At 36.2% G+C, this 144,179-nt stretch overlaps 2 protein-coding genes, 1 long non-coding RNA gene and 3 pseudogenes across 4 annotated transcripts in view; 2 read left to right on the top strand and 4 right to left on the bottom strand.

The window, feature by feature from the left end:
- Positions 1–9,721: 9,721 nt before the first annotated feature.
- Positions 9,722–53,429, bottom strand: LOC135686966 (uncharacterized). The gene is made up of 17 exons (XR_016144660.1): positions 50,568–53,429; positions 44,338–49,449; positions 43,785–43,867; positions 43,254–43,378; positions 37,162–37,215; positions 36,609–36,691; positions 32,980–36,200; positions 32,549–32,602; positions 31,997–32,079; positions 28,425–31,589; positions 27,872–27,954; positions 24,177–27,464; positions 23,624–23,706; positions 23,092–23,216; positions 19,983–20,064; positions 14,346–14,399; positions 9,722–13,875 (listed from the first exon to the last, which is right to left on the bottom strand). It is a non-coding gene; the product is annotated as an uncharacterized LOC135686966 (long non-coding RNA).
- Positions 53,428–65,793, bottom strand: LOC148958410 (uncharacterized; annotated as a pseudogene). Its single transcript, XR_016144652.1, has 3 exons — positions 63,190–65,793; positions 62,797–62,900; positions 53,428–59,936 (listed from the first exon to the last, which is right to left on the bottom strand). The product of XR_016144652.1 is annotated as an uncharacterized LOC148958410 (transcript).
- A 978-nt stretch (positions 65,794–66,771) lies between these two features.
- On the bottom strand, positions 66,772–70,078 carry LOC135684482 (52 kDa repressor of the inhibitor of the protein kinase-like; annotated as a pseudogene).
- Positions 70,079–85,294: 15,216 nt separating this feature from the next.
- LOC135685064 (cation-independent mannose-6-phosphate receptor) overlaps positions 85,295–144,179 on the top strand; it is a 61,128-nt gene continuing 2,243 nt past the window's right edge. Inside the window, exons 1-28 of the mRNA XM_065200813.2 lie at positions 85,295–85,485; positions 94,896–95,145; positions 108,440–108,599; positions 109,271–109,527; positions 110,718–110,979; positions 113,413–113,685; positions 113,923–114,348; positions 114,951–115,117; positions 116,044–116,355; positions 116,549–116,762; positions 117,811–117,944; positions 118,265–118,641; positions 118,753–118,976; positions 119,488–119,637; positions 120,345–120,484; positions 120,621–120,864; positions 121,112–121,292; positions 128,567–128,848; positions 129,525–129,663; positions 131,831–132,077; positions 132,438–132,724; positions 133,176–133,250; positions 133,385–133,519; positions 138,641–138,784; positions 140,830–141,006; positions 141,640–141,856; positions 143,587–143,824; positions 143,990–144,129. Of these exons, the coding sequence (XP_065056885.2) occupies positions 85,316–85,485; positions 94,896–95,145; positions 108,440–108,599; positions 109,271–109,527; positions 110,718–110,979; positions 113,413–113,685; positions 113,923–114,348; positions 114,951–115,117; positions 116,044–116,355; positions 116,549–116,762; positions 117,811–117,944; positions 118,265–118,641; positions 118,753–118,976; positions 119,488–119,637; positions 120,345–120,484; positions 120,621–120,864; positions 121,112–121,292; positions 128,567–128,848; positions 129,525–129,663; positions 131,831–132,077; positions 132,438–132,724; positions 133,176–133,250; positions 133,385–133,519; positions 138,641–138,784; positions 140,830–141,006; positions 141,640–141,856; positions 143,587–143,824; positions 143,990–144,129 (6,022 nt within the window). The 5' untranslated portion in view covers positions 85,295–85,315. The remainder of the gene's footprint in view (positions 85,486–94,895; positions 95,146–108,439; positions 108,600–109,270; positions 109,528–110,717; positions 110,980–113,412; positions 113,686–113,922; positions 114,349–114,950; positions 115,118–116,043; positions 116,356–116,548; positions 116,763–117,810; positions 117,945–118,264; positions 118,642–118,752; positions 118,977–119,487; positions 119,638–120,344; positions 120,485–120,620; positions 120,865–121,111; positions 121,293–128,566; positions 128,849–129,524; positions 129,664–131,830; positions 132,078–132,437; positions 132,725–133,175; positions 133,251–133,384; positions 133,520–138,640; positions 138,785–140,829; positions 141,007–141,639; positions 141,857–143,586; positions 143,825–143,989; positions 144,130–144,179) is intronic.
- LOC148958411 (uncharacterized) lies at positions 92,785–94,882 on the top strand (annotated as a pseudogene).
- LOC148958412 (uncharacterized) lies at positions 138,779–140,778 on the bottom strand. The gene is made up of 2 exons (XM_089112727.1): positions 140,775–140,778; positions 138,779–140,255 (listed from the first exon to the last, which is right to left on the bottom strand). The coding sequence occupies exons 1-2, from the start codon at positions 140,776–140,778 to the stop codon at positions 139,264–139,266; spliced, it is 996 nt and encodes a 331-aa protein (XP_088968853.1). The 3' UTR covers positions 138,779–139,263.

Here is a 144,179-nt window from a genome sequence, read left to right on the forward strand (position 1 = left end):
TGTAAGCAGTCACCATCAATGCTTCAATAGACATTTTGCAATCTTTTGGCACCGAATGAACGACAAAAACAAAACTTCAACCAATTCTGCCCATATAAGGAAATTGCCATTAAAGGCTCTCAAAACGATCAAAATCTACCAAAAAATTTTCACAAATAGCAAATTGTAAGGCGCCACCATCAATGCTTCAATAGACATTTTGCAACTTTTTGGCACAGAATGAACGACAAAAACGTAACTTCAACGAATTCTGCCCATATAAGGAAATTGCCATAAAAGGCTGTCAAAACGATCAAAATCTACCAAAATTTTGTACAAATAGGAATATGAAAGTGGCTACCATCATGGCCTCAAAAGATTCCTTGCAATCTTTCGGCACCAAATGAACGGCAAAAACGTAATTTCAACGAATTCTGCCCATATAAGGAAATCGCCATAAAAGGCTCTCAAAACGATCAAAATCTACCCAAAATTTTTCACAAATAGGAAATTGTAAACAGCGACCATCAATGCTTCAACAGACATTTTGCAATCCTTTGGCACAGAATGAACGGCGAAAACGTAACTTTCACGAATTCTGCCCATATAAGGAAATTGCCATAAAAGGCTTTTAAATCTATCAAAATGTACCAAAAGTTTTTCACAAATAGGAAATTGTAAGCATCTACCATCAATGCTTTAACAGACATTTTGCAATCTTTTGGCACAGAATGAACGGCGAAAACGTAACTTCCACGAATTCTGCCCATATAAGGAAATTGCCATAAAAGGCTCTAAAAACGATGAAAATCTACCAACAATTTTTCACAAATAGGAAATTGTAAGCAGCCACCAACAATGCTTCAATAGACATTTTGCAATCCTTTGGCACAGAATGAACGGCGAAAACGTAACTTCCGCGAATTCTGCCCATATAAGGAAATTGCCATAAAAGGCTCTAAAAACGATCAAAATCTACCAAAAATTTTTCACAAATAGGAAATTGTAAACAGCCACCATCATAGCTTCATTAGACATTTTGCAATCTTTTGGCACAGAAGGAACGACAAAAACGTAACTTCCACAAATTCTGCCCATATAAGGAAATTGCCATAAAAGGCTGTCGAAACCATCAAAATCTACCATAAATTTTTCACAAATAGGAAATTGTAAGCAGCCACCAACAATGCTTCAATAGACATTTTGCAATCCTTTGGCACCGAATGAACGACAAAAACGTAACTTCAACGAATTCTGCCCATATAAGGAAATTGCCATAAAAGGCTCTAAAAACTATCAAAATCTACCAAAAGTTTTTCACAAATAGGAAATTGTGAGCAGCTACTAACAATGCTTCAATAGACATTTTGCAATCTTTTGGCACAGAATGAACGACAAAAACGTAACTTCCACGAATTCTGCCCATATAATGAAATTGCCATAAAAGGCTCTCAAAACTATCAAAATGTACCAAAAGTTTTTCACAAATAGGAAATTGTAAGCAGCTACCATCATGGCCTCCAAAGATTCCTTGCAGTTTTTTGGCACCAAATAAACGGCAAAAACGTAATTTCCACGAATTCTGCCCATATAAGGAAATTGCTATAAAAGGCTCTCAAAACGATCAAAATCTACCAAAAATTTTTCACAAATAGGAAATTGTAAGCAGCCACCATCAATGCTTCAATAGACATTTTGCAATCTTTTGGCACCGAATGAACGACAAAAACAAAACTTCAACCAATTCTGCCCATATAAGGAAATTGCCATAAAAATCTCTCAAAACGATCAAAATCTACCAAAAATTTTTCACAAATAGGAAATTGTAAGCAGCGACCATCAATGCTTCAGCAGACATTTTGCAATCTTTTGGCACAGAATGAACGGCGAAAACGTAACTTTCACGAATTCTGCCCATATAAGGAAATTGCCATAAAAGGCTTTTAAATCTATCAAAATGTACCAAAAGTTTTTCACAAATAGGAAATTGTAAGCATCTACCATCAACGCTTCAACAGACATTTTGCAATCTTTTGGCACAGAATGAACGGCGAAAACGTAACTTCCACGAATTCTGCCCATATAAGGAAATTGCCATAAAAGGCTCTAAAAACGATGAAAATCTACCAACAATTTTTCACAAATAGGAAATTGTAAGCAGCCACCAACAATGCTTCAATAGACATTTTGCAATCCTTTGGCACAGAATGAACGGCGAAAACGTAACTTCCACGAATTCTGCCCATATAAGGAAATTGCCATAAAAGGCTTTCAAAAGGATCAAAATCTACCAAAACTTTTTCACAAATAGGAAATTGTAAGCAGCCACCATCATAGCTTCATTAGACATTTTGCAATCTTTTGGCACAGAAGGAACGACAAAAACGTAACTTCCACGAATTCTGCCCATATAAGGAAATTGCCATAAAAGGCTGTCAAAACCATCAAAATCTACCATAAATTTTTCACAAATAAGAAATTGTAAGCAGCCACCAACAATGCTTCAATAGACAATTTGCAATCCTTTGGCACCGAATGAACGACAAAAACGTAACTTCAACGAATACTGCCCATATAAGGAAATTGCCATAAAAGGCTCTAAAAACTATCAAAATCTACCAAAAGTTTTTCACGAATAGGAAATTGCAAGCAGCCACCAACAATGCTTCAATAGACATTTTGCAATCTTTTGGCACAGAATGAACGACAAAAACGTAACTTCCACGAATTCTGCCCATATAAGGAAATTGCCATAAAAGGCTCTCAAAACTATCAAAATGTACCAAAAGTTTTTCACAAATAGGAAATTGTAAGCAGCTACCATCATGGCCTCCAAAGATTCCTTGCAGTTTTTTGGCACCAAATAAACGGCAAAAACGTAATTTCCACGAATTCTGCCCATATAAGGAAATTGCCATAAAAGGCTCTCAAAACGATCAAAATCTACCAAAAATTTTTCACAAATAGGAAATTGTAAGCAGCCACCATCAATGCTTCAATAGACATTTTGCAATCTTTTGGCACCGAATGAACGACAAAAACAAAACTTCAACCAATTCTGCCCATATAAGGAAATTGCCATAAAAGGCTCTCAAAACGATCAAAATCTACCAAAAAATTTTCACAAATAGCAAATCGTAAAGCGCCACCATCAATGCTTCAATAGACATTTTGCAACTTTTTGGCACAGAATGAACGACAAAAACGTAACTTAAACGAATTCTGCCCATATAAGGAAATTGCCATAAAAGGCTCTTAAATCTATCAAAATGTACCAAAAGTTTTTCCCATTTAGGAAATTGAAAGCGGCTACCATCATGGCCTCAAAAGATTCCTTCCAGTCTTTTGGCACCAAATGAACGGCCAAAACGTAATTTCCACGAATTCTGCCTAAATAAGGAAATTGCCATAAAAGGCTCTTAAATCTATCAAAATGTACCAAAAGTTTTTCACAAATAGGAAATTGTAAGCAGCCACCATCAATGCTTCAATAGACATTTTGCAATCTTTTGGCACCGAATGAACGACAAAAACAAAACTTCAACCAATTCTGCCCATATAAGGAAATTGCCATAAAAGGCTCTCAAAACGATCAAAATCTACCAAAAAATTTTCACAAATAGCAAATTGTAAGGCGCCACCATCAATGCTTCAAAAGACATTTTGCAACTTTTTGGCACAGAATGAACGACAAAAACGTAACTTCAACGAATTCTGCCCATATAAGGAAATTGCCATAAAAGGCTCTTAAATCTATCAAAATGTACCAAAAGTTTTTCCCAATTAGGAAATTGAAAGCGGCTACCATCATGGCCTCAAAAGATTCCTTGCAGTCTTTTGGCACCAAATGAACGGCCAAAACGTAATTTCCACGAATTCTGCCTAAATAAGGAAATTGCCATAAAAGGCTCTTAAATCTATCAAAATGTACCAAAAGTTTTTCACAATTAGGAAATTGTAAGCAGCCACCATTAATGCTTCAATAGACATTTTGCAATCTTTTGGCACCGAATGAACGACAAAAACAAAACTTCAACCAATTCTGCCCATATAAGGAATTGCCATAAAAGGCTCTCAAAACGATCAAAATCTACCAAAAAATTTTCACAAATAGCAAATTGTAAGGCGCCACCATCAATGCTTCAATAGACATTTTGCAACTTTTTGGCACAGAATGAACGACAAAAACGTAACTTCAAAGAATTCTGCCCATATAAGGAAATTGCCATAAAAGGCTCTTAAATCTATCAAAATGTACCAAAAGTTTTTCCCAATTAGGAAATTGAAAGCGGCTACCATCATGGCCTCAAAAGATTCCTTGCAGTCTTTTGGCACCAAATGAACGGCCAAAACGTAATTTCCACGAATTCTGCCTAAATAAGGAAATTGCCATAAAAGGCTCTTAAATCTATCAAAATGTACCAAAAGTTTCTCACAAATAGGAAATTGTAAGCAGCCACCATCAATGCTTCAATAGACATTTTGCAATCTTTTGGCACCGAATGAACGACAAAAACAAAACTTCAACCAATTCTGCCCATATAAGGAAATTGCCATAAAAGGCTCTCAAAACGATCAAAATCTACCAAAAAATTTTCACAAATAGCAAATTGTAAGGCGCCACCATCAATGCTTCAATAGACATTTTGCAACTTTTTGGCACAGAATGAACGACAAAAACGTAACTTCAACGAATTCTGCCCATATAAGGAAATTGCCATAAAAGGCTCTTAAATCTATCAAAATGTACCAAAAGTTTTTCCCAATTAGGAAATTGAAAGCGGCTACCATCATGGCCTCAAAAGATTCCTTGCAGTCTTTTGGCACCAAATGAACGGCCAAAACGTAATTTCCACGAATTCTGCCAAAATAAGGAAATTGCCATAAAAGGCTCTTAAATCTATCAAAATGTACCAAAAGTTTTTCACGAATAGAAAATTGTAAGCAGCTACCAACAATGCTTCAACAGACATTTTGCAATCTTTTGGCACAGAATGAACGGCAAAAACGTAACTTCCACGAATTCTGCCCATATAAGGAAATTGCCATAAAAGGCTCTAAAAACGATGAAAATCTACCAACAATTTTTCACAAATAGGAAATTGTAAGCAGCCACCAACAATGCTTCAATAGACATTTTGCAATCCTTTGGCACAGAATGAACGGCGAAAACGTAACTTCCGCGAATTCTGCCCATATAAGGAAATTGCCATAAAAGGCTTTCAAAAGGATCAGAATCTACCAAAACTATTTCACAAATAGGAAATTGTAAGCTGCCACTATCAATGCTTCAATAGACATTTTGCAATCTTTTGGCACCGAATGAACGACAAAAACGTAACTTCAACGAATTCTGCCCATATAAGGAAATTGCCATAAAAGGCTCTCAAAACGATCAAAATCTAACAAAAATTTTGTACAAATATGAAATTGAAAGTGGCTACCATCATGGCCTCAAAAGATTCCTTGCATTCTTTCGGCACCAGATGAACGGCAAAAACGTAATTTCAACGAATTCTGCCCATATAAGGAAATTGCCATGAAAGGCTCTGAAAACTATCAAAATGTACCAAAAGTTTTTCACAAATAGGAAATTGTAAGCAGCTACCATCAATGCTTCAACGGACATTTTGCAATCTTTTGGCACAGAATGAACGGCGAAAACGTAACTTCCACGAATTCTGCCCATATAAGGAAATTGCCATAAAAGGCTCTAAAAACGATGAAAATCTACCAACAATTTTACACAAATAGCAAATTGTAAGCAGCCACCAACAATGCTTCAATAGACATTTTGCAATCCTTTGGCACAGAATGAACGGCGAAAACGTAACTTCCGCGAATTCTGCCCATATAAGGAAATTGCCATAAAAGGCTCTAAAAACGATCAAAATCTACCAAAAATTTTTCACAAATAGGAAATTGTAAACAGCCACCATCATAGCTTCATTAGACATTTTGCAATCTTTTGGCACAGAAGGAACGACAAAAACGTAACTTCCACAAATTCTGCCCATATAAGGAAATTGCCATAAAAGGCTGTCAAAACCATCAAAATCTACCATAAATTTTTCACAAATAGGAAATTGTAAGCAGCCACCAACAATGCTTCAATAGACATTTTGCAATCCTTTGGCACCGAATGAACGACAAAAACGTAACTTCAACGAATTCTGCCCATATAAGGAAATTGCCATAAAAGGCTCTAAAAACTATCAAAATCTACCAAAAGTTTTTCACAAATAGGAAATTGTGAGCAGCTACCAACAATGCTTCAATAGACATTTTGCAATCTTTTGGCACAGAATGAACGACAAAAACGTAACTTCCACGAATTCTGCCCATATAAGGAAATTGCCATAAAAGGCTCTAAAAACGATCAAAATCTACCAAAAATTTTTCACAAATAGGAAATTGTAAACAGCCACCATCATAGCTTCATTAGACATTTTGCAATCTTTTGGCACAGAAGGAACGACAAAAACGTAACTTCCACAAATTCTGCCCATATAAGGAAATTGCCATAAAAGGCTGTCAAAACCATCAAAATCTACCATAAATTTTTCACAAATAGGAAATTGTAAGCAGCCACCAACAATGCTTCAATAGACATTTTGCAATCCTTTGGCACCGAATGAACGACAAAAACGTAACTTCAACGAATTCTGCCCATATAAGGAAATTGCCATAAAAGGCTCTAAAAACTATCAAAATCTACCAAAAGTTTTTCACAAATAGGAAATTGTGAGCAGCTACCAACAATGCTTCAATAGACATTTTGCAATCTTTTGGCACAGAATGAACGACAAAAACGTAACTTCCACGAATTCCGCCCATATAACGAAATTGCCATAAAAGGCTCTCAAAACTATCAAAATGTACCAAAAGTTTTTCACAAATAGGAAATTGTAAGCAGCTACCATCATGGCCTCCAAAGATTCCTTGCAGTTTTTTGGCACCAAATAAACGGTTAAAACGTAATTTCCACGAATTCTGCCCATATAAGGAAATTGCCATAAAAGGCTCTCAAAACGATCAAAATCTACCAAAAATTTTTCACAAATAGGAAATTGTAAGCAGCCACCATCAATGCTTCAATAGACATTTTGCAATCTTTTGGCACCGAATGAACGACAAAAACAAAACTTCAACCAATTCTGCCCATATAAGGAAATTGCCATAAAAATCTCTCAAAACGATCAAAATCTACCAAAAATTTTTCACAAATAGGAAATTGTAAGCAGCGACCATCAATGCTTCAGCAGACATTTTGCAATCTTTTGGCACAGAATGAACGGCGAAAACGTAACTTTCACGAATTCTGCCCATATAAGGAAATTGCCATAAAAGGCTTTTAAATCTATCAAAATGTACCAAAAGTTTTTCACAAATAGGAAATTGTAAGCATCTACCATCAATGCTTCAACAGACATTTTGCAATCTTTTGGCACAGAATGAACGGCGAAAACGTAACTTCCACGAATTCTGCCCATATAAGGAAATTGCCATAAAAGGCTCTAAAAACGATGAAAATCTACCAACAATTTTTCACAAATAGGAAATTGTAAGCAGCCACCAACAATGCTTCAATAGACATTTTGCAATCCTTTGGCACCGAATGAACGACAAAAACGTAACTTCAACGAATACTGCCCATATAAGGAAATTGCCATAAAAGGCTCTAAAAACTATCAAAATCTACCAAAAGTTTTTCACAAATAGGAAATTGTAAGCATCTACCATCAATGCTTCAACAGACATTTTGCAATCTTTTGGCACAGAATGAACGGCGAAAACGTAACTTCCACGAATTCTGCCCATATAAGGAAATTGCCATAAAAGGCTTTAAAAGGATCAAAATCTACCAAAAATTTTTCACAAATAGGAAATTGTAAGCAGCCACCATCAATGCTTCAATAGACATTTTGCAATCTTTTGGCACCGAATGAACGACAAAAACGTAACTTCAACGAATTCTGCCCATATAAGGAAATTGCCATAAAAGGCTCTAAAAACTATCAAAATCTACCAAAAGTTTTTCACAAATAGGAAATTGTGAGCAGCTACCAACAATGCTTCAATAGACATTTTGCAATCTTTTGGCACTGAATGAACGACAAAAACGTAACTTCCACGAATTCTGCCCATATAAGGAAATTGCCATAAAAGGCTCTAAAAACGATCAAAATCTACCAAAAATTTTTCACAAATAGGAAATTGTAAACAGCCACCATCATAGCTTCATTAGACATTTTGCAATCTTTTGGCACAGAAGGAACGACAAAAACGTAACTTCCACAAATTCTGCCCATATAAGGAAATTGCCATAAAAGGCTCTAAAAACTATCAAAATCTACCAAAAGTTTTTCACGAATAGGAAATTGCAAGCAGCCACCAACAATGCTTCAATAGACATTTTGCAATCTTTTGGCACAGAATGAACGACAAAAACGTAACTTCCACGAATTCTGCCCATATAAGGAAATTGCCATAAAAGGCTCTTAAATCTATCAAAATGTACCAAAAGTTTCTCACAAATAGGAAATTGTAAGCAGCCACCATCAATGCTTCAATAGACATTTTGCAATCTTTTGGCACCGAATGAACGACAAAAACAAAACTTCAACCAATTCTGCCCATATAAGGAAATTGCCATAAAAGGCTCTCAAAACCATCAAAATCTACCAAAAATTTTTCACAAAGAGGAAATTGAAAGTGGCTACCATCATGGCCTCAAAGGATTCCTTGCAATCTTTGGGCACCAAATGAACGGCAAAAACGTAATTTCAACGAATTCTGCCCATATAAGGAAATTGCCATAAAAGGCTCTCAAAACGATCAAAATGTACCAAAAATTTTTCACGAATAGGAAAATGTAAGCAGCCACCAACAATGCTTCAATAGACATTTTGCAATCCTTTGGCACAGAATGAACGGCGAAAACGTAACTTCCACGAATTCTGCCCATATAAGGAAATTGCCATAAAAGGCTCTCAAATAGATCAAAATCTACCAAAAATTTTTCACGAATAGGAAATTGTAAGCAGCCACCATCAATGCTTCAATAGACATTTTGCAATCTTTTGGCACCGAATGAACGACAAAAACGTAACTTCAACGAATTCTGCCCATATAAGGAAATTGCCATAAAAGGCTCTCAAAACAATCAAAATCTACCAAAAATTTTTCACAAATAGGAAATTGTAAGCAGCGACCATCAATGCTTCAGCAGACATTTTGCAATCTTTTGGCACAGAATGAACGGCGAAAACGTAACTTTCACGAATTCTGCCCATATAAGGAAATTGCCATAAAAGGCTTTTAAATCTATCAAAATGTACCAAAAGTTTTTCACAAATAGGAAATTGTAAGCATCTACCATCAATGCTTCAACAGACATTTTGCAATCTTTTGGCACAGAATGAACGGCGAAAACGTAACTTCCACGAATTCTGCCCATATAAGGAAATTGCCATAAAAGGCTCTCAAAACCATCAAAATCTACCAAAAATTTTTCACAAAGAGGAAATTGAAAGTGGCTACCATCATGGCCTCAAAGGATTCCTTGCAATCTTTGGGCACCAAATGAACGGCAAAAACGTAATTTCAACGAATTCTGCCCATATAAGGAAATTGCCATAAAAGGCTCTAAAAACGATCAAAATGTACCAAAAATTTTTCACGAATAGGAAAATGTAAGCAGCCACCAACAATGCTTCAATAGACATTTTGCAATCCTTTGGCACAGAATGAACGGCGAAAACGTAACTTCCACGAATTCTGCCCATATAAGGAAATTGCCATAAAAGGCTCTCAAATAGATCAAAATCTACCAAAAATTTTTCACGAATAGGAAATTGTAAGCAGCCACCATCAATGCTTCAATAGACATTTTGCAATCTTTTGGCACCGAATGAACGACAAAAACGTAACTTCAACGAATTCTGCCCATATAAGGAAATTGCCATAAAAGGCTCTCAAAACAATCAAAATCTACCAAAAATTTTTCACAAATAGGAAATTGTAAGCAGCTACCATCAATGTTTCAAGAGACATTTTGCAATCTTTTGGCACCGAATGAACGGCGAAAACGTAACTTCCATGAGTTCTGCCCATATAAGGAAATTGCCAAAAAAGGTTCTAGAAATTAGCAAATTGAACCAAACAATTTTACCAATAGCAAATTGAAAGCCACTACCATCACTTCCTCAGCAGATCTTTTGCAACCTTTCAGAACCGAATTAAAGGCAAAATCGTAACTTTCACGAATCATGCCCATATAAGGAAATTGACATAAAAGGATCTGGAAATAAGCAATTTCAACCAAAAAATTTCTACAAATAGCAAGTTGAAAGCTCTTACCATCACTTCCTTTGTAGATCTTTTGCAACCGTTAAGAACCGGATTAAAAGGCAAAAACGTAACTTCCGCGAATTATGCCCGTATAAGGGAAAATTGTCAAAAAAGATTCATGAAACAAGCAACTCGAACCAAGGAATTTCTACATGTGGAAAATTTATAGCTTCTACCATCATTGCTTCAACTTGCAATCTTTCAATCTTTTGGAACTGCAGTAACTCCAAAATCATAATTTCAACAAATTATGCCAATATAAGGAAATTGCTATAAAAGGCTTGAACCAAAAATTCTCTTCCAATAGACGATTGAAAGCTGCTACCATCACTGCCTTAGCGGATCTAATGCAATCTTTTGGAATTAAATTAGCTCCAAAACCGTAAATTCTACAAATTATATCGATATAAGGAGATTGCCATAAAAGTCTCTTGAAATAAGCAACTTGAACCAAAAGAATCTCTCCAAAAAGAAAAGTTAAAGTTGCTACCATCACTTCTCCAACAGACATCTTGCAATCTTTTTGAACTGAATGAACGCCAAAAAAGTAAATTCTACAAATTATGCCCATTTAAGGAAATTGCCATAAAAGGTTCTGGAAATGAGCAACTTGAACCAAAAAGTTTCTAGAAAAATTTCTACAAATAGAGAATTGAAAGCTGCCTCCAACGCAGCTCCAACCAGCCTTTTGCAATCTTTTGGAGATGAAGAAATGGCAAAAATGTTTTTATGTTGAGTGATCCCATTTAAAGAAACTGTCTCGAAAATCCCTAAAAAGGGTTAATTTTAGCCGCAAAAAATTCTAAGGAAATAGAATTAAAACCTGCTTCCAACGAAGATCCAACTAGCCTCTTCCAATCTTTTGTAGCTTAATTTTCGGACGAGCATTATATAGTACAACTTTGCAGCCAATACTTGAAAAAACGTTTGAAAGGAATTTAATTTTCATACTCCAGAAAAAAAGGGTCAAAAAGCTCCCTCAGAAAAACATGCTATAGACATTAGAAAGTCAGTCACGAGGCAGCGTTTTTACATCATAGAGAGCGGGTTTGGTGTACATACCATAAACTTTTAACAGAAAGAGGTTAGTAATGAAAGTTAGAAAATATCCTTATCATCTAATTGATAATTGGAAGGCAATGACCAAGAAAACCATTTCTCTCACTAATTGCAGATGCATCAGTCTAACCTAATAGCATATAGGAGCGCTAAACAGCATAAAAGATGCCCAAAGGAATGAGATGTTTTACCTATGACGTAAAAGAATCTCAAAATACAAAGCTTAACAGAAACGGCATTTCGTTATAAAATACGAAATGAGGGAGGGAGAGCTTGTGAAACAAACAGCATACTTTAAATTGAGACTTCGTCAAGCAAGGTAAGACCCAAACTATGCAAAACTTTAAATACACCGAGGATTAACCAAGGAACTGAAAACGCAATTGAACAACGCATCATAACACAGTATTACAAATCAAATCCTCAAGAGGCCGCAAGATTCCTTGCCTTGCCAAAGAACTAAAAGAGTGGATAAAAAAGGAACGTGGGGAGTCGTGGCACAAAATCAAGTGAACAATAACAATCGCAAGTGAATTATTTAGGGGTTACAAGCCCCTAGTGACATTAACTCGAACTAAATTTCATTGAATCTTCATTTAGATTATATGTTCTATTAAAACCATGTTAATTGGAACTTTTGCAGAAATTTTAACATAGACAAAATCCTTTTCAAATGTTGGACTTTTGAAAATTAACTTCAAAACAACTGTTGCACAGTAACTAAAGCTTCTTGATTGTTTTGAAAATTTCAAAACAAGCTTATTGTAATTAAAAACACATTTAACCGCTTATAGAGTCCTTCTTTGTTTCTAATTCAAGAATTTTGACAAAATAGAGCCCCTCAAATATGGACATTAAACCAAGAATCATTCAAGGGCCTTTATATATTTAAGAATGAACAATCTATCAGTTTCAGATACTCGGTGTCGTTTTCAATTAACGTATTACGAGCAAAGACAACCCTCTCAAGATCGAGCTTCAACGAAGAATCATTTAAAAATTTTTATAAGCACAAGAAAGGACCATTTATTAGTTTAACCACTCATGTTTTCCTTTTACTGCACGTATTTCGACAAAACACAATTCAATTAAAATCGACTTCCAATGAAGAATCATTCAAGGTTTTTATAAACACAAAAATATATATTTTACGGCACAAGAAAAGACTTTTAATCTGGCAGTTATCGAATCGATCTACGTACAAACGAAAAAGCCGCTATTGTGCAAAAAAAGAGATAATATTCCCTCTTGGATACAAGTGGTAATATTTCTTTTGATATCCAGAATTCATTAGTCAACTATGCCGGTATTCTGATTGCCTTTTTTTTGATTGGCCTATTTCTATCTGCAACTGGCTATATATTTATCATCGTGGTCTTTCGGACTCTTATTCTGATGTTTTATGCTCTGAGGAGGGCCAGAAAAAAACGTTTTAGTCAATATGTTGTTAAAATTTGCTTTTCCCAAAGCCACTTTCACGAACGACAATGACATTTGCTAACAAATACAACGACGATGACAAAAATGAAAACAAAAAACTAGAGAAAACCACAATGATGACAATAATTCTTTGATACACCCTTTCTTATACTTTCGTTGGGTACAAAAGAGATTTCTACCACGCTGTAAAATAGCCCATAAATGGAGACCCCTCGAGACACAAGAATTTTAAATTCATTGGCATATTTTCTAATCCTTGAACGGAAATCTATTTTAAAGAAAAGCCTATTTCTTATCCGCATTGATTATACTGCGAATCACTTAAATACCCGACATCAAATGTCAACAATTGATGTATATATTATCAGTTTGATTCGTCTTTGTAAATTTGATAACTGTTTAGAAAATGCGATTGAAACAAACTCACCTTCTCCTTGTGGCTTTAGCAGTTTTCTCCTAGAATGCTGCAATGAGTGTATTCTGCTCAATAGCTTTTTCGTCATTGGAATGCTATATCTCTGAGCTCCAAAGAATCATATTTTTTTATATCGATCTAGCAGATAATTATTATACCATTTAAGTTGTGGATAATTAAATATGAGAACAATTTTGGAAATAATTTCAAATGTCTAAACGGCTTAGTTCGGTACAAAAAAAGAGTCTAAATTCAGTTTATTTTGCATATCTGACTGTTTTGAATCCGCAGTATCTTGTTTTTACTTTGATGATGTTGTTGTATCTTGATCACCACGATTCGGGGGTTGTAGAGAAATTTTTTACCTCTTCTATCATCATTTCATCTTATTTAAACCAAATGACTTTTTTTTAAGTTTTGAATGTCCGTTGTTTGATCGTCTATCTTACTTTTGATAATTCCTCAAAATTAATCGAAAATTTCCAAGCACTCAAAATGTTATAGAATAATGATACAAAAGAAAAACCATGAATCTTTGAAACGTACCTTTGTCGACTCTTCAGCTAAACAGCATTTATCTCCATTGAATTATCGTCTGTTGGCTCTTTAGCTTCGTTGGCAACAAGAATCTAAAAAGCAGTTTTATAAATTACGACCATCTAGACACAACAAATTCGACTGCAATGATTCATTTTATTTTCATTTTCAAAGTTTAGAGATTTAATGAGATAAAGGAAAATTCATTGATAATATGTTCAAAAGTGTCTTGAACTTATGTTTAGAGGTCATTTATGGTGAGGCTTGTTTCATAGTTCATCTCGCATTGTTTAGAAATCCTATCTCGCAAAACGACACACAATTTTGAATTATTTTTCAAATATTTGCTACTTTCCTCTTTGTTTTTTTCAAAGGAAAAGTCAGGAAATATCTAGATTTAGGTATGCCGACGTGATAGCCACTAATTACGTACAACAAACGTAAAATACTAGATAACTAGCTGCTTACATGTCCCAAGACAATGTTAAAATTCTTGATTTATATTCTCTTAATTTTTGGCCTCTTGTTAAAGGTATCATAAAAATAAATTCATATAACTCACTGTCATTTTGCTCTTTTAAAGCTGTCTCCAGTCAACTCGCCACGGCGTCCAGCTCTATGGTATGCATGAATAAGAAGTTATTTCAAGCAATATCATATCTGTTGGCAAATCTGCTTTACATGGAGGACAAAGATTGCAATTAAAGTTGTTCTAGATCTCGCGATGAACAAGTTGAATTTTTTCTCCTAGCTCTTATTTTACTAAACAGAAATATTTGTACTTTCACAGCAACATTAGGATCACGAATAATTATCACCTTTAATAAGATATCTGACCAGGTCTTTTTGAAAAAATTCTATCAAGTACTGTGAAAAGCGTTTACTTTCCGTTAGAGTTCAACAATTTCAAGAAATCTTTTTGAATTTTAACGATAAATGATCAAAATCTGATAAAATATATATATCTAAAAAAATACCCATAAAGATTACCACTTCAGTTGGTAACATTACCACATCTTGAGTTGAAGGGTCTTGGCAGCCAATGCTTAAAAAGAACTCTTAAAAGAAGTTACATTCATTGTTCTTTGAAAACTATTGTCAATGGGTACTTAGGCAAAAATTTATAGCAAGACTAGTATTTTCTTAAATTTTTTACTTTATCAAGTTAGCTTCAAAATTGCTGCTGCTTGGAATCTAAAAATAATTTATAGTTTTCAAATATATAATCAGATAAATAATTTATCTTTTATCAGCATTCAATTCCTCTTTTATAAAGAACTTTACATCCATCAACATTTCGAAAATTAATGCAAATTTTTAAACAAAAAAATTGTTAAATAAAAAAGTCCTTTTTTCCCTTCATCAGACAAATGTTGACCAAACATGGCCCTTTAACAAAGAACAAAGAATAAAGTCATATTTTTTACTACAGGGATAGAGCATTCAACAGTTTGACAAGCCCGGTGTTGTATTCAATTAACGTATTTGGACAAAAAACAACACCGTAAGTGGCTTGACCAAACACAATTCATTCAAGATGGAACTTTGACGAAGAATTATTTAATATTCTTCTTTAAACACAAGCAAGGACCATTTATCAGTTTAACCGACCATGTTCTCTTTTTGCCATAACTCGTTCCACAAAAAAATTCATTTAAGATGGACCTTTAACGAAGAATCATTTAAGATATTCTATAAACACAAGAAGGACAATTTATCAGTTTAACCAGTCTTGTTTTATTTCCACCGCACATATTTGGACCAAACGCAACACAGTTAGGATGGACCTTTAACGAAGAATCAATTAAGGTATTCTATAAACACAAAAAGGACCATTTATCAGTTTAACCAGCCATGTTTCACTCCACCGCACATATTTGGACCAAACGCAACATAGTTAAGATGGACCTTTAACGAAGAATCATTTAAGATATTCTATTAACAGAAGAAGGACCATTTATCAGTTTAACCAGCCATGTTTCTTTCCACCGCACATATTCGGACCAAACGCAACACAGTTAAGATGGACCTTTAAATAAGATTCATTTAAGGTATTCCATAAACATAGGAAAGGACTATTAACCACTTTTACCGACCACGTTTTCTTTATGCCGTAAGTCGTTGGACAAAAAAAATTCATTTAAGACAGACCTTTAACGAAGAATTATTTAAAGTATTCTATAAACAAAAGAAGGAACTTTTATCAATTTAACCAACCATGTTTTCTTTTTACCGTAAATAGTTTGACCAAACACAATTCATTGAAGATGGAACTTTAACGAAGAATTATTTAATATTCTTCTTTAAAGACAAGCAAGGACCATTTATCAGTTTAACCAACCATGTTTTCTTTTTGCAATAAGTCGTTCCACAAAAAAATTCATTTAAGATGGACCTTTAACGAAAAATCATTTAACATATTCTATAAACACAAGAAGAACCATTTATCAGTTTAACCAGTCATGTTTTCTTTCCACCGCACTTATTTGGACCAAACGCAACACAGTTAAGATGGACCTTTAACGAAGAATCATTTAAGGTATTCTTTAAACAAAAGAAGGACCATTTATCAGTTTAACCAGCCATGTTTTCTTTCCACCGCACATATTTGGACCAAACGCAACACATTTAAGATGGACCTTTAACGAAGAATCATTTAAGGTATTCTATAAGCACAAGAAGGACCATTTATCAGTTTAACCAACAATGTTTTATTTCCACCGCACATATTTGGACCAAACGCAACACAGTTAAGATGGACCTTCAACGAAGAATCATTTAAGGTATTCTATAAGCACAAGAAGGACCATTTATCAGTTTAACCAACCATGTTTTCTTTCCACCGCACATATTTGGACCAAACGCAACACAGTTAAGATGGACCTTTAACGAACAATCATTTAAGGTATTCTATGAACACAAGAAGGACCATTTATCAGTTTAGCCGACCATGTTTTCTTTCCACCGCACATATTTGGATCAAACGCAACACAGTTAAGATGGACCTTTAACGAAGAATCATTTAAGATATTCTATAAACAGAAGAAGGACCATTTATCAGTTTAACCAGCCATGTTTCTTTCCACCGCACATATTTGGACCAAACGCAATACATTTAAAATGGAACTTAAAGGAAGAATCATTAAAGGGTTTTAAATAAAGACAAGAAAGGACCATTCTTCAGTTTAACCAACCATGTTTTCTTTTTTCCGTCAGTAGTTCGACCATACACAACTCATTAAAGATGGAATTTTAACAAAGAATCATTCCAGGCTTTTTAAAAATACAAGAATTGACCATTTATTAGTTTAACCGGCTATATTTTCTTTTCACCGTAATTAGTTCGACCAAAAAGTTCGACACTTCATTTAAGTTGGACTTTAAGCAAAAAATTATTTAAAGCATTTTATAACCACAATGAAGGACCTATACGAGTTCAAACAGCCATGTTTTCCTTTGACCGCAAGTCTTTGGACCAAACGCATCACTTGTAAGATGGACCCTTTAACGACAAATCATTGAAGATTTTGTATAAACACAAAAATGGACCATTTATCTGGTTGACCTGCCATGTTTTCTTCTTCATTGCAAGTAGTTCGACCAAACACAATTCAATTAAGATGTAACTTCAACGAAGAATCACTTCAGGCTTTTTATAAGTACATGAATGGACTATTTATCAGTTTAGCTGTTAAAATGTCAATACCGAGAGTTCATAGCAAGAGAAATTTGTTACAACAACACGTCCATCGTAAACTTCCTAACAATAGTCAGAATCCATAAAAATCAGCCTTTCAAGGGAGAAAAAGATGAGAAACAAAGATAGCCATCTACAAAACTCTGACAAAATAAATCAATGGCCAATAGAAAGCAACAGCGAATGAGATTAAGAACAACACCAAGATAAGCTCTCTCCAACACAACCAAAAAGAGTATTCTTAAACAGCTCTTGTTGCTCTCATGATCATATACGATCATAGCATTGTCTAGATAACCAGGAAAATCTTAGATTGGTAAACAAGCTGTTTATATTCCTCATGAGGAGGCAGCACAAAAGATCCCCAGAAAAAGTATAGCTTACAGCATTAATTGTATGTGCAAAAGTTCAAAACTCTTCAATGTGGCAAGCATGCTGGCCAACACGACGTCGATAAATACGATGAAAACGACCAACTCGAACACAAAACGACAATGATGACAATGATTTTTTGATACACCCTCTCCTCTGCTTTCGTAGAATAGAAACGAGTTAAAATTCAAGCGCGCTGTTAAATAGCCAATAAAATGAGTCCCCTCGAAACACCAGCATTTTGAATTCATTCGCATATTTTCTTATCATTGAATGTAGATGTTTTTAAAGAAAAGCCTTTTCTTATCCGAATCGATTAGACTGCGAATCACTCAAATACCCGACATCAAATGTAGAAAATTGATGTAAATAATTTCAGTTTGATTCTTCTTTGTAAATTGTATCGCTATCTTCCTTTATTTTACAATCTTCTGTTGCAAGAATATATGTAGTACACGTGAACAACTGTTCACCATCAGATAATTTTAGTCTGCTTTTTTTGTAACTTGAAATCTCTGAATTATTGCCTTTTTCACACGTCGGCCTCGGGTGGAATATTGAGCATAATAAACACGATATGAATATATTCAAATAACTGTTTAGAAAGTGCGATCGAAACAAACTCACCTACTCCTTGTGGCTTTAGCAGTTTTCTTCTAGAATGCTGCAATGAGTGTATTCTGCTCAATAGCTTTTTCGTCATTGGAATGCTATGTCTCTGAGTTCCAAAGATTCATATTTTTCATATCGATCTAGCAAATTATTATTATACCATTTAAGTTGTGGATAATTAAATATGAGAACAATTTTGGAAATAATTTCAAATGTCTAAACGGCTTAGTTCGGTACAAAAAAAGAGTCTAAATTCAGTTTATTTTGCATATCTGACTGTTTTGAATCCGCAGTATCTTGTTTTTACTTTGATGATGTTGTTGTATCTTGATCACCACGATTCGGGGGTTGTAGAGAAATTTTTTACCTCTTCTATCATCATTTCATCTTATTTAAACCAAATGACTTTTTTTAAGTTTTGAATGTCCGTTGTTTGATCGTCTATCTTACTTTTGATAATTCCTCAAAATTAATCGAAAATTTCCAAGCTTTCAAAATGTTATAGAATAATGATACAAAAGAAAAACCATGAATTTTTGAAACGTACCTTTGTCGACTCTTCAGCTAAACAGCATTTATCTCCATTGAATTATCGTCTGTTGGCTCTTTAGCTTCATTGGCAACAAGAATCTAAAAAGCAGTTTTATAAATTACGACCATCTAGACACAACAAATTCGACTGCAATGATTCATTTTATTTTCATTTTCAAAGTTTAGAGATTTAATGAGGTAAAGGAAAATTCATTGATAATATGTTCAAAAGTGTCTTGAACTTATGTTTAGAGGTCATTTATGGTGAGGCTTGTTTCATAGTTCATCTCGCATTGTTTAGAAATCCTATCTCGCAAAACGACACACAATTTTGAATTATTTTTCAAATATTTGCTACTTTCCTCTTTGTTTCTTTCAAAGGAAAAGTCAGGAAATATCTAGATTTAGGTATGCCGACGTGATAGCCACTAATTACGTACAACAAACGTAAAATACTAGATAACTAGCTGCTTACATGTCCCAAGACAATGTTAAAATTCTCGATTTATATTCTCTTTATTTTTGGCCTCTTGTTAAAGGTATCATAAAAATAAATTCATATAACTCACTGTCATTTTGCCCTTTTAAAGCTGTCTCCAGTCAACTCGCCACGGAGTCCAGTTCTATGGTATGCATGAATAAGAAGTTTTTTTAAGAAATATCATATCTGTTGGCAAATCTGCTTTACATGGAGGACAAAGATTGCAATTAAAGTTGTTCTAGTTCTGGCGATTAACAAGTTGAATTTTTTCTCCTAGCTCTTTATTTTACTAAACAGAAATATTTCTACTTTCACAGCAACATTAAAATCACGAATAATTATCACCTTAAATAAGATATGTGTCCAGGTTTCATTGGAAAATATTATATCAAGTACTATGAAAAGCGTTCACTTTCCGTTAGAGTTCTACAATTTCAAGATATCTGTTTGAATTTCAACGATAAAAGATCATAATCTGATATAATATAATATATATAAGAAAATACCCATAAAGATTACCACTTGAGTTGGTTACATTACCACATTTTGAGTTGAAGGGTCTTGGCAGCCAAATGCTTAAAAAGAACTCTTAAAAGAAGTTAGATTCATTGTTCTTTTAAAACTTTTGTCAATGGATACTTAGGCAGAAATTTATAGCTAGACTAATATTTTCTTAAATTTTTTACTTTATCAAGTTGACTTCAAAATTGCTGCTGCAAAATCTAAAAATAATTTATAGTTTTCAGATATATAATCAAATATATAATTTATCTATTATCAGAATTCAATTCCTCTTTTATAAAGAACTTTTCATCAATCAACATTTCGAAAATTTATGCAAATTTTTAAACAAAAAAATTGTTAATGAAAAAGTCCTTTTTTCCCTTCATCAAACAAATGTTGACCAAACATGGCCCTTTAAAAAAGAAAAAAGTATAAACTCGTATTTTTCACTACAGGGATAGAGCATTCAACAGTTTGACAAGCCCGGTGTTGTATTCAATTAACATATTTCGACAAAAAACAACACCGTTAGTAGTTTGACCAAACACAATTCATTCAAGATGGAACTTTCACGAAGAATTATTTAATGTTCTTCTTTAGAGACAAGCAAGGACCATTTATCAGTTTAACCGACCATGTTTTCTTTTTGCAATGAGTCGTTCCACCAAAAAAATTCATTTGAGATGGACCTTTAACGAAGCATCATTTAACATATTCTATGAAAAAAAGAAGGACCATTTATCAGTTTAACCAGTCATGTTTTATTTCCACCGCACATATTTGGACCAAACGCAACACAGTTAAGATGGACCTTTAACGAAGAATCATTTAAGGTATTCTATAAGCACAAGAAGGGCCATTTATCAGTTTAACCAACAATGTTTTCTTTCCACCGCACATATTTGGACCAAACGCAACACAGTTAAAATGGACCTTCAACGAAAAATCATTTAAGGCATTCTATAAGCACAAGAAGGACCATTTATCAGTTTAACCAACCATGTTTTCTTTCCACCGCACATATTTGGATCAAACGCAACACAGTTAAGATGGACCTTTAACGAAGAATCATTTAAGATATTCTATAAACAGAAGAAGGACCATTTATCAGTTTAACCAGTCATGTTTTATTTCCAACGCACATATTTGGACCAAACGCAACACAGTTAAGATGGACCTTTCACGAAGAATCATTTAAGTTATTCTATGAACACAAGAAGGACCATTTATCAGTTTAGCCAACCATGTTTTCTTTCCACCGCACATATTTGGACCAAACGCAACACAGTTAAGATGGACCTTTAACGAACAATCATTTAAGGTATTCTATGAACACAAGAAGGACCATTTATCAGTTTAGCCGACCATGTTTTCTTTCCACCGCACATATTTGGATCAAACGCAACACAGTTAAGATGGACCTTTAACGAAGAATCATTTAAGATATTCTATAAACAGAAGAAGGACCATTTATCAGTTTAACCAGCCATGTTTCTTTCCACCGCACATATTTGGACCAAACGCAATACATTTAAAATGGAACTTAAAGGAAGAATCATTAAAGGGTTTTAAATAAAGACAAGAAAGGACCATTCTTCAGTTTAACCAACCATGTTTTCTTTTTGCCGTCAGTAGTTCGACCATACACAACTCATTAAAGATGGAATTTTAACAAAGAATCATTCCAGGCTTTTTAAAAATACAAGAATTGACCATTTATTAGTCTAACCGGCTATATTTTCTTTTCACCGTAATTAGTTCGACCAAAAAGTTCGACACTTCATTTAAGTTGGAATTTAAGCAAAAAATTATTTAAAGCATTTTATAAACACAATGAAGGACCTATACGAGTTCAAACAGCCCTGTTTTCCTTTGACCGCAAGTCTTTGGACCAAACGCATCACTTGTAAGATGGACCCTTTAACGACAAATCATTGAAGATTTTGTATAAACACAAAAATGGACCATTTATCTGGTTGACCTGCCATGTTTTCTTCTTCATTGCAAGTAGTTCGACCAAACACAATTCAATTAAGATGTAACTTCAACGAAGAATCACTTCAGGCTTTTTATAAGTACATGAATGGACTATTTATCAGTTTAGCTGTTAAAATGTCAATACCGAGAGTTCATAGCAAAGAAATTTGTTACAACAACACGTCCATCGTAAACTTGCTAACAATAGTCAGAATCCATAAAAATCAGCCTTTCAAGGGAGAAAAAGATGAGAAACAAAGATAGCCATCTATAAAACTCTGACAATATAAATCAATGGCCAATAGAAAGCAACAGCGAATGAGATTAAGAACAACACCAAGATAAGCTCTCTCCAACACAACCAAAAAGAGTATTCTTAAACAGCTCTTGTTGCTCTCATGATCATATACGATCATAGCATTGTCTAGATAGCCAGGAAAATCTTAGATTGGTAAACAAGCTGTTTATATTCCTCATGAGGACGCCGCACAAAAGATCCCCAGAAAACGTTTAGCTTACAGCATTAATTGTATGTGCAAAAGTTCAAAACTCTTCAATGTGACAAGAATGCTGGCCAACACGACGTCGATAAATACGATGAAAACGACCAACTCGAACACAAAACGACAATGATGACAATGATTTTTTGATACACCCTCTCCTCTGCTTTCGTAGAATAGAAACGAGTTAAAATTCAAGCGCGCTGTTAAATAGCCAATAAAATGAGTCCCCTCGAAACACCAGCATTTTGAATTCATTCGCATATTTTCTTATCATTGAATGTAGATGTTTTTAAAGAAAAGCCTTTTCTTATCCGAATCGATTAGACTGCGAATCACTCAAATACCCGACATCAAATGTAGAAAATTGATGTAAATAATTTCAGTTTGATTCTTCTTTGTAAATTGTATCGCTATCTTCCTTTATTTTACAATCTTCTGTTGCAAGAATATATGTAGTACACGTGAACAACTGTTCACCATCAGATAATTTTAGTCTGCTTTTTTTGTAACTTGAAATCTCTGAATTATTGCCTTTTTCACACGTCGGCCTCGGGTGGAATATTGAGCATAATAAACACGATATGAATATATTCAAATAACTGTTTAGAAAGTGCGATCGAAACAAACTCACCTACTCCTTGTGGCTTTAGCAGTTTTCTCCTAGAATGCTGCAATGAGTGTATTCTGCTCAATAGCTTTTTCGTCATTGGAATGCTATGTCTCTGAGTTCCAAAGATTCATATTTTTCATATCGATCTAGCAAATTATTATTATACCATTTAAGTTGTGGATAATTAAATATGAGAACAATTTTGGAAATAATTTCAAATGTCTAAACGGCTTAGTTCGGTACAAAAAAAGAGTCTAAATTCAGTTTATTTTGCATATCTGACTGTTTTGAATCCGCAGTATCTTGTTTTTACTTTGATGATGTTGTTGTATCTTGATCACCACGATTCGGGGGTTGTAGAGAAATTTTTTACCTCTTCTATCATCATTTCATCTTATTTAAACCAAATGACTTTTTTTAAGTTTTGAATGTCCGTTGTTTGATCGTCTATCTTACTTTTGATAATTCCTCAAAATTAATCGAAAATTTCCAAGCACTCAAAATGTTATAGAATAATGATACAAAAGAAAAACCATGAATTTTTGAAACGTACCTTTGTCGACTCTTCAGCTAAACAGCATTTATCTCCATTGAATTATCGTCTGTTGGCTCTTTAGCTTCGTTGGCAACAAGAATCTAAAAAGCAGTTTTATAAATTACGACCATCTAGACACAACAAATTCGACTGCAATGATTCATTTTATTTTCATTTTCAAAGTTTAGAGATTTAATGAGATAAAGGAAAATTCATTGATAATATGTTCAAAAGTGTCTTGAACTTATGTTTAGAGGTCATTTATGGTGAGGCTTGTTTCATAGTTCATCTCGCATTGTTTAGAAATCCTATCTCGCAAAACGACACACAATTTTGAATTATTTTTCAAATATTTGCTACTTTCCTCTTTGTTTCTTTCAAAGGAAAAGTCAGGAAATATCTAGATTTAGGTATGCCGACGTGATAGCCACTAATTACGTACAACAAACGTAAAATACTAGATAACTAGCTGCTTACATGTCCCAAGACAATGTTAAAATTCTCGATTTATATTCTCTTTATTTTTGGCCTCTTGTTAAAGGTATCATAAAAATAAATTCATATAACTCACTGTCATTTTGCCCTTTTAAAGCTGTCTCCAGTCAACTCGCCACGGAGTCCAGTTCTATGGTATGCATGAATAAGAAGTTTTTTTAAGAAATATCATATCTGTTGGCAAATCTGCTTTACATGGAGGACAAAGATTGCAATTAAAGTTGTTCTAGTTCTGGCGATTAACAAGTTGAATTTTTTCTCCTAGCTCTTTATTTTACTAAACAGAAATATTTCTACTTTCACAGCAACATTAAAATCACGAATAATTATCACCTTAAATAAGATATGTGTCCAGGTTTCATTGGAAAATATTATATCAAGTACTATGAAAAGCGTTCACTTTCCGTTAGAGTTCTACAATTTCAAGATATCTGTTTGAATTTCAACGATAAAAGATCATAATCTGATATAATATAATATATATAAGAAAATACCCATAAAGATTACCACTTGAGTTGGTTACATTACCACATTTTGAGTTGAAGGGTCTTGGCAGCCAAATGCTTAAAAAGGACTCTTAAAAGAAGTTAGATTCATTGTTCTTTCAAAACTTTTGTCAATGGATACTTAGGCAGAAATTTATAGCTAGACTAATATTTTCTTAAATTTTTTACTTTATCAAGTTGACTTCAAAATTGCTGCTGCAAAATCTAAAAATAATTTATAGTTTTCAGATATATAATCAAATATATAATTTATCTATTATCAGAATTCAATTCCTCTTTTATAAAGAACTTTTCATCAATCAACATTTCGAAAATTTATGCAAATTTTTAAACAAAAAAATTGTTAAATGAAAAAGTCCTTTTTTCCCTTCATCAAACAAATGTTGACCAAACATGGCCCTTTAAAAAAGAAAAAAGTATAAACTTGTATTTTTCACTACAGGGATAGAGCATTCAACAGTTTGACAAGCCCGGTGTTGTATTCAATTAACATATTTCGACAAAAAACAACACCGTTAGTAGTGTGACCAAACACAATTCATTCAAGATGGAACTTTCACGAAGAATTATTTAATGTTCTTCTTTAAAGACAAGCAAGGACCATTTATCAGTTTAACCAACCATGTTTTCTTTTTGCAATGAGTCGTTCCACCAAAAAAATTCATTTGAGATGGACCTTTAACGAAGCATCATTTAACATATTCTATGAAAACAAGAAGGACCATTTATCAGTTTAACCAGTCATGTTTTATTTCCAACGCACATATTTGGACCAAACGCAACACAGTTAAGATGGACCTTTCACGAAGAATCATTTAAGTTATTCTATGAACACAAGAAGGACCATTTATCAGTTTAGCCAACCATGTTTTCTTTCCACCGCACATATTTGGACCAAACGCAACACAGTTAAGATGGACCTTTAACGAACAATCATTTAAGGTATTCTATGAACACAAGAAGGACCATTTATCAGTTTAGCCGACCATGTTTTCTTTCCACCGCACATATTTGGATCAAACGCAACACAGTTAAGATGGACCTTTAACGAAGAATCATTTAAGATATTCTATAAACAGAAGAAGGACCATTTATCAGTTTAACCAGCCATGTTTTCTTTCCACCGCACATATTTGGACCAAACGCAATACATTTAAAATGGAACTTAAAGGAAGAATCATTAAAGGGTTTTAAATAAAGACAAGAAAGGACCATTCTTCAGTTTAACCAACCATGTTTTCTTTTTGCCGTCAGTAGTTCGACCATACACAACTCATTAAAGATGGAATTTTAACAAAGAATCATTCCAGGCTTTTTAAAAATACAAGAATTGACCATTTATTAGTCTAACCGGCTATATTTTCTTTTCACCGTAATTAGTTCGACCAAAAAGTTCGACACTTCATTTAAGTTGGAATTTAAGCAAAAAATTATTTAAAGCATTTTATAAACACAATGAAGGACCTATACGAGTTCAAACAGCCCTGTTTTCCTTTGACCGGAAGTCTTTGGACCAAACGCATCACTTGTAAGATGGACCCTTTAACGACAAATCATTGAAGATTTTGTATAAACACAAAAATGGACCATTTATCTGGTTGACCTGCCATGTTTTCTTCTTCATTGCAAGTAGTTCGACCAAACACAATTCAATTAAGATGTAACTTCAACGAAGAATCACTTCAGGCTTTTTATAAGTACATGAATGGACTATTTATCAGTTTAGCTGTTAAAATGTCAATACCGAGAGTTCATAGCAAAGAAATTTGTTACAACAACACGTCCATCGTAAACTTCCTAACAATAGTCAGAATCCATAAAAATCAGCCTTTCAAGGGAGAAAAAGATGAGAAACAAAGTTAGCCATCTATAAAACTCTGACAAAATAAATCAATGGCCAATAGAAAGCAACAGCGAATGAGATTAAGAACAACACCAAGATAAGCTCTCTCCAACACAACCAAAAAGAGTATTCTTAAACAGCTCTTGTTGCTCTCATGATCATATACGATCATAGCATTGTCTAGATAGCCAGGAAAATCTTAGATTGGTAAACAAGCTGTTTATATTCCTCATGAGGAGGCAGCACAAAAGATCCCCAGAAAAAGTATAGCTTACAGCATTAATTGTATGTGCAAAAGTTCAAAACTCTTCAATGTGGCAAGCATGCTGGCCAACACGACGTCGATAAATACGATGAAAACGACCAACTCGAACACAAAACGACAATGATGACAATGATTTTTTGATACACCCTCTCCTCTGCTTTCGTAGAATAGAAACGAGTTAAAATTCAAGCGCGCTGTTAAATAGCCAATAAATTGAGTCCCCTCGAAACACCAGCATTTTGAATTCATTTGCATATTTTCTTATCATTGAATGTAGATGTTTTTAAAGAAAAGCCTTTTCTTATCCGAATCGATTAGACTGCGAATCACTCAAATACCCGACATCAAATGTAGAAAATTGATGTAAATAATTTCAGTTTGATTCTTCTTTGTAAATTGTATCGCTATCTTCCTTTATTTTACAATCTTCTGTTGCAAGAATATATGTAGTACACGTGAACAACTGTTCACCATCAGATAATTTTAGTCTGCTTTTTTTGTAACTTGAAATCTCTGAATTATTGCCTTTTTCACACGTCGGCCTCGGGTGGAATATTGAGCATAATAAACACGATATGAATATATTCAAATAACTGTTTAGAAAGTGCGATCGAAACAAACTCACCTACTCCTTGTGGCTTTAGCAGTTTTCTCCTAGAATGCTGCAATGAGTGTATTCTGCTCAATAGCTTTTTCGTCATTGGAATGCTATGTCTCTGAGTTCCAAAGATTCATATTTTTCATATCGATCTAGCAAATTATTATTATACCATTTAAGTTGTGGATAATTAAATATGAGAACAATTTTGGAAATAATTTCAAATGTCTAAACGGCTTAGCTCGGTACAAAAAAAGAGTCTAAATTCAGTTTATTTTGCATATCTGACTGTTTTGAATCCGCAGTATCTTGTTTTTACTTTGATGATGTTGTTGTATCTTGATCACCACGATTCGGGGGTTGTAGAGAAATTTTTTACCTCTTCTATCATCATTTCATCTTATTTAAACCAAATGACTTTTTTTAAGTTTTGAATGTCCGTTATTTGATCGTCTATCTTACTTTTGATAATTCCTCAAAATTAATCGAAAATTTCCAAGCACTCAAAATGTTATAGAATAATGATACAAAAAAAAAACCATGAATTTTTGAAACGTACCTTTGTCGACTCTTCAGCTAAACAGCATTTATCTCCATTGAATTATCGTCTGTTGGCTCTTTAGCTTCGTTGGCAACAAGAATCTAAAAAGCAGTTTTATAAATTACGACCATCTAGACACAACAAATTCGACTGCAATGATTCATTTTATTTTCATTTTCAAAGTTTAGAGATTTAATGAGATAAAGGAAAATTCATTGATAATATGTTCAAAAGTGTCTTGAACTTATGTTTAGAGGTCATTTATGGTGAGGCTTGTTTCATAGTTCATCTCGCATTGTTTAGAAATCCTATCTCGCAAAACGACAAACAATTTTGAATTATTTTTCAAATATTTGCTACTTTCCTCTTTGTTTCTTTCAAAGGAAAAGTCAGGAAATATCTAGATTTAGGTATGCCGACGTGATAGCCACTAATTACGTACAACAAACGTAAAATACTAGATAACTAGCTGCTTACATGTCCCAAGACAATGTTAAAATTCTCGATTTATATTCTCTTTATTTTTGGCCTCTTGTTAAAGGTATCATAAAAATAAATTCATATAACTCACTGTCATTTTGCCCTTTTAAAGCTGTCTCCAGTCAACTCGCCACGGAGTCCAGTTCTATGGTATGCACGAATAAGAAGTTTTTTTAAGAAATATCATATTTGTTGGCAAATCTGCTTTACATGGAGGACAAAGATTGCAATTAAAGTTGTTCTAGTTCTGGCGATTAACAAGTTGAATTTTTTCTCCTAGCTCTTTATTTTACTAAACAGAAATATTTCTACTTTCACAGCAACATTAAAATCACGAATAATTATCACCTTAAATATGATATGTGTCCAGGTTTCATTGGAAAATATTATATCAAGTACTATGAAAAGCGTTCACTTTCCGTTAGAGTTCTACAATTTCAAGATATCTGTTTGAATTTCAACGATAAAAGATCATAATCTGATATAATATAATATATATAAGAAAATACCCATAAAGATTACCACTTGAGTTGGTTACATTACCACATTTTGAGTTGAAGGGTCTTGGCAGCCAAATGCTTAAAAAGAACTCTTAAAAGAAGTTAGATTCATTGTTCTTTCAAAACTTTTGTCAATGGATACTTAGGCAGAAATTTATAGCTAGACTAATATTTTCTTAAATTTTTTACTTTATCAAGTTGACTTCAAAATTGCTGCTGCAAAATCTAAAAATAATTTATAGTTTTCAGATATATAATCAAATATATAATTTATCTATTATCAGAATTCAATTCCTCTTTTATAAAGAACTTTTCATCAATCAACATTTCGAAAATTTATGCAAATTTATAAACAAAAAAATTGTTAAATGAAAAAGTCCTTTTTTCCCTTCATCAAACAAATGTTGACCAAACATGGCCCTTTAAAAAAGAAAAAAGTATAAACTTGTATTTTTCACTACAGGGATAGAGCATTCAACAGTTTGACAAGCCCGGTGTTGTATTCAATTAACATATTTCGACAAAAAACAACACCGTTAGTAGTGTGACCAAACACAATTCATTCAAGATGGAACTTTCACGAAGAATTATTTAATGTTCTTCTTTAAAGTCAAGCAAGGACCATTTATCAGTTTAACCGACCATGTTTTCTTTTTGCAATGAGTCGTTCCACCAAAAAAATTCATTTGAGATGGACCTTTAACGAAGCATCATTTAACATATTCTATGAAAACAAGAAGGACCATTTATCAGTTTAACCAGTCATGTTTTATTTCCAACGCACATATTTGGACCAAACGCAACACAGTTAAGATGGACCTTTCACGAAGAATCATTTAAGTTATTCTATGAACACAAGAAGGACCATTTATCAGTTTAGCCAACCATGTTTTCTTTCCACCGCACATATTTGGACCAAACGCAACACAGTTAAGATGGACCTTTAACGAACAATCATTTAAGGTATTCTATGAACACAAGAAGGACCATTTATCAGTTTAGCCGACCATGTTTTCTTTCCACCGCACATATTTGGATCAAACGCAACACAGTTAAGATGGAACTTAAAGGAAGAATCATTAAAGGGTTTTAAATAAAGACAAGAAAGGACCATTCTTCAGTTTAACCAACCATGTTTTCTTTTTGCCGTCAGTAGTTCGACCATACACAACTCATTAAAGATGGAATTTTAACAAAGAATCATTCCAGGCTTTTTAAAAATACAAGAATTGACCATTTATTAGTCTAACCGGCTATATTTTCTTTTCACCGTAATTAGTTCGACCAAAAAGTTCGACACTTCATTTAAGTTGGAATTTAAGCAAAAAATTATTTAAAGCATTTTATAAACACAATGAAGGACCTATACGAGTTCAAACAGCCCTGTTTTCCTTTGACCGCAAGTCTTTGGACCAAACGCATCACTTGTAAGATGGACCCTTTAACGACAAATCATTGAAGATTTTGTATAAACACAAAAATGGACCATTTATCTGGTTGACCTGCCATGTTTTCTTCTTCATTGCAAGTAGTTCGACCAAACACAATTCAATTAAGATGTAACTTCAACGAAGAATCACTTCAGGCTTTTTATAAGTACATGAATGGACTATTTATCAGTTTAGCTGTTAAAATGTCAATACCGAGAGTTCATAGCAAAGAAATTTGTTACAACAACACGTCCATCGTAAACTTCCTAACAATAGTCAGAATCCATAAAAATCAGCCTTTCAAGGGAGAAAAAGATGAGAAACAAAGTTAGCCATCTATAAAACTCTGACAAAATAAATCAATGGCCAATAGAAAGCAACAGCGAATGAGATTAAGAACAACACCAAGATAAGCTCTCTCCAACACAACCAAAAAGAGTATTCTTAAACAGCTCTTGTTGCTCTCATGATCATATACGATCATAGCATTGTCTAGATAACCAGGAAAATCTTAGATTGGTAAACAAGCTGTTTATATTCCTCATGAGGAGGCAGCACAAAAGATCCCCAGAAAAAGTATAGCTTACAGCATTAATTGTATGTGCAAAAGTTCAAAACTCTTCAATGTGGCAAGCATGCTGGCCAACACGACGTCGATAAATACGATGAAAACGACCAACTCGAACACAAAACGACAATGATGACAATGATTTTTTGATACACCCTCTCCTCTGCTTTCGTAGAATAGAAACGAGTTAAAATTCAAGCGCGCTGTTAAATAGCCAATAAAATGAGTCCCCTCGAAACACCAGCATTTTGAATTCATTCGCATATTTTCTTATCATTGAATGTAGATGTTTTTAAAGAAAAGCTTTTTCTTATCCGAATCGATTAGACTGCGAATCACTCAAATACCCGACATCAAATGTAGAAAATTGATGTAAATAATTTCAGTTTGATTCTTCTTTGTAAATTGTATCGCTATCTTCCTTTATTTTACAATCTTCTGTTGCAAGAATATATGTAGTACACGTGAACAACTGTTCACCATCAGATAATTTTAGTCTGCTTTTTTGTAACTTGAAATCTCTGAATTATTGCCTTTTTTACACGTCGGCCTCGGGTGGAATATTGAGCATAATAAACACGATATGAATATATTCAAATAACTGTTTAGAAAGTGCGATCGAAACAAACTCACCTACTCCTTGTGGCTTTAGCAGTTTTCTCCTAGAATGCTGCAATGAGTGTATTCTGCTCAATAGCTTTTTCGTCATTGGAATGCTATGTCTCTGAGTTCCAAAGATTCATATTTTTCATATCGATCTAGCAAATTATTATTATACCATTTAAGTTGTGGATAATTAAATATGAGAACAATTTTGGAAATAATTTCAAATGTCTAAACGGCTTAGTTCGGTACAAAAAAAGAGTCTAAATTCAGTTTATTTTGCATATCTGACTGTTTTGAATCCGCAGTATCTTGTTTTTACTTTGATGATGTTGTTGTATCTTGATCACCACGATTCGGGGGTTGTAGAGAAATTTTTTACCTCTTCTATCATCATTTCATCTTATTTAAACCAAATGACTTTTTTTAAGTTTTGAATGTCCGTTGTTTGATCGTCTATCTTACTTTTGATAATTCCTCAAAATTAATCGAAAATTTCCAAGCACTCAAAATGTTATAGAATAATGATACAAAAGAAAAACCATGAATTTTTGAAACGTACCTTTGTCGACTCTTCAGCTAAACAGCATTTATCTCCATTGAATTATCGTCTGTTGGCTCTTTAGCTTCGTTGGCAACAAGAATCTAAAAAGCAGTTTTATAAATTACGACCATCTAGACACAACAAATTCGACTGCAATGATTCATTTTATTTTCATTTTCAAAGTTTAGAGATTTAATGAGATAAAGGAAAATTCATTGATAATATGTTCAAAAGTGTCTTGAACTTATGTTTAGAGGTCATTTATGGTGAGGCTTGTTTCATAGTTCATCTCGCATTGTTTAGAAATCCTATCTCGCAAAACGACACACAATTTTGAATTATTTTCAAATATTTGCTACTTTCCTCTTTGTTTCTTCCAAAGGAAACATCAGGAAATATCTAGATTCAGGTATGCCGACGTGATAGCCACTAATTACGTACAACAAACGTAAAATACTAGATAACTAGCTGCTTACATGTCCCAAGACAATGTTAAAATTCTCGATTTATATTCTCTTTATTTTTGGCCTCTTGTTAAAGGTATCATAAAAATAAATTCATATAACTCACTGTCATTTTGCCCTTTTAAAGCTGTCTCCAGTCAACTCGCCACGGAGTCCAGTTCTATGGTATGCATGAATAAGAAGTTTGTTTAAGAAATATCATATCTGTTGGCAAATCTGCTTTACATGGAGGACAAAGATTGCAATTAAAGTTGTTCTAGTTCTGGCGATTAACAAGTTGAATTTTTTCTCCTAGCTCTTTATTTTACTAAACAGAAATATTTCTACTTTCACAGCAACATTAAAATCACGAATAATTATCACCTTAAATAAGATATGTGTCCAGGTTTCATTGGAAAATATTATATCAAGTACTATGAAAAGCGTTCACTTTCCGTTAGAGTTCTACAATTTCAAGATATCTGTTTGAATTTCAACGATAAAAGATCATAATCTGATATAATATAATATATATAAGAAAATACTCATAAAGATTACCACTTGAGTTGGTTACATTACCACATTTTGAGTTGAAGGGTCTTGGCAGCCAAATGCTTAAAAAGAACTCTTAAAAGAAGTTAGATTCATTGTTCTTTCAAAACTTTTGTCAATGGATACTTAGGCAGAAATTTATAGCTAGACTAATATTTTCTTAAATTTTTTACTTTATCAAGTTGACTTCAAAATTGCTGCTGCAAAATCTAAAAATAATTTATAGTTTTCAGATATATAATCAAATATATAATTTATCTATTATCAGAATTCAATTCCTCTTTTATAAAGAACTTTTCATCAATCAACATTTCGAAAATTTATGCAAATTTTTAAACAAAAAAATTGTTAAATGAAAAAGTCCTTTTTTCCCTTCATCAAACAAATGTTGACCAAACATGGCCCTTTAAAAAAGAAAAAAGTATAAAATCGTATTTTTCACTACAGGGATAGAGCATTCAACAGTTTGACAAGCCCGGTGTTGTATTCAATTAACATATTTCGACAAAAAACAACACCGTTAGTAGTTTGACCAAACACAATTCATTCAAGATGGAACTTTCACGAAGAATTATTTAATGTTCTTCTTTAGAGACAAGCAAGGACCATTTATCAGTTTAACCGACCATGTTTTCTTTTTGCAATGAGTCGTTCCACCAAAAAAATTCATTTGAGATGGACCTTTAACGAAGCATCATTTAACATATTCTATGAAAAAAAGAAGGACCATTTATCAGTTTAACCAGTCATGTTTTAATTCCACCGCACATATTTGGACCAAACGCAACACAGTTAAGATGGACCTTTAACGAAGAATCATTTAAGGTATTCTATAAGCACAAGAAGGGCCATTTATCAGTTTAACCAACAATGTTTTCTTTCCACCGCACATATTTGGACCAAACGCAACACAGTTAAAATGGACCTTCAACGAAAAATCATTTAAGGCATTCTATAAGCACAAGAAGGACCATTTATCAGTTTAACCAACCATGTTTTCTTTCCACCGCACATATTTGGATCAAACGCAACACAGTTAAGATGGACCTTTAACGAAGAATCATTTAAGATATTCTATAAACAGAAGAAGGACCATTTATCAGTTTAACCAGTCATGTTTTATTTCCAACGCACATATTTGGACCAAACGCAACACAGTTAAGATGGACCTTTCACGAAGAATCATTTAAGTTATTCTATGAACACAAGAAGGACCATTTATCAGTTTAGCCAACCATGTTTTCTTTCCACCGCACATATTTGGACCAAACGCAACACAGTTAAGATGGACCTTTAACGAACAATCATTTAAGGTATTCTATGAACACAAGAAGGACCATTTATCAGTTTAGCCGACCATGTTTTCTTTCCACCGCACATATTTGGATCAAACGCAACACAGTTAAGATGGACCTTTAACGAAGAATCATTTAAGATATTCTATAAACAGAAGAAGGACCATTTATCAGTTTAACCAGCCATGTTTCTTTCCACCGCACATATTTGGACCAAACGCAATACATTTAAAATGGAACTTAAAGGAAGAATCATTAAAGGGTTTTAAATAAAGACAAGAAAGGACCATTCTTCAGTTTAACCAACCATGTTTTCTTTTTGCCGTCAGTAGTTCGACCATACACAACTCATTAAAGATGGAATTTTAACAAAGAATTATTCCAGGCTTTTTAAAAATACAAGAATTGACCATTTATTAGTCTAACCGGCTATATTTTCTTTTCACCGTAATTAGTTCGACCAAAAAGTTCGACACTTCATTTAAGTTTGACTTTAAGCAAAAAATTATTTAAAGCATTTGATAACCGCAATGAAGGACCTATACGAGTTCAAACAGCCATGTTTTCCTTTTACCGCAAGTCTTTGGACCAAACGCATCACTTGTAAGATGGACCCTTTAACGACAAATCATTGAAGATTTTGTATAAACACAAGAAGGACCATTTATCTGGTTAACCTGCCAGGTTTTCTTCTTCATTGCAAGTAGTTCAACCAAACACAATTCAATTAAGATGTAACTTCAACGAAGAATCACTTCAGGCTTTATATCAGTACATGAATGGACTATTTATCAGTTTAGCTGTTAAAATGTCAATACCGAGAGTTCATAGCAAGAGCAATTTGTTACAACAACACGTCCATCGTAAACTTGCTAACAATAGTCAGAATCCATAAAAATCAGCCTTTCAAGGGAGAAAAAGATGAGAAACAAAGATAGCCATCTATAAAACTCTGACAAAATAAATCAACGGCCAATAGAAAGCAACAGCGAATGAGATTAAGAACAACACCAAGATAAGCTCTCTCCAACACAACAAAAAGAGTATTCTTAAACAGCTCTTGTTGCTCTCATGATAATATACGATCATAGCATTGTCTAGATAGCCAGGAAAATCTTAGATTGGTAAACAAGCTGTTTATATTCCTCATGAGGACGCCGCACAAAAGATCCCCAGAAAAAGTTTAGCTTACAGCATTAATTGTATGTGCAAAAGTTCAAAACTCTTCAATGTGACAAGCATGCTGGCCAACAGGACGTCGATAAATACGATGAAAACGACCAACTCGAACACAAAACGACAATGATGACAATGATTTTTTGATACACCCTCTCCTCTGCTTTCGTAGAATAGAAACGAGTTTAAATTCAAGCGCGCTGTTAAATAGCCAATAAAATGAGTCTCCTCGAAACACCAGCAATTCGAATTCATTCGCATATTTTCTTATCATTGAATGTAGATGTTTTTAAAGAAAAGCCTTTTCTTATCCGAATCGATTAGACTGCGAATCACTCAAATACCCGACATCAAATGTAGAAAATTGATGTAAATAATTTCAGTTTGATTCTTCTTTGTAAATTGTATCGCTATCTTCCTTTATTTTACAATCTTCTGTTGCAAGAATATATGTAGTACACGTGAACAACTGTTCACCATCAGATAATTTTAGTCTGCTTTTTTTGTAACTTGAAATCTCTGAATTATTGCCTTTTTCACACGTCGGCCTCGGGTGGAATATTGAGCATAATAAACACGATATGAATATATTCAAATAACTGTTTAGAAAGTGCGATCGAAACAAACTCACCTACTCCTTGTGGCTTTAGCAGTTTTCTCCTAGAATGCTGCAATGAGTGTATTCTGCTCAATAGCTTTTTCGTCATTGGAATGCTATGTCTCTGAGTTCCAAAGATTCATATTTTTCATATCGATCTAGCAAATTATTATTATACCATTTAAGTTGTGGATGATTAAATATGAGAACAATTTTGGAAATAATTTCAAATGTCTAAACGGCTTAGTTCGGTACAAAAAAAGAGTCTAAATTCAGTTTATTTTGCATATCTGACTGTTTTGAATCCGCAGTATCTTGTTTTTACTTTGATGATGTTGTTGTATCTTGATCACCACGATTCGGGGGTTGTAGAGAAATTTTTTACCTCTTCTATCATCATTTCATCTTATTTAAACCAAATGACTTTTTTTTAAGTTTTGAATGTCCGTTGTTTGATCGTCTATCTTACTTTTGATAATTCCTCAAAATTAATCGAAAATTTCCAAGCACTCAAAATGTTATAGAATAATGATACAAAAGAAAAATCATGAATTTTTGAAACGTACCTTTGTCGACTCTTCAGCTAAACAGCATTTATCTCCATTGAATTATCGTCTGCTGGCTCTTTAGCTTCGTTGGCAACAAGAATCTAAAAAGCAGTTTTATAAATTACGACCATCTAGACACCACAAATTCGACTGCAATGATTCATTTTATTTTCATTTTCAAAGTTTAGAGATTTAATGAGATAAAGGAAAATTCATTGATAATATGTTCAAAAGTGTCTTGAACTTATGTTTAGAGGTCATTTATGGTGAGGCTTGTTTCATAGTTCATCTCGCATTGTTTAGAAATCCTATCTCGCAAAACGACACACAATTTTGAATTATTTTTCAAATATTTGCTACTTTCCTCTTTGTTTCTTTCAAAGGAAAAGTCAGGAAATATCTAGATTTAGGTATGCCGACGTGATAGCCACTAATTACGTACAACAAACGTAAAATACTAGATAACTAGCTGCTTACATGTCCCAAGACAATGTTAAAATTCTTGATTTATATTCTCTTTATTTTTGGCCTCTTGTTAAAGGTATCATAAAAATAAATTCATATAACTCACTGTCATTTTGCTCTTTTAAAGCTGTCTCCAGTCAACTCGCCACGGCGTCCAGGTCTATGGTATGCATTAATAAGAAGTTTTTTTAAGAAATATCATATCTGTTGGCAAATCTGCTTTACATGGAGGACAAAGATTGCAATTAAAGTTGTTCTAGTTCTGGCGATTAACAAGTTGAATTTTTTCTCCTAGCTCTTTATCTTACTAAACAGAAATATTTCTACTTTCACAGCAACATTAAAATCACGAATAACTATCACCTTTAATAAGATATGTGTCCAGGTTTCATTGGAAAATATTATATCAAGTACTATGAAAAGCGTTCACTTTCCGTTAGAGTTCTACAATTTCAAGATATCTGTTTGAATTTCAACGATAAAAGATCATAATCTGATATAATATAATATATATAAGAAAATACCCATAAAGATTACCACTTGAGTTGGTTACATTACCACATTTTGAGTTGAAGGGTCTTGGCAGCCAAATGCTTAAAAAGAACTCTTAAAAGAAGTTAGATTCATTGTTCTTTCAAAACTTTTGTCAATGGATACTTAGGCAGAAATTTATAGCTAGACTAATATTTTCTTAAATTTTTTACTTTATCAAGTTGACTTCAAAATTGCTGCTGCAAAATCTAAAAATAATTTATAGTTTTCAGATATATAATCAAATATATAATTTATCTATTATCAGAATTCAATTCCTCTTTTATAAAGAACTTTTCATCAATCAACATTTCGAAAATTTATGCAAATTTTTAAACAAAAAAATTGCTAAATGAAAAAGTCTTTTTTTCCCTTCATCAAACAAATGTTGACCAAACATGGCCCTTTAAAAAAGAAAAAAGTATAAACTCGTATTTTTCACTACAGGGATAGAGCATTCAACAGTTTGACAAGCCCGGTGTTGTATTCAATTAACATATTTCGACAAAAAACAACACCGTAAGTAGTTTGACCAAACACAATTCATTCAAGATGGAACTTTCACGAAGAATTATTTAATGTTCTTCTTTAAAGACAAGCAAGGACCATTTATCAGTTTAACCGACCATGTTTTCTTTTTGCAATGAGTCGTTCCAACAAAAATATTCATTTGAGATGGACCTTTAACGAAGCATCATTTAACATATTCTATGAAAACAAGAAGGACCATTTATCAGTTTAACCAGTCATGTTTTATTTCCACTGCACATATTTGGACCAAACGCAACACAGTTAAGATGGACCTTTAACGAAGAATCATTTAAGGTATTCTATAAGCACAAGAAGGACCATTTATCAGTTTAGCCGACCATGTTTTCTTTCAACCGCACATATTTGGATCAAACGCAACACAGTTAAGATGGACCTTCAACGAATAAATCATTTAAGGTATTCTATAAGCACAAGAAGGACCATTTATCAGTTTAGCCAACCATGTTTTCTTTCCAACGCACATATTTGGACCAAACGCAACACAGTTAAGATGGACCTTTAACGAAGAATCATTTAAGGTATTCTATAAACAAAAGAAGGACCATTTATCAGTTTAACCAACCATGTTTTCTTTCCACCGCACATATTTGGACCAAACGCAACACAGTTAAGATGGACCTTTAACGAAGAATCATTTAAGGTATTCTATGAACACAAGAAGGACCATTTATCAGTTTAGCCGACCATGTTTTCTTTCCACCGCACATATTTGGATCAAACGCAACACAGTTAAGATGGACCTGCAACGAATAAATCATTTAAGGTATTCTATAAGCACAAGAAGGACCTTTTATCAGTTTAGCCAACCATGTTTTCTTTCCAACGCACATATTTGGACCAAACGCAACACAGTTAAGATGGACCTTTAACGAAGAATCATTTAAGGTATTCTATGAACACAAGAAGGACCATTTATCAGTTTAGCCGACCATGTTTTCTTTCCACCGCACATATTTGGATCAAACGCAACACAGTTAAGATGGACCTGCAACGAATAAATCATTTAAGGTATTCTATAAGCACAAGAAGGACCTTTTATCAGTTTAGCCAACCATGTTTTCTTTCCAACGCACATATTTGGACCAAACGCAACACAGTTAAAATGGACCTTCAACGAAAAATCATTTAAGGCATTCTATAAGCACAAGAAGGACCATTTATCAGTTTAACCAACCATGTTTTCTTTCCACCGCACATATTTGGACCAAGCGCAACACAGTTAAGATGGACCTTTAACGAAGAATCATTAAAGATATTCTATAAACAGAAGAAGGACCATTTATCAGTTTAACCAACCATGTTTTCTTTCCACCGCACATATTTGGACCAAACGCAACACAGTTAAGATGGACCTTTAACGAAGAATCATTTAAGGTATTCTATAAGCACAAGAAGGACCATTTATCAGTTTAACCAACAATGTTTTCTTTCTACTGCACATATTTGGACCAAGCGCAACACAGTTAAGATGGACCTTTAACGAAGAATCATTTAAGGTATTCTATAAGCACAAGAAGGGCCATTTATCAGTTTAACCAACAATGTTTTCTTTCTACTGCACATATTTGGACCAAGCGCAACACAGTTAAGATGGACCTTTAACGAAGAATCATTTAAGGTATTCTATAAACAAAAGAAGGACCATTTATCAGTTTAACCAGTCATGTTTTATTTCCATTGCACATATTTGGACCAAACGCAACACAGTTAAGATGGACCTTTAACGAAGAATCATTTAAGGTATTCTATAAGCACAAGAAGGGCCATTTATCAGTTTAACCAACAATGTTTTCTTTCCACCGCACATATTTGGACCAAACGCAACACAGTTAAAATGGACCTTCAACGAAAAATCATTTAAGGCATTCTATAAGCACAAGAAGGACCATTTATCAGTTTAACCAACCATGTTTTCTTTCCACCGCACATATTTAGACCAAGCGCAACACAGTTAAGATGGACCTTTAACGAAGAATCATTTAAGGTATTCTATAAACAAAAGAACGACCAATTATCAGTTTAACCAGTCATGTTTTATTTCCACCGAACATATTTGGACCAAACGCAACACAGTTAAGATGGATCTTCAACGAAGAATCATTTAAGGTATTCTATAAGCACAAGAAGGACCATTTATCAGATTAACCAACCATGTTTTCTTTCCACCGCACATATTTGGACCAAACGCAACACAGTTAAAATGGACCTTCAACGAAGAATCATTTAAGGTATTCTATAAGCACAAGAAGGACCATTTATCAGATTAACCAACCATGTTTTCTTTCCACCGCACATATTTGGACCAAACGCAACACAGTTAAGATGGACCTTTAACGAAGAATCATTTAAGGTATTCTATAAGCACAAGAAGGGCCATTTATCAGTTTAACCAACAATGTTTTCTTTCTACTGCACATATTTGGACCAAGCGCAACACAGTTAAGATGGACCTTTAACGAAGAATCATTTAAGGTATTCTATAAACAAAAGAAGGACCATTTATCAGTTTAACCAGTCATGTTTTATTTCCATTGCACATATTTGGACCAAACGCAACACAGTTAAGATGGACCTTTAACGAAGAATCATTTAAGGTATTCTATAAGCACAAGAAGGGCCATTTATCAGTTTAACCAACAATGTTTTCTTTCCACCGCACATATTTGGACCAAACGCAACACAGTTAAAATGGACCTTCAACGAAAAATCATTTAAGGCATTCTATAAGCACAAGAAGGACCATTTATCAGTTTAACCAACCATGTTTTCTTTCCACCGCACATATTTAGACCAAGCGCAACACAGTTAAGATGGACCTTTAACGAAGAATCATTTAAGGTATTCTATAAACAAAAGAACGACCAATTATCAGTTTAACCAGTCATGTTTTATTTCCACCGAACATATTTGGACCAAACGCAACACAGTTAAGATGGATCTTCAACGAAGAATCATTTAAGGTATTCTATAAGCACAAGAAGGGCCATTTATCAGTTTAACCAACAATGTTTTCTTTCTACTGCACATATTTGGACCAAGCGCAACACAGTTAAGATGGACCTTTAACGAAGAATCATTTAAGGTATTCTATAAACAAAAGAACGACCAATTATCAGTTTAACCAGTCATGTTTTATTTCCACCGAACATATTTGGACCAAACGCAACACAGTTAAGATGGATCTTCAACGAAGAATCATTTAAGGTATTCTATAAGCACAAGAAGGGCCATTTATCAGTTTAACCAACAATGTTTTCTTTCTACTGCACATATTTGGACCAAGCGCAATGCAGTTAAGATGGACCTTTAACGAAGAATCATTAAAGATATTCTATAAACAGAAGAAGGACCATTTATCAGTTTAGCCGACCATGTTTTCTTTCCACCGCACATATTTGGATCAAACGCAACACAGTTAAGATGGACCTTTAACGAAGAATCATTTAAGATATTCTATAAACAGAAGAAGGACCATTTATCAGTTTAACCAGCCATGTTTCTTTCCACCGCACATATTTGGACCAAACGCAATACATTTAAAATGGAACTTAAAGGAAGAATCATTAAAAGGTTTTAAATAAAGATAGGAAAGGACCATTCATCAGTTTAACCAACCATGTTTTCTTTTTGCCGTCAGTAGTTCGACCATACACAACTCATTAAAGATGGAATTTTAACAAAGAATCATTCCAGGCTTTTTAAAAATACAAGAATTGACCATTTATTAGTCTAACCGGCTATATTTTCTTTTCACCGTAATTAGTTCGACCAAAAAGTTCGACACTTCATTTAAGTTTGACTTTAAGCAAAAAATTATTTAAAGCATTTGATAACCGCAATGAAGGACCTATACGAGTTCAAACAGCCATGTTTTCCTTTTACCGCAAGTCTTTGGACCAAACGCATCACTTGTAAGATGGACCCTTTAACGACAAATCATTGAAGATTTTGTATAAACACAAGAAGGACCATTTATCTGGTTAACCTGCCAGGTTTTCTTCTTCATTGCAAGTAGTTCAACCAAACACAATTCAATTAAGATGTAACTTCAACGAAGAATCACTTCAGGCTTTATATCAGTACATGAATGGACTATTTATCAGTTTAGCTGTTAAAATGTCAATACCGAGAGTTCATAGCAAGAGAAATTTGTTACAACAACACGTCCATCGTAAACTTGCTAACAATAGTCAGAATCCATAAAAATCAGCCTTTCAAGGGAGAAAAAGATGAGAAACAAAGATAGCCATCTATAAAACTCTGACAAAATAAATCAACGGCCAATAGAAAGCAACAGCGAATGAGATTAAGAACAACACCAAGATAAGCTCTCTCCAACACAACAAAAAGAGTATTCTTAAACAGCTCTTGTTGCTCTCATGATAATATACGATCATAGCATTGTCTAGATAGCCAGGAAAATCTTAGATTGGTAAACAAGCTGTTTATATTCCTCATGAGGACGCCGCACAAAAGATCCCCAGAAAAAGTTTAGCTTACAGCATTAATTGTATGTGCAAAAGTTCAAAACTCTTCAATGTGACAAGCATGCTGGCCAACAGGACGTCGATAAATACGATGAAAACGACCAACTCGAACACAAAACGACAATGATGACAATGATTTTTTGATACACCCTCTCCTCTGCTTTCGTAGAATAGAAACGAGTTTAAATTCAAGCGCGCTGTTAAATAGCCAATAAAATGAGTCTCCTCGAAACACCAGCAATTCGAATTCATTCGCATATTTTTATATCATTGAATGTAGATGTTTTTAAAGAAAAGCCTTTTCTTATCCGAATCGATTAGACTGCGAATCACTCAAATACCCGACATCAAATGTAGAAAATTGATGTAAATAATTTCAGTTTGATTCTTCTTTGTAAATTGTATCGCTATCTTCCTTTATTTTACAATCTTCTGTTGCAAGAATATATGTAGTACACGTGAACAACTGTTCACCATCAGATAATTTTAGTCTGCTTTTTTTGTAACTTGAAATCTCTGAATTATTGCCTTTTTCACACGTCGGCCTCGGGTGGAATATTGAGCATAATAAACACGATATGAATATATTCAAATAACTGTTTAGAAAGTGCGATCGAAACAAACTCACCTACTCCTTGTGGCTTTAGCAGTTTTCTCCTAGAATGCTGCAATGAGTGTATTCTGCTCAATAGCTTTTTCGTCATTGGAATGCTATGTCTCTGAGTTCCAAAGATTCATATTTTTCATATCGATCTAGCAAATTATTATTATACCATTTAAGTTGTGGATAATTAAATATGAGAACAATTTTGGAAATAATTTCAAATGTCTAAACGGCTTAGTTCGGTACAAAAAAGAGTCTAAATTCAGTTTATTTTGCATATCTGACTGTTTTGAATCCGCAGTATCTTGTTTTTATTTTGATGATGTTGTTGTATCTTGATCACCACGATTCGGGGGTTGTAGAGAAATTTTTTACCTCTTCTATCATCATTTCATCTTATTTAAACCAAATGACTTTTTTTAAGTTTTGAATGTCCGTTGTTTGATCGTCTATCTTACTTTTGATAATTCCTCAAAATTAATCGAAAATTTCCAAGCACTCAAAATGTTATAAAATAATGATACAAAAGAAAAATCATGAATTTTTGAAACGTACCTTTGTCGACTCTTCAGCTAAACAGCATTTATCTCCATTGAATTATCGTCTGTTGGCTCTTTAGCTTCGTTGGCAACAAGAATCTAAAAAGCAGTTTTATAAATTACGACCATCTAGACACAACAAATTCGACTGCAATGATTCATTTTATTTTCATTTTCAAAGTTAAGAGATTTAATGAGATAAACGAAAATTCATTGATAATATGTTCAAAAGTGTCTTGAACTTGTGTTTAGAGGTCATTTATGGTGAGGCTTGTTTCATAGTTCATCTCGCATTGTTTAGAAATCCTATCTCGCAAAATGACACACAATTCTGAATTATTTTTCAAATATTTGCTACTTTCCTCTTTGTTTCTTCCAAAGGAAACGTGAGGAAATATCTAGATTTAGGTATGCCGACGTGATAGCCACTAATTACGTACAACAAACGTAAAATACTAGATAACTAGCTGCTTACATGTCCCAAGACAATGTTAAAATTCTTGATTTATATTCTCTTTATTTTTGGCCTCTTGTTAAAGGTATCATAAAAATAAATTCATATAACTCACTGTCATTTTGCCCTTTTAAAGCTGTCTCCAGTCAACTCGCCACGGCGTCCAGCTCTATGGTATGCATGAATAAGAAGTTATTTTAAGAAATATCATATCTGTTGGCAAATCTGCTTTACATGGAGGACAAAGATTGCAATTAAAGTTGTTCTAGTTCTGGCGATTAACAAGTTGAATTTTTTCTCCTAGCTCTTTATCTTACTAAACAGAAATATTTCTACTTTCACAGCAACATTAAAATCACGAATAACTATCACCTTTAATAAGATATGTGTCCAGGTTTCATTGGAAAATATTCTATCAAGTACTATGAAAAGCGTTTACTTTCCGTTAGAGTTCTACAATTTCAAGATATCTGTTTGAATTTCAACGATAAATGATCATAATCTGATATAATATAATATATATAAGAAAATACCCATAATGATTACCACTTGAGTTGGTTACATTACCACATTTTGAGTTGAAGGGTCTTGGCAGCCAAATGCTTAAAAAGAACTCTTAAAAGAAGTTAGATTCATTGTTCTTTCAAAACTTTTGTCAATGGATACTTAGGCAGAAATTTATAGCTAGACTAATATTTTCTTAAATTTTTTACTTTATCAAGTTAACTTCAAAATTGCTGCTGCTTGGAATCTAAAAATAATTTATAGTTTTCAGATATATAACCAAATATATAATTTATCTATTATCAGAATTCAATTCCTCTTTTATAAAGAACTTTTCATCAATCAACATTTCGAAAATTTATGCAAATTTTTAAACAAAAAAATTGTTAAATGAAAAAGTCCTTTTTTCCCTTCATCAAACAAATGTTGACCAAACATGGCCCTTTAAAAAAGAAAAAAGTATAAACTCATATTTTCCACTACAGGGAGAGAGCATTCAACAGTTTGACAAGCCCAGTGTTGTATTCAATTAACATATTTCGACAAAAAACAACACCGTAAGTAGTTTGACCAAACACAACTTATTCAAGATGGAACTTTAACGAAGAATTATTTAATATTCTTCTTTAAACACAAGCAAGGACCATTTATAAGTTTAACAGACCATGTTTTCTTTGTGCCATAAGTCGTTCCACCAAAAAATTCAATTAGGATGGACCTTTAACGAAGAATCATTTAAGGTATTCTATGAACACAAGAAGTACCATTTATCAGTTTAGCCAACCATGTTTTCTTTCCACCGCACATATTTGGACCAAGCGCAACACAGTTAAGATGGACCTTTAACGAAGAATCATTAAAGATATTCTATAAACAGAAGAAGGACCATTTATCAGTTTAACCAACCATGTTTTCTTTCCACCGCACATATTTGGACCAAGCGCAACACAGTTAAGATGGACCTTTAAAGAAGAATCATTTAAGATATTCTATAAACAGAAGAAGGACCATTTATCAGTTTAACCAGCCATGTTTCTTTCCACCGCACATATTCGGACCAAACCCAACACAGTTAAGATCGACCTTTAACGAAGAATCATTTAAGGTATTCCATAAACACAGGAAAGGACTATTTACCAGTTTTACCGACCATGTTTTCTTTTTTGCAATAAGTAGTTCCAAAAAAAAATTCATTAGAGATGGACCTTTAACGAAGAATCATTTAACATATTTTATGAACACAAGAAGGACCATTTATGAGTTTAACCAGTAATGTTTTATTTCCACCGCACATATTTGGACCAAACGCAACACAGTTAAGATGGACCTTTAACGAAGAATCATTTAAGGTATTCCATAAACACAGGAAAGGACTATTTACCAGTTTTACCGACCATGTTTTCTTTATGCCGTAAATCGTTGGACAAAAAAAATTCATTTAAGACAGACCTCTAACGAAAAATCATTTAAAGTATTCTATAAACACAAGAAGGAACTTTCATCAATTTAACTAACCATGTTTTCTTTTCACCGTAAATAGTTTGACCAAACACAATTCATTCAAGATGGAACTTTAACGAAAAATTATTTAATGTTCTTCTTTAAAGAGAAGCAAGGACCATTTATCAGTTTAACCAACCATGTTTTCTTTTTGCAATAAGTCGTTCCACAAAAAAATTCATTTGAGATGGACCTTTAACGAAGAATCATTTAACATATTCTATGAACACAAGAAGGACCATTTATGAGTTTAACCAGTCATGTTTTATTTCCACCGCACATATTTGGACCAAACGCAACACAGTTAAGATGGACCTTTAACGAAGAATCATTTAAGGTATTCTATAAGCACAAGAAGGGCCATTTATCAGTTTAACCAGTCATGTTTTATTTCCACCGCACATATTTGGACCAAACGCAACACAGTTAAGATGGACCTTTAACGAAGAATCATTTAAGGTATTCTATAAACAAAAGAAGGACCATTTATCAGGTTAACCAGCCATGTTTTCTTTCCACCGCACATATTTGGACCAAACGCAACACTGTTAAGATGGACCTTTAGCGAAGAATCATTTAAGGTATTCTATAAACACAAGAAGGACCATTTATCAGTTTAACCAACCATATTTCCTTTCCACCGCACATATTTGGATCAAGCGCAATGCAGTTAAGATGGACCTTTAACGAAGAATCATTAAAGATATTCTATAAACAGAAGAAGGACCATTTATCAGTTTAACCAACCATGTTTTCTTTCCACCGCACATATTTGGACCAAGCGCAACACAGTTAAGATGGACCTTTAACGAAGAATCATTTAAGATATTCTATAAACAGAAGAAGGACCATTTATCAGTTTAACCAGCCATGTTTCTTTCCACCGCACATATTTGGACCAAACGCAATACATTTAAAATGGAACTTAAAGGAAGAATCATTAAAAGGTTTTAAATAAAGACAAGAAAGGACCATTCATCAGCTTAACCAACCATGTTTTCTTTTTGCCGTCAGTAGTTCGACCATACACAACTCATTAAAGATGGAATTTTAACAAAGAATCATTCCAGGCTTTTTAAAAATACAAGAATTGACCATTTATTAGTCTAACGGGCTATATTTTCTTTTCACCGTAATTAGTTCGACCAAAAAGTTCGACACTTCATTTAAGTTGGAATTTAAGCAAAAAATTATTTAAAGCATTTTATAAACACAATGAAGGACCTATACGAGTTCAAACAGCCCTGTTGTCCTTTTACAGCACGGATTTGGACCAAACGCATCACTTGTAAGATGGACCCTTTAACGACAAATCATTGAAGATTTTGTATAAACACAAGAAGGACCATTTATCAGTTTAACTTGCCATGTTTTCTTTTCACTGTCAAAAGTTCGATCAAACACAATTCAATTACGATCGACCTTGAAGCAAAAAACATTTAAAGTTTTATATAAACACAAGAAAGGACCATATATAAATTAAACAAGCCACGATTTCTTTTTGCCGCAAGTACTTCCATCAAATACAAAATATTTTAGATGGACTTTTAAGAAAGAATTTTTAATGTTTTCTATAAACACAAGAAAGGTACATTTATCAGTTAAACCAGCCATGTTTTCTTTTTGCTGTAAGTAGTTCGACCAAACACGATTCATTTAAGATGTATCTTAAACGAAGAATCATTTAAAGCTTTCTATAAACACAAGAAAGGATCATTTATCAGTATATACAGCAATGTTTTCCTTCAACTGCACGTATTTCAACCAAACGCAACACATTCAAGATGGACCTTCAACAAAGAATCATTCAAGGTATTCTATAAACACAAGAAGGACCATTTATCAGTTTAACCGACAATGTTATCTTTTTGACATAAGTAGTTCCACCAAAAACAAATCATTTAAGAAGGACCTTCAACGAAGAATCGTATCAGGCTGTTCATAAATAGCTGCGGTGCAAACCTTTTTTATATGGAGAGGAAGACAATAACCTATTTTTTAAACAATGGAATGTTATTGGCGCTGCAGGGGCAATTGCCCTTCCATTTCGTATGTTAAAAAAACCTCGAACTCAGCCTCTTTTACACCGACTTTCAACTGCCATAGTTTTCTAACTGCCATAGTTTTTTAAACAATGTACCTTCGAATTTCATAATATGATTAAATATTAAAATAATTTTTTTATTTTTCTTTATTTTTATGTTTCTAGCATTCCTTTTTTTAAATTATAAACAACAAAATCTTTAATGATATTTTGTTGTCTGACCAATTTGATATAGTCAATTTTCTAGGAGACATTTCGCCATTCAATAAATTTTGAGTGTTCTTTAATGGTACCTTGTGAACTATCATATGCTTCTAAACGAATTCCTTCTGGAAGATATTTCTTTAAGATATTACAGACCTGCAGACCCTTTAGAATAATGTTTAATAGTTTGCTTTGTTTATCCTGTTTAATAATTAAACTGTTACTGTTCCCTTTTTAAATGATTTGTAGCGGGGACCGAGAAAGTATGGAGGCTAAAAGGCTCTGTTGGAGCCACTTCACAAATTTTGAAGGATGCAGTAAATTTTCAAAAGGTTAATATGCCACTCCATAAATTCCTAAAGATGCAGTAATTTTCAAAAGGTTAATATGAGAACCACTCCACAAATTTCTAAAGATGCAGTAATTTTCAGAAGGTTAATATGAGAACCACTCCACAAATTTCTAAAGATGCAGTAATTTTCAAAAGGTTAATATGAGCACCACTATGTTCGATCTAACGGCAAAAGTGAAATCAACAACAAATTTTTATATTCATTTGAAGAATTTGAAATGATGAAACCTTGAGTTTCTTTGAATGAAAATAGAAAGCAGAGTAAGCAAAGTGATCTACATTGTAAATATATCTCTGAAAAGCAAAACAATGAATCAATTACAAATAATTGCATCATTTGCTGAATCAATTTCTTTTATAAGGTCAAATGACACCTTTTTTCTTTCGCAAGAAATTAGTTCCAATCATTTATCTCAACAGGTGTCTGCTGAAATTATTTATTGTATAATGGTCAAACAGAGCCATTAATCATTTTCATCACCCAGAGAGAAAAAAAGGAAAGAAACTAAAATAAACTCGCCTGACACGAGGTCTTTTGCATGGATTCCAGGATGTTGAGTCCTTTGACCTGGTTTCTTTTGACATTCATTTCAATGTGTCTTCTTGTCCTTTGTAGAATATCCCTTCAAAATAATTAAATACAAAATAAGTTCTCCCTTTGATAAACTTTGAAGTTGTAGAATTAAAGGCCTAATAGAAATTGGGGCTGGAATGGCTGTGGCCCCCCTTATCGCTTATCATATTTCAGGCTCCATTCGGACAGTTCTATCTAAATGAGGCAATAAGATTTGGGAAATATCCAAGATGCATTAGAACAGCCGACCGAAAGCTGTAGTTCATGCACCTAATTCGAATACATTTAAAAACTGGCTTGAGCAGCGTTGGCAAACAAGGAGCTGCGACTCGGTTTATCTGATTAAAGATACATTTTAAGCACTTACTTTGAAAATTGATGTTTAAAAATGAACAAGCGTGATGGCGCTTACAGCATCAAACAAATACATACTTTTTTATAAAAACAATTTTATAAGAACACGAGCCTCAAAATTGGTTAAAAGTTAAGAACAAATGAACAACAAGCTGAGGCTGAGCTACTGTAAAATTTCATCAGAAAACTTCAGGTGTGGTTGCGTTATCGGTGAACTTTAAAATTTGTATGAAAATGAAGGTTGTCTAAGTCAATTTGTTGGCAAATGTGGCCTGGAAACCTCCCTGGAGCGAAAAAACTAGCAATTGCACTGCTTACACCCTCTTTATTTAGAAAAACATTTAGAACAATCCAGCCTCAGATTTTCGAAAAAATTAAGAACAGTCAGCCTGAACTTAAATTCACTGGTTCGTATAAAAACGCGTGAAAAGTTTTGTAGCAGTATGTTAATGTTGTAATTATGTGAAAGGCCATCTTCACCTAGATACTTTTTTAGCAAAATAAATAGAAAAAAATTAAAAATAAAAGTGTGTATATGTATTTGTATGATGTAATGTCTATACCAAGCCTATGCAAAAAAATTCTTAATTATATGCCCCCTTAAAGATTTAGCAACTGTTATTGTAATTGCGTTGAAAACGTTCTCTCTATGCACATTGTAGAGATATAAAATAAAGGTAACAAATTTCCTTCAAATTTCAGGCGTTAGGGTTCACTTCGCAGTAAACATTAACATCGAAATTTAAATCCATGGGGTAAGAAACAAGATTATTTACTGTTACGTCAAAAGTAAATTTGCAAGAAAACACTAACCGTGAATCCAGTTTCGTCGAGTTCGACATCATTCCTAGTTTACCAAAGGCCTGTATAACACGTTGGCCTGAACACAATGAAAAGAAAAAACCACGCTGAATAAAATTCCTCTTGAAGTTGGTCAACGGTTTTTGAATTTGAAATCAGCCAATAATATTATACTTTTTGTCGAGTTAACAGTTTGCAGCCAATGAATTCTGTTGAAAAATGGCGGGAAGAGATGCACGCCTCTGTGGCCAACCCATAATAAATTCCCTCAAAGTCTAGGTCCCTATGGGGCGATGTCCATGTTCAAGTTTGCCCTTGGGACGTTACATGCTTTGAGTTCAGCGGGCTTCGGATTGGTAGAGAAATCTACTGAGACTAGAAGCACAGATTGAGCAGCCAATCAGATGCACTGAAGCCAACAGCATGCAGGAAAGCACGCCCCTTTGCGAAGGTGTTGCTCAAAGATAATAACATGTTAGCTCGCGGAGAGAAGAGTCCCAAATGTTGCAAGACCATGCTTCAGTTGCACGACAAAACAATAACAAAAACTGCTATGAGGGCATTTGTCCAATCACAGGCCCTTGATTGCCAGCATTATGAATGCACATTGCTGAAGGTATGTTCTTTTTAGTCTGGCCAACATGTGATCAAACCTGTCACTTTAAATTCACTTCTGTGACTCATAACACTCCCTTTCTGCAAAAGGAGAACGATAGCAAGACTGGCGGATGCTGAAACGATGTTCATGTTCGACTGCAAATCCCAACAATTTCGATCAGCTTTTACTGCCTCGTCGCTTCTGGGGCTCTTTGGTCTTGTAAACGCAGGCAATCCAAGAACTTATTCTATGTAAGTTTAGAAGAATTAAACCAAGCATTTTAATTTTAGAATTACTGCTATATTCTATAAGTTTGCAATATGAGCAAACATTTATAACCCGCTAACTATTTGTATACAGAGCGAAATTATGGCACAAAGTTTAATTGTTGTTAGGCACGGATCTCAACTTTGAATTACATGCCAATCCCTATCCATTAATCAATGTAGTCGTTGAGCGAATAAAAGCCATGTTTAATGATACCCAGCACAAAGTTACTTATTGAAAAGTCATGTGTTTTGTTTGAAATCATATTTAGAACTCTTATTTAAACCAAAAATCTTCAACTTTAGAATTTTAGAAAATAACGTCTGTTTCTTAACTTTCGAAAAATTGAGCCTACTGTTTGTTAAAAGCTGTTTCTAATTTCTGTTTCTCTACTGAGCAAGTCCCCCTGACAGAGAAATTTCCCTCCTTGCAATATTTAGCATGTTATTTTAGTCTTAACTTTGCTTTTAAACTATATTTTACTTGATTTGTATTGTATGTTATATTGCGGAAGCAAAATAAAAATTTTGTAAGTAGTAAAATTCTAAAATATGGAAGGGTAAAGCTGAAGCTGAAATATGAATCGTGTTTTTTTTCAAATTTTCGTGTTGATTAAAACTTGACATTTGCTTTCTGTAATACCGTGGTTTCATTGACAACAAACCTTGTTAACTCTCAGTTTATGCTTGTATATCAAAGGTTTAGGTTTGAAGCAAAGTAGCCTTTATAAGGCCTCGGAATTATTTCAAAAGAAATTAAAACGTTCTAAAAGAGTGCAACAAAACGACAAATCTTAAAACGGTCGCAGACGTATACTGGTACAGGATGTCTCACAATTTACCCCTGTTTCAGGGTTTATATAGAAAGGTTCTTCACGTTTTTAGACATTCCCGATAAAATAGAAACTAAAATGTCAAAGCGCCTCAATCCTTAAAAAATGGATTCTGAAATGTTTGTCAAGGAATTTGCAGATTCTACTCCTAGGAGAACGGACTTATTTTGAGGTTTTACGATACTTGCTTTAAACTTTGAAAAATCAGTTTTTACACGTAGAGCTTCCTCGCCTTACATAATTCAGAATTTAAACGTAAGAGGGATTGTGAAGAAAATAGACAGTTGTAGAATGGGGTCAGCCACAAAAACCTACATATGACGATTATTGTGTTTGACAAGCATTGACAAACGCATTGACAAAGCGGGGCGTTTTTCCAAATTAATAAGGGTTACCAATTCCCAGACCTCCCTGCTCTCAGACACCTCTTTGCCCCTCCAATCTTCCAAGACTGGCTACGCCACTGGTACCGGAGAATTTCAGCATAAAAAGACTTGTATCAAAAACCATTTAATTGTTTCCCTTTCCTTTTAGTCTGAATTTTCTGTTGTTACTAAGTTGCTACATTGAAAACAGGTAAATAAAGATCTTTCAAGAAGAAACAAAATCTGAAAGGGTACTTCCTATGATAAAATGGCGACCATATTTTTACAAACCTTTGACAACAACTTTTTTTAAATAGGTTTACAGCTCAATTTTTCTCAAGGGCCCTAGGTGCCTCCGTTATGCAACTTCTTTGACATGGTTTCTTAAATCTCGAACTTTAGTACAGAAGAACCTCGCATAAAAGTACCATCAATCTCAAGAACAATCTCCCTAAAATTGCATGATTGATCATTTAAATTGCTCATTGAAACACAACTGAACCTAGAAACATTACATTACATTGATTGGTCATTCATTTAACTTTCATTGGTACATTACCAGAAACATCAGCTTTTAAGTATAAAGTATCGCTTCAATATTCGAAATTGGGAATCTAGTTTCAAGAGGAAAACAAGGTCTGGATTAGCGTCTAATCAGAAGCGGACTTGCCCACCGGGACACCGGGAAGTTTCCCGATGCGCCCTCTGCCCCAAGTTATTTTTTTTCAAAAACAAGAAAATTTTCAAAAGGCAACTAATCTTCGCAGAGAACTAAAATTGATTACAATCATCAATTGTCCAAAGTAAGTTGAGCAATATTGAGATTGATTGCAAAGTTTCCCAATCTGCAAATTCTGCCAGATTTTCTGAAAACCTTGTAAAAAACATATTTTGTTTGGGAAATGACTTTGAAAAAAAATATTTTAAACACACTAGAAGCATTTTTGTCTGAAACTTCTCAGAGTATAAAACGTCTTGTAATTTTGGTTAGCTTGCAATTTTTTCAAGCAAGGGCAAAATATTTGAATTAATTCGATTTCTGTTGAGGGGGTAGTAGAGATTTTCACTAGCTAACTAGCAGACTATTTGCCAATTGACTGATGACTAATAATTTTGTGAAACCAATGACTTCTGACTAACCATATAAGTTTTTTGATTTATGGCTATACTTATGGCTGATGCAAATTAATCCTAGTGCCTGATATCCAATAACTGAGGGCTCGCACTTTGGAAAAAAAATAGCTGAGCACTTCCTTGTGTTCTTTCTAATCAGAATGGCTGTTACTGGATGTGTTGGCTATTGGGTATGGGAACGTTCACATATTATGTAATCAGAGATGGGGAGGGGGGATTTATTCAAACGTTGTGGCAATTACGCTTATAATGGCTATTTGTTAAAGTTTGTTAAAATACTTGTTTAAGGAGAAGGGGATTTTTCATATATTGCCGTAATATGTGCATATTCATTGTGTTGTCTCTCTTGAATAATAGTCCTTTTTCTTTGGGCCATCAACTATCTCTTGATGGCCTATATCCCTTCTCCTGAAAACTAGTTTATGAATGATAGAGGACAATTTTTCCTGTCCGTGACAAGCTATTATGTTTTGCAATTCAACTAATAACTCACAGGCATCCTGTTTTTTGTACGTTAAAACCAGGAGTTTTGCACCAAAAAAAATTATCACTAACTGAAGTAAAAAATCTTGAACATTTTTTAAAAAAATTTATACAGAATTTGTTGAGATTTGATACCCTCATGTAAGAACCTTCTAGGAAACTTAATGGAAAGTTAAACCTGCTGTTTTGAGAAAACTGGTTTCAAATTTACAACTAGCTATTAAAGGTTTTCCAATCTTTCTTCAAATTTTTGTCCCGGAAAAGAACTGTGCCTTTTCCTAAGAAATTGTTTTCCTTTTACCATTTCTACGCACAGTTTCTCATAGAGAGGGAGCCTATCAATCTGCAAAATCATCAATTTGCACAAAAAGGATGGCAGCAAGATCTCTTAAAATCCATTTGTCAGGCACCGCGGAGCAGGGGGGGCTTTAGCCCTCCCACTTTTTGCAAAAAATGCCAAATTTTAAGTATCAAACTACCAGAAAAGCCTCTTTTTATACGGTTTTAGCCACCCCCTCCCTCCCCGCTTTTTTTAGACCCCCCACTTTTCTCAACGCTCCGCGGTGACTGTTTGTCCAAGATATGTTATCAGATATCTTTCAGACAAGTCTACGGTTTTGAGCACATGTTCAATACCTGATCATAATTCCGCACGCTGATGAACCGGAATTATATCTTTTGTAAATGATATGTAACTGTAGCATGGAGGCAGAAGCATGGAGCAACATAGTCATTAGGCTAGCAGGTGATGTGGGACCCCTTTACATTTCTCAATGATATGCTCCAAAACTTTATGTTACCGTTTGATGAGAACGAAGTCATGTATTTCGTCAAATTTTTAAAGATTTTGAGATCGAGTTTAATTGAAAATAATCTCGTCTCCTAGGCCAGAGAAGCTGCTTTCTTTCTGAAATCTTGTAAGGGAGTGTCTCGCTAACTGAAAACGTCCAACTTTCAAAATCTATCATTTGATATCTTCATTTGATACATTAAATTGAGGGACAATACGTCACTTGATACCTACAAATTTGACCAGCCGTGTAGACGTTTCAAACACAGTCAATTTGACAGAGAGTCTTCTTCATGCCAATACCAATTGTTCCCACATCCTAAATAGGGTGTTTTCAGTTGCAAAGAATTTTAAGGATGAAGAATGACAAAATTTTTCCGGGCCCGTTTTACAAGCCCCAATGATAAGCAATTTTATAACCTATTGGCGCCCTTTTGCTTGTTTTTCCCGGTGGGTCAAAGGGTAGCCAATCCGCCACTGCATCTAATGTCCAATATTTGTGTTGATTTTTTTCTAGAGGTTTAATGAACAGTTGCAAAATACAACAACGGGGTAAAACAACGGGATAATTTGTAATATATAAGAAGCTGTTTAAGCAATATGATAAAACGCAGTTCAAGACAATTTACGATGATAACATGATACAAGGCTATTTAGACGAAAGGTAAAAGGGTGCAGCTAAAAAATCTGTTTGTAGAATTTATATGAAAGATTGCTGCTGAGAAAATGTTTTTGTTTGAAAATTGACTAAAGGCATCATTGACATAGGGTAAAAGCTTGCGCAGGTCTTTATCATTAAACATATTACAGTTGACTTCATGGGATGCACAAATGTAGGTTACTGCTCTGCCAAGGAGCACAGTCCTGTGGAGAGGGTATTCTTGGCAGGGACGTCCCTTCCTACCTCTTGTTGACGGGTGGGATTGCAGATTTGCCCTGTAAAAAATTTTCCCTGCCAAATGATGAAAAAGCTTAAAAGAAAAGTGAAAACTTAGAAAGTTATAGCTTAATTAATGTTCAAAAATGATACATTCTGTAGATGAACATTATGTCATCGATGAATCTTTTCTAAAATATTGGACAACGCCCCATAAGAACATTGTTCTTTTTTACTTATATTTGGGGGGAAGAGTCTCCCCATTGAGGTGCCTTGAATTTTTTGGCAAAACTTACTAAATGGTAAAATAGTTATTTTGGGAATAGATAAAGTCATTTGTTTGATGTATTAAAGGCAGCGGGGTGCTCTCCCATACATTTTTATGGCATTGACACTAAGCTTCGTTGCCCATATCTTCTCTGGATGAATGGGTGAAAGGGCCACCCAGGTGTAAAGAAGCATACTGACTACAAGCCTCATAATGCTTTACTTGGTGAGGATGCAAATTTCGAAACATAGCATGCATACATATTGAAGTTATAGATAGAGAAAAATATAGTTTGTCTGTTCTGACACACACCCTTCTTGTTTGGGCATACTAGTTTTAACAGCCAACTGGATTCCAGATCTCTTCAAGCACAAGGCTGTGTGGCAACGCCTGTTTGGTGTTACACCGTTCGTTGTCATTTTTCTGACAAGCTGTGCTTGTCTTTTTTGCATGGTTTCGAAAAATACACAATTTTTAATCGCACTGAAATCAGCAGTGAAAGGGAATCAGAAATCTATTCCCTTCAGCCCAAACTATTGCTGGCAATTCCTATTTTGTGTCAATGGCAGTCTGTATCGTGTTACTTTTGGAACAGACAATCTCCAACCATAACATACTCACTCGCTACAATTATGTTAGAAAAACAATAAAGAGATCCATTGGTAGAACATTTTTGACCTGCCAAAATCTGTTTTGCCCTGCGAGAAGGCCCTATTATCGTTGTTGGGGTGAATTACCTCTCCCCTTTCCAATACCCCTTCAGGTGACGTCCCTGGGCAGAGCAAGTTTGGCATTTTCGAAATCAGTAACCTACTCTCAGTTGAGCTACACCAGAAGGGTTATGGATACCAGAAATTTGTTCTTCAACTGATCTTACCAAACTGGTGGTATTGAAACGTAAGTCGGATCCTAATTTACAAAGCTCCACGCTTAGATTGTTCCATTCTTTAATACAATGCAGGAAAATACTGTTTTGAAAGGGTCAGTTCGTTTTTTCGGTACAGCAACGCTGTTTGTGTTGGCAGTTAGAATTAATATGCAGGGGCAAGGCCATTGACGATTTTAAAGAAAAAAACTGATCTTCTGTACCACCTTCAGTTACTGAGCGATTCCCATCCTAATTCCTAAAAGATTTTTTAACGAAAGGTACCTCTCCTACCCTGGGTACCAGACTCACTATATATGAAATAAAATAGAGAGTCTGGTCTAGTGCGCCCCATTCTCGTTCTGGTGTGCTGATATTAACCAATCAGGAGCGAGTGTACAGATTTCTGTACGTTCAAAGGTCACAGCGAAACAATAAACTTAGCTCTGGTATAAAACATTGAACAGAACAGAACATAAATAAATGCTAGCGACCGTAACGATTGAGTTTGAAGATGCTATTAAAACTGTACTCAAATAATATTTTCCGCATGTTGTGGAACTGAACACAGAACAGCATTGAGAGCCTTGTTTGTAGAGAGAAGAGACACCTTCACCATATTGCCAACTGGCTTTGGAAAGTCTCTGATATTCCAGGCTGTGCCTCTCGTTGCAAAGAAATTAGGCCTTGTAGTGAAATGCAGTAGACAAGAAACACCGCAAGGTGCCGAGAACAAACAACAACAAAACAGTAAATCAGTTATAGCTAATATTTCGCCCGGCATACGGGGCTTCGCTTGTCATATTGCCCATATTTACTGTGGTGACCTTCCAACGTGATGATTCTAACCGCCGCGGTGTCCAAGCGCGCTGCCTTCACAGTTAGGAAGTAGACGTTGAAAGTATACAAAATTTATGAGGAAAATTACAAAAGACTATGATTAACAATTTGATAATGATTAACATTTAATAATGGTTGACATTTAATAACTGCATTGTGCTAACTTTAATTTCATGCTTCGCACATGTTTTTTGCTGCCAAATGGCGTTTTAAACCTGATTTGATTGTTATCTTGAGGCAGAAAAGTCTATTACCACTGTATTAAAAATGTCGACTTTAAAGAACTTAATAAAACACATTTGCTTTAAGATTTCCCAAAACTCCTCTGACTACTGAGTTTCTTTATTATTTATCTGACAGTCTTGTTTCACAGGCCTAGTCTGTTAAATAGACTTCAGTTCTTTCAAGTAAGTTCACCAGAACGAGAATGGGGCGCACTAGACCAGACTCTCTATTATTTTATATAGTGAGTCTGGTACCCAGGGTATACCTCTCCATGCACCAGTGACACCAAGAGCCGCATTTCATCGATTCGAGTCGATTCATAGCGAGGTTGTGCGTCGCATCGCAATCAAAATAAGAAATAAGGAATTCTGTTCGCTCGCATGTTGAAACCGACAATGAATTAAGAATAACTACTAAAAACATACAATATCCTAAATAATCACTCTAGGTTAATCTTCCGTTATTGACATATTTATATGACCGAAAAGGAAGTAAAGGGTCAAATGCTCGAATGCCGTGTAACTGTAATCATCCCGTGTTGTAATTCAATTGCTATACTTCTTTCAAATTCTTTGAATGAACTTTTGAATTTCAAGACAGTACTAAGATTATTCAAGATCACTAAATGAAAGGGTATTTACACCTGAAATGGTCAAGCAGGCAATATCTTACTATATCTGCCTTTATGCCATTTGCTGAGTTTGGGCAGTCAAGCTCATTCGCATCCTTTATTATATTCATTCATATAATACCACCGTTTAATTAACCACTGATTAACTACTAACGCTTCTATTTAAAACATAACATTAAATAAATTAATATTACCAAATGCATATGATTGCACTTTTTTAGTAAAAAAAGGTGGATTTTACATTTTTGTTTGTAGCCATGCATATATGCCACATAATAATCTAGCTCCACACCAATTCCACCATCCTAAAGATCGACGTAATGCAAGGCAGTTTGTCATCTTTACAAAGTGAAAATTGAACAATTCCTCAGTTAATTGGTCGCCTGATACAACTTTTTTAATACCATGAAATCCGCCCCTCCCCAATACATGTTGACACTAATTATCTGTGCATGCTTAGCATATTGCTAGAAAGGTATAAAAGCTTGCTGATTAGGTTTGTAAAGGAGAGTTGCGAGGTGTAGAGGTCAAATGTCAACGAAGCTGATAATAATAAAAAAGTACAAAAGATACAGTTTCTCTTAGTGTAAAACTGCTGATGTGATTCAAATTGCTTTATCATACACCCGAACAATCATATGTCTCTTTGTATGATGGGTCAAGGATTCAGGTGTAAAATTTTCCTTGTGAAGCAGAGTAAACATTGCTTCGAAATGTGCACTTTGGGAAGGCACTCCTTTACAGCTGATTTTACTGTGCTTTATGGGTTAGCAAAATTGTATTCGATCATCACTTTCTCGGGAATATATTTTTTTCTGGTAGACTCAGAGAGTTCAATTAAAATTTCATGAAGTGCGCATGCATAGCTGGGCCTACCTCAACACCCCCTTCTTATTGAACAATGGTTAACTGAAACTTTGTCCTCGATTGCGCAAAAAGATAATATCATGTAGGAAGTTGAAAAGTTTAATTGCAACGTATACCTAAACAAACTGGTAGGACATTGCTCACTTGTCGAAAAACCTTCTGAGATTCATCTAGGACTTGATTATCTCACATATGACTATGCATTCAAACGTTTTCTGCATCTCCAAGATTGTCATTCACTGACAAGAGACATCATTTCAACGAGCTGTTATGTGTACATACCATACCATCCAAAAGGGTATTGTGTAGCTTTGCTTCATGTCCAATTTCAATTGATAACTGCAATTATAATGAGCACATTCATTTTCACACCATATACACTAAATTTACAAACTTTTCCATTCAAAGGTGGTAGTTTCCGAATATGTAGCCTGTGTTAACAAGATAAAACTACAACAATCGAAGAGGGAGAAAAAAGATAATACTAAACAACAAATGGGAGAAAAAAAAATCAAAGGGTGTGATTCTGTGTTTGTCAATGGCCTATTTTGCAACAAATTGTGCCCTGTTACAGAGTACCGATGGCTTTGTGGAAAGCTGGTAGATATGACACCATTTGTCATTTGTCTTGTCAATCGTAAAGAGAAAGAGAGGGTCACAGAGTTTGGTGAATGTGTTGCAGGAGTTTACGGAGAGCTTATGGATAATCACTTTAAATTATTCTTGTAAATCAGATCACGAGAAGGCACGAAGGCACGAGAAGGCAATTATAAATGTTTCCTCTGTTGCATTTACGTAAAGATTGGATTCAAACCAACAATTATCTCCACGATGTCTAGGTTGTATTTGTTAGTCTTCATAAGGAGATCAGGCGAATGATTTCTACAGTAGCGTAGCATCAGTGCAATGGAAGTTGGCTAAAATATTGCGTCTATAATGCCTTTCTCGTTCTCGATCATGCAGATTCCTGACTGCATGTCCATATATCTCCTGATATAAAACAGCTGCCTTTTCCCTACTTTTACTACAATACTCGCTTAAGATATAACAATGGCTTCACCAATTAAAATCTATCAAACTGTTGCCAGATTACTGTTCTTTTTCACTTAGAGCGAATTGAAATTAGAAATGGAAGCTAATGATAACAAAATAGTTGGAGAGATGGGTCTAGATTCCTATATTGGTTAGGGCTACTATTGGCGTGTTTGTATTTGTCATTGCAAAGAAGTGTATTGACAAAGTTGAATGTGGTTACCAGCCATGAACAGTATCCTGATATTTCTTATACCTATAATTATTGTTACTCGCCATTTCCAATCAAGTTGTTCTTTACCAGCCATGAACAGAATCCTGATATTTCTTATACCTATAATTATTGTTACTCGCCGTTTGCAGTCAAGTTATCCTTCACCAGCCACGAGCGGTATCCTGATATTTCCTATACTTCGCCTCGCCGTTTTCAGTCAAGTTAGTCTTTGGATTTTTTAAAGTCATGATTTGCTGTTATCTCCTCTTCGCCCAATGATGTGGATATGCACTCTTTGATAATAACTGGGACAGAATTGGTGCTTTTGCTTTGCTTTTCCTATCTGTGTCTCATGTTGCCAGCTTTCTTCTGCCATATCATATGCCTCAGAGTGCCCTGCACCTTTGAAAGCAAATCACTGCTTCCACGGTGGACTTTGCAACAGCGCAATATATGAAACGATGATTGGAATTGAGGAGAAGCTAATGGCAGACGATTTCCACAGAAATTGTTGTATTATTCCCAGATTTGGCGCCAGAAATCTTCCGACAGAGGGGTTGGAGCTTCCGACAAGGGGGCTAAAATGACTAAAATAAGCAGTTTTCGTACGTTTTTTTGTCAAATTTGCTCCGACAATAACCTAAAATTTCCTTCGATGGGGGGGCTAGATGCTTCCGACGGAGGGGCTGTAGCTCCCCCTAGCCCTCCCCTGGCGCCACCACTGATTATTCCAAGTTGCTCTTGTCTGGAAGACGCAATCTTACATTTTCTGCAATGGATTTCGACTTCGATAAAGATATAATAGTAGATTGTGAAAAAGATGAATTTAATCTCCAAAATGTATATTATAATTTAATAATGGGCGTTTCCTCAGCAATCTGCTTGAACATAGCTGTTTCCAAAGATGTAGAGGGTGTGGCTCCCAAAAATTTTCCCCCATACTTCTATTGTAAGGCAGTCATAATATCCGTCTGGATCCGCCCCTGTGGTAGAATTTTGATAGAAGGCGAAAACAGACTGGCAGATAACAGTATAGAGATCTCACTTCTACAAAAGTAAATTACGGTTAGCTAGTCAAAGCTCACCTATCACTGTTCCATATTTCTGTGGATCGAAAAGTCTGTATGTTAGATTATTATTCCGCACAACTGCTGGCACGGGAAGAAAGGGAATGAAGTTTGAAGTTGTGAGGGAGAAGATTCCAAATTTCGTTTATCAGTACGGATGAAATGCACATGGGATTTAAACTTATAGATATCGGGATATCTTGCTTCAACAGCGTGTTGGGTTTGCTGGAGAATTTTGCAAAACTTATAAAGGCAGAAACATTTCATGATATGAAAAATTTTTACGTTTCAGAGCTGGCTAAATTTTGAAACATTCCCCTTTTTGGCAACACTTTCGCTCCTAGAGAGAAGGAAGTCCAATTGAGGCCTTTCATCGATCAAAGTGTATAAGTCTTGCTTAGCGGGACAAATCGCATTTCGAATAACATTTCAGACCACAAATCAAGATGACTTTCTTGAGCAAAGTGATAGACGTTTTTTTCATTTTTGGTGGTTGAAAAAATTGACAGAGTAAATTTCAGGGCTGTTTGCCTTTAAGTTGGACTTAGTTGCTCTGGTCCACGGGGACAGACCCTGAAGGAAGTCCTTTAAACCACCTGCTGAGTATTTTTGATGTGCGACCGTCAACGTTTTTTCTGCACCTGTCCCTGGGCTAAAAATGAGAGGAAAAGTTTTATCTCGATCACGGTTGGAAGTTTTTAGTCTGTGACGCAGGCTAGGTTTGCATGCATTATTGTCCAAATTCGTGCCATATCTTACATTAAGGGCCATTAAGGTCGATTATAACAATAATATTAAACGATCATCATTGCAGTGGATAAATGTAAACAATAAAAAGTGTATGAATCAGGATACGTTCCGAGACAATCAGAACTTTTTATTTCACCTGCTGATTTAAGCACTTGTACGTTTGTGGACAGCTGGTCGACCAGCTTGTCGTTTTCACTTTCAACTTGCTGTAACTTGGACCAAACGAAGAGCTGTTGGGACCTAAGTAGAAACAGTTATAATTAATTGTTACCACAAAAGAAAGGAATACAAAAAGGATTTTCAACAGTTCGTATTTTTGTATTTGTATTTGTTTCTATCTATCATCTAAAGTTTGGTCATGTCACCGATTCAAAGCGGAAATCCTTAGATCTGTTTTTTGCATTCTTGTCTGCCAGAAGCAGAGTGAAGAATACCCAGTGGTGTACATTGGTGTTGCTGATGCGTGTCAGATAAACATGAAAATGGAAGTATGAATTAGCACAATATAAGCAGGTCTGATAATACTTACATAGCAGGCAAAGATTTAGTTTTGCAATATGTCCTTTGCTGCTCTATAATAAATATCCAATAACTCTGATACCTTGCAAAGGGCATTATTCTGTTCAGTTTTTGGTTATGGTTATATTCAAGTATGAGGATCTCATTATAATAGAATTTCAAGTAAACTAAGACCCCGTTTACACTGTCCCGTGCAAGTTTGGAACCGTGACAAAACTGTCGCTCTGCTATTTTTGCTCTGCTATCCGGAACAGTTTCGACCCTGCTTTGAAAGCGAACGAATTTTGTACCGTCACGGTTCCGTTTTTGAACGGGACAGTGTAAACACCTATCCGAGACGATTTTGTCACGGATTCACAAAGAGGTCTTTTGTATGGCTGTTTGAGGTAATCGAGGCTTTGATTGTGGCGTAACTACGTTGTCAAATTCGGAAGAAAAGGAAATTCTGAAGAGAAGACGACCACAGAAAAGACTTGTATTGTTTCCCAGTCCAAGCCTTGATTGGACTTGGCAGTTTTGTAGTCTAAAATAACACTGAAATTAAAGCCACCTTATCTTTCGTTCAAGTAAAGTTTTTATCGGCCTTCCACTGCATTTTAACTCTAAATAAAAATTCGATTGTTAACTTCGGCGGCAAAATAAAAGACTTGGTTGACTAAATACAGCTTCTTCTAAACAATGTTCTGCCATTAAATTCTGAAGCCATTACACTGTACCGGTACAGTGTAAACGGAAAGGCTAAACGAAACAATTTGGAACCGCGACAGTGTAAACACTTGCGAACCGTAACGGTACAAAATTGTCCCGGGACAGTGTAAACGAGGTCTAACAATTTAAACTCCTGGATGATATTATTGGTCCAAAATGAACTCTTAAATTATTCTTTACAAAAAACCAAAAAACACTCATTTAAGAAAATATAAATATTTTCCTTATCAAGGCATCAAGAGCTGCTGATCAACAGACATTTTAAAACATACTAAATGCTATTTGTCTGGCAATCTTTCAGAAAACAACTTGCATTCAGTGAAGAGAAAATCATAAAGTTTAGCAACAAATACAAAACCTTTATGAAGTCAAACTGCAAAAATTCTACACTAGATCTCAAGTGCAAAACTTCATTTTTAGAGATAAGGTTGTTTTTAAATAGTTAAATTCTGGGTTTGCTGTTTGAATCTTAAACATAGGCGTAGACTTGCATTTTCTTCAGGGGGGGGAGGGCTTAAAAAATTAATGACAATTCCTAATGGCAGCTGCTGATGTCACAGGATAGAAAGTGGATTAGCTAAGGGCTTAAAAGTGATTTATCCGTGCATTTTTCATTATCAAGGAAAAAGAAACACACAAATGAAATGATTGAAAATTTATTTTCAGTTTCTTTAGGTTGAGACCATCAGTTCTATTTAGGCAAACAAGATGTACTCTTTCTCAATTCATTTCTCATGACCACTTCTCTATGTATGTTCATTATTGCAACAGCATTTAATCGTTCTTGAGACATTTGCGATCGTAGGTACGTTTTCAGGCGCCTTAGACCCGAAAAAGATCTTTCAGCTGTGCAACTTGAGACAGGCAAGGTCAGTATCATCCTTACCAACTTATTGACCACTGTGACCATTGATCGAAACACTTCATCTTTGATTAAAAAATCAACAACACATTGAATGTCTTCTAAATGTACCTCTTGATATCTGGCCCTGTCAATTAGCATTTCTCTGTGTAGCAGCGATCTGGGGCCATCTACATCTTTACCATAATGTTGTTGAATGTAATCCACCAATTTTTCTTCTCCAATAAGAAACTGCTAAACTCTCTTCAGATGCTCTGATGTTTCATCAGGCTCAAATCGGTCAGCCCAACAAGCACACTATCTAAAATAGTAAATAACTTTTGCCCGTAAAGGTCTTGCGCAGTGACTGGAAAAAACGAAGCTTCTGTACCCTCATCAATGCGTCTTGGAACCTTATGCTGTCTCGTTAATTTTGGCTCTTTTATTGATCCATTTCTAGCAACAGCATCTAATATTGACTGCCAAATTCAAACAAAACGGGCATCAGCTCTTGCATTCGATATTGACTGTCTGATACAAGTAATTGTTGAAAGAAAAATCTGATTTGCTGAAAGAAAAACTGGATTCCCTGCAACGTTGATCTGCCCCCTTCAACAATGGTAAATACCATCCTCAAAATCTCTAGCAAGAAGAAGCTGTTAAATTTGGTAAGCGACTTCAAAAAGCCACCAGCCATTTAACTTCTTCAAGCCATTTAAAAATATCAGTATAGTTACTGGCAATTGCTTGTATAGATACCAATCGCATTGTCAAACGAGTGGGGCAAAATGGTCTCAAAGACTTTGATTGGTGTTCTTCATGCTGGTCCTTGAAATGAGAAAACCAAGCCAACCTTTTAGGGGAACCTGGAATGAAAGCTGCAGTTCCTGAACTAAGACCATGACATTGCGAATTTTTATCGTTACTATTCATGGCATCTTGGACTGCTAGATTTAGCGTGTGGACCCGACAGTGAACATATATTGCACGACTTTCCTCCTTAAGGACCCTTGATCTTAAGGACCTTAAGGACCAGTAACATGGCCAGATACGTTGGCCGCGCCGTCATAACATTGGCCTCTACATTTGGTGATGTCTAACTGCATCCTCAGCAGCACATCTTCCAGTATAGTAAAAAGTGCATCACTTGTGGTTATCAAAGTTTCATAGAGTCCAAAGAAAATTTCTTCTATGCTAAAATCATCATTGGCAATGCGAATGCAAAAACATATCTGCTCCTGACCGGATAGATCGGACGTTTCATCCATGATGATCTCTTAGTACTCTGCAATTTTGACTTTATTTGCTAATCTTCTCAAAAATGTATGGCTAAAATCGGATAAGATTTCATTTGAAATTTTGGGGGACAGCCATTTGTACTTTTTCTCTCTTTTTAACCATGAATCTAATTCTGGAATGTCGTTTCTTCTTTCGTCCAATAGCACTTCAAAGTTGCTGTTTCCCCCGCTGCTAAACCCTGGCGACCTAGATATCTTATACCTGTGAAGATGGCAACAAGTGCTATTATGTTCCTTTTCATTTGCTTTAACTTTCCGGCCTCAAGCAAATTTGAAACCTTTTCTTTCCCAGATGCAGTGAACACAGCTATAGAGGCACGGTGAAGGTCAGATTTTTCATGAGACCGGAAGGTCTCAAGAGCTTTCTTCCAATTTCCAAAGCCATTTACAACAAAGTATTGATACGAATCTAAATGTCTTGCAGTGGTTGGCTTTGGCAAACCTTGATTTATGGCGCTAACGCAAACTTGAAAAAATACCCGCTGCCTTTTACTGTCATATGATAACCATGTGTACGTTTTCGTCCAGTTATCTTGGAACTTTCTCTCTCGTTGACTTCCTTTTCTTTTGTCTAAGCCAACTTCAACCAACCCTGCTCCAGCTTCTCCTATCAAATCTCCAATATTTTCTTCTTCTTCTTTTCCTCCTACTGACTTATTTACATTTGTCGGTTCCTTTTGTTTAGATCTTATCACAAATTTGTCCAAAGCTATTATCACGTCAACAAAGATCGCACGTTGCTTGGTTCTTTAGGTGAGATCAGATACCAGGATTCCGCATAGAAAATTCCCTATTAACGCAATTTTGCCAGGAAATTTTCTTATTACAGCATTACCGAGCTTTCAGATTGAAAACTACAAAACATATCGTAGTCTGACTTTAGATTCAGTTAAGTTAATTTCGATTAATTCTCTACATCAAACTTTATGTAAAACTGTTTTATGCACAATACAAGCATGCATAATATTGCCCCTAAATTGGAAAATTCGCAATATGTACACATCTCTGCAAATCACCATATATGAAACTCGACCCTTTTTTATCGAACTATCTAGCATGTATTAATGGCGAATTGTATCTTGCAATTGCCCTATCAGAGACTCTTTACTGAATGGTTTTATGTAAAGACACAACTAGAATATCCACGACAAAGCTGGGTATCAAAGCAGGCGCGGATCCAGGAAAATATTTGACTGTTGCAACGTCAGAACATATGACCACACCCTTTTTTATGACACGCCTTAGTATCACTTTTTTAAAAGAGGAGGAATGCATCCGAACGGAAAAAGTACCAGTTGTTGTATAAACACTTTCCTTATAATGGGGCACAATCGTAGCAAGGGAAGACAACAAAAATGTCAATGCTAATTTTCAAATTTGTAATTATTTTGATCATTTTAAATCAAATTTGAACTCAACGGTGGCTCAACGGTGGTATTGTGGCTCAACGGCAAAATTAAGCAGCTTCATCAGTCTATATTTGCTAGACGAAATCTGTACAAAGAACATTGATAGATTCTCCTTTTTCACAAAGAAAAAATCAAGTTTATAACGAATATCTTTAAAGACACAATGATTAAATTCTTGGCCTAAAAATAGCTTTGTATACGATTTACTATGTTTACTACAAGTGACGAACTTTCATTTTAAGAGGTCAAATTCATGAAAACAGCTGCCTTTGAAATGGTATTCTCAAAACCTTAAAATATTTTTCAGCTCCAATAGTAAGAAATTTGTAATAAAAATTGATATTGCCTTATTTCTAATTTTCCTAATTAAGCTTTCTACTAAACATACTAACAGCTGCACGATTAATTGGAAACAAAATTGTATCATCTTGAACCATTATCCCTTTACTTTGGATCAGTATTCAGAATGTCAAGGAGCTTCATCCGTCGAGGGTGTCGCAAAGCAAAACGACGAATTATTTCGTCAGTATCTACCTCAATGTCTCTATGCACGTGTAGTAAAGCAAGGCCATTCGTTCTATTTGCAGTCATAGTGCTGCGCAAATATGTCTTAAGACGGCGTAATACTGTGATCGACCTCTCACAAGTGCAAGTTGTCACTGGCAGAGTTGCAAGGATTTGCATTGCCGTATATATATTAGGAAAAGAGACCTTGTCAATGGTAGGAAGAAGGTCAGAGACAGATTCGGCGGGCTTGCCCTCAAGCCAGGAACAGTGATCTTCCCACATACTTAGTTCAGTACTTAGGTAGCGGGGTTCAGGTAAGTCGGACACGAATCTCTCTAAAAATGTCATCAGCTTCTCCTTCAAGTCGGCTGCTGAAACAACTTTTGATGGGAATGCATAAAAACCGTTTAAAGCGGTCAAATTCCTGTTGGAAAAGCGGGTTTGAATTTGTGTGATCAAGTGATCCAAAAATGGAAGGTTAACAATACGTTCGTAGTATTGGCTAATACTCTCAGCTGGTACATTCTCACGATTAGCCTGTTTTGGAACTGTCCGAGGTCGGGCAGGCTCAACACCAACAGAGCGAGCTAACTCTTCTGCTTCGCTAACCACTGCTGGTGACAAACACTTTTCTCATTTCTCAAACGCTGCAACAAAGCGTTAAGCAGAGCTACTTTGGAATTGGTAGCAAGAGCATCCAACGAAATAGATTGAAACTGCTTAGTTAGAGGCCTAGTAACCTCTAAGCAGCGAGAGACGACGACCAGACAAATAACGAATTGAAATGAAGTAATTGAAAGGAAAAGACTGCCGGCGTCGCGTACTGTATCAGCATTCCAAGAACTATTTTCGTTGAAATTTCATGGCCTCCAAAATATATCTAGACCGTCGATTCGCGCTAACCATCTTGTTCTACACACATCAATTAGGTGAGTGTGTCGAGCAGTTGGGGACAACTCCTATATTTTACCCTCCAAATGAGAAAAACGCTTCGGGCTGTTGTTAAAAAAATCCGATACTACACGAACTTGTCCCATCATATTGCTAACAACTTGAATGGAACATGCCTTAGCCACACAGAGATTTAAAATATGGGCACCACAATGAACATATAGTGCGTCCGGATACATGCGTTGAATTCTGGCAGCTGCCCCAGAACATTTGCCTGCCATATTGCCGGTCCCATCGTACCCCTGCCCCTGACAAAATCGCATATCTAGTGACAGTTTTTCAACACCTCCAGAATGGCTTCTCCAGAAATTCCTTCGTTGCATTCAATAAAACCGACAAAAACCTCACGAATCTCAGACTTACTGTCAACAAACCGTATTACAAGAGCCATTTGTTCCCGGTTACTTGTGTCTGTAGCCTCGTCTGCCAATACAGAGAAGTATCCGGAAGCCTTAATTTCGTCTGTCAATTTCTCTAGAATATAGCCTTCGCAAATAGAAATGAGCTCATTTTGAATGGTTTTGGAACGGTAAGTGGCTGATTTAGGAGCATTGAGCATGTGATCCTCAAAAAGAGAATTTTTGCCATAGCGAACCAAGTATTTTAAAAGTTCTTGCAAGTTGCCAGAATTAATATCCTCTTGATCATAATGCTGGGAGTCATCTCTATGACCTCTTAAAGAAACATTTTGTCTTCCGAAATATATGACTCCTCCCACGATTGGTTCTAACCTTCCCCTGTTGAGGCTTACTTGGTCATCAACCATATTATTCAATTGCCTATCAATAGGCTTCAACTTTTGCTCCATACACTGCCTGAAATGAGAAGTCATGACAGTGGCAGTCCGATGCAGAGGTGATTTTTCGCAGTGTGCACGAAACCTATTTGGCCCATTGGACCAATTCGTGAAAGGGGATTTCCACAAATTAACCAACTTTGAAGAATTGTGGCTATTGTCCATTGGAGCAAACAAAACACAATAAATGCAGAAAGCACCATCCAAACTTTTAGAGTATGACAACCAGGGGAAGTCTATCAACCAGTTGTGCAAAAACTTACGACCATAAGTGTTCAAAGGACACTGAAAATCAGAGCTAAGTTTTGAACAGTTCAGAAGCAAATTATATTTCTCCTCATCACTAAGGCTTTGCACATTCAAATAATGTTGTCCAATGTCATATTACAATTCTGAAATAGAATGAGAATCTGAAGAATCTTCTGGAACCAAATCAACATTGCAGGTCAAAGAAGTTGAGCATGATGGTGAATTGCCACTATCTTTGTGACATGGAAAGTTTTCAGACTTAGCTGCCTTTGCTGAAAAGTGGTCCAAAATTGTTGCTTTCCTCTTGGTGCCTGGACCACTAGATCTTATACCAGACTTAAATTTTGTTACATGACTGCTGCTGACAGCTCTTTGCATAAGGTTTATTGAAAATAGGGGAGGTGCTTTAAAAGGAACAAAATGGTCTTTCTTTTCTGGAACCTTCATTGTCTTTAGGTAATCTGGGGGCATAGATGCACAATGAAAAATATGAATTTTGCTGTCACAATTTGCAGTAACACTTCCAGGCTGAGGGCTCAGTATTTTGTTATGAAGTACTTCATATACATCAGTAAAAGTGTCTGTTTTAGTGGGAAAATAAGACTCAATATGCACCCCAATAGCTGTGGACAAAGCAGTCATACACAGCAATGATGAAAAAGAAAGGTTTTTGGCAACATTAATTGACTCTGCCAAAACAGCTGCATTTCTATCACCATAGTGATAAGACTTGAAACCAACATCAGATAAAGTGTTGGTGAAAATGGAGTCTTCTCTTCTCTCTTTGCCATTAAGATTAATACCACAAAAAATAGGATGATAGGCATAAAAAGAAGAACTCTGGAACATCTCAATACTTGTCAAGCAACGAAGATAGACTGACAATGACTCATTACCAATGAGTGCTATGGAGGATGCATTGAATAGACAGCTGCCATTTCCAGTAGTTCTGTGAAAACATTGCAAACAGAGAATCAGAAAAGACCTTGTCACTACAGATTGACATACAATAAAGATTTAAAATAAGGTGGCATTGCCAAAATCTAAAGAGTTCTCTTTGAAAGAAGGCATGCATGAAGCTCCTGTGATAAACCCTCAACACTTGATGTCTTAAAGCACTGTGTTGTATGTGTTTTTACACTAACTGGAAAATTGCTTCTTTGAATTTTGATGCCTCAAAACTCTAAAGCCAAATCAACTACATGTTTATGCAGTTAAAATAATCATGAAAGCTACAATCAAATATTTCCTGAAAATTTGTTAAAAGTTTTGCTCCCGACAGTTAACTTTTCATTTTAAGTCAACTGAATGTGACAGTAAGTTGAAAAACATCCCAAAAAATGATTGCAGTAATGCCAAATTAGGCCAATATCATGATATGATTGTGAAGGGATATTATAACATGTTTATTAAAATGTCACTCAGTTATATGGATGTTACATAGTCAGATGGCCAATGGAGATAGGATTAGTAGGCATGAAGCATTCATATTTCTATGACAAACATGTTGTTCCGAGTGTATGAAAATGCATTAAAGAGATGAATCAAAGGTTTGATAAATTAATAGAAATATAATAACGATACAAAAAAATAGCCAGCAAGACAATTAAATTGAAAATAATTTTATTTCCAGCAAACATTCACAGAATAGACTATCAACAAGGTTAATATATAAGTAATTGACAGAGTTAAGTTAACACAAAGTTTTACAATAGAAAGTTCCCTAGGAGGGGGAGCTGAAATGTTTTTCATTTTCTTCATCAACGAATCTCAAAGTGATGTAAAATATAATTCTAAGCTATGATATTCTAAGCGATAGTTACTGGTTTTGTAAATATGGATTTTACGTGGGGATGCACATAGAAGCAAGTAGGGGATATGTACGATATTCATGCTATTGTTTGGGGAAGAAAAACAGTTTTAGTGTCCTAACCTGCAAACTAAGTTAGGTTCTAAGACAAACATGGAATGATTCTAACTAATAATGTCCACAGCTTTGCAATTAATTACTGACGGACTGTTTGCTGAAACCTTACCTGACAGGTTTCAATTCCTTTGCTCTCCATCTTGCTGGCTCGCTGGAAACTGCAATCTTGAAAATTCGCAGAATTCACCCGAAAAACTAGCCTTTCCATCACTGAACCGCGAAGATATTGCCAAAATGCATCCATCCTTTATTTTGTTTGTTTTTATTAATTTATCGTCTGGAGGCATTCACTAAGAGCATCAAGAAGTGAGACGGCCATCTTGATTCCTCGTGGTAACCAGGTAGCTTTGACGTTTTCCAGCCTCCTTGTGCCTTTCAGCCTCCTTGGCTCGCAACATTTGCTTCATTATTTGATTGGTTTGAAACACTTCTGACGAAGCTCGATTGTTTTGGGGAGCAAGAGGATTGGTTTGCAACGTGGGGTGGGGGTAATAAGCAAAATAGTAATCGAATAATGAGTCATGAAAATTCAGAAGATGTTGACTGCAGCATCGATACTTCGAAAATACTGCCCTATGTCTTACAAGTTCTTTGGAAATCTGACTGATGCGGCTGCGTCACTAGCAATAGTCAGGGACGAAAATAAGTTGCTAATTTTGGAGGGGCGTGGAAGGATGAAAATTCCAACTTTAAGTGAGAAATTTTTCATGCGACCAGTAAATCTACTGTACCAACCAAATTGATCTTTGTAAATAGCCCGAATACCATAGTTCTTTTTTCTTTACATTTACAAAAACCTTACTCAACAATTAGCATAAAGCAAAAAAGCCTAAATCTCTAAATTTTGATTACCATGAAACAAAAATTTAAACTTACTGTAAGAAGTAAAGCAACATTCAAGCAAAACCAGTCTTAGATATACTTAATGATTAGTAGTATTCTTTCAGATCAATTGATCAATTTTATCTAAATTGATCAATTGATCAATTGATGCAGATCTATGTATCTAAAATACATTTTTTCACGATATAGAAGCTCCCAGAATTCGAGCCTTTTATTTTTGTTCTTGATCGAAGAAAACTACTAACACTTTTCAGATGACCAAATGCCTTTTCGTTCTTTACAATTGAAATGATGATTTGAGAGCAAACTTGTGCATATGCCTGATTCGAAAGATGAAACACTCTTCTTTGATCAAATACTTCTACTGCAATTTTGCAATGTGTTCTTGCTTCACAGCAGTTTTGTCATAGGAATTTATGATAATGAGTCAAGGACGTTCACAAATAACAGGAGGAGTTTAGCATAAACTCGTTTTTTATAAGAAGCGCTGAAAATTTTTAGTACTGAAAGATTCTTAATCTTTTATTGAATTAACTACTCGTAATTTCTTCTCCCACTCTAATATTTTCTGATCAATGCGGGTGTTATTATTCCAAACTGTAAAGTTTCAAGTTTCTTATCCGGAAATTCACCTTGCCTGTTCGTAAATTGATTCAACTCCCGTCAAAAAGAAAGCAAACGAGGCAATTGTGCAATTTGGATCCAGTGGAAACGGGATTCACAATAGAAAACGATTAGTGGATGGGTCAGCTTCAGCCTGTGAATTTTGATGTTTAGAATTTTTACATTTGAAATAAAAAACGTCTTAAAATATGAAATTCATAAGTTTGGACTGAAAAAAAATCCAAGTCAACCGTTAAGTTTTCCAACTGTAACTGGATTTTCCAAACTTTGGGGGGGGGCGTTACGCCCCCCACGCCCCCCTCTTATTTACGTGCCTGGCAATAGTCTGGATTCACACCTGCAAAGAAGGGGACATAGAAACTTCTTTGACAAAGATTTACTGTGCTAACCCAAAATGATAACGCAGGTGGAACATGTTCTTTCTTATGCCAGTAGATCATTCTCAGACTGTGAACAGAAATATTCTGCCACTGAAAAAAAAGCATTAGCAATAATATTTGCCACTGATCATTATAGCCCCTATTTATAAGGCAAAAAATTTACTGTGGTTACAAACCATAGTGCTCTTCGTTGGCTGCACTCTATTGAGCCAAAAGGCCGTTTTGCAAGGTGGATTATAGACTTGCAGGAATAATCTTTTGAGGTACGCCATAGGCCAGGCTCTGAAAATGGAAATTCTGATGCACTTTCACGTTTGGTCCCAACTAATGATGATCAGGGTGATAGCAAGCCAACAAAACCTATCCCTAATTGTGCCACAACTGTAACTATAGGCTATAATTTTCAAGAAGCTCAGCATCAAGATCCTTGCTTGCGCACTATTATTGGCCTCAAATTTGCAGACATGCCTAAGCCACCCCTATTTGCTTGGTCTCAGGACCCTGTTTTAAACGCTTTTTGGCATGGTTGGGATTTCTTGCACATGGTTAATGGCCTTTTTGCCAAAAGTTCAACTGCTGAAAGGCTTTTGACAGGGTATTATTTTATTGTTCCATCTGCCTTGGTTTAGTCTGTTCTGCAAGGCATACACAGCAGTCCTTTTTCGGGCCATTTAGGTATTAAAAGAACCATTTTTGCGCACAAATCGCTTTTTCTGGCCCATGATGAAAACTCAAATCTCTGATTTTGTCAAATCCTGCCACATTTGTGCTAGAAACAAATTAGATTCATCCAAAAACACTGCTCCCCTCCGACATATCACTGTCAAATGAGCCTTTTGTTTTCTGGGCAATAGACCATATGAGTCCAATGCCTGAAACCAGGCAGGGTAACAAACACTTACTTGTTGTCATGGACCACTTCATGAAGTGGTGTGAAGTTTTCCCTACTAAAGATCAGAAAGCTCCCACAGTTGCTGATCTTTAAGTTACATATGTTTTTAGTCGATTTGGTCCATCAACCATCATCCTCTCCGATCAAGGGCGCAACTTCGAAATCCATCTGATGCAGGAAATGTGTATGCTAATGGAGAAACATTAGTCTAGAACTACTGCTTACCATCCTCAATGTGATGGACTTGTCGAGTGCCATAATCAAACTATTCAGGATATTCTGTCCTCGTTTGTTGCTGATCACAAGGATAACTGGGAGAAGTGGGTGAGTCTTGTTGTTTATGCGTATAGCACAAATACACACGAGTCTACTGGGTTTAGTCCTTATGAGTTAGTCTTTGGTCGTCAAGCTCGTACACCTCTTGACTTGTAGTTATGAGGTAATGTAACCCACACCATGTTGGCAGTTCAGTTTGGTTACGTCGCCTCGCCCCAAGCCATGGAAGTTAGGAGATAGATGGATTGGACCATTTAAAATTATTTCAAGAAAGGAGGCTAATTATACCATACGTTCCGTAGAGGGTAAAGAAAAAGTTGTTCATCACAACAATCTTAAAACCTGTGTTGTCCCAGCTGACAAAAGGGCCTCTTTCTGTGCTGTTACGGAAGCTCCAGAGTCACAAGTCATAGTAGGTGACCCCATCATCCCTGGGGAAGAAAGTTTGGGTGGTATCAATCATGGGCAGCCACAACGGGCTCGTAGTAGTTACTCACTAAAGTTTAGAGGGGGAATGCTGTAACGAATTATGTAACAATTGGAACGCAACCGTTACAATTAGAACGTAACCGTTACAATTGGAACGGAACCGTCACAGAGGCAAAAATTCAGCATTCAATGATTATTCAAATTTTATTAGATTTCATTTTTACATTAGTTCATAGAGAGGCCCATCTATGCTTGGGACTAAATATACTAGTGCGGCCCGGCTATCAACCAGTGTAAGGAATTAATACAATAATACTGATATATAATCATATGGTACTTTACTTTCTAGTTGTTCTTGTACCACCCAAGTTAAAACTTTAAAGAAATATCCCACCTTTTCTCTTTTTTGCGGAAAAGGCCTCGGAGAATGATGGATCAGAAACTTGAATTAATTTGTTTAAAGTATATGACATCAGTTCATTAGCATCCCCTTTAATTCTCCCTCAAGGGACTGTAAAGGAACTGATTAACCCCAGTAGCTATTTTACCAATAGGATACGCTCAAGGATATTTTTTTGGTTGCATAAAATCAAGTGTAATAATCTCCTAAAATATTACCCTTCTCAAACTTTTCTCATCGGAATACGACGAAATACAAAATCAATTATACCGAGATGTCCCACCCACTCTTTCTCTAGCTCTGCCATTGGGAACTTTGCAGTGGGATGTATTCCCAGGCTAAATTTTTTGTGTACCTTGACTCGCACTATAAGGCGATACGTCTGCTAACGGTGGTCAAGACCTAAATAGTGGATAACATGAACTCACACGAATATGAAACAATAGATTGGTTTTACCTATTGATTTCATTTGACATAACAAATACAGTGGAATCCCGATATAACGAACTTTGAAGGAAACCAGAAAATAGTTTGTTATATCAGGAGTTCGTTTTATCAGGGGTTCGTTGTATCGGGATTCCACTGTATGCTATGCTCCTATGTCAATGGTCCTACCTCTTGAGCTGTAATTTCCTCTCTTTATCAGATCTAAATAAAGTTTTCTACGTTTCCCATTTTGCCATCCAGTTACGAATAAACGTTACTTTGTTTCCATTAAATTTCCACGATATTTTCTACAATTTCACTGTTTCACAAGACTGCATTGTCACATTATCAACATGTGTTGCTAAGAATGGTTTTTAGCCAACAATTTAAAAGCACCTAATAAATTTGATGGTAATTGCACTGAAGCAATAGTTATACCATTACAAATTTGAAGAAAGGCAATCGTGTTTTATATTCCTTAGTTATCAATAAGACACTTTGATGAATTATTTAACCAGATCGATATTTCAATTATTGACCTCTTGCATAGATGTTTTGGATAGGGCAATCAGTTTTTAGGCAAGTGTCCCCCTATTGTCTTATAGTTTTCTATAGAGGAGACACTTTTGAATATTGTCGTTTTGCTATGTGTTTCAGTCCCCTCAGACACTTTCGCATACAGTTTTGTTATGCAAAAGTGTCCCCCTATTGCTTTATAGAGGGGGGACTTTTGCATAGTGTCGTTTTGTTGTGCGTTTCGGTCCCCCCAGACACTTTCGCATGAGGGGACCAAAACGCATATCACACCGCAATTGTGTAGACAAAAGGAGTTCGTTTTCTCTCTTGGACTCCAATGGAAGATTTTCTTTAGGCACACTAAACGGCACTGATTGGACAACTATACCGGTCTTGTGCTTGCATTTTCGTGTTCTTTTGGACCCTTATTCTGACGTTTATGCTCTGAGGAGTGTCAGACGAAAAAGCTTTTACCCAATATGTTACAAAATTGTTGCTTTTATCAAAGCCATTTTCAAGTTCTGTACCGCCAAAAAACAGTTCATTATACTCTTCAATTCTAACGATCCCTGCTACTGGCAACTTCTAAAACAAACAAAGACAAACAAACTTTTTCTTTTTTTTCTCAATTTTTATGTTTATGCTTGTAATAGTCTTTTTCTTTGTAAACCCAGGCTAGCCAATTGCAAATTACCTTTGTAAAAGTGAAATTTGTAATTGTAGTTTTAATTGAATTGAAAATGAAAAGTTTTAATTATTATTATAATCCCAATATTTACGGAACGCCTCTGATAGATCTATCTAATAACCTTGCAACTCTCAGTTCTTTTTCACCAGGATAGTACTTTTACTCCTCACAAAGTTTTCCATTTAAACAAAGCTGTCTTGGACTCTCTCTGCACCTTCTATCCCTCATACTCTTGGTCTTTAGGTTCTTCTAAAGACCTATATGCTTCTGACAGGTCTCACCCAACCAAATACAATTTTCAGAATGCAAAAATCGCAATCAAAACTCGCCTCACTGATCTTATTGCTCGTTCCCATACACTACCCATATGCGAAGCTGTTGGAGGGTTGAATATCCACTTGATGTGCTTCTGAAGAAGACATTTGTGCACCCGGTTCTGATTCCATTGTTGAATTGCAGTTCTGAGTTCTCCTTCACCACTTCTAAAGTTTGGGCCATTGTCACACTTTATTTGCTCGGGACGTCCTCGTCTGGAAATGAATCTTCGTTAAGCATTTATAAATGAATCTGTATCCATACTGAAAACAATCTCGATGTGAATTGTTCTTATAGCGAGACAAGTGAATATAACTCCATACCTCTTTACCAAGCATCTTCCTCTTTTGACCAGGTAGGGACCAAAACAGTCTATTCCAACGAATGAAAAAGGTGGTTTATCTGGTGTTACTCTATCTTCTGGCAAATCATCCATTTTCTGTTTTCCCAAATTTCCGCATCGACGTTTGCAATCAAAACAACCTCTAATTATTCGATCTGGACATTTTGGCCAAGAGTATATCCTTGCCTGAATGATCTAAAATCCTTCGCGTATATAGGCAAGGACATCTTCGCACATCAAGCACTTCGGTCGCCACTCGAAGTGACAGTTTGGAGTATCCTATTTACGTGACAATACTGAAACCGGTGTCTATTGTTTACTGAAAACCTGTGAAAACTGGTGCCCAAAGGTTTCCTTTATGCGAAAAAAACCGATAACTAAAAAGCATACTCGATTGCGATATCCATAGCTCGAATATGTGGAAGCTTTATAACAAAATGATACAAAATGAAATACGGATGCAAACAAGAATCTGAGGTTTCGTATTGAGGGACTAGACTTTCTTTCTCGGAAAAAATTCATGAAAATTAGAATTGAAGTTGCAAGAAGAGGATCAAAGACAATGTTGATATCTTTCTGTATCATTGCAATGTCTGCATTTTGGATGTGTAAACATGGTCTACTGAAAATAGTCGAGACAAAGTAGATGCACATTTCTGTTCAGAAAGTAAGATTCTCTCAATCAATACAACAGCTTCTTGTTTTTTACATTGATGTTCACTTTGAACCAATGGGCACCCTTCCTTTCTTCCCCAACGTCTGTCACTAGCTTTTCCTAATAATCAATAATCAGTGTTTTTCTGAGAATCGTTGAATCGTCTGTTTTACGCGGTATTTTAATTTGTTAAATTTTAGTCTGGGACATGCATTTTTATCCATTCTAGAAGGTTTAATTTCAAAAATTTTCTTCCGCGTCGGAACCACCCCTCCCCCTCCCCCCAGGTTCGTTTTCGTGCCGCCATCTCTTATGACAACCGTTGGTTGTGCCTGTTGACATTTGCAGCTTGAAGCAATACTGTTAGATCTTACATTATCTATATTTCTGCAAGCATCACTTCTCAACAAAATCGGGTTTTCTTGCCACAACCAAAGCAAAATTTGCCAAAGGCTGTGCAGCAAACTTTGTTTCTTTTATGGCTACGTCCACGAAATTTGCAAACTGAAATGAAACCTTGTGTGTCTCCAGTGGTCTTTCTTGGGCTACTTTGCTTTCCAACACAATTTGCAATGAGATCATGATTATCTTCTTGGCCAGCCATTGCTTTTGTTTGAGCAGTCGTTGTTTCTGTGGCCCTGCATAAGTCAATGCATCTGGATAATGATAGATTTGGCTCCTGCAGCAGCTTACGTCGCACAGCATTATTATAAATTCCGCAAATAATTCAGTCACGTATCAACTCATCATTAAGTGGTCCAAACGCACATGTGGCTGCGAGGGCACACAACAAAGCGGCAGATGTTTTGATTGATTCTAAAGGTACATGAGTACGATAATTGAATTTTTAGCGTTCGAAAATTACATTTGTTTCTCCAATACAGTAAGTATTCCATAATGCCAAAATTCTCTCAATATTTTGACATTCACCCTCCTCCTGGTAAGATAGTGAATTGTGTAAACGGAGAGCTTCCGGTCCTATACAACTGATGGAAGCAGGCACTCAAAAATTGTCTGGTTTAGACTTCAAATTCGTAACAGTTTCGTAGGCATCATAAATTGCTTCCATTGCTTCCATTTTTTGCTAAATTCTCTTCTAAGATTATTCGTGGGGGTAATGGCACATTAGATATGAACGCCGATGTTCCGCTATTTCCTTCAGAGGAAGCACTAGGCCCAGGCACGATTGGATCCGGATCTGTCATCGCAAAACAAGAACCAGCAAAGCAATAATTTACCTCCTAAACATCAAGATGGGTGTTTCACCTGACACCATTTAAAAGTATCCGGTAGATAACAGTATCCATTTAAAAGTATCCGGAAGAAATCGGTAGATAACAACCAGGGGCGGACGCAGAAAAAATCATGACCGTGGCACAAGAATAGTGTTAGGTGACCACGCCCTCTGGTCTTTCGGAAACGCCCAGTCTGAGCATACAGAGACGGGTATAGCTTTTATACCGAAAACATAGTTACATTTAGCGCAAAGCTGTCACCGCTCCTGTCGTTTTGTCATTAAACAATACTGGCTCTATGTTTTCAACTTGCAAACGAAACGATGCAAACTGATGTAAGCCAGTCACTGGACGCACTTAAATGCTACACATTTGAAAATTTATAAATAATGGCTAGTTCTTACAACTGACAGATAAAATTATCTTTATCTTTAGCCAGATCAAATTATTGACAAATTAAACTAGGCATACTTTTGCGAAGTATCGACAGCTCGTCCACGAAAAGTTCCTTCAAAGCTGCATGGACTCGCGATTTAATAGATTTTTCAACTATTCTTTGAATATCCATTGCCAAAGCAAAGGTAATATTTGCAACAAACTCAAATTCGAACTCAATAAAATTATTGCGTGCTGAATCGTCAGTTTCCTGCAGACCGAACACGTTTTGTTTGTTTACCCAGCAATCACCGGAATCACCTAAGCAAGTTCATACTCGACAGCACATTTTTTAAATATTTGTGCCACGGTGCCACTTAATGAAAGAACATACGGAATCTCGATGCAATTGATTTCAATACGCATTTCTCGGGTCTGAACAGAAGCATACAGAGCCTCGACCGTGGCACAAGAACAAAAGCACAGCCATTTGGTCTCAAAACATATTGTTTAAAAATGTGCGCGCATACTTCTATTTATATCTAGTGTGGCACGATTTGGTAGAGCCAATTATTCCGTGGTTAACAAAAGGCAAACAATAAGCAAATCCAACATGGCGTACTACTAAACCAACAGCGGAGAGGGGGCGTGGTAGATAGACGCTGGAGCGAAGAGGAATTGTTAGACAGCAAGGACCATATCGGGATACTTAGAACAGTCCATCATTTTCCAAAAATTTAAATTTGGAAATCTGACCGTGGCACGTGCAACCGGTGCCACTGTCTGAATCCGCCCCTGACAACGAAGGACACTCTTACTCGGTCTTTAATACTTCATTTTTTATTCTCACGCTTAGAAAATAACATAACCAAACGCGCGCATGCCCACATAACGTATATACGAGGCTAATAACGTCACACTCACATTTCTTCTATTGCTGAACATTCCTCACAAAAACTTGGGTTCCTCTCTAGAGCACGTGGATTCTTCTCACCATCACAACTCATAACTAATTATAAGCAGGGACGAAAATAAGTTGCTAATTTTGGAGGGGCGTGGAAGGATGAAAATTCCAACTTTAAGTGAGAAATTTTTGATGCGACCAGTAAATCTACTGTACCCACCAAATTGGTATTTGTAAATAGCCCGAACACCATAGTTCTATTTTCTTTATAACTACCAAAACCTTACTCAACAAATAGCCTAAAACATAAAAGCCTAAATCTCTAAATTTTGATCACCATGAAACAAAAATTTAAACTTACTGTAAGAAGTAAAGCAACAATCAAGCAAAACCAGTATTAAATATACTTAATGATTAGTAGTATTCTTTCAGATCGATTGATCAATTTTATGAAAACTACTAACACTTTTCAGATGACCAAATGCCTTTTCGTTCTTTACAATTGAAATGATGATTTGAGAGCAAACTTGTGCATATGCCTGATTCGAAAGATGAAACACTCTTCTTTGATCAAATACTTCTACTGCAATTTTGCAATGTATTCTTGCTTCACAGCAGTTTTGTCATAGGAATTTATGATAATGAGTCAAGGACGTTAACAAATAACAGGGGGAGTTTAGCATAAACTCGTTTTTTATAAGAAGCGTTGAGAATTTTTAGTACTGAAAGATTCTCAATCTTTTATTGAATTAACTACTCGTAGTTTCTTAAAAAACTCCCACTCTAATATTTTCTGATCAATGCGGGTATTATTATTCCAAACTGTAAAGTTTCAAGTTTCTTATCTGGAAATTCACCTTGCCTGTTCTAATTTGATTTAACTCCCGTCAGAAAGAAAGCAAACGGGGCAATTGTGCAATTTGGATCCAGTGGAGACGGGATTCACAATAGATAACGATTAATGGATAAGTCAGATTTAGCCTGTGAATTTTGATGTTTAGAATTTTTACATTTGAAATAAAAAACTTTTTAAAATATAAAATTCATAAGTTTGGACTTATGAAAAAAATTTCAAGTCAACCGTTAAGTTTTCCAACTGTAACTTGATTTTCCAAACTTTGGGGGGCGTTACGCCCCCCACGCCCCCCTATTATTTACGTGCCTGATTATAAGTCCCAAGTCCTTCATTCCTGGAGTACTGCTCTCATGTACTGCTCTTGAATATAGGCGCTTGAGCCTTTCCCTAACATTGTCAACTAAATAAAATTCGAGCAATCTTAATGAATAAGATATATATCTTAATGTATTAGAGCAACTTCAACATGCAATAAATTATGAACTAAAATAAATCAAAAAGTGGCTTTGTGCTAAGAAACTTGCTTTGAATAGTGACAAAACTAACTTTGTCACTTCTCATTCTGGCAACTGGTAAACATGCGAAAAGAAAGAACGCTTGACTCAAAAGAATATTTTATATTTTCCTAAGGCATTCGACACTGTTAACTACTCTGTCCTACCAAATAAATTATAGCGTAATGGATAAAAGAAACTGCCGTTCACTGGTTTTAATCTTATCTTTCTAATAGAACTCAGTCTGTTTGAATTTGTGAATTTCTATCTGATACTCCAAATGTCACTAGCAGTGTTTCTACAGGATAGTATTCTGGGCCTGCTTTTGTTGATATGATATGATATGATATGATATGATATGATATGATATGATATGATATGATATGATATGATATGATATGATATGATATGATATGATATGATATGATATGATATGATATGATATGATATGATATGATATGATATGATATGATATGATATGATATGATATGATATGATATGATATAATATGATATGATATGATATGATATGATATGATATGATATGATATGATATGATATGATATGATATATGATATGATATATGATATGATATGATATGATATGATATGATATGATATGATATGATATGATATGATATGATATGATATGATATGATATGATATGATATGATATGATATGATATGATATGATATGATATGATATGATATGATATGATATGATATGATATGATATGATATGATATGATATGATATGATATGATATGATATGATATGATATGATATGATATGATATGATATGATATGATATGATATGATATGATATGATATGATATGATATGATATGATATGATATGATATGATATGATATGATATGATATGATATGATATGATATGATATGATATGATATGATATGATATGATATGATATGATATGATATGATATGATATGATATGATATGATATGATATATGATATGATATGATATGATATGATATGATATGATATGATATGATATATGATATGATATGATATGATATGATATGATATGATATGATATGATATGATATGATATGATATGATATGATATGATATGATATGATATGATATGATATGATATGATATGATATGATATGATATGATATGATATGATATGATATGATATGATATGATATGATATGATATGATATGATATGATATGATATGATATGATATGATATGATATGATATGATATGATATGATATGATATGATATGATATGATATGATATGATATGATATGATATGATATGATATGATATGACATTATATGATATGATTTGTGGAGCTTGAAACTTTCTTTAGAATAAACTGTCCTTTTTGTCTTATCTCAAAATATTTAATTTTCATTGGCATTTTTCAAAACAAACAGTCCAATCCCTCGATAAATATTTTATTACAATATCTTCGCTGTATAGTTATAAAATCAGACAGTCTGTCAACAAACACTATCCCCTCCCATCAGTGGCGGCGCCAGCTATTACAGAATGGGAGGGTAATGGGCGTGGCCAGTGTGACCACGCCCCATTTGCCTCGTTCCAGTGATTCGTCCCTTTCCTTGAGAAATTTGATCTACCCCTACCCAGCGCTTTTTAATCCATTTTGAGAAGAAATATATAGACTATATTTTCAGAAAAGTGGGGAGATAATTACCCCCCCCCCCCCCCATACCACCTCTTGGCGCCGCCACTGCCTCCCATCAATCTCAATAGATTAGGAAAACAATTCAACAATCTTTCATTGTTATAAAACTGGAATGACATGCCCCGTGAATTAGAACAAACAAAAACGCAAACTCTGTTAACCTCAAAAATGAAACTTAACACAGATTCTTATCAACCTGACCCTTCATTTTTGAAATTTGTATAGATCATGGATGCTATCATGATAATTACATTTTTCGAATCTCAGTTCTATAATTTTTAACTACATATTTTCCATCTCAAAATTTACTGAAAACTTCCACATTCTCCAGCTTATTTAATCAGTAACTAAATTGTTAGTTCTTATATCATTATGTCACACTTTATTTTAACCTCGCTTTATGTAATTTTAACGGCTATTTTTTACGAAATTATTGATGTAGGTAATTGTGATGTAGATGAAATATTTGAATTTAGTTGTAGTGAAACTTTAATTCTTAGAGTCCTATAACCTAATTGAACTTGATTGTCAACCCTCTTTCGATTGGTTTTATTTCCCTCATTTTACTTTATTTTTTAGTTACTTTAACACTTATAAACTAGTTTTTGCTTTTTACTGACTCTTACTGTTAATATTCAAAGCAAAATAATTGTTTGTAGAATGAATACTTCGTCAAATCACGTCAACAAGGAACATAATTTTGTCTTGAATGTCTATCAAATAATTTCGTAAACGTTTGCGTTGTTTAGCTTGTATCTCATCTCACCATTTACATTACTTTTTGAATTAAACAACTATACATATTGACGTTACTTTTAATTAGCATTAGATCTTCTAATCGCGAGAACTGATCGTGTGGCTTCGATACCTCAATCTGGAGCTTTTTCCTGTGTCCATCAGCAAATCTTAAAAAATTGTTTCTGTTAAATGCATCCTATTCATTATTCAGTTAACCAATAACAAGTTTGTAGAACTTATTATTGTAATCAACAATTGATGCTGAAAAAGTTTTCAGTTTGAGTTTGAGTTTAGTGCCTGCCATCCTGGATCCTGCGATCCTTCCCAATTTGAACTTTGCGCCATGCTTCTGCGCAGCGACACCCATGTGAACTCATGTGATGCCTAGGCCCTATCCTATCAACAGGCCATATTATTTTTTCTATGCAATGTGGAGGAAGGAAGTGGCTATTGTTTCCCTTCTGTTGCAACTGTGCAACTTTGAGGTTGCATTTTCATCACGAAATTGTGAATATGAAGTCGGGAATACAAAGTTCACTGTGGCAGACTGGTATGTTAAACAACTTTTATCTTACGGCCGAAGTTTCAGAAACTCTTTAACAGACCGTTGCTTATTTTCACCAAACCTCTACTTATTATTGCAGATATTTATTCCCTGTCATTTGAAAGTTGGCTGCAAGGGCCGAATGGCAAGAAAAGTCATTTTGTACGAGAAAATAATTAGGTCAACTGGTAGTTGATTTCTTGAAATGTTTTTATGCCTTCCAGTTTTATTGTAGGTTTATAATAGGGAATGAGTTCAGTCCAGTTCAGTTCAGTTAATTTATCTAAATTCCACTACATAAAAAACACTCTGTTATTAAACAACTTACATCAGAAGAAACTGCAGATTAATAATTAATAACACAGTAATACACAAAAACAGAGAAAGATACGATACTATATGATTTGTATGAGGGAGAATTCTTAATCAATCAAATCATACCACAACAATCAATCAATTTCATTTAACAACAACAATTACTTACAATATAATACTGTATATATGTGTATCAAGCATATGATTTTAGCAAGGAGGAACTCTCTCAGTAGCTAAGCTAATCGAGAAGAGAGCAATATCCTCCAGAGAAAAGGTGGCTTTACTTTCTCTCAGAGAATTTGTAACTCAATTCCTTAATTTTTTGTAAAGTTCATTTAAGAGACTGATCATTATGCTTAGTAAGATTTCTAATAGGTAACCTTTCTCTGGGGTATCTCTGGGGTGCGTCTCCCTTGGAAAGCTTTTTCAAAAAAGGATGAGCTTTAACTAATTCATCAAAGATTGATAAGAACCTATCAAACTTAGCATCTACATCTGAAGAATTATGTTTTCAGAATAATTAGAATTATTGTTAGGTTTTCAAAGTCATTTAAGATATCATCTGCATTTAAGCCTAGAAAATTCATTTTGTAACATTGTAGATTTTTATGGGACGTACTGCACTCCTAAGAATAAAAAAACAAGGGCGACAAGGGAGAACAAAAACAAATGATCAGTTATTTGAGTCAAAATATTTCCACTCACTATTTCATTTTCTGGGATATTAGCAAAAACATTATCAATAAGGGGTGAAGATTTTTCAAATTGATTTTTTGCAATACCTGAAATATTTTTGTGACAAATGCCACATGGGTACTGATAAGGTTTCATTTAAGATTTTAAGAATGGAAGAACTAATTACTGAATATGAAAGGCAAAAACAACAATTTGAGTAGTCATACACTCAGTAGTTTGTAAGAGTTTTAACCAGAAGAGCTAATTTCTTCGAGCTCATTCTCTTCTGTGAAACTATGTCTCTGAATGGGTCGATTTTTTATAATCAGTTCATCTTGAATAATAAGGACCATTTCACCTTTTTTGTGCATGAATCATAGACGCAGTCTTCGCACGCCTTCAAACATGCCCAAATCATCCAAGGCATGCAAATCATCGAACATGCAAAACAAAGAATTCGCCATAAACCATTGCTTATGTTTGGAAGACTTTTGAAGCAGCGGTAAGTCAAAGCCACCAAATTCAAAGGCAGTTCTGTCATTTTCCAAGGTGTTGTTAAAGCACCTCCCATATGAGATTCAGCAATGGCGTCACAAAGTAGTTACGACAAGATCGCTTAGTATTACGGTTATTTAACCAAGGGGGTGCCAAGGGGGAGTAATCTGCAATCAACTCTTGGTGCTTTATTAACCTTCAAACTCGATCCAAGAGTTTCCTTCACTGTTCACCTGATTATTCTGTTCTTTGATGATCATGGCGAAAGGAAACGCAACATTTATTGGTTGGGGAAAGAACGGAATTATCGGATGACTACAAATGCCATACAGTGTTATGAAGATGCGATTTCGTATTGCAATCAATGATAATATATGGACTGACGGGAAAGATAAAATATCTTGAAAAGGGCAATGGTGCTCTATCTTTCGAAGAGCAGAAAACAAAAGCTTTATAATGTTATCGAAGAAACCTAAGCTAGAGAAAAAGGAGGAAACTAAAGAAAGCTCTGAGGAAGGAGAGGCGATGACTACTGTTTTTTAATTATTTTAACTGTCATCCGCTATGTTAAGGATGATACTGAAGTCAGTGATGCTGCATGGTAATTTCTCGACAACGCGTGGTAATTTCTATGAGCAATTGAATTTTTTTCCACCTTTGTACCACCAAAGCAGTCCTGGTGATATTAGGCATGCGATCGCACGCGCACGCCTCCACACACACCTAGAACTGTTGATGCCTGTTTTCTATCACACGCGCAGTTCTGTGTTTTGAATTAATATTCTTTTTCTCTTTTGTTTCTTTTAATTTCTTGTTTACTTTCTTTAAAGTAATTTTTAATTTAGTTTGTGTGGGTTATGTTGATGGCACTCCCAGAGGCATTTTAACTCTTTACTTTGTTTCCATTAGGCCTGGTTTCCATTACTCCATTTTTGTGTGTCTCGGCTCTCTCACTCCGTTCTTCTCGCATTCTCAGGGACACATTACCCTGGGCCACTTGAATGACTGCGTTTTCGATTGCCTCTATCTTCGCTGTTCCCAATAAAACGATGCGTATTCAAATGATTTAGTTTTTGGATGACTCCACTTTCAACATCGTTTTTAGGCATATTAATGAATTTCAAAATCTAAAAAAGATCCACTAGAATTTGTTCTCATACGGAAACGGAGTAATGGCAACAGGCCCTTTAAGTGTATCCTTTTTGTGAAATTATTTTGGTTTTAAGAAACTTCTTCTAAAATTCCATAAAAACGTTTTGGTTTTATTGAAACCTCAAACACTTTTTCAAGCACACCTTCTAATAAAAAGATGACATCATGTTTTCATAGAAATTGTAACGTCTCTATTTTATGAATCGCACGTCATCGCACGCCTAAACTTTTCAAGGTGTGCGATAACCAGAATGCAGCCAAATTTCATATCACTAGGACTGCCAAAGGATTGTTTGCATATCTTTAAATGATTGCAAAAATATTCTATAATTTCTTCCTAAAAAACCTATTAACTAATTAAATTTAACATCTCTAAAGAAGAACAAGAGCAATTTCTCCGTCAATTTCCTTGGTTTTATTTCTGTTTGCAATACAAATTGTCTCCTTAAAAGCAGCATCCTATAGTTCTTGACAACAGGGAAGAGAAACGATGGGTAATAAGCGGTCCACATCGCACTCCATCGCACACGTAAAGTAGTCAAGACATGCGAAACCCCGCCTGCAGCCTATTTTGATAATACAAAGACTGTTGACGGGATTTGGTCTGAACGTTTTTGAAGTGCTCTTTAAGATAAATCAGGGAAAAATAAAACGCCTGAAGGGTGTTTTTGTCTGGCAGATGATAAAACCTTTTCACAATGTTTCCAAGAGAGAAATTTGGCAAGAAAAAGACGAGGGTCGTAGGTCGATCCATCTTGTCGTTTCTGCTCATGGTTTCTAGCCTGCACGCAAACTTTACTTTCCGTTGCGAAGGAGAGCCAGGACGGAACTTGTAAAGTTTGCCTGTTATTGAGTTCTGAGAGCAAACTTTAGGAGCTCAATCTTGCGCAATTAGTTGACCCGCAAACAAGAAGCATCACAGACACTATCCAATGAGACAAAGTGCACGCTTTCTACGAAGAAACTATTTTGAAGTGCGATCAGAATTTAGTGGAAGAATTTGGCTTTTTTTCCAAAAGCAGAAATTTTGTGCCTTGATTTTCAATTTTTGCTTCCATTTTTGAAACATATTTGTAGAAACTGCGTCGATGTATTGAAAAAAAGGAAAAAAATTGAAAGAAGTGAATGAAAAAGTTATATCAAAGTACAGGAAAGTTGCAGATGCAATCAGCCTTGGGTTGGAAGACCTTCCTGGCTCAGGGCGACCATCAAAGATTTGAACGACGTTGCTGTTTGAGGAACAAGAAAAAAATTAATCACTGGTAAAAAGTTGTGGCCATCATGTAGACAAAGACTACAAGTTGAAATTAAAGAGGGAAATTATGAAGATTGACCAAATAATCAAGGAGACGTTTCAGAGGATGAAGAGGTGTCTGCCATTCAAAAATCTTTGGATTTGGAGGAAGATCGTTCAGATGTTTCCGATTTCTTTAGTTCTCTAGGGGTATCACCAATCAAACACCATGCCGTTTCAACAGCAGTGAAAACAAAGCAAGGGATACGCAAGCTCGAAACTGTGGTGGCAACATTGACAGAAAAAGTTGCAAGATCTCTTGACATACCTGTTACGGAACTTAGAGCTCAACAAGATACGTCTGAGTCAAGTAGTGAGGAAATAAAGAAAAAAGTGGCTTCCTTTGATGAAATTATGGATAATCTTGCAAGAAAGGTAAAATCATTGGATTGCAAAAGCAAACAATTACAGATTCTTACATTGCTGCCATCAAATTGGTCCAATAAAATGGCATCAGATTTCTTTGGTGTCTCGGAATACATGGTTCGTACTACACGCAAGCTAGTCATGGAGAAGGGAATCCTGTCTTTACCAGATCCTAAAAAAGGACATAGCTTGCCCAAAACAACCCTCAACCTTGTGCATAAATTCTACCATGATGAAGAATTCACCAGAAATATGCCAGGCAAGAAAGATTATGTTGATGATATGATGATTTGTTCCAAGACTAAACTCGACTCGGAACTTGAAAACTAACTAAGATTTTTCTGGAGAACGGCTATCCAGAAGATGTTATTTCAGTTTACATTAAGGAGAAGACAGGAAATTTCTCGGCTGACGTAGAATTTGGTCCTCAAAAGTGCCCGGTCTATCTAAAACTACCCTGGATCGGTAACAACTCCCTACGTTTTGAAAGCCAAATAAAACAGGCCATAACAAATTGATTCTTCGCGGTTAACCCACGTGTTGTTTACAGTACAAAAAAGGCCTTTCGTCCATTCAAAAGGACTGCGTTCCTGCCACAAAAAAAAGTTCTGTTGTTTATGAATTTACGTGCCAGTGTGATTCTGGCTACGTAGGACGCACCACCCAAAGATTGGAGGATAGGATAAAACAACATGTTCCATCTAATATTAGAAACAAAACACATCCCCAAAGAGAACAGCCACCTCGGTCTTGCAAATCCAAAATTACTACTAAAACCTGCGATTCTGCTATCGGGCAGCATTTGCTAGAAAACCCAGATTGTGCAAAAAACTATAATGGCGACATGTTTCGGATTATTGGTAAAGCCCGATCGTCGTTCCACCTAGCAGTTTTAGCATCTATCTACATAAGCACGAAAAAACCGCTACTGTGTAGACAAAAGGAGTTCGTTTTCACCTTATGACTCCACTGGTTAAATTCTAATAGGCAAGCGGCACTGATTGGTCAACCTTTACAGTTATGTGCTCGTGTTTCTGATTGGCCTATTTCGATCCACAACTGGGTATATATTTCTTAGCGTAGAGTTTTCGATCTATGTTCTGACGTTTTAAACTCTGAAGAGTGTCAGACGAAAAGCTTTAGTTTACTAAATGTTTGCTTTTTTCAAAGCCATTTACAAGTTTTCTACCACCAAAAGATTGTTTAAAGATTATGTTAGTATTGCATCAAATGACCACAGACAAAAGAGGTTCATTCTTTGTAATATAAAAGAACTTTTCAATGCCTTTAAAGTCAAGTTCCCAGAAATTAAGATCGGCTTTTCAAAATTTTCTTCTTTAAGACCAAAATGGTGTGTTTTAGCAGGTGGTTCTGGAACACATTCTGTTTGCGTGTGCTCTATTCACCAAAATATCAAACTCCTTCTTGCTCCTATTAATACCAGCTATAAAGATCTACTGCATTTTGTTGTACGCAGTCCTGAAAGCAGAGAGTGCATGGTGAATCGTTGTGATGCTTGTCCAACCTCTAATGATCCCTTAAAAGAACATCTTTTCAAGGTGGCTTTTGAGCATCAATTCAGTGACAAAATTGAATTTCAGCAATGGACAACTACTGATCGGTCAGACCTTGTCAACTGCCAAGAGTCAATTGTAGACTATGTAGACTTGGTAGTTTCCCAGGACCGTCGAGAGGGGGGGGTAACCAGGGTAGTTACCAGGGGGCCCGGGGCCTTGAGGGGCCCGTAGAAAATAAGGTATGTATTTTTGGCTATGAGTTTTCAATTAGCAGCATTGGCAGGGCGGGCCCATGACCCGATTGATATTCGAAATTCATTCTTTCAACAAGGGATCAACAAGCTGGTCTATGATGAGGGCCTTTTTTTGTTAAGGTTTATAATTAAAACATTGACGATACGATCACAATATACTTCTCCGAAAGCCGAAAAATTCGATTGCACTTACATATATCTACTTTTAGGTCAAATGTTTTAGTTATTCCTTGTGTGGACTTCCTATAAACGTAAAACTAAATCTTCCATTCACGGCGTACACCAGAGAAAAAGCACATGCGAAGAACCAAGACAAATCCAAACGCTATAAAAGTCTTTATCAAAATCACTAAGCGGGATCACGATCCAACCAACCCCTGCGATGTCATCTTACAGGCACAAGTCTGGTGCTCAGAAAAGGCAGGAAAAAAGATGCGAGAAAAAGAAGCAAAGAAAGCCTCTCGCACATTGTTTGAGGTAGGTGCTTACAAAAGAGACAAGGAAGGTGATTCAACTTTAAATAAACCTGGTGAAAGCTCTGTTCAAAGCACCGCTGAAGAAGAAGAAGACACAAACGGCTTGGCTGCTTCGGTAGACCATGACACCCCAGAAAGTAGAGAAAGCACTACTGATCCGTCATTAAATCAAGATACTGTTCATAGTGGATCATCTAGTTTTGATATCGGCACATTGACCGGATTTCCAACGATAAAGGAGTTAGAAAAGGTTGTTAGAACTGGTCATTTGCCTCATCCTCCAGAGTTTCCCAAAGATTGCGACGGCCACAAATTTCCAACAACGGTCCTTAATGTGAAGCAGCAAAATTGGGAGGTAGTAAGAAGAAGCTGGCTTGTTTTCAGTCCTACAAAGGCTGCACTCTATTGTTTGCCAAGCACACTATTAATAATGGTTCAAAATCAAAATTGGCTTCTCCTGATGGTTGGGGAGCGAACGACAGCTGGAAACGATTGTGGGAAAAGATTAAGGATTTCGCCATGAGGAAAGCAAGAAAAGCAGTTTTTTAAACATTAAATTAACTCTGATTTTTAAACTGATTTGTTTTAATGATTTGTTTTATATAGTCACTAATTACATGTTCTGTTAAAGACCTTAAAATACAAATTCAAGTGTTTCAGTGTCGTTGATTTCAAAATTCATGCCTTTTACAGTCCATCTAACTGCATTGCTAAGGGCGTAATCCAAAAAAGGTTTTTGCAGCCTTCGACTGTGGGGCCCCATGACAGTCCCAGCCCTGGGGCCCGGCCCGTCTCTCGACGGCCCTGTAGTTTCCCAGCTGGGAAAACTGACAACACATTCCTATTTTGTGAAAGCCCAGGCTAAATATTTGAAGCTACGGAAAGAGAATATTACAGAAAAACAGCAGTTTTTCTTGGAGACTTTGCTGAAAACTACACCTTTCTGATCCAAGATGAGATCCAAAGCTACCATTGGAGTAACCAGCAATGCTCTCTTCACCCAGTTGTTGTTATTTCACAGAAGATGAAATTCTTAAGCATAGGTCCTATTGTGTTCTCTCAGATGACCTAATGCATGATGTCTCATTTGTTCATTCAGTCATAAAGCTTGTGTTGGATGATATGTAGTTAGTTTGTCCCCCAGTTAAAACAATAGATGGTTGTGCACAGCAATATAAAAAACGCAAAAACTTTATTGATCTCTGCTACCATAAGAATGACTTTAGTTTTGATGCGGTCTGGAACTTCTTTGCTACAAGCCATGGGAAGCAGCCTTGTGATGGGACAGGTGACACTGTCAAACGGTTGGTTGCAAAGGCAAGTTTGCAAATACCAGTTTCTGACCAGATTTTGACATTTGAAGCTATGCTTGAGTTCTGCGAGTCTAACACTTCAGAGATAAAATTTATTCCCCTCTACAAGGCTGATTTAAGAAAAAATAGGAAAATTTTAGCAAAAAGATTTTACAACACATATTTACAACACATTTTACAACACATTCAAGAATCAAGAATCATCCTAGTACCACAATGAAACTTTTCAAACTGGTGCACACAACATTCGTTTTTGAAAAAAATTAACAATATTTGTGGTGCTACCTGGGCCTTTCAAGAGGGAAATTTGCAGCTGTACCTGAAGATTGAGGCATATCTTCTAAGGTAAAGGTGGAAGTGATATTTAAGTGTGTTTTGTGGAATCTACATGCTTGAAAACCTTATAGGGCCAAATTTGCATAGCACAGCAATAAACCATTGGATACTACAAACAATTGAACCCATACAAAACTGCGGCTCTGATTTTCGCCCCTAAATTTGGCGGGACTAAAAGACTTTTCCAATGCCCATAAAACCTGAACGGATGGGATTTTGAGAAAAAATTGGTAGAAAGTCTTTTAGCCATAGTTGCAACATGCTCACCAAATTTCATATAATTCTGAGATATATGGTGTCACTTGACAAAAATTTGACATGGAATTACCCAAAATCTAGATTTAGAGCATAGCTTAAGAGGAGAATGTAGGAGGATAACAAATCTGCAAATCTAATTTTTCGCATAATTGGCAAATCCTCTACTTTCGCTAAATTAACAATCGAAAATGAAAACCTGTTCACAAAACTTTATCTTCCTCTTAAAGGCTTTTGCACAACTTTCATGCTTAGCTGCAGTTGTCTTGAGAAATTGACTGAGTTTTGTATTTACAAGCAGTACAATTTTGGGCTGGTTCTTTGAATTAGTCAAAGCGTGTTTGGTATTGTTTACTGAGATGCCATAAAGCCTTGAAAATGTTGTAAACCTTTGCACAAATCTCTTGTCTCTAATTTTCAGTATCATAAAAGTGCATGTTTGCCACTATATATGTTTCAACCAGGAATACGTAGACAGAAATAACGCTGAAAATTGTTAGAATAGGTCGTCATATCGAGGAAAATTATGATGAGGAAAACAGGCTTACAATTAGGTTTGGAATAATGAGAGTTTGTTATATACAAGGGAATTGGTACAAAGTTAGGCAGAATCTAAGGGGTCAGACATTTTTCGTCATACCGTAAAAACTTTTGTATCAGGGTTTCATAATATCTAAATTTTACACCCGTTACAAATACCAACAAAACCAATAATCATGAATTTTGCTTTTATGATAAAAGTAGGCGTGTGATATTTTGCACTCCTGGAAAGCAGAAGGCATGCGCCAGGGTGTTTGCTGGGATGTGTCCAAAAATGTGTTCTCAGTGTTTAATGATGTTTATAAAGCTACTTAGGCTAGTGTTTAGACTAGTTGCTGTGGGACAGAAAAGATTATAAATGTTTAACACATTTCAGATATCTTGTTGAAGCACTAAATTACAGTTTTATTTTTGTATCATTGCATTAGGTCTTGGCTAGTTCCAGATGGCCAGATATTATACAACATATCATTTTGCCATGAAGTTTTTAATTGTGGTGGAGGGAGTATTTGTAAAATTGATGCAGATGGATCAAGGACGAGCATAGGCAAGAATGCAAATGCTGTAACAGCTCTTGCAAATGACCACTCTGGCTTTAGTGTTTCATTCAAAGGAGGACAGAGATGTAATATGCAGAATTATACCACAGATGTGTATTTCATATGCAGCAAAACACTGGTAAGGATTCTTATGATATGCCAGTTTTAAATATTATCAATCCAAAACATAATTTGATCCCAGTGATTTTGCTGTACCAAGCTCATTCAAAAGTTTTTGTTGGCTGTTAGATAGCAAAAATAGATTTTTCTTTTGGGTCCAAAGATATCTGGGACAGTGGGAAAATCAAGCTCATATCCAGTGCCATATACAATGGGGGTGGAAATTCATTTTTGAAAGGGGAGGGGGCAAAGCCACCAATAACGACCAAATCTCCGACATTTGACAACATCTACTGTAAAAATCCCTAAATACTGTGTTTCAACAGACAATTTAGCAAAACCGATCTTGACAAACTTTACCACAAACATTGCTCTTTGTGTATGATCTCTTGACAAATTTTACCACAAACATTGCCCTTTGGGTATCAATTGAGATATAAACCCTGGTCCTCTAAGACTTCTATCTAATACCAGGTACTTATCTAGTGCTCACCATTTTAAAATCTTTTTGTTAAATTCATGTCCCAGAACTCAATCCTTCCTGGGAAAGGTGTACAGTCACATACGCACGTGTTAGTACACTGCTCCCCACAATAGGAAGTTTGTTTATTCGCACCCCTGTTTTATAATTATTCTGTTTTTTACTAAAGAGCAGAAAACAATTATGGTGACAGAATGACTTTGATCAACCATGCTTTGATTTGAGTTATTTATTAATTGAGGACTATATAGTTCTTCATTGCCAGTTGACCAGCTCTCTATTCCGGGCTCACTTTGTTGAGCACAGCTCATTGTATTTTGCCACTGATGTATTCCTATTGTCAAAGTGAAATTGATGGTAAAATAATGAAGGATGTAGAACTAGAAAATCATATCGAATCGAAACCAAAAGTTTTTGGCGCCGTCGAGATTACCAAAAACAAAAATCTAGCGCAATTAGCCTACCACCGAAATTGGCGTGTTCTCCAAGATTCTCACTGCTAGACTGTAAATACCTCTTTTTACAGGTGCTTTTCTACATCAAGGAAATAAATGCTCTGTATGGGTTGTGCTGATGTTTCTACTGGCTCCCCGAATTTTAGCCCACAATCGATCAGAATTTCTAAGCCCCTCGTTTGGATAACCTCATCTAAATAAGAGTTTATGACATTCTTACATGCTCTTCAGGCCCATTTATTTGGCTGACACTGAAATACTCGATTTTTGTAACTTCTACGATTGCATTCCAGATAATTTCATGTTGAAGATAAAAATAACTTACAGAAATTGTATCATTTCTTTACCCGCCAAAATTTTTGTTTTCACCGAAATTTTTCAAGTTCTCACCGAAATGTACACGGAAATTTTAGAAATATGACCGAAGTTGTTTCCACCAAAATTTTTGGCACCGATATTTTGGTACTTTTGTACCTGCTTCCCAGACTCTTATGCGTCCGCTCTTTTCAAAATTAAGATTAACTAACCTCTCCCTCTCTTCCAAACCCCTACCTTTGAAGTTGGTCAGCCTAGATCCATGACCACTGAGCATCTTGGCCCACCGTTCCCATACTTTTGCGTCCTGAGAAATTTACATTACTAAGTCAAACTCAGCCCATATATGGCAAATTTTGGTCCGTGGGCTTGTTTTGCATGTGCATATTAATTGACCATGCTGCGGCACATTCAGAGGTCGTATTGCACATGGGCTTTTCGTTATTTAGAACATTTTGTTTGTTTTTAATACATGACAATATTTATTTAGGGTCCTATGTATCTGATTGCCTTCTAAGTTCCATTGATATTTTATAGCAATCTACGGTCTGAAGTTTAAAATAAGCTTAAATAGTCTTTCAATTTTTTGGCACCTTAAAGTCATTATAACATGCGGCCATTGGCGGATCTACAGGGGGGGCCGGGGGGGCCATGGCCCCCCCCAAACGATTCGACAACGAGAAACTTTGAATGAAAAGACAGTAAATACATTAACTAAACATGTAAATTGATAAGGTAAAAGTTTTTGCATAACAAGAAACTAGTTGTTTATATAACTAACAAACCAAAATTACTTATTACATTACATGAGAACACTAACTGCGAGCATAGAAACATGAGAGCTTTGATTGAGTAATTTTGTGGAAATCAGTGATCCCAACTGATGTCAATATATTCAGAAAAGAATTTGAAAAGGAAGTAGCTATATCGTAGCAAAAACGTTATCGGAGATTTTGCCTTTGAAACGAAAAGCTACATGCGAGCTCATTTTGCGCGAGAAGTGGTGTGTTTCAATGTTGAGTATTGCGATATAATAGCAACGTCATTTTGTCCATCTTTTAACTACTTACAGCTTTAATGGGATTCGTCTTGATTTTAATGCTGCGAATGAGTCAATGAGTTTATCGCTCGTTGGTGTTCTGTCACGGTGAACTTGCAGAAGAAGTAGGGATTCTAATCTCTCCTCAGACATTGTTGACCGAATTGCTGTCAGGGTACTATTCAGTTTAGAAAATAGTCGTTCGGGTTCTGCTGTTGTCACCGGTAGCACAGTGAGAATGTTGAGTAATGTATGCAAATTAGGAAATACATCACCTTGGCAGTCGCCTAAAGCGCCGATAGCGGTATTTGCTACTGTACTTGTTCCACGTGACAGCCATTGCTGCTTCCAAATTTCATACTCTCCTTCAACAATGGACAAGGGGTCTAAAAAGACTCCGTATTTTAGTGCTGCAGGCAAAATATCTTGCCAAGTTGATTCTTTGACGAAACAAGGCAGAATTCTTGTAAGCGTCGCAATCTTCTGCTGATGGGGACCAAATCTTGCTTTTATATCTCCAGCCACTTCATCAAGAAGAGGTAAAAACACATTGATACGATAATAATCAATGGCTTTTTGATTGGCTTCACCTGCATTTGATCTGAACCTGGATTGACTGACTGCTCGAGGAATTGCGTGCATCTCTTCTCTGGTCACTCCAATATTTTCGCCAAGAAGCATTGCCTCTTCAAACATCGAAGCAAACTCATTTTCTTCACCTTTACGCCACGTGTAAAGCTTTGACTGTGTCGCAGAAATCGTCGACATTGCTTTCACAAGATCGCTACCAATTTGTTGCAAAGAACGGGACACTGGGCGAAGTACAGCAGACACTTTCTCGGCCAATACTAGCGCTACAAGGAACTGAGGGTCTTGCAAACTTTTTAACAATCTCCTGGCATCTTTTCTTGTATCTAATGAGTCCCAAGCGAGCATTTCCTCCAAGCACACAACGATGTAAGGCAAAAGCTGTCGTGCAACCAAAACTGATTCATGTCTTTCGACAAATCTTGTTTCACAGAGGGTCACCAACTGCCGTCGCTGAAGCTCTTCAATTGATTCTCGTGCTATGACTGCTTGCAAATAGCTGTTTCTTTTCGCATGCTTGAAGAAATTGTTGATATCTTTGATGTCATCCATGCAATGTCTGATTGCTGGTATCTTTGCGGCTCGAGAACAACTTAGATTTAGCGCGTGCATGCAGCAGTGGAAGTAGTCAGCGAGTGGCGCAGCAGATTTGATAAAGGAGCAAACACCAACTCGCTCACTGGACATCGATGCAGCACCATCATATCCTTGACCAACGAGGTACTGCAAATCCAACCCAAGCTCACTTATATGGCGGAGTAGAGTCTCCCCTATTGCCTTGCCACATAGCTTAATTTCATTGTGCTCTGTTTCATCTGATTGGTCACTGCTTTTTATGTCTGCAATCAGGTCTAAAATTGCGACCGGTTCTTCTTTGATAATTTTTGGCACATTTTTTGTGTCAACGTAACGAATTGCAATGACCAACTGTTCTCGTTTCGCACAATCTTGGGTTTCGTCGGCCATTATTGTCCAGAATTTTGCATTTTTTACATCTCTTACTATGTCCTCTTTGACAATATTTCCTGCACAGGCAATTAGCTCGTTTTGTATCGTTTTGCTTACCAAAGAAGCATTGCGTTTGCAAGATTTCAAGTGATCTTTCAAGTTTGTATCTCCTCCCCGTACTCTCAATCGCAGCAATGCCCTGAAGTTTCCATCATTGTGCTTGGGTTCCATCCCAGTTGAATCTACTGGTCCATCATCACGATGGCCTCTAAGCGCAATATTTTGCCTGGCGCATGTTAGAAGGGTGTCGATGATGGGAACCAGCGCAGTCCTGTTTCTTTCAATCTCTTTCTGCCTTTCAATGTTCATTATTGATCGAACGTCCTTCTCACTCCCAGGTGTTGCACGGCTCAAGAACTCCGTGTACTTTATGGCACATGTCTTATGAAAAGATGTTTCTTGGTGACTTGTGAGGGCTCCATTTTTCCCTGTCAAGTCTGAAAAGTTTACAAGAGGCTTGTTAACAAGTTTGCCCATTGACTGGCCTGCTCCACCTCCGTATTGTGCACCTCTTCCACCTCCACTCTCGCACGTCTTGAATAAAACGCAATAAACACACCAAGCACCGCAACATTTTGGCTCTCTGCTGACAGCTAGCCAGGGGAAGGTTTTCAAGTGATTTTCACCCAGAAAACGCTTCGTTGTCGAGGACATACCAACCATGAGCTGATTCTTTGGTTTTTTCTTTTCAGAAAATGGATATTCATCCCTTCTCTGCGGCACCCACCTCTTCGATAAATATGCTTCCCTTTCGTTATCTGTCAGCTGTTCTCCTCGTTTTGTTTTCATTATAGCTCTACCAATGTCATATCTATCAGATATTGCAACATTTACTTGTGTCGCCATACAACAGAGGTCTGGGTGTGTTTCCTCTTCAGGACAATCCTGGACTACCGCAACTTGGCTTTGTGTGTCGAATTCTTCACCAGTAGATTTTGATTCAAATTCTTGGCAAGTGGTAGTTTCACATGTTTTAGAGATTTCAGGGTTATCTCCAACTGAACTGGTGCGGCTACTTTTTGAGAAGAATGATTCAAGAGTTCTTGATTTCTTTGGCGGACCAGACATTTTAATCAAACCTCCAGTCGGCTTTATTCTCTCGCTTTCAGTGAGGCAATAAGTTGCAAGTGGATGTGTAACACAAGAATTATGATAAGCCTAAAACAATAGTTCAATGCAAAATTAGATGTGACCGGATCTCGCGGCTCATATGGACTATGGTTTAACACAAATCATGACTGCGATCATGAATGAATGACGTCTGCAAACGTTAATGGTTGAGAAAGTTATGGCTAAAATGGGTTACAGTTCAAACATTGTTCATCGTGTTATTGCGATTGTGATACCCAAAAAGCGTCACTATTTCCAACAAAAGCAAAACAGTACCTATAACTACTCAGCTTTGCCTGTTATGCTGCGATGAATTTTTGGTGACTACCCATTTTGAAAATTTACCATTCAAATTATACGCACCAAATACGTGGGGACTTTTGCTCATTTTCTAAATCTTTTTTTCATCTTAAGGGTACGTGTCTTATGCCGGCTTCTTGAACACAGGAATTATAATGTCATTCACGAACTCTGATGCGTCATAGTTCCCCTCCCAAGTCAAGCGCGAAAGCTGCTGACCAAATATTCAATATGAATATTTGTAAAGGCTGAAATACACGATCAGTTTTTTATGTCAGTTTTCCCCAAAGTTATTTCTATATCCGTTTTTCATCAGTTTAACTAAAGAAGCGCGTGTTTACACGATTAGCCAAAGTTCATCAATTTTTCATCATGTATTTTAGCCTTTACTTCGCTTGGAAGTTTCTCGCAGCAATGAAGTTTCTTAATTTTCAGTGTTCTGAGAGTGTACCTTCTTATGAAATTTTTTGATAGAAAGGGGCGTTTCCCGCGTTCGGTGAGACTTTGAAGGGCGTGTCTGTGAAATTTTCGCAGGCCTCCTCTTCTTTCATAAATGGCCCTCCCCAAACGCAGACGCTGGATCCGCCGCTGCATGCGGCTTATTGGCAACCTTGTAAATGCCCTTGATAACATGGTTTTGGTAACTCTACATGCTTCGATGAAACTATTGATCATCTCTGGGGGGTTTATTTCTACAAATTAGAGCACATCAGGGGTTCTTCTACGGGCGGTTATTTTCACGAAATCAGCGAAGATTATAAAAATATCAATTTTACTTTTTGTGACTATGAATATATGGGTGACAAAAATCAAGCTGTTTTGATTTTTTTAGTATTAACGCTGTGGAATGTTTGAAATGAACAAAGTATCACAGATTCTACTTTCTAGCATCAATATAGCTAAGAACAGAGCATTGAGATTTTATTTGATAATGTATCCATGTGGGAGACAGCGATTTCGTATCGATACATCAAGATTGAAATAGTATTGTCGCTCCTTTTTTCCGAAGAATGGTAACTATCAATGAATTATTCAATTGAATTTTTCATAGGCACAAGTGACTTATCTATCTGCATTTCAGTCAATTGACCATTGCTCTGACCACACTCAATTTTGGACCTAGTAATTCAATTTATCACATGTGATGCCAAAATGCAAGAAATATTTCGCTCTTTCAATTTTGCACGATAAAAAGTCTTTGGAGGCAAGCAGTGTGACACTGAATTTTGCTCAAGTAAGATAGCGCAAGCCAGGTTCCACTATCCTGATGCCACTAACCTCATGCCACTAACCGGATGCCACTAATCTGATACCACTAACCTAATGCCACTAACCAGATACCACTAACTTAATGTCACTAACTTTATGCCATCAACCTCATGCCACTAACCTAATGCCACTCACCTCATGCCACTAACCTCATGCCACTAACCTCATGCCACTAACCAGATACCACTAACCTGATACCACTAACCTGATACCACTAACCTCATGCCACTAACCTCATGCCACTAACCAGATACCACTAACTTAATGTCACTAACTTTATGCCATCAACCTCATGCCACTAACCTAATGCCACTCACCTCATGCCACTAACCTCATGCCACTAACCTCATGCCACTAACCAGATACCACTAACCTGATACCACTAACCTGATACCACTAACCTCATGCCACTAACCTCATGCCACTAACCAGATACCACTAACTTAATGTCACTAATTTTATGCCATCAACCTCATGCCACTAACCTAATGCCACTCACCTCATGCCACTAACCTCATGCCACTAACCTCATGCCACTAACCAGATACCACTAACCTGATACCACTAACCTGATACCACTAACCTCATGCCACTAACCTCATGCCACTAACCTCATGCCACTAACGTCATGCCATTAACCTAATGTCACTAATCTGATACCACTAACCTCATGCCACTCACCTCATGCCACTAACCTCATGCCACTAACCTCATGCCACTAGCCTGATACCACTAACCTGATACCACTAACCTGATACCACTAACCTCATGCCACTAACCTCATGCCACTAACCTCATGCCACTAACCTCATGCCACTAACGTCATGCCATTAACCTAATGTCACTAATCTGATACCACTAACCTCATGCCGCTAACCTCATGCCACTAACCTGTTGCTACTATCTTAATGTCACCAGCCTCATGCCAATAACCTAATGCCACTAACCTGATACCACTAACCTTATGTAACTAACCTCATGCCACTAACCTGTTGCTACTATCTTAATGTCACCAGCCTCATGCCAATAACCTAATGCCACTAACCTGATACCACTAACCTTATGCCACTAACCTCATGCCACTAACCTGTTGCTACTATCTTAATGCCACCAGCCTCATGCCAATAACCTAATGCCACTAACCTAATACCACTAACCTTATGTAACTAACCTCATGCCACTAACCTGTTGCTACTATCTTAATGTCACCAGCCTCATGCCAATAACCTAATGCCACTAACCTGATACCACTAACCTTATGTAACTAACCTCATGCCACTAACCTGTTGCTACTATCTTAATGTCACCAGCCTCATGCCAATAACCTAATGCCACTAACCTGATACCACTAACCTTATGCCACTAACCTCATGCCACTAACCTGTTGCTACTATCTTAATGTCACCAGCCTCATGCCAATAACCTAATGCCACTAACCTGATACCACTAACCTTATGTAACTAACCTCATGCCACTAACCTGTTGCTACTATCTTAATGTCACCAGCCTCATGCCAATAACCTAATGCCACTAACCTGATACCACTAACCTTATGCCACTAACCTCATGCCACTAACCTGTTGCTACTATCTTAATGTCACCAGCCTCATGCCAATAACCTAATGCCAATAACCTAATGTCACTAACCTGATACCACTAACCTCATGTCACTAACCTTATGTAACTAACCTGTTGCTACTATCTTAATGCCACCAGCCTCATGCCAATAACCTAATGCCACTAACCTAATACCACTAACCTTATGTAACTAACCTCATGCCGCTAACCTGTTGCTACTATCTTAATGTCACCAGCCTCATGCCAATAACCTAATGCCACTAACCTAATACCACTAACCTTATGTAACTAACCTCATGCCACTAACCTGTTGCTACTATCTTAATGCCACCAGCCTCATGCCAATAACCTAATGCCACTAACCTAATACCACTAACCTTATGCCACTAACCTCATGCCACTAACCTGTTGCTACTATCTTAATGCCACCAGCCTCATGCCAATAACCTAATGCCACTAACCTAATACCACTAACCTTATGTAACTAACCTCATGCCGCTAACCTGTTGCTACTATCTTAATGTCACCAGCCTCATGCCAATAACCTAATGCCACTAACCTAATACCACTAACCTTATGTAACTAACCTCATGCCACTAACCTGTTGCTACTATCTTAATGTCACCAGCCTCATGCCAATAACCTAATGCCACTAACCTAATACCACTAACCTTATGTAACTAACCTCATGCCACTAACCTGTTGCTACTATCTTAATGCCACCAGCCTCATGCCAATAACCTAATGCCACTAACCTAATACCACTAACCTTATGTAACTAGCCTCATGCCACTAACCTGTTGCTACTATCTTAATGCCACCAGCCTCATGCCAATAACCTAATGCCACTAACCTGATACCACTAACCTTATGTAACTAACCTCATGCCACTAACCTGTTGCTACTATCTTAATGTCACCAGCCTCATGCCAATAACCTAATGTCACTAACCTGATACCACTAACCTCATGTCACTAACATCATGCCACTAACCTCATGCCACTAACCTGATACCACTAACCTGATACCACTAACCTCATGCCACTAACCTCATGCCACTAACCTCATGCCACTAACGTCATGCCATTAATCTAATGCCACTAACCTGATACCACTAACCTTATGTAACTAACCTCATGCCACTAACCTGTTGCTACTATCTTAATGCCACCAGCCTCATGCCAATAACCTAATGCCACTAACCTGATACCACTAACCTTATGTAACTAACCTCATGCCACTAACCTGTTGCTACTATCTTAATGTCACCAGCCTCATGCCAATAACCTAATGTCACTAACCTGATACCACTAACCTCATGTCACTAACATCATGCCACTAACTTCATGCCACTAACCTCATGCCACTAACCTGATACCACTAACCTGATACCACTAACCTCATGCCACTAACCTCATGCCACTAACCTCATGCCACTAACGTCATGCCATTAACCTAATGCCACTAACCTGATACCACTAACCTTATGTAACTAACCTCATGCCACTAACCTGTTGCTACTATCTTAATGTCACCAGCCTCATGCCAATAACCTAATGCCACTAACCTGATACCACTAACCTCATGTCACTAACATCATGCCACTAACCTCATGCCACTAACCTGATACCACTAACCTGATACCACTAACCTCATGTCACTAACATCATGCCACTAACCTCATGCCACTAACCTCATGCCACTAACCTGATACCACTAACCTGATACCACTAACCTCATGCCACTAACCTCATGCCACTAACCTCATGCCACTAACCCCATGCCACTAACCTAATGCCACTAACCTGATATCACTAACCTCATGCCACTAACCTCATGCCACTAACCTAATATCACTTATCTGATACCACTAACCTAATGTCACCAATCTGATACCATTAACCTAAGGCCACTAACCTAATGCCACTAACCTGATACCACAAACCTCATGCCACTAACCTCATGCCACTAACTTCATACCACTAACCTCGGGCATACCGGAAAACAAGGACCCAGGACCTTAGGGCAGGACCCAGGACCGAGGACCAGGACCGAGGACCAGGACCAGGACCGAGGACCAGGAGCAAGGACCGAGGACCGAGGACCAGGACCCAGGACGAGGACCCAGGACCCAGGACCAGGACCCAGGACCCAGGACCAGGACCCAGGACCAGGACCCAGGACCGTATATGTTTTCGACGATGCACTCGCTGTTTCTTTATAAGAATACCAAGTTATAACATTGCATACCATGAACAATTGTCCATAAAATCCAAAAGTTTTACACATCGAACAAAAGACTGTTATTGGCCAATGCAAACCTGACGTGGTTGTTTTAGCATAGATGGCTAGCACAGCAATTGCTATTCTTTAGTAAGATCGCGGTATATTTGATGCACACTGCAAACCTTATAACTTTAGTAAGCCCACATCATTAAAAAGCAACCAAAGCAAAAGTAGTCTTAATATATTTAAATAGCAAGATATTAGAACGTTTCTATGCTCTAGAAGCAGGAATGGCTGCACTCCCTTTGGTATGTTTTTCCTGAACCGCGGAGCAAGAGCAAGGCGATTTTGTATGGTTTTGAGAACAACCCCCTTCCGCGGTACCAGTATTTTTATCATTTCAGATTGAACCATTGTGTCAAAAGTCCTGATCTGGATTTGAAAAAGGTTTACTATTCCATAAAATGTTTCTACTCTGAAAAATACCACTACATCTTTCTGAAAGCGGTCTCCTTTTAAATAAAAAGAAACTAGTGCATCTGAAAAAGAGCAGAAAGGAAATTTCTTTGGAATCTTATCGTGACACCCATAAAGCGGTGTCCCGAGACAGTTCGTCTAATTTGAATCTTCTATTGAGCATTTGCAGTACATAATGACTTGGAAAGATTTCTGATGACCCAGACAGCCAATGTGTGCCAAGAAAGGAGTGCCATTTTTCAAGTGACGAAAGAGGAGACCAAGGACTCATAACCCAGGACTCAGAACCTAAGGCATGCCTAGGAACTAAAATGACCAAACAACCTGCATCGTGCAAAGAATATTCTTGAAAATTTTGAAAACATTTGAAAATTTTCTAACCCTAGAAAAAGTGGAAAGGTAAAGAAATTTATATTGAGGAGCCATGCAAACGAAAACAACTGAAACGTTCATTTTGTATACAATATTAAAAAAGCTTTATGGCCCCTGTCTCCTTTTTTTTAGCTCTACACTACTGCTTGCAACGTTTACTCACACTCGAAATACTCTTATTAGCCGTGCGAACCTGACGTGGTTGTTTTAGCATAGCTAGCACAGCAATTACTATTCTATAGTAGGATGGGGGTATCTTTGATGCACACAGCAAACCTTATATCTTTAGTAAGCCCACATCATTAATAAGCCATCAAAGCGTAAATAGTCTTTATTTATTTAAAAAGTGTTTAGACATTAAAGATGTCAAAGACAGAAATGGTTTGACAGCAAAACGTTTCTGTGCTTTCTGTGCTCTAGAAGTAGGAATGGCTTCTTTTTTGTATGCTTGTAATTGCCGGCTGCAACATGCATCAGAAGTCATGATCTTGATTTAAAAAAGTTTTAAAAATTTTGTATCCCGGAAAGCGTTTCGGTTCTGAAAGAGAAAAGTGGCGACAATTCACCTAATTTCACTTTTGAGCACTTGTAGCAGCAATGACTTGGCAAAGTTTCTGATCACCTAGACAGCAAATGAGTGCCATTAGAGGTACACGCATGATCTGTCACGCGACAGACATGGTTTGTCGATATGCGCAGTGCCAATTGTAGAAGAAGTTCAGACAAGCAAAATCACTCGTCAGGATCACAGAATAGAGATCGCGGTTGAATTCTGTGTCGCGATCGACGGTTCTAATGTCTTGCTATTTAAACATATTAAGACTACTTATGCTTTAGTGGGTTTTTTAATGATGTGGGCTTACTAAAGTTATAAGGTTTGCAGTGTGCATCAAATATACCTCGATCCTACTAAAGAATAGCAATTGCTGTGCTAGCCATCTATGCTTAAACAACCACGTCAGGTTTGTATAGCCAATTACAGTGCCGTCGGAATGAAATTCGTATTGGGGGGGGGGGGGGCTGCCCATTGTTTTCCTTCTCATTTAGCACACTGTTATAAAGGAAACATACTACAGTTTGACAATTATTGGGGGGGCTCCAGCCCCCCAGCCCCCCGGTTCCCACGGGCCTGAATAAGAGTATTTCACATTTCAAGACGTTGCTTTCGTTTAATCGTACATTTTACATATTCCCGTTTTTCACGCAAAATCAGAAATAAAATCAGATTCATTTCCCCCTTACACTGATGTGCAGTCTTTTGTTCGATGTGTAAAACTTTTGGATTTTATGGACAATTGTTCATGGTATGCAATGTTATAACTTGGTATTCTTATAAGGAAACAGAGAGTGCATCGTCGAAAACATATACGGTCCTGGGTCCTGGGTCCAGGGTCCTGGGTCCTGGTCCTCGGTCCTGGTCCTCGATCCTGGTCCTTGGTCCTGGTCCTAGGTCCTGATCCTCGGTCCTCGGCCCTGGTCCTGGGTCCTGGTCCTCGGTCCTGATCCTGGGCCCTTGTTTTCCGGTATGCCCTAACCTCGTGCCACTAACCTAATACCACTAACCTGATACCACTAACTTAATGCCACTAACCTGATACCACTAACTTAATGCCACTAATCTGATACCATTAACCTAAGGCCACTAACCTCATGCCACTAACTAAATGTCACTAATCTCATGCCACTAACCTCATGCCACTAACCTGATGCCACTAATCTGATACCACTTATCTGATACCATTAACCTAAGGCCACTAACCTCATGCCACTAACCTCATGCCACTAACCTCATGCCACTAACCTCATGCCACTAACCTAATGCCACTAACCTCATGCCACTAACCTCATGCCACTAACCTCATGCTACTATACGTCTTTTTCTATATTTAACAAGCAACAGTTTGTAGCTTGCAGTGGTAGAGGCTTCCTATAACGACTTTCATTGGTACTTGAAATGAAAAGGACATCCTATACATCGATTTTCAAAAAGTTTTAAACACAAGTTTTGAATGCGTAGCCACTGTAACTAATTCAAAGTTTGCTTTTGAATTGAAAAACCAAAGGCCATATAAAATGAACTAGCATTTCATTGCAGGGAAACCTAGAATTTGTTGGAGTCAATGGTTGTACATATACTTTTGAGTTTTCCACCACCGATGCTTGTAGACATGAGAAAAAAGTCAAAGAGATTCCTTGCACCATTGTTGACAAGAACAGGAATCTTAGGGATTTGTCTCAATTAATCAAGGTCAAAGGTAGGTTTATATAATAAAGACGGTGTCTTTTAGCTAGTTTTGATCGACATGCACTATTGATCTGAGTTTGAAGTTCCTTTATCTGCAACCGTAGCCTAAATAGCGACATAAGCTCCTTGCCGAGTAAAATTCCCCTTCTGTATAATCGCCCTCTCCAAAACAAGGGATGAGCGCTTATTTGGACAAATTTCATCCAGATAGACGTTTCTTCAAACAATCTTTAGCAATGTATATGTTTGTTTGCTATTTATTTTAAAGCTACATTAGTAAAGGTAACTATACAATTTTAACGCTAGCAATTCAGGATTGGTATGTTTAGGAAACTGTAATGTTTCTTTGGACAAACAGAGGGACAACTAGTTAAAACTTCTTATTTTTCCATTTTGAACATTTATTTTCATTCTAAGTTTTCCTGCTGAATAAGTGCCAACTTTTTATTAGAGCGCAGGGGTTTCAAATAAACCTAATCATATTGCATTTTTGACCACGTTATTGTCAACTGGTTTCGTTAGAAGATCCCTTCATTTAATTGTGTCTTAGAGATCACATTTTTTTTCATTTGCCAGTCAGCTTTTTCAATTTTCACTGTTAGCTTTCTCTGGTGAAAATATTCTTCAATTAATCGATAAGAATGGATTTGCTGGTTGTTAATAACTTATCGTTATTATTAGGTGGTCACAAAGTTGCTGCGTCAGATGTCCCAGATTTCTACATTAATGTCTGCAGAGAATTAACTGGGGAAGTTGCTGGCATTCACTGCCCAGTTGGTGCCTCATCATGTATCAGTGGAGAAGATAAAGGTCACATTGTACAGTCTTCATTCCTTGAGATGGTCAATGATTACACAATCAGTTTGAAGTATGGAAACGTTTCAAGTGGTTGTTCAACTAGTTTGACATTTGTTTGCCCAAACAAAGTTTCAAAAATTGTAAGTAAACCTGCATGCGTTTCATTGAAGTCTGGTATTTTCCTGTTAAAAAGACATGTCCAAACTTTCTCAAAAGAGATCCGGGCAAGCCAGGTCTTTACGTAATCCTGAAATTTCTACTAATAGGCATGTTAACCAGGAGCCCTATCATCCACTAAAAAACAAGCAGAGCCCTCTCTGTTGCACTAAAAGCTTGCAACTTGCTTGCCTGGGTTACATAATAACACTTAATTATCGTAAAATGACATCACTTATAACAAGTTTAAACCACACTTATCACATTTAGTTTTTTATTGACTTGCCTAGTGAATAATATAAGTAATGTTATTAGTACTAATAATTTTACTATTAATTTTTTTTTGCGGTACAGAATTTGAAAATGGCTTTGAAAAAAGCAAACATTTTACGACATACTAAAATGTTTGCTTTTTTCAAAGCCAGATAATGTTATGACAGATGGAGGTTGATTCTTAAAAAGATGCCGATTTAAACCACTGGTAAAAAGTAGTACATTTAATAACCAACAATTCATTTTATCTACTCACTTTCATTCAGGAACTTATAAAAACTTTTATATGCCCAATGACTAAAAGAAGAGTCTTTTTTTACTAAGGCCATTGCTTAGTTTTTTTATGTAAAACGTAACATTCGTTCAAAACTGAAAAATGTATTTTATACACGTCATCACTTAAAGATTCTTTATGTTTTTATTTGCATTTTCCTTTTTTGCTTAACGACAGAAACAGAATGTGTGTAACAGAAAGTCAAATTTCAACCATTAAGAAGAGTATATTTTCAGTAGCAGCCTAAGAAAAATTCTTATTTTGTTTTTTAGATCTAGCCAAACCTTTTTGCAAACGCTTCAGTTTGTCGGGTTTTTACTTCATATCCTACGTTCTGCGACTAGCTACTCTTCAGTGTTCTTAGTTGTGTAACATGTCACAGAAATGAAGTTACTGTTTACCGATCTCCAGTGCTTGATGCCATAATTGCAGAGCTGTCAACTTTTGTTGTATAGAACAGAACGGTTCTAAGTTGATTCTTCGAGTTTCACGATAAGTGCGTGTCTGATGATCGAATTAAGCGTGAAGCTGGAAGTGCCAACTTAGAACTATCCTGTTCTGTACACCATAATACGTATTTTGTCAAAGAGCTAACTCTTTTGAAGCCGACAGTTTCGATATATTTAGGGTGGTCATGGGCCAATATTGCAATCTACATTTGGCTGCCACTATGAGGTGTTGTGGGAAACAGAACACGCATGCCCTGTTGCTGAGCAGATTTCAACGACTTGTAGCATAGTGTCTCGAGATGGCACGTTTGACCTTAGTGCTCTGAAGCGCCAACCTGGACATTTTTACAAAGCTCAATACCTGGAAACAAGTACAAAGAAAAAATATTCATTTTTTTTGAACATATGTGGGAATATGAAAAATTTTCCGTGTGATAACAGTAAGTACGGGTTAATTTGCTAAAATTATCTTTGTTTAAAATTCTGCGAGTAGCATTAGTGCCCTTTTATAGCCGGTTTTCCACTAGACAATATTCTGTGCGCGGGGAGTGTCTTTATTCTAAATAATGCACCCGTATAGAAAAAGACTTTCAGTTCTCAGTGTAGGAAATAGGCCTGAACACTATTCTATAAATAACAAACGTTAGATGCTTCTCTTGCTGAGAGATCTTAAACTTCTAAAGCTTCTACTTTTGGAAGATCAAAAGGAAAATAAAGGGTACATAAACAAATTGACCAAGAATTTGTTTTTTCAGATATTTTCGGACATCCCCGACAGATTTTGAAGTTCTTTTAAGATGGGTTGCGCTTCACATTTCAAAACGAAAAACAAACATCAGGAACCCATATGTAAAAGACAGAGTCAGTGTAGGCAGTCAAAGACAAAATTTTACTCTGCGTTTATCTCACAAGGGATTCATCTTGGTCAGCTATTTTTATTTAGTCATTTGCCATGTGATAGATCTTTCACATGATTTGATGGTTGGCACCATTAGACGCGGTGGAAAGTTTAGTCAATCCAACTTGCAAATGCGCACATAGCGGAGCGATTAACAGTGACCATTGTTAAAAATAAACAATGCAAATACAATAGCCGCTCCCGCGCGCGGAAATTTCCGACTAGTGGTAAACCGGCCTAAATCTGCATGTGATTATATTTCTTATATCCCTATTGCTTTAGCTTGGGGTGGCTTCATATGTTAATTGCAGGTCCTTTTAAATCTATGTTATGCAAGAACAGGATGACGAAGGCGGCTATTCTTTCTTTATTACTTTTTGGTGGATATTCTTTGGTTGATATTCTGTGGTGTATATTCTGTGATGGATATCCTGTGATAGATGTCGTTTGGTGGATGTTCTTTGGTTGTTTTTCTTTGTTGAATGCTCTTTGGTAGATATTATTTGGTGGATGTTCTTTGGTTGTCATTCTGTAGTGGATATTCTGTGGTGTATATTTTGTGATGGATATTCGGTGGTGTATATTTTGTGATGGATATTCTGTGGTGTGTCTTTCGTGGTTGATATTCTGTGGTAGATATTCTGTGGTTGATATTCTGTAGTGTATATTCTGTGGTTGATATTCTGTAGTGTATATTCTGTGGTTGATATTCTGTAGTGTATATTCTGTGGTTGATATTCTGTAGTGTTTATTCTGTTGTGGATGTTCTGTAATGTATATTCTGTGGTGGATGTTCTGTAATGTTTATTCTGTAGTGTATATTCTGTAGTGTATATTCTGTGGTGGATATTCTGTAGTGTATATTCTGTGGTGGATATTCTGTGGGTTATATTCTGTGGTGGATGTTCTGTAATGTTTATTCTGTAGTGTATATTCTGTAACGTATATTCTGTGTTTTAGTGATAAAATAGGAGTCTGATATATTACAGCTGACATATCAGGTCCTTAATTTTAATTGAAATTATATGTGATATTGTTTTCGGCATTGCTACGATAGACAGAGATCTGTAACGAAGATTTGACTGCAAAGAAACAATAACTTTCTTAAGCATTAAAGAAAAATATTTCAGTCATTATTGCTTAAGCTAGTGCTAAAACTTAAGAAGTTCAGTTGAAACTTATACCTCTAATGACGATATATACCCTCATAATGACGATATACCGTCCCAAAATGACGATATAACAGTCCCAAAATGTCGATATACAGTCCCAAAATGACGATATACCGTCCCAAAATGACAATATAACAGTCCCAAAATGACGATATAACAGTCCCAAAATGACGATATACCGTCCCAAAATGACGATATAACAGTCCCAAAATGACGATATACAGTCCCAAAATGACGATATACCGTCCCAAAATGACGATAGAACAGTCCCAAAATGACGATATACCGTCCCAAAATGACAATATAACAGTCCCAAAATGACGATATACAGTCCCAAAATGACGATATATAGTCCCAAAATGACGATATACCGTCCCAAAATGATGATATAACAGTCCCAAAATGACGATATACCGTCCCAAAATGACGATATAACAGTCCCAAAATGATGATATACCGTCCAAAAATGACGATATAACAGTCCCAAAATGACGATATAACAGTCCCAAAATGACGATATAGACTCTCGAATGATTTATTGAGTGTATACAATGATTATCAAACTTTGATCTTGGTTTCTTTCATGCGAATTGAAGCCTAAGAAAGTGGCAAACATAGTTTCAACTTCTGTTAAGGAACTTGTTATCCCGTTGCTATCACAATATGTTATCAGGAGATCAATTGCAATTGCATTTTCCAAAATGAAAAGGCCTGTGATTAGAGCTGGTTTTTGTAAGTTTAATTTTGATGTTATGCAGAACCTTTTCTGAACAAGTCTAAATATAGTTTTTTAAACAACTCAGATACCGATGTTGCTGTTTGCCAGACGACGTCTACATCGGCAGTCAGTGCTGGAAAAGCCAGCTTCATGAAGCTTCGATATGTCGATGGGCAACTGTTCCTTACATACCACCACGGTCAGACTTGCCATAATGGACTGCGAAGATCCACCATAATCGTGTTTTATTGTAATGAATCGGCAGGTCCTGGTTCTCCAGTTTTCAATCAAGAGCGTCATTGCAATTATTTCTTCGACTGGCCTACCAACCTTGTTTGCCCAAGAGCAAGAAAAACAGGTAAACTTTGTAGATTGTATGCTTAATGTATTTATTAAACCAATAGCTGTGCTGTGAAATTTTACTGACTGGTATTAAACCAACTAACATGTGCAGAACTTGTGTGTACGATAAGGTGCTGAAACCAATAGACTTTCCTATCAAATGTCCACTAAATAACATATGACCTAGCTCGATCTATGCAACGGCTGAATGTCCTAGCAATTAATAGGGAAGTTAATATCTCCTTTTTTTTAGGTGAAACTTGCCGTGTAGTTAACTCGAAAAACAAGGTTTATGATTTAACGGAATTGAAGAAGGTTGCCAATGAAAGCTGGAGTGCTGTTGATGCGACCTCGAGCAATTTCGATGGAATTTATTTGAATGTGTGTGGAGCTTTAAGGCCTAGCACAGTGACTTCAGACTGTCCAAGTGATAATGCCGCTTGCATCATTTCTGGAAACTCAAAAATTGGACTAGGAAAATTTGAGACTGGCCTTGTGAATGATGTGGAAAACTCTGTACAACTTGTATACACCAATGGTACATTCTGCGATCTAACTAATAGAAAGAGACGTAAAAGTTTAATTACCTTTGTATGCCATCCTGGACAGCTGTCGACATCACCAACCTTGATTAGTAAGAGCCAAGATGACTGTCAGTATGAATTTGTCTGGAAAACTGGTAACTAGTATCTTTCTTTCTTTTTGTCAGAAAAAATGTTTTTGTCCTTGTATGACACGAGTACTTATAATGGTTTTTATGTTTTGGGTTAGATTATCATCATTTTATAAGGAGTATGATTTTTGGTAAAGTGACATTTTAGACTTTTTGGGAACTATTTATAATTGATGCTTATTCGGGCAAGGAATAATTTCGATCCAGCCAAGTTTTATAAACTTGTTTGTCCAACTCTTCCTCGACTCACCCTTGCCCATGTTTCTAAAGCTGCTTGCCTTTTTGCATTTTTTGATCCTTCAAAACGTCAACAATATACCTTTTTTATCAAAAAAGAGCACTTGAACTCTCTAGCTTTTCTAGTTTTTGAGTCTTCGCAGGCAAGTGTTTTTTGCAATGCATTTGTTCACATCTGTTCAAGACAACCCTTTTCGTACATTATGAGAACCAAGTCCTATAAAATCTTTCAAATAAGTTGGTAAACAACCAATGTCATTTACTTAGTGAAGGTTTGTGAACAGGAGCAAAACGACATTTGCATTTTGTATTAAATCGTTAATGTTGTTGATTTGATTTGATGTCTGAAAATATTGTTTGTGAACGTATAGCGGCGGCTTGTCCACTTGGGCAGGTGATTGGCGATGGATGTCAGGTTGCTGATCCAACTGCGGGATATTCTTTCGATCTTACGCAATTGTCCAGAGCAAGGCCTGTAAAGGGGAAAGATTACTTTGCTGCCAGAGATAGTGGCAATGAATACGAGTATCAAATAAAGGTAAACATGTTATGTTTGTTATGTTATGTTATGTTATGTTATGTTATGTTATGTTATGTTATGTTATGTTATGTTATGTTATGTTATGTTATGTTATGTTATGTTATGTTATGTTATAATATGTTATGTTTTGTTATGTTATGTTATGTTATGTTATGTTATGTTATGTTATGTTATGTTATGTTATGTTATAATATGTTATGTTATGTTATGTTTTGTTATGTTATGTTACGTCATGTTTCTTATGTTATGTTATGTAATGTTACGTTTTGTTATGTTTTGTTATGTTATGTTATGTTATGTTATGGTATGTTTTGTTATGTTATGTTATGTTATGTTATGTTATGTTATGTTATGTTATTTTATGTTATGTTATGTTATGGTATGTTTTGTTATGTTATGTTATGTTATGTTATGTTGTTTTGACCACAGGTTTTTCCCCTATGAAAACTCAGTAATTTGGTCTCTGTTTACAACTTAATGAAGAAAAGAACCTTCATTGACCATATCTCACCCGATTGTTGACATATTTTGCTGATTTTGTGGTGTTATTTTAGGTTATCTGTTCAAAATTCAAAGCTTAATAAAGTATATTTTCACCACGTCATATTAGAGAGCTTCATTTTCATGCTAAAGGTAATGTGTCCAGCAAGCATGTCTGCGGGTATTTTCAGAAACATGTGATTTTTTATGTCATCGCCCCAGCCATTACGGTCGTTCTGTCTGTCTACCCTGTTGCGAGGTTAGCTTTTTATGTGAGCAGTTTTGCATTGCAAGAATACTGACCAATTGCAAGCCGTTTTTTAATGTTGCTTGACAAGTTTGGTATACGCAGTCCTTTTATATCGACACTTTACCTATGATAGGTTTGCCTCTCTTCACCGTTCGTTGTTCCCTTGAAAAATCTAAATCGAAAACTCTTTTAGGTTTGTGAAGGCTCAAGCAAGACGCAGTGCACGAGAGATGGAAAGAGAAAGATTGGAGCATGTCAATACAAGCCTTCGACTGGAATGACCCAAGTGACTGGAGAAGCAAATTCGAATCTTATATACTTTGACGGCTTGCTTAAGCTAAGATACGTGCATGGTGATCAATGCCATAATGGGAAGATAAGAGAATCCCAGATTACTTTCCTCTGCGATGAGAAGGCCGGAGTTGGTCATCCACAATTTGAAAAGGAAATCACTTGTGGCATTTATAACTTTCTCTGGTATACCAAGTTTGCCTGCCATTCAAAGGTATATAGTTTTCTTAGTTTTACAACAAATGTTGAAACGATATTGGCCTTTGCCAAAAACACATTGCCTCATGTTTATGCGAACTCCTCTTAATAACCAATCCAGGTGGTACATACCTTTGAACCGTGGACTATTGCTCTTTGATAGTTTATAATAAATAAAAAATGGCAAAAGCAAATTTGATTCGTTTTAGATTGTTGAATGCAGCGCCACGTCAAACAAAGCCCGTTATGACTTATCAAAATTGTCCACCAATCACCGCTGGGTAGCAGTTCATGGAAACAAAAGATACTACATCAGCGTTTGTAAACCGCTGTTCCATAGGCCAGCTGGCTGTCCTGTAACTTCCGCGGTCTGCAGTGTCCAAGTAGATTCTAATGGAGTTGAGACTTTTCAGCAGGATTTAGGTATGTTCAGCTCGTATTCGGACACAACCTTTGATAATCCCTCAAAAGTTGTTCCATGTTGTGGAGCTATAGACATCGGTTCTCTTTGAGATAACTACACACCACTTGTGATTACGGTATTCATTAGTGACATCAACTATTGCATTAAATGCTGTAAATTTACATTTAACGTGAGTTTACATTTAACGTTACTTTCGGGGATTAAAATCACTTTCAGTAACAGATAGTAATGTTTATCATATAGCATTATGCTTGGCATGCAGCGTAAATCTCAATCTGCTGCTAATAAATGAAATATCCGCGTTTTATAACTTGTTGCCGATGGGGACTTTGCTATCTGCCCTTAGTATTAGCCTATGCATGATACAGTTTTGCATCTCCAAACAATCATACCGCCATGGTTCTATCAGCGTTCACGTAGGGGCTGGTCCCAACCCTTCCTTACAAAAGTAGGTGCACTGAGACCTATTCGAAACGTTTTCTGAATTTTGAAGATCTTGTCATCTAACTAGGTCCAATAGTCTAATAAGGGGTGTCAACAAGATAATAGATAATAAGAAACATCAGAATAGCAACTAGAAATCACATGAATTTTTGACAATGGAAAGAATTTTTAATTTGTTTTCTGTTACTACCTAGCTTCCAAAAAGTGTTTTTAGGGCACTGAGAAATTAAATTATGCTTATTAAATTAAATTAAATTAAATTAAGTTACCTGGTTCTTCCTGTTCATATAAGCAAAATGCGTGATTCTTATGTCTGGAGTTACAGAGAGCAGAAGACTCTCTTCTTCCTAAGCGCTTGTTTGATCATTTCTGTGACCAAAACTAGAGAACCTTAAAACAGTAGTCCGTGGCCCTAATTACTGAGATATCCTCTCGATGCCTTTGTGGCCAACAAGAATGGTGGTGTGAGCGTAAACCTTCAGTACCTGTTTTAGAATGGATCCAGATTGTGTATCAAAATGTATGTTGCAATATACTTTTATGTTTAAGCATGGCCATATAATACCTGACAGAGCTTTTATATACAGAGTTTTTATATACCAGGCACTATTAAAGCTTCGCCGGTGGTGGAATCTAATGGTGATCTTGTTATGACTTACAGAAACGGTAGTTGGTGTGACAAAAATAAAACCATGTCTACAGTAATTCGTTTTATTTGTAAAAGTGATGCTGCGGAGGTAATTCACTTAAAAGTTGTAATTCTTGTTTTTATTTATTGTTGCATGCAATCCTGGCAAAAACAATTTTTTAAAGCCTGTTTTTGAAGGATATTTGTTACGACTTTTTAAAGGACATGAGATGGATGCCGAATTCTAAGATTATTAGTTGAAGTATCTTCAACTGCAAGAATTTCAATTTTATGCCTTTTGCCTTCGTACATGGGCTAATAAACGAGTTTTCAGCGAGACCATGAGTTGCAAATAAGTTCCTCTTGATAAGTAAATAACTCTTTCTTTTCATATTTTCTTCGCTAGATGTATTTACTTTTGCTTTTAAGGGAAGCCCTGTGCTAGATTTGGATAATTCGGATTCGTGCAACATTGCTTTCAGATGGGAAACAGAGCATGCATGTTCTACTGAGACGTCAAATACTGGAGGAAAGGGCAGCTGCTCTGTCCAGGATCCGGTCTCTAAATACATTTTCAACTTGACATCATTACGAAGAGTGGCCGGATTCTATCGTGTCAGGAATGGTGGAGACACATTTGTTCTCAATATCTGTGGAAATGTTTCCGGGGCAGGATGCGACGACCAGTCGTCTGGAGTGCAACCTGCTGCCTGTAAATTGACCGGCGTTAAGGATAATAATCCGGTCATTGGTGTCCTCTCACAGCAACTAAAGTACAGTGAAGGGACAATAACCCTTGACTACAAGTAAACAGCTTTAATATCCTTTTTATACCTTTTATAATAATTTATTGTTTAGTACTATGGCACTTACGCTGTCCATGATTATATCGAAATCGCGCTTTTTTCTTGTTACAGGGATGGCGAAAGGCAAGATAGTGGCTACAAACTCAGCACAAGGATAACTTTCTTCTGTAACAGAAAAATTGGTATTGGCTCACCAACTTTTGATAATTTTGCAGACAACGTGTTTTCATTCAAATTTGAAACGTCACTCGTTTGTGTCCCAGATCCAGTTCAGTGCAGAATTTTCGGACCGGATAATGCCCTTTACAATCTGGAACCGCTAATTAAAACCAAAGGTGATGTCAAAATTTTAAAACTGATTAAGAGTAAAACGTGATAGTTTTGCCTTTCCTTTTAAATTCCATAATTTTAGCTATTGATTAGCGTATGTTTTAAAACTGCAAATAATTTAACGGCTTCCTGTAAAGTAGTAAATGGCTTATGGAGCTACCATGACTAAAGAATTTGCAATGAAGTGAATGATTGAAATGAATAGCCGGAATCTTCCTTAGAGTATACTATAAAAGCGTGTCTGATTAAGTTTTCTAAAGAGTCGCTTAAATAGAGTTATGAGCATGCAGTCCTTCTTTACCACTATTAATGTTGCAGCGTTGATATGTTATTTTTGTGTGTTTTCTTCTTTGGTAATGCTGCTTGTATTCTCGGTGACAAACGTCTTCTCTAAGTAAATTTCTAAAGCTGTCTGGCTGGTCGCCTTTTTTCAAAATGTCTAGCTGCATCATCAGTAAACATGTTACGTAGTTCAACATAAATTACCTTTCAGTATTTTGCATGCTCTTTTCATAGGATATTGGACTGCCTTGAATAAAGAGTCCAGCGGGCAAAAACACCATTATTTCATGAATGTTTGTAAGCCGATGGTTAAAAAACCAGCCGCATGTCCGAGTGGTTCCATAGCAGCTTGTCAGGTGGATTACAACTCGGGAAAACAAGTCGGTTAGTAAATTTAAGCCTTAGGAATGATAGAATAATTAAAAATCATTATAATAATCAGTTTATTTACAGTAGGCTGCTAAAAGATGGCTTACTTACAGCCAATTAAGGCCTACGTACAAATTTAAAGTTAACAATGCAAATTGAAGGTAAAATCAATACATAAAAGTAAGTATTATTATGTTTAATGGGAAATAATATATATCTACATGTCTTTATAGTTATTTGCCGCTTTTCTCTTTTTTCAATTAATGAAGCCGACTTTTGCAACATGATTCTAATAATAATTGCAGGGAAAATTACAGATACAATGATGTTATCATTTATCCTAACAAACGGCTAGATATCAGGACTATGCAACGTTATACTATATAAGGGAATTATTCCCATCTGAATGCTCTCCATCTTCTTTTACCCATTTCATGCTTTTTATATATGTGGTTGGTATAAAGATATTTCATGTTCATCCTTTCCGCTTTCTAATTCTGTTTGTAACTAAAGATTTCTGTTGATCAAGTTTTACTGATCGTACAGCCACCAACATCCTATTTCAATCTTTTTCCGCTATAGCGTAGTACTGAGTTGTGCTCCGGATGCTGAGTAAATGTCTAGAAATTGTGTTTCCTTTCTCGCGATTAAAAATTACTTGTTTTTATGTCCTTCCTACTACTGAAACTGCCTTCTCACCATGCATTCTTTTCTATTACTAGGTCATCGTATTGGCTACGTTACAAGTCAGCCGAAGGTCAAAAACAAGACCGTACTGATAAGATACTCCAACGGAGAGTATTGTCATCACAGCAAACAGAATCGAAGTGTTCAGATATTCTTCCACTGCAGCTCTACAGAGGTAATGCCTTGTATCCGTTCCACCAAGTGAAATAATTTGTGAGTTCTGGAGTGACATTGGAAGTGGTGGGTAGGGGTAGTTTGTGAGCTCTTCGGTTAGTGCTGTCTTAAGTGAATATTTTGTCCTTTTTTACCAGGGTTCACCGGTCTTTCTAACGGAGACAAAAGAATGTGGCTATATTTTCAATTGGCTAACGCCCAGTGCATGCCCGAGAATCAACGACGCCGGATCAAGCTGCAAAGTTGAAGACAATGTTTTCAATCATGTCTTCGATCTATCAGATCTTCCTGAGAAGCAAGTAATCGTTAACGGTTCAAAGTTCGCACTCCGTCCTTGCGGCAAAACAAAATGTGGAGATTTTGGAGCTTGTTTAATGTCAGGTACATTCAGAATTTTGAAAATTTCCAAAACACAAACTTTTCATGTTTCTGCTCGAAAGTATGACAATCCTTTTTATTTTCAACAATATGCAATACTTAACTTCTTTTTTTGCCATATTTTAATGCGCCAGCAAGCCTTTTCCATTGCTTTCGAGGGGGCTATCTCCTCATACTTCTCTCTTCGGAGCACCCCCACTTGTTGCCTCGGAGCACCCAGCATGGTGGTAACAGTTCTGCTTTTTTATAGGAAAAGCAACAACTAACATTGGTGAAACAAACAACGTATTGAAACTATCAAATGGAGACCTCGTGGTCGATTACAAACACGAGACGATATCCACGAAAATACGCTTTGTGTGTCACAATGGTGAAGATACTTTGTCACTGACAACTGACATCAGGGGGCGGAACCTTTTACAGTTGCAAAGGTAAGTCTGGTAAGCTTAACCATCTGCCTTACCATAACGTCATCATCCTTTAATACAACTCTGCTGGTCAACATAAGTATTTGCACATGTCATGTTTGTTGTCTGCTGAGTTCAAATTCACAATAAGAAGAAAAACTGAAAGGAAATATAACAACTGTGCTGTTCATAAGCTGCATAAACCGCTTGAAATTACATTTTAGTTTTTGGTAGGTAATAAATTTAGTTTATCGACAAAAACAGTTGTGAAAAAGAAGCTCTTTTACTTCCTGGTGGTGATAGCAAGCATCGCGATTCCTTTGTCATAAGCACGGATTGCAATTCATCATTGATCCACATGGAAACATGGAAAGATTTAACATTTTAAAGAGTCTTCTATAAAATATAGATTCATACTAGGAGGTATTGTTTGTGAGAGCGTATCGACGTCGTAGCTGAGATAGTGATAGAATTGTGGACTTGGTCGAAAGCTTCTGGTTAAATAACCTGTTTTATGCCGTTCTGAGACTCTGATAAGCGTTCTCCAACGGGACAAACAACAAGCACTGATTTTATTCTTACCCTGGATCATCTCAGTAACGGTCAGATCAAGACAACTTTTGAAAAACAGCTTTAAACATCTTGAAGAGACTTTTTTATGACTAAACATTTGCAAAATACCGAATAAACTGTGGAGGCCCAATTATAAACTACCTACACCAATACCAATAAAACTCGGCGTTTCATGCTGTTTTTGAAGCCATCTCCAGTCTAGCCTAGTTGTTTAATCACTACTAGAATGACATCATTTTGATACTCTTTGTATTAATTTAACTTCCTCTTTAATGGAGCTTTTTACGGCTCTGTATGCTAGCTTCGGTATCGAATAATGTTGAGACCTATACAGTTTACTCTCGATAAGTGGAACCTCCACGGGACTGAAGAAGATGGTTTCATTTATCGAATGTTCCACTTGTCCAAATTGCTCGATAAGTGGAAGGAATCTCCATGAAACCGAAAAAAAGTTCCATTTATCGAAATTCTTCCTTGTCTGATTTCTCTGGAGAACGGGGCATTTACGAATAATGAAAAGCAGGGGGAAAGGAACAGACAAATTTGCTGTTGCAGTCATGAAAAATGACTTTTTGGTCGGCTATCTACCAAAAGGAAAAACAGGAAGATTTGCAAAAATGGTTTTTTACTTCCTACGAGCCTGTGACTCAAAACACTTGCTCCGTCGAAGTTGTTGGACAAGCGATCAATCAAGGAGATGGAAATAGAGTGAAGGTGCCTTGCAAGTTATATTCTGCGGCTGAGGAAAGTTTTATAAACATTTTGAAAGAACAACTTCCAAAGGCTCTATAAATTTACAATAAATGCACTCCCCTCACTAAAGTATTGCACCACCTTGTTCAAAATGGCGGCACTTTTTGTCAATATTTTTACAATACAAGACATTTGAATGCATGAATTGACTGTAATAGGCATATTTTATAGCAAATTTCGCGGGAAAAATTTGCAAATTTTGCTGACGCCGTAGAATACCTAGTTAGAAATGTAAATATTACGTAAAAACATTATTGTTTGAAAAAATGTAGACCACGCCTAAGGGAGAAAATTTGTCAAATGAGATGCGGGTCCCTATAAAATTTCCATGAATAGGCAACCTTGATGCTTGGCAATTACTTTGGCAATAGTTTCTTTTTGTAGCAAAAGCTAGATTTTTCGGTAGGTTACAGTTTTTCTCGCGACAATTTCTCTAAAATCATTTCTTATCGATTACAAAGTTACTTGGCTAATCTAAATTTTTAGACTGATTCAAAGGTTTGCATTTGAAACTGTGGGCTTTTTATTTCTCAATCACTAATTTTTAATTTTATAATAGCATTGCATTGAGTGGCTTCCTCTTTTGGGAAAGTCAATTTGAAGTCAACTGTAAAATTTTGAAGATTTTGTTCAGTGGTTGTTGGAATGGTTTCGGGAGACATGTTGTGTAGTGCACGTGTTTAGCACAAGTCGCATTTTTATTTATCTTTGGTCAAGGGACATGTCTTCTTCGGAACCTCTTCTCTGGCAATTTTTGTTCAAGGATTGTACCACTCTAGTGCTTGACAATTTTCAAGTGATTTTCATTGCCTAACAAAACAGCTTTTGGATGTATCATTTCCTATCATTAATGGGGAAAACGTGTACATTTTCCTGGATTCTTCAAACTTTGGTTGCAAAATGTCCTCAACTTTCTAAAGGTTGGTGTGTTTTCGCCCTTTTCTGCTTATTGCATCTAAATTATGTATTTTATTCTTTTGTGGTGTGTGTCAAAATATGTACTTGTATGCAAATGCATTTCCAGGTTGGTATTTGCATCAGTTTGAAATTTTAGTCGAGACACACTTAATGCCTATTTTTTAAAGTGTCATCTATGTTATGGCAATAGAACTAGTTACATTTGTTGCTAGAACAACCATGCAACTTTTGTGCTGCCTTTGTTTTGAATATGTCGATCTATCGACGAATCTTTAATCATTCAAAACTATGTGGTGTTTTCGTCCTGAAATGTTGCGTGAGCAGTGTTGACATTTGCTGTAACCCCTGTGATTCATTGCGCGCATGGCAGGTACATTTTTCTCCTATGCTATATATGGAATATAAATATATTTAGTTAAGCGTTGTTCAAACTGGGCAACATTGTCGGGCAACATTCACAAATTCCTAATGTTGCTCAAATGTTGTCCAGTTTGGCCACCGTATAGGCCGACAAATTCATCAAGAAATTTGTTGCTCGAATGTTTGAACATGCTCAAACATTTTTCGGCAACCTTTTTTGCTCAGCTTTACGTTGTCCAGTTTGGCCACATTGTCGGGCAACAATTCACCTTAATTTTCCATCTGAGAAAATCCAACTTGCACAGTGATGTATTGCAAAACAGTTTGCTCTACTCGATTCAACAAATTGTCCTGTCAAAGTTTAAGCTTTCAAGTTGATTGTAACGAATGGGAAGAAAAACATGGAGTGGAAGAATAGTTTAGGAAGATAAAAGGTCTCATCTGAAACAAATCCAAATGCAAGCTCTTTGAAAAAACAAATCAGCCAAATGCTACCCGCGTGCTCGACCATAGAGTGCTAAGCAACAAAGTTGTTGTGATGTCAAAATCAGCTTCCAGTAGCTGCAGCTTGCTTTCTATCTGCCATACTTATCCAAAATTTTGCTCAAAATCAAATATGGCGCGGAAAACCACATATCAGATCATATTTGGCACGCTGTTTTGAGAACATCATCAAAAGATGCTGCACGACAATGTTGCCCAGTTTGGCCACCATGTCTCGGCGACAAAAAATTAACAAAATTTCGAGCAACATTGTCGGGCAACAATGTTGCCCAGTTTGGCCTGTTGAACTAGCCATCATGGTGGATAAACGAGTTAGTAGAGGAATTAATACGCGATACTTCACGCCATTTTTATAATATCAATGCGAACGAAAAAAACAAGAACACGAGGTAAGATCACAGGGTTACAAAGTTACATGACCCAGTCCTCCTAACAACAACAAAATTTTGTGACTATAATTAAAACTAAAGTTTAATACTTAACACCCCCACTTAAACTTTATGTAGTATATATAATTATAAATTCTAGTATATGAAGAACAACAAAACGCAATGTTATCAAATAGTTCAAGTTTATATTCCCATCATTACTGCAATAAATTTCTTGAGCTTGAAACTGGCAATTGGCTTTGTAAAGACATCAGCAATGTTCTTCGCTGTTGGAACATAAATCAGATCCATAATACCTTCTGAAACTATTGATCTAACAAAATGATATTTTATGTCTATATGTTTTGATCTTTGATGTACCATAGCATTTTTAGCTAGAGCTATTGCACTTTGGTTATCACACTGCAGTACAAACTTGTCATATAAAGTAGAGTTTGTCATGTCTTTCAATTACTGCATTAAGAATATTGCTTCCTGTGTTGCTTCTGCTAAGGCCATACACTCAGCCTCACAGGTAGATAGAGCAACTGTTCTTTGTTTTCTACTTTTCCAGGATATCATGGGTCCGTTGCTTACTAACTGGTATGCATAGCCAGTAATGCTTCTTCTGTCTTCAGAATTAGCCCAATCTGCATCACAATATCCGAATAAATGCATTTCGTCTTTAGATTTGTGGAATATCAATTTCTGACTCATTGTTCCTTTAAGGTAACGTAATACATGTTTTGCCATGGTCTCATCAGCTGAAGTAGGGTTTGCCATGTGTTGTGCTAATTTGGTGACAACATAGCACAAATCAGGTCTAGTTGAAGTCATGATATATATCAAACTTCCAACTATCTTTCTATACAACTTGGAATCAGTTGGATCAGATGTATTTTCATTTTCCTTGTATGAACTTTCACAAGGAGTACTTCTTGTCTTGCAATCGGTCATGTGAAATCTTTCAAGCACTCTCTTAATGTATTCAGTCTGATTCATTGTAATTTGGTTACCTTCTCTGCTGAACTGTATGCCTAAAAACCATCCAATTTCTCCTAGGTCTTTCATCTTGAATTTTTGGCAAAGAAAACTTTTTACTTCATTGAGTGAAGACATGTTGCTGCTGGCAATGATAATATCATCTACCCATACAATGATTATTATCATCGTGCCCCCAGTGTTCTTAGTGTATACACAAGGATCTGCAAGGGACTGTGTGACCTTATCATTGATTAACTGAGAGTGAAGAAATGTGTTCCAATTTCTCCCACTTTGCTTCAACCCATATAAGGATTTGTTTAATTTCCAAACTTATCGCTCACCCTTTTCACCATTCACTGTATATCCCTCTGGTTGTTCCACATACACCTTACAGTCAATTGGTGCATTCAAATATGCAGTTTTAGCATCCATCTGATGTACAATGAGATTTTTTTGGGGCTGGCAAGTTGCATTAGCATCCTTATTGAAGTTATTCTAGCTGTTGGTGAAAAAGTTTAATTATAGTCTACATCTTGAGTTTGAGAATAACCTTTTGCAACATACTTGGCTTTATATTTTAAGTCATTGTTGGGGCCAATTTTCTTAGCATAAACCCATCTTCCTCCAACTAATGTTTTCTCCTCAGGCAATTTAACAAGATCAAATGTTTGATTATCTTTCAGTGCACACATTTCTTCCTGCATAGCAGTCTTCCAGTGACTTGCTTCACTAGAAACTAGTGCCTCGTCGTAGGTTGTTGGCATTTCATCCTTACTCATAGCATAACAAAAGTCAACTGTATAACCAGTATTATCTGATTCAGTTACATAGTCCTTGAAATATTTTGGCTGTTTGCGTTCTCTTGTTGGGTATCTCCTTTCGTGTCCCTTTCTCTGGCTGCCTTCACCTGGAGGGTCTAACTGAGCAGACTGTTAAACTGTTTCCTGCAATTCAACTTTTTCATCTTGGTCAGGTTGTCTCTCTCTTCTTATAGCTATGTCTTCTGTGTCAATGGCCTGTTCATACGAACTTGTACTGAATTTCACACATCGTACTTTCCTAATATTGCCACTATTTGGAAAGTAAATCAAGTAAGCAGGACTGTTTTTGTCATACCCAATAAATATGCCTTTCTCACTTCTGGCATCTAACTTTGTCTTGTTCTGTGTATATGCAAAGCACACAGAGCCAAATGTATTCATATTACCAATGTTAGGTTTATGGCCTGTGAATGCCTCCACTGCTGTCTTCTCTGTTCTTGGATTATAGCACCTATTCCTCACATATACTGCTGTCATCACAGCATATACCCATAGTGACTTTGGCAGTGTAGATTCCAATAACAGACACCTTGCCATATCAAAAATGGATCTCCAGGACCTTTCCACTGTTCCATTCTGGTGAGGAGAATAAGGTGCACTCATTCCTGTTTTATTTTATTTTCTATCAATAGCTGTTTAAACTTCTCACTTGTGAATTCTCCTCCATTGTCACATCTCATCCTCTTGACTGTTCCATAGACTGCAACATCTGCTAAGAATTTTTCCATTGCATGAATGGCATCATTCTTTCTTTGCAGAAAGTACACCATGATCAGACTTGAGTAATCATCTACAATAGACATCACATATCTGAAGCCATTTCTTTCTGCAGGTTCTATCGGTCCAGCCAGATCAACATGTACCAGCTCCAGTGGTGCATTGGCACGTTTATCTGGACTTCTGTTTCTGTACTGTGTCATTTTACCCTCTGTACAGATGTCACATTGGAAACTATCTTTATATTACTTGTAATCTTCATACCATCTACAGGTCATACATACCTACATGCTTTTTTTTCATGGACTGGTCCATTCAAAATTCCCCAAATATATGCTTTTAATAAATTTACATGTATTTGGGGATGCAAAATCAATATCTGTTGTGTCATAAACATTAAGATCTTCACGATGCGCGGCGATACACTTTCCTACCAAATATCAGTTCAGTTGCTGTGGTGGATTCACCCCATCCACAAGCTTGAAAATAACAACATTGTCCCGTGGCCTTACAGGTTACCCAGCCCCTTTAAGATGATTTTTTTGGAAAAGTTCCACTTATTCGAATAACTATTGCTCATGGGACCAAAAATATGGCTCCACTTAACGAAAGTTCCACTTATCGAGGGTTCCGCTCATCCGAATAAAATAAGAGAGGTTTGTTAATGCAAATCCAAGGAACCGGAGAAATTGGTTCCACTAAACGAAAGTTCCACTTATCGAGGGTTCCGCTTATCCGAATAAAATAAGAGGTTTGTTAATGCAAATCCAAGGAACCGGAGAAATTGGTTCCACTAAACGAAAGTTCCACTTATCGAGGGTTCCGCTTATCCGAATAAAATAAGAGGTTTGTTAATGCAAATCCAAGGAACCGGAGAAATTGGTTCCACTAAACGAAAGTTCCACTTATCCGGGGTTCCACTTATCGAGACCTGACTGTACTATGGGATAATTTAGGAAAACATATTTTTGTGTGAAATTTAATTTACTTTTCTCTTGCATAGACGCTTCTTTGTCGAAATGCTGATGAAAGGAAGACGAATTCCTAAGACATATAAGACAGAAAATCAATGGCAGCAGATCCATGCTAGAAAATCTCCTTAGAAATATTCTTTCATCGTCAAAACCTACTGGTTACATTAACCTTAACATTTTTGCCACGTTTGGCCTGATTAGCGGTATTTTATACATTTTATAACTCTTGTAAAGAATCTTTTGTCAACTTTTGTAAAGAATTTGTCTAGGATTTGTAACTATTAGAAAATGTCAAAACTACTATACAGTTTGATTTATGTATTTAGGTACGAATTTGAATGGAAAACACAAGCAGCGTGCCTGCCGCATTACAAGATTGAATGCAGTCTCTTCGTCAATGACAAAGCACAAGATGAAATGTATGACCTATCGCCATTGTCAAGATGGGATACGAACTGGCGGGCTCTGATTGACACTGACCGAGTAGGCTACCCAGTCGAACGCAAAATTTATATTAACGTATGCAGGAATATAGTCAAGACGAAAAACGACGACACTGCAGGCTGTCCACATCAATCCGGAATCTGCATGATCCGAGGATCGCAAAAGTAAGTTTTCTGGTTAAGTTGTTTATTTTCACTTTGCTCGTATACCTCAAGCTTCCTCTAACAAAGCTTTGCCTAGATATAGATAGAAGAATCAGGAGAGGACTTTTTCTTTCAATGCAAAAGTATATTTCCTCTGCCTCGGTTGCCCTATTTGAGGTATATGTCGTAAGCTAGTCGATTCCATTTACATTTATCAAAATAGCCTTAGGGCCTAACATATGTCTCATCAAAATTTCAGAGTCTTGTAACAAACGAGCAAACAAACATTTACCAGTTCATTTAGATCTTGCAAGTGTTTACTGAAATCACTGATTCGACGGAAACTTCCTGTTTTAGCTGCCAATTCCAAAAAGCTTTTTTATTCAATATGCTTATTTGTCAATTTAAATATCCTTGTTTCTGCACAAACGTCGGTCATATTGTGTGCTGTCACTTCTGTTAAAAACAAAATATCGCAAATTTAGTATCTTTTTCTTAATTAAGAATGTATCAGACTTCCAAATACTCTGTCAACTTTATCCTCGTTTTGGACAAATATTTCGAAGATCTTTCGAATGTCTTGCGCGAGAACCAGCATGTTAAAGAGGCCGTAAGTTTAATCGGTGAATACATGTGCTCTCTTTAGCCATAGACCAGTTGCTTACTCTAGCGTATTCTTGTGAAACTTTCACCGTAGATTGAATCTTGGATCCCTCTCTCGAGCACCGTACAAAGAAGGGACGGACATAGTACTTCAGTACACTGGTGGAGACGTCTGTGCTGGAAATCAACGCTTCTCGTCAAAGATTAGGCTAGTTGCCCCTGATAATGATGCAGTAAGTTTTAATTGGTTCTTGGACCTAGAGCGTTTTTGCAGTTGAAGTGCTTTTTGCTCTTGTGTGTCATTTGCCATGCTGACCAAAGTAGAAATGTCCACTGGAATCCCCCCCCCCCCCCCCTGGAAACCCGCGTAGGAAACCCCTTGGCTCTTCTTTCTTGTCTAAGCTGAGATCAAATATAAGTCTTGAAGCTAATGCCTGCCCTGAAGGTGAAATACTGAAGCGTTTAATACAAAAGCAAATCAAATCATATTTGCACATTACTTGAAAAGTAAGGAATGGGATGGTTTTACTGGCATGGTTGGATCCAAAAGTATATGCTCTTGTTCTACGGCTCTAGTATAATGGAAGGATTATTTGAACTATTTTTCGAGATTTGCGGGCCAAATGAACGGCCATGTTTGGAAACTACACCTGCATACTTGGAGAAATGTGCTTGGGGTCAAATCTACGACTACCTCAGATGCTATATGTGCAGAATTCGGTAGAAAATCTCGACTTTGTAAAAATATATAGCCATAATCAAGTTTCACTTTCAATTTTGCATCCAATTTTGCAGTACGCCATACCACCCTTCTTAACCAAACAGTGATATGCAAAACGTGGTTTAGACCCTGCGTTTCAGATGCCAAGGAACGAATTGTATTTGGCAACATCAATGACAGTGAAACTATAATTTAGTTTAAAGGTACTTGCTCAAACGGCAAGCTTAGCGGCAGCTGTCTTGCGAAATTGATTGTGTTTTGTATTTTCATGTAGTGTGCAGCAACACGTCGCCTAAAACATCATAGAGAAATCAAAAGCCTTATCAATAATGTAACTCAAATCTTTACACTATGTAAGCCAGCTTTCATGTTTAAAGTGCCTGTGACATGATTTTTTTTATTCTCTTAACTGAAGCGTTGCACTGCTCTTATAGTAGATCTGAACCTTTTTTTTGAAATAAAAGCGTTTTTATATTGAAATTAAGCGAAATAGTGCGGCCTAGCCAAGTCGCTTTATCGTCATTCGCCGTTCTCTTGTGACGTCATGGGAGGAACTCGTTATTTTAACAATGTAAGCGCTACCTTCAAAAATCTTATCCTCGCTGCCACTACTTTCTCTGGAAATATCGCGCATCGTGGACCTGTTAGATTTCCCTCATTGACTACGATACAAAAACTCGAAGGAGGAGGCGATCGGGTCCCTCCCGTGACGTCACTGTCTACTCATTCTGAAAACCAAGATGGCGAATTTTGGCGTAAAAGATCGCCAATAACTCATTCATTTCTCTCTAAACGTAAAAACTAACCTCAGAAATGAAAATAACAGGCCTTTTTACCTAAGAATAGATATATTAACCCAAAAGTACGAAAATCAATAAATAGGCTTTGCAAACTAAGACTCGGCTCTCATAACTTACATATTGAAACTGGCAGATATGGCAAAAAGGCTATGGCAAAGGAAAATAGAATCGGCACCTATTTTAATTATTTAAAAATGCTATAGAAGATGATTTTCATTCATCGCAATTGTTGATTTCTCGAGTTGGTTTTGTTCGTTTCAACATTCGGCTTGGCTTACAATGAATTATACTTTAGTATAACGAAATATAACTCATTCCCAAGAGGCATAAAGCGCCAATGAAGATCCTATAGCACAAAGGAGCGCCAATGAAGATCCTATAGCACAGAGAAGCTAAAGAAAGTGCGGGGGGGCTAATTTAGGCCGAGGCTTTGATGGGGGATGCAACTTTTCGATCTGTGCGAAAAAATGTCGGGTAAAATGTTGGATCGTTTGGCTTTTTGTTCATTCAGCCTCTCATTTGCAATTGCTGTTGTCTTTCTTACATTCTAATAATAGTAGGGTAATGATCTTTTTTAATTGGCTCTCCTGATTTTGGTTTTTTGCCGTTTTGTTGTTTGGTAATAAGCTAAGGGCTATTTCGACCTTTTCAGTTATATTATAGTAAATCCCTTTACTGCCAAATAAGAGTCATCTTCATGAAAAACATCCCTAGTTGAAGAATGGTACACAGAGAAATGTTTTATTAGATCACAGTATGGCCAGTTAATATATTATTATCCTGTTATTAGAGAGAATTATCCAGACATTTTATAACCATACCCCGATCTATATAACCCCTCTCGTGATTTTATCCTTTGATTTCATTTGCTGTCTAAAGGGTATTGGCGAGCCTGTATTAATAAATGCTAACGGGTGCTTTCATGAGTTCACCTGGACGTCATCTGTGGCCCTGCCGATTAACAAGCAAAGAAAAGTGTCTGGCTCTAACTGCATGGTTGTCAACCCAGTCACTGGCAATGTCATCGACCTCACCCCTCTTAAGATGCGACCTGAAGTACAAGTTGATGACGCCCAAGGAGGCTACTTCAATATTCGTGTTTGTGGTGCTTTCCAGAACGAGCAGCGTATGTAACCGTATTTTGCCTATCGCTAAATGAATAGTTTTGAAAGGCCTGGTACAAAACCTCCTTTTCTCCTAATTGACCGTTTCAGCGTGGTCCCCAATTATCTTTCAAAATCATATATGTTGATTGAACTAGGTTTTACGTTTTCGTTTCAAAGCGATAATATGCCGTTTGGCAAAAATATGTTATTTCCTATCATTTTTTTCGTTAACGATATTTTTGTGGTTCTGTTAATGTGGTTTGAAAGCAGAGATCATTTATTGGTATCTAGATTACTTTCAGCCGGTATATAACAGTGGCCTTTTCTAAACCCCGTAAGTAGAGCCTTAAAATTACATTCCGTTTTGAATTATTTGCTAGTGAGAAGAAAATGTGGAGCAACCTCAGGGGCTTGCAGGCTGAAAAAGGCGGACCCAGGCTACAAAATGAATGCAGGAAACTTCAATGAGACAGTGTTGTACAATAAAGTTCTTACACTGAAATACACGAACGGTGAAAAGTGTGAAAAATGCAATTGCAAAAGAGAAGTGTTGATAACATTTGTCTGTGCGCCGGAAGAAGGGGATGGAAGGCCAATTTTAATGTCATCGCTTGAAGAATGTACGACAGTATTTATCTGGAGAACAAAATACGTTTGTGAAACACAGGTAACGTATCCAACTAAGTTGGATCAAACTTTTCTTGTCGGTTTTCATTTGAAATTGAGTCTGGTATCCGCTCGTGGAAGCTGAATTGCAAGGTACGCTCTCAGATGAATTTATGCATCGCGGCGTGTGTCTAGAGAGACAGCATTTGAAATTGGCACAGAAAGGAAGCGTAGTCTTGTACATTCAGCCATGTCTTGTATCATAAGTCAATATTTGTATAACTTCAAAAGTATATCAGTATAACTTCATAGCTTCACATAAATTCCTAGTTCCATTCTGTTAAATTGTACAGCTCAGCCTGCCCTTTTTGCCTTTATGCGTCGTTAATACTTTTTAGGGACGCGTTTTAGCGACCAACTCTTTACTGGTTTCTTCTCCGTTTAGAGAAAACATTCGCTTTTTCAGATTTGAGCTTACATATTCATTGCATGACTTGGCTTTTCTTTCTCAGGTGCAATGTACTGCCTTTGGAAGTATAAAATCATTCGATATCGGGCGACTGGCCAGGATCAATTCGAACATTGAGGTATGTAGAGGGTTTTAAATCCACTACCATAAGCTCTACCATTTCTCGTCGACATGATTTTGTCAAAACAGTAAATTTGTCGCCATTTTTCATAGTTTTTAATGGTTCATCTGCTAGTGTCAATCTATTGTTAGGTGGTGCCGACTGGTGAAAATGCAAGATACTACATTAATGTGTGCAGAGGTTTAGCATTTGATAAAGAGGCTCCCTGTCCTGTTGGATCAGCAGCATGTAGGATAGTAACGCAGTCTGGAAAACGCCTCGTTGAGGTAAGCCATCGTAAATCAAATTTTACACGCAATGCGTGTGTCTAAAAATCTTTTTTTGAAAGCTGACTTCTTGATCATTTATATTCCAAACAAAGGGCATTTGAAAAACGGAATTAGATTAAATTTGATGGTCTGATTCAAGCATTTTTGCAAAATAAGTCATACATACATACATACATACATACATACATACATACATACATACATACATACATACATACATACATACATACATACATACATACATACATACATACATACATACATACATACATACATACATACATACATACATACATACATACATACATACATACATACATACATACATACATACATACATACATACATACATACATACATACATACATACATACATACATACAAGCAGTCCTAATACAAATAATAAATAAAATCCTTGTTTTTATTGGTTTCTACTCATGCTTCCTTGCAGTAACTAATATTATCTAGTTTACAAGCTTGAAAAGGTGCTTTTGTTGTGACATGATTTTGCCTCTGGTAATAAAAGATTCGACGTGAGTGGCCCTCGATATCTAAGGCTATTTCTTCCGTGTTTGGTTCTTGGTCTTTGAATAATAAGATTGTGTTTATTGCGTCCTCTGTGTGTGCTGCCTTTGAAACATTTCTGTAAGCTTTTTAGGTGCATTTTCGTAGTATATGTGGTGCATTACTAGTGACAAACGACGCTTGTATATGTAGCTGAGATATATCCAGTTATCTGAGGATAAGGGATCCCTTGCAGCAGGAATGTTGTAAATTAATCGGGCTGCTTCAGTGTTCACGGTTAGCTTGTTTTTCACACAACATCCATTGCGCTCTTTTGTTATTGTGTTCAAATGATCTACTACTTCTTCAATTTTTTCCCCACACAGTCTGCGGTCGTATCATCTGCATTTATGTATACTTCTCCGTCTTTCATGCTTTCTGGAGGATCGTTTACCACAATTTTAAACAGTTTGGGACCAAGGAGAGACCCTTGTGGTACTACATACGTAATGATGCCAGCCTGTGATCTTGACCTATTTATCCCTGTGAATTGATCTATCAGTCAGGTAGTACTCTATGATTTCGTAAGCGCTTCCACTTATCCCAAATCCTTGTAACTTTTCAAGTAAGATATGGTGATCAATCGAATCAAAAGCTTTTCTAAAATCTATGAATAATGCACCAACAATTTCCCCTCTGTCAATGATATGCTTCCATGTCTCTATAAGAAGCAAAAGGTGGGTCTCTGTTGATTTGCCTTCAGAGTATCCCCATTGTTTGTCACTGTAAAGTTTTTGTTTTTGTGCATGGTCATCAATTGGTTTGCAATGCTCTTCATCGATATCAATTATGTCTAATGTAGGTGTTACTCTGCTAATAAAGCTATGCTTGGGTTGCTGAGTAGCTGGTAATTTTTTAGCAAAATCTTTGCCGACAGAAGTGAAGTAATCTTTAATCAAGTCTGCTTTGATTGTGTCATCTGTTTTAATCACTCCATTATCGTCTTCAATTGGACCAATCTTCTTATTTGTTCTTTTCCTCTCAACTCTCTTTACAGTATTCCAAAAATCCTTTGAATTGTCTGTTTTCCGAAATTCTGCTTTCCAGTAGTTTGACGCGGCTGATTTCAAGGATTTCTTTGCAAAATTTCTTGCTTTCTTATAACTGTCATGATCATGTTGAGCCTTTGTCCTTTGCCATTTGCACAATAATCTGTAGCGCCTATTCAAAGCTTTTCTCACCTCTGTTGTAATCCAAGGGGAATGAGTTGGTTCTATCTTTAACCTTTCTTGTCTTGACAAATTCATTTATGACATCGTTGTAAAGTAATTACCAAGTACTCCACGCATCATCTACGTCTTCAAATAAGTCACCTATCCACCATGGAGTACTATCAGTTGTCTCTCTAAGTTTTCCTGTATCTTTGTTTTTGTACATTTCTACCCTTATGATCCGAGGCTCTTGCCTTGCTCTGTGTAATTTTATGATGCTGTAGACTAATTTGTAATCGGAGATAGACAACTCTGTGGCACCTGCCTTTGCAATCTTTGAGTCATTTGATGTTAAAATTAGATCAATAAGGGTCTCTGATGTCTTTGCTCTGCGTTCCTAAATCTGTGTGTGCATTCTTGCGTAGAAGGTCTGAATTTAAGTCACCATTATCAATAAATTACTGCGTGTTTGCCAAATTTTAGAGATTACTTCATCAAAAATATCATAAAATTCATTGTTTTCTGGGGCTCTGTAAACAGTGCCAATGAGAAGTCTTTGTGATTTACAGATTACTTCAACCCATATGGCCTCTATCTCATTGTTCTTCAAATCAGGTCTGGGAACTACATCTAGATCTTCTCTGTAGTATACCACACAGCCTCCACCCTTCTTATGTTCTATATCAAACCTTTGAAGCTCATATCCTTCTATTGCAATTTCTTTGTCCTCAATTCTTTGATTGAGATGGGTTTCAGAAATACCCAAAACATCTATATTGCAATTTTGTAGTAACATGTTTATATCTGCAAATCTTCCAATCAAGCTGCAACAGTTTATTTGTCCAACCCTTAGGCCCTGCACGTTCATCTCTGTCCACTGGTTTGCAAACATATCATCTAATTCGTTTTCCTGGGCTGCTTCCTCGTAACAAGCTGGACAATACCGCTGCTCATCATTTTTATTTAACCGGTTGTATTCTTGCTCTCTGAGGTTAACACATTCGGGTGTACCCACTAATCACAACCAACACACTGTATGTCACTTTTTCTAACATGAGTTTTGCACAATGGTCAATGGCATCGCTGTCTTGGGCCTGGATTTTGGCTAACATCTCCTCCAATTATCAGCAAGGCCACCAAAAGTGACAAACTTTGTTTTCTGTCAAGGCCGAGTCCAACTCCATGCCAAGCTGCAAAGCCAACCTGGCGACGATTTAAGCCAACTCGTGTAATGCACCACAGAATTCGATGCAAATCGCTATCGTTGTGCCTGTATCCAACATTCAAATTTCCTCTGAGGATGCCCTTGTATCCAAATGGTAGCTCTGTGATGTTATTTCTCTTCGAAGTCTCGATTGAACGATTGAACGACGATCAGTTTTATGATAAATATCAGATAGCAAAAGAACGTGTGTCAGCCATGATAACACAACAACCAACAGTCGGCTTTGACTGTTAATTGGAAGGCATTGTAGCAGGTTGCCATACCCCAAAACTGCATCATTTGTTCATTTAGCCTTATTGTTTAACCTGACCATTAGCACAGGGCTGCTCGATCAAGGATATTTGTAATAATCAGTCAGAGTTTTACTGGCTCTAGGCGTTTAGAGAGTGTGATGCCATGTAACTGTTAGGATAACAAAATCTAGTCATGACTTCCCTTCGCTCAAACTCAATGATTCTGAAATAGAGCGTGTGGAGATAACCAAGTCTTTGGGTATCATCATCAATGAAGGGTTGAAATGGAAGGACCAATATGAATCACTAACAGGAAAGTTAGCAGGTGGTTTATCATCTTTGAAAAAACTTAAAGACGTTCTTCTTCAATCGACGTAAAGCGATGTAAGTAACGCTCTCTTTGAGAGTCGCCTGCGCTACGGAAGCGTAGTATGGGACAGTATTTCTTTGTCCGAACTTCAAGCACTTCAATGTCTCCAAAACAGATCCCTATTAATTAAAGAGCGCGCAAGGTTTCAGGATTCATTTCCTAAAAATGGCTAAGCATTGTGAATCTTATTTGGTTTGATCACTGTGTTATGGGATATAAGATTGTAAACAATCTATGCCAATGAAAGCTTATGGAATATGTTCCAACAAAGATGTTCTATATCGAACTGTAATACAAGGAATTATAGAGACTTCCAATTTCCTAAGCTAAACCTTGAATCCACCAAAAAAAGATTTTATTACTTGGGCATAAAAGCTAGGAAGGATATTCCAGTTAAAATTAGAGAATTTCTTCACTACATCTCTTTAAAACACATCTATAAAGACATTAGATGTGCCTTGATAATGGATTCAAGCCCCTCAACAACGACTTTCTGGAAGATCGAGTTAGTATAATCTAAGTTTTGGATTTTTTCAAGTTGCATTTTCTTCCGGTGTCCTGTTGCATTTTTATTGTTGATATAATGTAGTTAGGTATATTCGTTTAGCAACGGTTTTTTGGTGACATATTGGACAGGGCTACTGATTTGTATTCAACATTAATGAGCAACATTAATTTGTATGTGTTTATTTTCATGTGCATCTAATATTTGTTGTACGCCACTGTCTCTGTTTGGACTTGTTGCTTTTTACAGGTATGGCATATCTGAATATTATTCTTGTAGTATATAGTTAATGCAAATATTGCTATAGGAGAGTGTTTTAATCCAGACGCTGCCAATGTCACTCACTCTATTCTACTTGCTAACGTGCCTAAAGATCCATTTGAAACACAGTTTAAGTAAGAAGGCAAACAACCGCAACCCTTGATCACGCCAAAGCTGCTAGCTGGCGGACGCTTTTAACTGGAGCAAGTTTTGTTACAGTTGATCTGATCTTGATCATCTAGGGCATTGGCCATTAGCACAGCCATATGCATTAGCATTAACATGTACAAGGAACAGGTTTCTTCCATCAGTTACTCTAGAATACTCGTAGTTCTTTGGTTCTAGTTTTTTATTTCTGTCACATGGAGATTTCTAACGTAGAAAACATTTCAGCAAAGAATTCAATATATGGCAGAACAATCGATGCTATCTTTGTCTAAATTTCTATCTTCATCATGAGAAACAGATGTGATATTAAAAAAAGCAAAATACCATTTGATCGACGTTGTTGCTCATTGAATACTTTGTTATAAATATCCGAAAGGGCAATACAGCGGTTTGAGAAAAACAGCCGTAATTTCCCTCTTCTTTCTTTTCGATGTCGCAGACTTTTTATTTGAGCTTCGTCACACCATTTGTTCTCAGGTTTCACTTTCTGGATGTCTTCAGATTTCTTTGCTGCAGGGTCTCTTCGGATATCAGGTTTTTGGTGATTTTTTGTCACTGAAGAAAGTCGCTAGAAAGTATGAATATTTTTAATGAAACAGCTCTATCGCCGTATTCTATTTAAGAGTCTTGTATTTTTTTAGAATCTTGGGGAGGTCCATTCACCACCACAAGTTACGGATGAGAAGACAGTCATGTTACACTACAAAAACGGGGACTTTTGCTCGATTGATAAGTTAAAAAAATGGAGTACACAAATAGAATTCATTTGCAAATATGGGGAAAAGGTATATCGCATCTTGTTGTTTTAGCTTGTCTTGTCTTGTATTGTCTTGTTTTGTCTTTTCTTGCCTTGTATTGTCTTGTTTTGTCTTGTCTTTTCTTGTCTTTCTTGTCTTGTCTTGTCTTGTTTTGTCTTATCTTTTGGTCTTTTCTTGTCTTTTCTTGTCTTGTATTGTCTTGTATTGTATTGTCTTGTTTTGCCTTTTCTTGTCTTGTATTGTATTGTCTTGTTTTGTCTTTTCTTTTCTTGTCTTGTCTTGTATTGTCTTGTTTTGTCTTGTCTTTCTTGTCTTGTCTTGTCTTGTCTTGTCTTGTTTTGTCTTGTCTTTTGGTCTTGTCTTGTCTTGTATTGTATTGTCTTGTTTTGTCTTTTCTTGTCTTGTCTTGTCTTGTCTTGTCTTGTCTTGTCTTGTCTTGTCTTGTCTTGTCTTGTCTTGTCTTGTCTTGTATTGTATTGTCTTGTTCTTTCTTGTCTTATCTTGTCTTATCTTGTCTTGTCTTGTATTGTCTTGTTTTGTGTTGTCTTGTTTTGTCTTGTCTTTTGGTCTTTTCTTGTCTTCCTTTTCTTGTCTTGTTTTGTCTTGTCTTGCCTTGTCTTGTCTTGTCTTGTCTTGTCTTGTCTTCTCTTGTCTTGTCTTGTCTTGTCTTGTCTTGTCTTGTCTTGTCTTGTCTTGTCTTGTCTTGTCTTGTCTTGTTTTGTGTTGTCTTGTTTTGTCTTGTCTTTTGGTCTTTTCTTGTCTTCCTTTTCTTGTCTTGTTTTGTCTTGTCTTGCCTTGTCTTGTCTTGTCTTGTCTTGTCTTGTCTTCTCTTGTCTTGTCTTGTCTTGTCTTGTCTTGTCTTGTCTTGTCTTGTCTTGTCTTGTCTTGTCTTGTCTTGTCTTGTCTTGTCTTGTCTTGTCTTGTCTTGTCTTGTTATGTCTTTCTTTTCTTGTCTTGTCTTTTCTTGTCTTGTATTGTATTGTCTTGTTCTTTCTTGTCTTATCTTGTCTTATCTTGTCTTGTATTGTCTTGTTTTGTGTTGTCTTGTTTTGTCTTGTCTTTTGGTCTTTTCTTGTCTTCCTTTTCTTGTCTTGTTTTGTCTTGTCTTGCCTTGCCTTGTCTTGTCTTGTCTTGTCTTGTCTTGTCTTGTCTTGTCTTGTCTTGTCTTGTCTTGTCTTGTCTTGTCTTGTCTTGTTATGTCTTTCTTTTCTTGTCTTGTCTTGTCTTGTCTTGTCTTTTCTTGTCTTTTCTTGTCTTTTCTTGTCTTTTCTTGTCTTTTCTTGTCTTTTCTTGTCTTTTCTTGTCTTTTCTTGTCTTTTCTTGTCTTTTCTTGTCTTGTCTTGTCTTGTCTTTGGGTTTTTTTCTTGTTTTTTCTTGTCTTTTCTTGTCTTGCCTTTTTGTCTTGCCCTTTGGTCTTTTCTTGTCTTCCTTTTCTTGTCTTGTTTTGTCTTGTCTTGTCTTGTCTTGTTTTGTCTTGTCTTGTCTTGCCTTGTCTTGTCTTGTTATGTCTTGTCTTGTCTTGTCTTGTCTTGCCTTGTCTTGTCTTGTTATGTCTTGTCTTGTCTTGTCTTGTCTTGTCTTGTCTTGTCTTGTCTTGTCTTGTCTTGTCTTGTCTTGTCTTGTCTTGTCTTGTCTTGTCTTGTTATGTCTTTCTTTTCTTGTCTTGTTTTGTCTTGTCTTTTCTCGTCTTTTCTTGTCTTGTATTGTATTGTCTTGTTTTGTCTTTTCTTTTCTTGTCTTGTCTTGTCTTGTCTTGTCTTGTCTTATCTTGTCTTGTCTTGTCTTGTCTTGTCTTGTCTTGTCTTGTCTTGTCTTGTCTTGTTTTGTCTTGTCTTGTCTTGTCTTGTCTTGTCTTGTCTTGTCTTGTCTTGTCTTGTCTTGTCTTGTCTTGTCTTGTCTTGTCTTGTCTTGTCTTGTCTTCGTACATTTCTTCTCTTCTTGTCTTTTCTTCTTGTCTTTTCTTCTTGTCTTTTTCTTTGTCAGTTTTTGTAATAAAGGCATTGAAAGGTTCGCATACGCATTTTTCTTGCTCTTCAATTAAAGTATCTATTAATATGATTATTTATTTTCAGGGCCATCCTGTTTTCAAAGGCTGTGATAATTGTATATGTACGTTTAGATGGCTGACTTCGGAAGTTTGCGATGAAGTTGAAGAAATCAATGAAACGAATTGCACGGTTACTGATAAAGCTTTAAACCACAAATTCGATCTGAGCCCCTTGAGGAAGCCAAAAAAGGAGAGTTACAAGGTATTCATATCGCAGTCTTCTCTTAAGCTTTCTGAAGCCTCGTATTTTATAACAGATTATAGAGACCATCAACAACGAGTATCAATATCTGATCTCTTTCTGCCACTTCATCTCATAACAAGAAACACATCTTGTCTCAAATGCTCCCGTGCCACTCCATACCTTTTACATTTAATTCCAGAAGAAAGACATTTAATACAGATAGCACATGCCCATTTACATTGAAGGATCAAACCAATTTTTTATTTGCTGAGTAGTATTTAAGGCTGTTTATATTGCTTCTGGAAGTGCATTTCAACTTTTTGGCCCTTTGGAACTCCCTTTTCTTATACCATACTGGCAGCTCTAAATTTGGAATCTTATAAGGTATGGTCTGTGACTCAATGGTGGTGACTTTCTTCTTTTGGTTACACAAATGTCCTTCTTAGAAACAGCATTTTAAGAGTTTTTAAGCTTCTAAAGCCAACATCCCAACTGGTAGATATGCAGTTTTTTCGTGTTAGCAAAGTAATCTTTGTACGGAAAAAATCCGTCTAGGCCAGCCAGTCTCTATCCAGTCTCGTTTGTGGGCGCCATTACAATCAAATGTCAGTCTATTATTTGTTGCTTTTAAACCAAACTTTTATTTTGCAGGTCCGAAGTAGCAAATTCCCATCAATTTCTTACCTACTCAATGTGTGCGGTCAAAGTTTCGTGAATAATGATAACTGCAGTATGGCCGCTGTTTGCAGACTTGAAACAGCAAATGGCGTCACTGTCCATCAGTCTTTAGGATCGGTTAAATATCAGCAACTTCGTTATGATGAAACGCTGAAAGTATTACTTCTGACGTATATGCAAGATAAAAAGGGTTTGTAAAGACTTATTATCTTAAATAAATTATAAAACGTTTTCTATGATTTTACCTCCGGGAACACGTGCTCAAACATATTGTGTAATGAAACACTCAAAAAACCCACGATTGACTTGCTTTCAACGATAGGGTTATATCGGAAGTGGCATTGATTTTTCCTTTCAGTACTCGGTTTCAAGCAAACATTTAATTCCATAAATATACCAGTTTTTCATATTGTATGATACCATACCTTTCTTGACATATTCTTTAATTTATTAAGATAATTGAGAGAGAAAAATTCAGTTTTTTGACTTTTTGCTATATATTACTTAGTATGCTATTAATGCGACAAGTTATTGAAACTAAGTTGTCAATTCTCGCTCAAAAGAAATTGCTTCTATTTCTTTGAGACCACGTGTGGTTTCTGTTAAAATCGCACTCAAACCAGATTGAACTAGAACTCTCTAGCTAGAGCATTTTCGGTAATTTCATTGTTCTGATTAGACCAATCAAAGATCTTGCCAGAAACCTTTAGAACAAAACAGTTTTACCAATATATATGGGCGCAATAAGTTTTCATTCTGGATTCTTGTTTTCTTTAATATTACAAGGAGTCTTCAAGAACACCTTCAACAGCTGTCAGTTAAAGGAAAATTTTTGTTACATTTTGAAATTTTCTACCAACGTTGAGCATTTCTTGCGATAGATTCGTTTTATTATTGGATAGATTTTAGAAGGAAAAATTTTCTCTTAGTTCTAATGTCTGGAAAATATTGGGCTTGCTAGAAAAAAGATACAAAGTTTAGACAAGATAAACAGAAAGTCGACTGTTGAATCTTTTTGCAATTAGTCATCGATATTATCAAGATCAGCATCAAGGTCTGTGACTGTCGCATCTATTTCAGTTATGGCTGTCAAATCAAATCCTTTGATTATCTCATCGGTTTTGTTACTAAGGTAATCGTACAGGTATATGAGACATCTGACATAGATAGATTTTACAATACAGGAGCTAGTTGACCTCAATAGAGCAAAGAGCGCCCCTCTGCACCAGCTTGCTGTGTCATTCCACCCCTTAAAAATTGCAGAGTTTAGAAACGCCAGTGGAGATTCTTTCATAATGACAATGACTGAGACTGAACATGGTGATTATGACGATGACCATGGTGAACTTGGTGAAGGAGATGATGATGAAACTGATGTTTTACACAACGCATTAAAATTCACCACACATTCACCCAACAATAAAATTCGCTCTTTATATGAGAAATTCCAGCAGTACTGTTAATATACAGTATGCTACATATAAGAACACAAAAGAAGCATTATAGCCTCTCCAGCAAGAATGTAAAGATCGTCTGGAAAATATCCTAACTTCTCAAAGATCGCTATTATTACACCTTTTTAACCAACGGTTTTCATAATTCGACAATATTTTTGTCAATAGTGGAAAGTAACATGCTGCATACTATTTGACAGCTTGAATAAGCAAAAACTGAACCAGACTTCCGACCGCTTTTTCTGTTTTTTTCCACAAATCCTCCTTCATGTTGTTGCTGGCTGCAAAACATATTTGCTACATAAATCCATCTTAAATTTCATAGCTTCCTCTCCAAGTGCTGCGTGTCTACCTCTACATCTTTGAGAATATGGTGACAGCTTGAGGGTTTCCACAACGTAGAGAGCATCTTCTTTTTAGGTTTTCTCCCATCATGTTTGATAAAGAATTAGACTATCTTCCTCAGGCGAAAAGACTCCAACGACCCAAGTAACATTCACATGCAACGAAGTGATAGACAAAGGACACCCCATTCTGATAACTGACGTTCAAACGACTTCGATGCGATTTTTTTCCTTTCATTGGCAAACGAGTCTGGCTTGCCTGCCTGCCAATGTACGCACTATAGTCAAATTCATGGGCAAAGATTTTGATACAAAGAAAATTGCAGACAGAGGACACAACTTTTTAACTGAGGATAAGAGGTAACATTACTGACATTATTCTAGAGCAAAAGAGTCATTTTCCAGAAACTATGTATCGCATTCGGTCACATGGTTGTTTAATATCTTACCAACAATTTTTGTTGTTCAGATGATATTTCGGTGCATAAAAGTGACATTTGAAACAATCCATCATTTTCAATTTAGATACCAATACATAGTCAATATATTTGGAGGCATTAAGAGTGAAACTAGTGGATGCCCGCACACTGCTGCAGTTTGCAGAGTATCCAAAACAGCAGATGCTGTGGATGTTTTGGCGCTTGCTTCCACACAAGCTCTTTCGTGTAAGTAGCCCTACTATTTTGGTTCAAGCGGGTATTGTTTTCAGCATAAT

This window comes from Rhopilema esculentum, chromosome 15, assembly GCF_057945365.1.
Source record: "Rhopilema esculentum isolate cy_ngs chromosome 15, ASM5794536v1, whole genome shotgun sequence".
NCBI classification, from domain to species: Eukaryota; Metazoa; Cnidaria; class Scyphozoa; order Rhizostomeae; family Rhizostomatidae; genus Rhopilema; species Rhopilema esculentum.